Source organism: Dromiciops gliroides, chromosome 2, assembly GCF_019393635.1.
Source record: "Dromiciops gliroides isolate mDroGli1 chromosome 2, mDroGli1.pri, whole genome shotgun sequence".
NCBI lineage: Eukaryota > Metazoa > Chordata > Mammalia > Microbiotheria > Microbiotheriidae > Dromiciops > Dromiciops gliroides.
Window position 1 is genome coordinate 459,798,735 of NC_057862.1, and position 144,179 is coordinate 459,942,913.

The 144,179-nt window shown below is 40.1% G+C and overlaps 1 protein-coding gene across 3 annotated transcripts; it reads left to right on the top strand.

The window, feature by feature from the left end:
- Positions 1-1,153: 1,153 nt before the first annotated feature.
- Positions 1,154-97,829, top strand: B4GALT5 (beta-1,4-galactosyltransferase 5). 3 transcript variants are annotated; one of them, XM_043985537.1, is made up of 9 exons: positions 1,154-1,425; positions 76,123-76,257; positions 85,232-85,345; positions 87,621-87,745; positions 89,106-89,222; positions 90,671-90,858; positions 91,819-91,941; positions 93,819-93,920; positions 94,649-97,829. In XM_043985537.1, the coding sequence occupies exons 1-9, from the start codon at positions 1,314-1,316 to the stop codon at positions 94,794-94,796; spliced, it is 1,164 nt and encodes a 387-aa protein (XP_043841472.1). In that variant the 5' UTR covers positions 1,154-1,313; the 3' UTR covers positions 94,797-97,829. The 3 variants fall into 3 exon arrangements, with proteins under 3 accessions (XP_043841472.1, XP_043841474.1, XP_043841473.1); XM_043985539.1 differs by lacking the exon at positions 1,154-1,425 and adding an exon at positions 63,089-63,138; XM_043985538.1 differs by lacking the exon at positions 1,154-1,425 and adding an exon at positions 73,915-73,981.
- Positions 97,830-144,179: the final 46,350 nt, after the last annotated feature.

A 144,179-nucleotide genomic window follows, 5' to 3' on the forward strand; every position in this document is an offset into this window, starting at 1 on the left:
CTTGATAGATGAGATTGTCTTTTACACAAAAGACAGGTGTCTTTTATACCCGGCACAGAGTAGGTGCTTAATAAATAATGATTAACCTTTGAATGTCTATTTATAATCTGGTTTTTAATGTGGGGTCATCAACCTATTTATGTAATGCACAAATGTGTTTGAAAAAAATCTAGGGCATGGTTATCAGCACATTTTAAACGACATATTGATTGCAAAAGTTAAAATTTAACACCGTGCTTATCATGAAACTTTGCTACTCATTGTAGTTAAAAGAAATTGGCTAGTAGTCCTCAATAAATACTTTTTCGTTGGTAGCCATTACTGGTCTCTCCCTTTCTGATAGCTCACTGCACTGTTTAATCCGGCTCTACAACTGAATCTATCTATCGCTTCTACTTAACGTGACCTTAGGTTCTATACGGTCAAACTTTGGGAGGGAGTTATTGTCATCCCAGATCAATTGTAAACTCGGTGAGGGCTTAGTGCGAGTTAGTCGGAGCACACACTAGGCGGGCAGAGTAGGGTCGTTAGGGTCTGGTAATTTGGTGACGTTCCCTGACTGCCCCTCTCAGACAGCGTGAAGGGAAGGGGGTAGTGGGAAAGACTTGGGAACGATTCACAGTACGCTTACGGCTTTTCTGCCACTTTCTGGTTAGAAGATCCCACCATCCCCCACTTCCACACCCCCCCCCCCCCCCCCCCCCCGGGCCCAGAGAATGGAAGCTGAATGAATCTCCGTGGGTTGGGCTGGAAGGATTAACTCTCCCCCAGCCTCGAGTGCCGCAGTGGACGAGGAGCAGGAATGAACTTTACAGACGGCCCCTTGGATGCGGGGTGGGGTGGGGGGCGCCCAAGCTCGGGAAGAGCATTTGATCGACACTCCCTGGATCCCGGCGGTGGGGTGAAGGGGGTTAGGAGGAAAGGAGGGAGGAGGAGGGAGTCGAGGGCCGGAAGGGAGGGTGAGTAATCGCCCGGGGACGGCCCCTGCGGCACGCAGTCGGGGGCTTGAGCTGGAGAAAAGAAGGGGAATTTGGTGACAGTGCCTCCAGGGACCTGCCCCCGGCCCGCCCCGGCCCCGCCCTCGCCGCTGCGCTCGCTCCGGGGCGGCTCGGGCCCCCGCCCCGTTCATGTGGCCCGGCCCGCGGCGGCCGGCGGCGGGGGCACGGAGCGGCCAGGAGGCGGCGGCGGCTGAGGCTGAGGCTGAGGCGGAGGGAGAAGAGGCGGCCCCGATGTGAGGAGCGGCGCGGTCCGTCCGCCCACACCCGCCGTCCGGCTCGGCCCCGGCCCCTGCCCCCCCTCAGGCCGGCTGCACCATGCGGAGCCGGCGGGGGCTGCGGCTCCCGCGCCGCTCTCTGCTCGCCGCGCTCTTCTTCTTCTCGCTGTCCTCAACCTTCCTCTACTTCGTGTATGTGGCGCCCGGCATAGGTGAGGCCCAGAGACGGCTCTGCGCGTCTCCTTGGCAACAGCCCCCTTCCCCCGGCCCCTGCGCGTCCCCCTCCCGCCGGCCGGTCCTCCCGGGGGAGGCGCGCCAACGGGCTCCCTCCGCGGACTCCGCTCTCGAACCCCGCACTCCGCGTGGGTCCCGACTCCATCCTCCTCCTGCCGGCCTCGCTCGGCCCCCCAGATCCAACCTTCTTTCGAACCCCCTAGTCCTTCCTCACTCGACTCCTTCTAAACCCCTCTCCTGTGACCCTTCATCTCTTCTCTTTCCTTACCCCTCATCTCTTTCCTCTCCTTTTCTCACGCCCCTTCCCTCTTGTGACCCCCCTCTCCTTTTCTGAGCCCTTCGATCTCTTTTCTCTCCTGCCCCCCATCCTTTTCCTCCTTTCCTGACCCCTTTCCTTTTCTAGACCCCCCCCCATTTCTTCCCTCTCCTGACCTCCCATCCCTTCCCTCTCTTCTTCTGAACCCCCATCTCTTTCCTTTTTCCCCTGACCCCTTCATCTTTCCCGAACCTCCATTATCTCTCTTTTCCCGAATCCCCTTCCCTTTCCTCTTCTCTCATACTCGTCTTCCCTGATTCTCCCTTATTCTCCGAGTCCCCCTGCTACTTCATTCTCCCCCAACCCTTTTCTCCTTACGCTCCAATCTTCCTGAGCTCCCATTTTCTCCAATCCCTCCTTTCCATTTTCCTCACCTCCCAACTCTCCTATCCTTTCTCACTCCTCTCTCCTTTTGTTTTTGACTCTTCCTATTTTCCCCCATGTCAGTCCTCATTTCCTTTTCCCTATTCCCTTTTCTCACCTCCATCCCCTTTTCTCTTTTCTCCAACCCTTATCTTGCCTAAGGCTGGCTCTTTTCCTGAACCCTTATCATTTCCCTCTCCTACCAACCTCCTCTATTTTCCTAACCTCATTTTCCTACCTCTGTTTTCTTACTTCTTCTTTTCCTATCTATCCTAAACCTCCTTTCATTTCTTTTCCTCTCGTGGCTTCCTTCTTATTCTTTTCTTCTTCCAGACCTCTTCTTTCTACCACACTATCACCTAGCTCCCCCCTGGTCTTACTTAGTCCACTCTCCTTCCCACATTTCCCTATCCATGCGCATTTGACCATCCTGCGTGCACATAGACCGATGCCTTGGTCTTGGCCAGACTCCAAAATCATTTCTTCCACTTTTGGAATACCCCAGGCACCTTGCCTTCGATTTCCCTCTTGTCTTTTCGATTCCATCCTATATCTACTGCCCTATATTTCTTGGTGCTCTCTGTTCTCCTGCTCTTTCACAAGGGCACACATCTTTTCCCCACCCTTGCTTCCCCTTCCTGTCCAGAGAGGCCTTGGTTTGTCCAGTTTCCTCTGGGGAGTCATACTTCCCACATGGAGAGATGACTGGTTCTGGGCAATAATATCCCCCTATAATCTGTACTTCCCCTACTGCTCACCCTTCAGGCTAAGGTTAGGGGACCTGCATCAGTATCTGCTGGGGTAGTGGAGGTGGGGCCTGGACATGTGAGATGAGTTTGCTCTTGGGCCTGGAGAAAAGCCTAGGGTGAACGAAGGTGAGAAGGGTATTCATTTTGTCCTGTTTCTTTTTGGAAATTCTTCTAGGCAGAAAACTTTGACCGTGGTTAAATAGGGTTAGGTAGATCTGGAGAGACCTCTTTTAAGCACCCCTTAAAGCTAAATGTAAGTTTACTAGAAAAGAATGAAAGCCTTTTGTTGGAAGCATAGCTTGTCCTTAAGAAAAGACTTAGACACCCCCCCCCCCAAACCCCCCAGGGACTTTGTAGTGCAGAGAAGTGGACTTGGAGACAGAGAGATTATTTTGTGAACTGAGAAAAGGTTAGATATGACTTTTTAAACTACTTTTTGAAAGCTACAGTGGAAACTTAAAGATGATTTAGGGTAGGAAGAAAATAGTGTTTGGGGCAAAGGAAGGGGACAAGGAACTGGTGGGGAATTAAAAGGGGAAACCCTTTTGCGACTATGGTATTTGGTGCTTTCCTCTGTTGAATGATCAAACACTGAACTAGCTGAATAGAGAAATTTCCAGCAAAGCAGAAGGTTCTCCTCCACTCACTTTTGAATAAAATAAGCATCTTTCACCTTATGGTTGATATTGGTGTTTCATACCAACTCGGCATCATGTAAGGGTGTGTGTGTGTGTGTGTGTGTGTGTGTGTGTGTGTGTGTGTGTGTGTGTGTGTGTGTGTGTGTGTTTTAGTCCTTGTGCTTTTAAAGAACCCTTTGAAGATGTTCTAGGGAAATAAAGTAGATGACATTAATATGCCTTAGCAGGGTCAAAAGTGTTTTGTTTTTGTTTTTGTTTTTTAATGGAAAAGTACCCAAAGTTGTGTTTTGGAAGAGGGGAAGGGAAAGGAAAAAGTGATAAGAATGTTTGCTGAACAAGAATTGCTGAGTAATTAGTGATACTAGTTCAGAGTAGATATCAGTATCATATTTGATATTATTTGCTCTAATAATCATTTGAAATTTATTATAAAGTGAAGTTTGCAGCACTTTATTCCCTCAACGTTTGTGTACAATGTGACATGTATTTCAGGTTCTGGTATTTGGATCAGCCATTTTTTTTTTAAAGGTTGATGGAATCCCTATTTTGTTTAAAAATGTTGGAAACTATTCTTGGCAGAAATATGATTTTAAATTGACTTAAATTCCTTAACACTAAATTTTGGAGTTAGCAAAATTAGAGTTGTTCTATTTTATAAAGGTATGCATTTTAAAATTGTTCCTGAATTTTGCCATATTACTTTTAACTGAGAAAAGATGCAAGTATTGGATTTCTTAAAAAAAAAAAATCTTGACCTTAAAAGACTAATGAGTTATTCTGTTCATAGTACTGAAAGGTGAAAAAGGGGAGACTAAAAAGGTATGCAAAGGCCTTTTGGTTTAAATCTAGCTAAGTTTAGTTACTACATAGGGATTTCTCATTAGGGACTTAAGGCCTCAAATGTCCATTTTAGCATTATGGAGCTGCTTTCTAGTAAAAAGGTAGACATTAAAAAAAAGATAACCTGGAGAAAGGAATTGAAAGGAGAGAAAAGTAAACATTTTTGAAGTCAGTACCTTAAGTGAACTGCCCTTTAAAATGGATTTATGATGTATTAAATTTACAAGTAATTATAATTGTTTTGTAGTATGAGAGAAAGTGCCAGTCTTACAGGTTTATTTCTTTACTGGATTTTTATTTTGCTGCTTTTTGTTATTTCTTTCGTTGCCATTTTTTGGGTTTTGTAGCCAATTCAAATGTGTTTAAGGGATAAGGACTAGTTATCTCTTCAGATGTATGGTTCATGTGTTCAGAATGAGCAAACAAACTTAAAGAATCATGTCATCGAGTGAATGTGTTTGGGTGATGATAAGCAGCACATTAGAAACGTAGAAGCTCAGAGATCTGATATGTTGGCCAGCACTGTTAATATGTGACACTGGGTCCTACAGTCAACGGAAACTCTCTACAGTGTCATCTGTGAAATGGGAGTAAGGAGATCTGCCCCCCTCCCAAACTTGTTGGCATGCAACATATTAAATATGATCATGGAGTCCAAGAGTATTTTTGGTAATTAAAAAGAATTAATGTATGATGGTTTCAGACTGGTGAGAGTGACTCTGAAGGAAGCTGGTGCTGAGGATGGAGGCTAAGTGGGGAATATACAGTGAGACAAAAGTTCTATAACAATTCAGCACATTATTTCCATATGGGCATTTGACTATTTTAAAAGGTTCAACAATTTTCTGTTTGTAGACAATAAATAAGTGAGGGTTTTTTTTGGGGGGGGGGTTGGTTTTTTTTAACTCCTAGGAGCCAAACACGTTGATATTTAAATAGTGCTTTTTGCCTCACTTAGTATATGTACTGAAATGACTCTTAGGTCCCTCTAAGGCCTAAGGAAGTATTGCATATGTATAGTTAAGATATTTTGTACTCTTAAAATAACACCTACACTTAACATCTATTTTTCTGGGATCAAAATTCCTCACTCCTATTTGGCCGTGCTTTTAAAAGGTTATAATTCTTAGGAAGAAAGCTAAGTGAATCTTTTGTAGCAATATTCGATGTTGAAGCCATCACGATGTGTGGTGGTGTGTGTTGAGGTTACAGCTTTTGAAAACTGCTAAAATCACAGAGAATCACATTTTAGAATCACTTGCAGTGCTGCAATTCAGCAGTTTAGTTCAACAAACATTTGTTAAGTGCTTACTATGTACAAGGCACACAGTATCTGGGATACAGATACTACGATACAAATACAGAATTGAACTCCCTGCCCCCATGACACTTAGAATACAATAGGAGATAAGATGTGTACAAGTAACTCCTATGTAAAGTCTGATAGAGATTTTTAAGAAGACTGTGTGGTAATGAAGGACAAATATAGATGGACCATTCAGTTAACAGGAATTCCACTTATGGTCTGTTGGGAAGCTGAAAATTTCTTGGGTTGAACTTGGCCTGCTGTTTGACCGAAGGGTGAAATCATTGAACTTGGGAGCCATGCTTCTGTAATCCAGTGGATCCGCCTGGTTCTGATTCAAAATATAAATAACGAACCGCATTGGAAAAGGTTAGAGGAAAGCTAGCTGGGGCACAGGTCCTAGGGAATCAGTAATACCATGTAACCCAAAGATCTTAGTAGATTTTAAAGCTATTAAGGGATAGTTCCAAAATGAGACCTTTTTAGCTTCTTTTTTTCTTTCCATATAGTTTACTCTTATGTCATCTGCTTGAAAGAAAGACAAGTTGAATGGTTTTCCTCTAGAGAAAGGTTATCTTTTGGGAATATAGTGGTTGGAAAAAAGGCAGTGTTATTTGGAATCTTGGTTACCCCGGACTTGCTGGGACTGGATGACTTTGGGCAGGTCTTTTGACTTTGTTGTGTCTCCTCATTTGAGGCAAAAAGCCTCTAGAATAGCTGGACTTACACTTTGGGTAAACTTGCCAGTGAAATATAGTCAGTTATGAAATGTATAGCTTATATTTTTAAGTAATTCTAGATAAGATATATGTCCATGAATATATGCCATCTAATTTAATCACATAAATATGATAGAGAGCAAAACTGTAAGACTTCATTAAATCTAAAGGGTGGGAACAAGAAAATATTTTTTGGGGGGAGAGATGAAAAAATATGCCCCCAAAGCTCCAGTGGTTTAGTTTTTAAACTTTCTGGAGAGAGGGGAATGAAATGTTTTTGCATCAAAAATCTTGTCTCTGCCAACTTTGTTTCAGTCATGCCCTAGCAGAATCAATTTAGGTTGTAAAACCAAGTGGATGCTTTTTCTTTTACCAGAAGTTACCTATTTCATGAATAGCTATGTAAAAAATAATGTGCTTTGGGTTCTTATTGGAATTGTGCTAGAGTTGGATGATCTGTGAACATAGGTTTCCAAACAGTATCGGTTTCGGTTCTGGGCCTCACAGATTGGTTAGTATAACATTTACTCTAATTCTCATCTTAAAATTTAGAGATGGGATTAAATATCTTTTCTCTGAGGTTTCTTTTTGCTCTAACTCTATGAATTTAGATTTTTTAAATAGGTATGAGGGTGGTGGGGGAATTAAGAAGAAGGGTTCCTTCCTTTCTAGGCTCTGTGCTAATTTCTAGCAGAGTAGAAGTTCCATAGAGGTCTCAAGGCAAATTGCTAAATTACTGATTACTTGCTTATCAAAAGCTTTAAAAAATTTTTATACTAAGAAAAATGGGTTGGACACACCTTGCCTTAAGGGATAAACACTAACTGGAAATTAGTAAAGGAGGCAAATATATATAAGAGGGTAGGTGAAGGAAGCATTTAAAAGTGGTTAATAATATTGAAGCAAAGTTTAAGGCATGATTGAAGCCAACTGATGAGGTGTTTGCGTTAGGGAAGTTAATGACACTTAGAGTTACCCCATCATGATGTGAATGAGGCATGCTTGCAGATTACCACAAACCCCATGTAGACTATGTGGTTCAATGGGCAGTTATTCTTTACTAACTGACAATGTTTTCATACATCCAGGTGTGTCTTGACTTATGCATTAGAGTCCCTGGAAAGTTGGAGGTAAATCTTTTTTTTTAATGAAAGTAGGTGAGTTTTTTCTGTAAAGGAATTCTAGGGTAGGTCTCTGTTTCTTTCCTTGCTAATTGCTGCCAGGAATATAAGAAGTGCCTTACATTATTAGACCTGAAAGATGTACTAGATTTCTGTTACTTCAGCTTCCTTTCTTAATAAGAAAACTGAAGCCTAAAGAATTTAAGTAATTTAAGCCCAGGATTGAGAAATATAAACATTTGCAATCAATTTGGGAAATAAAATTTACCTCAGGGAAATTAATGATGCATATTTTTTTTTCATAAAAGTATTTTATTATTTTCCAGTTACATGTAGAGATAGTTTTCAACATTTGTTTTTATAAGATTTCTAGTTTCAAATTTTTCTCCCCCCCCAAGACAGCAAGCAATCTGATATAGGTTATATATGTACAATCACATTAAATGTATTTCTGCATTAGTCATGCTGTGAAAGAAGAATCAGCAAACAGATGATACAGGTTTAAGTAAGGAAAAAAAAAAAAGATGACATCTAGAGGAGGCTTCCTAAAGGAGGGTGGGAGCTTGGTCTTGAGGGATACAAAACATGGGTGACTCCTTTTGTAAAGCAATTGTCTCCTATTTATTTTTTTGGTAAGTTTAGATTTTATATACATTAAGTTTGCTTAAATTGGCTGGCATGCCTGTCACACCATCAATCAGCAGCAGTGTATTCAAACTTTGGACATAATCATTTGGACTTCATGGTTAACATCCTTTTTTTGAGATGAATGGAAAAATTACACTTAGGTCTAATTTTTCCTTTTTAAGACCTTTGGGATGAGAAATCAAAGCTGTAAGCGATTTCTGCTCTGAAATGTATCTTTTTGATCATTTGGGCTAGAAGTTGAAAAGAAATCTGTTTTTGGCTACAGCCAAGAAAGAACACCTTAAGTCTTTGGAATGTCCACCCTTTGAGCCCTGGGTAAATGGATCTCATCAGTTTTGCTAAAGCAACTCTTTCACTTTAGTTCTTCCATTTTGCTCAGCCTCAAAGAGATTGTACTTTAGCTCATGGCCTACCCTCCAACTTTCAGGTAAAGCTGGATGTTAAAATCAAATTAATTTTACCTTTTGACCTGAATACTGCCTTGTACAACAGTGCCTTTATTCCAAAAAGCCTGAGGAGCTGGAAAGAACTTGTATTTATATTCTCACCCCAAGCTGATCCTGTGAATTGTTTGCCCAAGCTTGGGAATCACATTGAATAATTGAGAGTGCTGCTTCCTCTCGGATTTCCCTTTCTATTCCTTTATTGTTAGCTTGGGTAAGCAGTTATTAGAGACAGGGTGGTGCTGCCATCTTCTCACCTGGTTACTAACGCTAACAGGTAATTTGTAGAGGCTGAAAGAAAACTACCATCAGACTATTAATGGCCTAATTGTCATCTTCAGCCTTACCTAATAACACACCTTTACACATTTTGCAGAATGTATGAGATACATAACAATGATAATAAATAATAAATTCCCTTTAATTGTTTTCCCTATGTTGATCATTTCTTATTTATCCCATATATAGCTTGTTTGTACATTGTTGTTTATATGATTGGATTTTACCTTTTTTTGTATTTGGCACATAGCACAGTGCCTGGCACATAGTTGCTGTTGTTATTTTCATCCTTTCTTTTTTAAAGAGGACCAATGACATCACTCCTGAGTGAATTGGCAGCCTTAGTCTCTCTTCCAGAGTCATTGAAGTCCAGTGGTAAGACAAAAAGTCGGGACAACTGGTGATGGATGACCATGGCATCTCTGCTGGCTGACCAAGTTCTAAGCACAAGGCCCTATTCGGCGCCTTCATGACTGTTGAAACAAAGCGCTCTCATCCACCCATTCCACTAGGAAAAATCTTCACATGCTTGGGGTAGACATCCCCCTAACTCACTGACAGGTTTGAGGCCTGTTGGTTACTCTCAACCTGGTTTAGCCCGTGTGCCCAAGACACTTTTACTGGGGTGTGGCCGATGTACTTGCTAGAGCTTCTTGGAGCCACAGATGAGAATTGAGTGCTAGATGGACACCAGAGTTGAATGAACTGACCTGGAAAGGGCTTGGCAAGCCCTCCCACAAGAGGTGTGAGTCGTGCCCAAACACCCTGACACATAGTAAGCATGTGATAAATGATCATCGACTGACTAATAATAGCTAGTCAGATTTACATATTGCCCAATATGGTGTATAAAGTGGTTTCCTCACAATAACTCTGATGTAAGTAGGACAAATGTTATCCTCATTTACAGATGAGGAAGTTAAGGTCCCTCCAGATGAAGTGTTACTGAGCTAAACTAATAAGTAGTACCCTTTCAACCTCTCATCCCCTACTTTCACAGCACTTTCCCTTACCCCACTCTGCCTCTAGGCAAGCCAACAAAAATGGTAAAGAACAACTTTCTCATTAATCAGGAAGTAGTAGAGAGAAGGCTTCCTTGAATGTTCAAGTCTTCCTGGGTTTTTTTTCCCCTTTGGCTGTGGTTAAGAAATGGGTTTTCCTGGTCACATTCAAGAATTAAAGACATTTATTTAAAATAGATCAAGAATGACATAAAACTATAAAAATGACATATATTTTGTAGTTTGACCTTTTTGAGTTAGGAGGGCTGCTATGCCTGCCCCCCCATGACTTTTAAAATTACTTTTTTTTTTAAACAAAAGCTAAAACAGAGGTATGATCGTTTTTTAGAATTCTTCATACCATACTTCAGTTAAGTTCATTGAACATTAAACAAAATTTTTTTTATTTATCATTGAACATTTAACAAGCATTATTTAAAAGCTTGTGTGCTCAGTGCTTTTTGTGGTATGAATCAGAGGATCATAAATGTACTGCTGGAAGGGATCTTAGAAGACCTGGAGTCCAAGTTCCCTCCTTTGCCAGAGAAGAAAACCAAAACAGAGGTTAAATGAAAGTACTTGCCCTGGGTCACACAGCTAGGAAGTATAAGTGATGGCTTTTTTTTTTTTTTTAGTGAGGCAATTGGGGGGTTAAGTGACTTTCCCAGGGTCACACAGCTAGTAAGTGTTAAGTGTCTGAGGCCAGATTTGAACCCAGGTACTCCTGACTCCAGGGCCGGTGTTCTATTCACTGCGCCACCTAGCTGCCCCAAGTGATGGCATTTCTGTCTTCATGAGTCCACTGCTCTATGCCAGCAACATAGAAACTGGAAGACAGCATGGAAATGTGAGTTGCTTTTATTCTGTGACTAATGCTTCTTTCAACACAATTTATTATTTTTTAAATTTTTTATTATTTTTTTTTTAGTGAGGCAATTGGGGTTAAGTGACTTTCCCAGGGTCACACAGCTAGTTAAGTATTAAGTGTCTGAGGCCGGATTTGAACTCAGGTACTCCTGACTCCAGGGCCGGTGCTCTATCCACTGCACCACCTAGCTGCCCCTCAGCACAATTTATAAAAAAAGTGTTAGACAAGGTTGCTACAACAGGAACATCTTCTCACCGGTAGTGGAAAGAGTTCCAATCATAAGTTTATATAGGCAGGAGTCATAGGCAGAGGTTCACATTTTAGCTTTGGGGCCTATTTCACAATAAGTACCTCACTTTCCTTATCTGTAAAATGGAGACCATAATAATTGGGCTACCCATCTCTCTTTCTTTTGGGGGGGGGGCTACCCATCTCACAGCTATTGTGAGAATAATACTGTGTAAACCTTAAGTATTTATATAAATGTCAGTTGTTATGTCCTAGAGCAGGGTTTCTTTTTTTTTTTTTTTGCGGGGCAATTGGGGTTAAGTGACTTGTCCAGAGTCACACAGCTAGTAAGTGTCAAGTGTCTGAGGTCGGATTTGAACTCAGGTCCTCCTGAATCCAGGGCCGGTGCTTTATCCACTTAGAGCAGGGATTCTTAACCTAAGGTCCATGGCCTCCTAAGGAGTCCATGAATTTGGGTGGGGGAAAATATTACATCTTTATTTTCACCAACCTCTAACTGAAATTTAGCATTTCATTTCATTATGAATGTAAGCAACAAAAATGATTCTAAGTAGTCCATAGCCTCAGCAGATTCCCAAAGGTCCATGGTAAAAAAAAAGAATCCCCTGTTTTACAGTACTCTATAATATTTAAAACCATTTTAATTCCAGGTTCCTCATAATGACTCCAAGTGCTCATAATAATAATAAAATGTCACTTAAATTTTAAAAATATAATTGGTTTTAAAAATTAAAAAATATAATTGATATCTTTTGTTTTTACATTGTAGCCGTTCTTGGAAATTCCCCTTCCCTCAAAACCCTAGTGGGCAAATGGAACATTCCCTTATAATAAAGATAGTTAAGAGAAAAACACTTGACCGTCTAGATGGCATTCTGCCTTAGTAGTCCCTGGCTTCTCTTCTTAGAGGAGAGAGCTGGGTTGCTTTATCCAATTCTTGGAGTTAGTGGTTTTTCAGTTGCCCAGAGTTCCTTTTCAGTTGCTTCCTGTTAGTGATCTTTTCATTGTTGTGTTCTTTCAGTGCATTCTTCTGATTCAGGTTATTTTCCCTTCAAATCAGTTCATACAGATCTTCCCATGTTTCTCTGAATTCCTACTATTTGTTATTTCTTACTACTCAACAATTTCTACTACATTTGTATACCACAGTTTTTTCATCCATTCTTGAGTTAATAGTCACCTTTTTTTTGTGGGGCATTGAGGGTTAAGTGACTTGCCCAAGGTCACACAACTAGTAAGTCTCGTGTGTTGAGGTCACATTTGAACTCAGGTCCTCCTGAATCCAGGGCTGGTGCTTTATCCATTGTGCCACCTAGCTGCCTCCACTCATTTTGTTTTCAGGGTTTTTTTGCTACCACAAAAAAAGTGCTGCTGTTATTTTGGTATGTATTTGACCTTTACTTTCTGTCTTCAGCTGCTGTGGTGTGTATTCCCATGATGGGATTGTTGGGTCAAAGGGTGACAATTTAGTCACTTTTCTTTCCTTCATAATGCATCTCCTGAACTACTTCACAGCCCACTCCCTGTGTATAGTGCCCCTCTCTCCCCATACATAATCCCCTCCAACATGGACAGTTCTCAGTTTTTGTCATCTTTACTAATTTGTAACTATTAATGATTTGGAACATATTTGCTCATTTCTAGTTTGTGGTTATTTTGAAGTCCATATTTTTTCCATATCCTTTGACCTCATCTATTGGGGAAAGGCTTTTGGTTGTATTTGTTTTTATACCTCTATATATCGATCAATAAACATGCATTTGTTAAGCTCTTACTATGTTCTATGTACTGAGCTTTGTGCTGGGAATACAAAGAGAAAAATGGGACAGTCTCTTCTACAAACTTTACCTTCTATCAAGGGAAGCACCATGCACATAAATGAGTATATGCCTAGAAGCTCAGTGATCAGGGGCCTTTTAGGCTGAGCTTTGATGGAAGCTGAGGATTCTCAGAGGCAGGAGGGAATTTAGTCTATTCTAAGTGTGTCCTGAGCTTGGGGAGCAGACAGTGCAAAGGCATGGAAGCCCTGTGGGGGAGATAAGTAGGCCAGCTTGGTTAGACCATATGAGAGGGAGTGGATGTGTAAGTCAGCCAAGAAAGGTAATCTGGAGCTACCTTGTTTTAGATTTCTCTTGCATATCAGTCTTTTATTAGGGATTTCTGTTAAAATCTGATTCAGTTCTCTGAAGTCTTAGTTACAAACTCTTGGTTTGACATCCTATTGCCCCACCAAGGTCTTTCTAAACATGTATCTGTATATAGAGGTTAGTTAATACCACCTTTTAAAAAAATACAATTTGTTCTGATCTCCACATAAATTATTGATGATCTCATTTTGAGGCAATGTGCCCTAGTTAGAGCAAGAGATTACTTTTAGGTTTTTGTTGCTTTTCTTCTGACATGCTTAAAGAAGTTTAATTGCTGATTTATACTTCTATCTTTTAAGTGGTAACTATATTTGCTCTTTGAAAATATCTTCCTTATAGACCCAATGAATATGATGATTGCTTTAAAGAAATGGTTCCAATCTCCTCAGTTGAAAGGTGTTCTTGAAACCCATGGCTTTCCTATACATTGGTTGAGGATGTTCATTTTGTTCAGTATGACTGATAGAATAGGAACCAAAGTTTTAATGTTTTCTCCTTAAGAACAAGCATCTTTGTGCTTTGGCCTCTGCATGAAAGCCGGGGAGAAAGTGTTGGAAAATCAGATTGCTTTGGTGGATGAAAATGCTTCCTAATTGATTATAATATACAAGAATAATTTGGGAAAGGTTATTTTAGCGGAGTTGGAGACTGTCTGACAGTGGATTTGGAGTTAGGACCTGGGTTTGAGCTACTTCTACCTTCTTGGGAGCTTTGTGACAATAATAGGCAAGACACCTACCCTCATGGAGCCTCTTTTGTCTTCTGTCAAACAAGGATAATCTTGCACTACTTTTTTTTTTTTTTTTGTGGGGGGGGTAGGGGCAGGTGGCCTCGGAGTGCAGAGCCAAGGGGCAGGACCAGAGAGAAAGAGAGCAGTCTTGCACTACTTTTAAAAATTGTTGTGAGAGGGGCGGCTAGGTGGCGCAGTGGATAAAGCACCGGCCTTGGATTCAGGAGTACCCGAGTTCAAATCCGGCCTCAGACACTTAACTTACTAGCTGTGTGACCTTGGGCAAGTCACTTAACCCCCATTGCCCAGCCAAAAAAAAAATTGTTGTGAGGATCATATATAATGCTAAATAAAAAATTTAAGTTTCTGTTATTACTAACAGTAGACAGTACCTTCCTTTGGGGGTATGCAGGTGACCCTGGCTTTTCAAATGCTATGTAACAGTGGATGGGTGAAAGCTCTGTCTTGTCTTGATAGGTTGGAAAGGTTTTTGCTTATAACCAGAAGGTTTGACACCAGATGGTAACTTTTTGGAGGTGTAGCAGCTTAGGAAGGCTCTGTGTAAAGGGGTGGAGGAAGTTTTGATTTTCATGGGTAAAGGTCAACATTCATGAAACCAGGATCTTTTGAAATGTTGAAAAACTTCCTTTATGAAAGGAAGGGAGGCCTGATGAGACTGGAATGTGGGGAAGAATAAAGTTTTAACTTGAGATCTGTCAACCAGAAAGCTTTAACAACTAGCGCAGCTGAAGTTTTATCATACCCTGAATGATGATATGAAGCATGACTCTGAATTTTAGTATTAAATGTATTCGATTCTTGTTACTTGAAAAGGTGGTAATCTATCTAGGATATGGTAATTCTCTGTTAACTAAGAATATTTAACAAAACTCTCCCTTCCCTTTCCACAGTTCCCCTGTGACTAAGAAAGACTCTTTTTTCAGATGATAAGATGATAAGTAAAGGCTGGCTGTGGGCACAGCTTTGGGAGACCTGGAAGAGCAAGGAAGGTGCTGGTTTTTTATTGTGAGAAAATTTTGTTTAGTTGATAATGTGTTCAGGAAATTAAAAGAGCTAAAGAATGAGGAAATAGAAATGATAGAGCATGTAAAACCTGTTAAGCTTTTACTCAGACAGGGTGAATTATAGCCTTTTGCCTCTTTTTTGGGAGGGGAAGACTGTACTGTTTTGACTGCAGATGCACTTAATCTGATTTATCTCTGTGTGTGTAGATGATATTGAATTTTATTTATTTTTTTACTGTATAGTCATCTTTGGCTTGGGTTTTATATTATAGAATCTGTTGTAAAGAAAAGAGAAACCTCTTGTTTACCTGATTTTTACTTTTCTTTTGGGGGGGGGGGCGGGTAGTGAAGGTTAAGTGACTTGCCCAGGGTCACACAGCTGGTAAGTGTCAAGTGTCTGAGGTCAGATTTTAACTCAGGTCCTCCTGAATCCAGGGCCAGTGTTTTATCCACTGTGCCACCTAGCTGCCCTTTTACTTTCCTTTGAATGGGAAATAGAAACTTTCTAACTCAACTTACGGAAACCAAAATCATTTTAGAAAACTTTTTGTTATCAACTAGGGAAACTTGGAATCTTGGATACCTTCATTGGAATTGTCTCTAATTCCAACGGAAGGTAATGGTTGTGGTTTAGTTATATAAATGTGAAGCTAAAGAAAATTAAAAAAAAAAGTAAACACCTACTGTGTGCAGTCACTTTGTAACCTAGAGCTTATTCTTAGATAAGACTCAATCTCTCTCTGCCCTCCTCTTTTGCAACTAAGGCTCTAATTAGGAAGGTAAGTTACAAACAAGCTGTAATATAAGGTTGCATGAGAGAGGTGTGGAACAGAGAGCTGTGAGGTCTGAGGTGGGGGGAGTCATTCATTACCAAAAGGGAAATCAGGCACTTCCTTCATGTCAAATTGGTGTTGGCATTTGTTAGGCTTTAAAGGATGGACTTGAGCAGATGAAGAGATGTAATAAGGAGAGGGAAGAGTGTGAGTAAATCATAAAGTTGGGAAAACTCCAGGCTTGTTTGGAGAACAGAGAGAAGTTTGGCTGGAGGGTAGAGTATGAAGAGAACAATAATAAAAAAAGAAGGGAAATTAGAGATTCTCCTTGAATTCTCTCTGAAGAGGAGAATCTTGCCTCTTACTACTTGTATGACCCTGAGCAAATTACTTGTCCTCTCCTGGCTTTAGTTTCTTCTTATGTAAAATGAAGGGATTGGACTAGATCATTTTTCCAGTCTGTTCCAGGTCTAAAGCTGTACCCAGCTCAAATGTCATTTCTTCCTCTTAAGTATTTCTCTAACCCATTACTAATTCAGACATTCCTTTCTCCAGCCTCACATAGATTTATTTTTTTAAGTGTTCTCATTCTGTTCTGTGTCTGTTGTATAGCACTTCATGTTTGTCATATCCTGTCTTCCTTTGTTAGATTGTAGTAAGATCCATGAGATATCTTTCCGGAACATCTCCTGGTACATTGAATGTCTTGCACACAGTAGACACTTGTTAAATGAATGCATGAGAAGCTTGAGATCTAAGAAATGTGAGGGCCAAAATTGGATATAGGGAGCATTAATCTCCCCTTTAAACTTTCCCTTTTATATATACCTCCCAGGCCAATAAGAAAAGGAGCCTCTGAGCTTTAGTTCATAAAGGATCAGGTTTTATTGCTTGGGAATTAATTAGACCACAAAGGTGAAACCAATTAGGGAAATAAGGAAGTAGAAATACAGATGAATAGTTTTAGCTCTAAGCTTAGTCTATGCGATCCCAGAGATTAAGCTAGTTCAAAGGAATTTAGGATTTTCCTCTATAAAACTCACCAATCCTGAACTGCCTGCCAGGCCGAGAACTAGCATGCCCAAGACCACTAGCTCGCCCAAGACCAAGCACGAAACACGTGCTTCTGAACTGCCACCACAAGCGGAGCGCCACCAGAGTGTGCTCTCTAGGCCGAAAGAGCATGACCTTTTGAATGCCCCACCCACAGGAAGTTGCCTCCCTTCCGGTGGAGTTTTTCTCCCACAAAAGGGGAGGTCTGGCCTTTTTCCTCCCCAAAAGGGGAGGTCCTTCAAAAGCTGCTTAGTGGCATGCACAGTGTAAGGGTGGGCCAGGTGTGGCCCCTCCCAAATGATTCAGCTAAACTTTTTGATATTAATCTTTACCAAAAATAATTTTTACCACAGAAAGAAAGGTGGGATGGGGCTGGGAGTGGGGAGACTGACTTTTGTCTGTTTGTGCCTTTCCAGGCTAGCTTGTATAGGGTAGAAGATGCCTTTACACTGCACGTCTTGTGGTCTTTTAGCTGTGGTGAACACTGTCATCAATATTCTGATATAAGGAGGAAGGGGGGGTAAAGATACCCTCAGTTATCTACTGGCCATATAAGGTGAGGTTTATAGATTTTAAGGCTATCTCTCTTCTCCCTTTATACCTTGCAGTTAAGGAAGGGCTTGCAGTTGAAAACCTGTCCTTCAGCATTTCATTTCAATTCAGCAAATGGGTACTAAACTTAGGCACTAGAAATACAAAGATGAAAAATGACAGATTTCTTTCAAGTTGCTTATGATCTACTGGGGATGATGAGACATTGTCTATCACTAAGTATGATACAAGGTAGACTATGGTAATACATACAAAGATAAATGTGGTAAGTGCTGTGCTATATATGCTGTTACAGATCGTTTTGAGCTGGGTGGGGGGGAGGGGTTCAGGACAGTTTTTATGGGGGAAGTGCTACCGCACCTGAGCTTTGAAGGTGGAGAAAGATCTTAAGTGTTTCTGGTGGAAGACTCCTGCTGGGACAAAGAAATAGGGGAGAGGTCAGCACCAGGATCAGAGGACAACTAACAAGTAGTGGAAGGAGCTGTGGTCCTGAAATGTGACAGCCAATTCCCAGCTTATTTGCATGTTTTAAAGTTCCACCATGCAAATCTTTATGGATCCAAAGGATTAGTACTTGCAAGAAGGATATGAAGCTATTCCTGAACAGCTATGTGTGTATACAAATGTTAGTTAAGACTGAAGGATGGGGCAGCTAGGTGGCACAGTGGATAAAGCACTGGCCCTAGATTCAGGAGGACCTGAGTTCAAATCCAGCCTCAGACACTTGACACTTACTAGCTGTGTGACCCTGACTTAAGGATGACTTCCAATACAGGCAGGTTACTGATACTCAGTGCAGTTATATGAATGATTCCTATGACACTGGACTAAGGAGTAGATACTGTTTAGAGGGTTGGTGAAAACGTGGGTGAATGAAGTGTAAGTTTGTAGCATGTTTGTCTGGGTGAAAACTGATAGATTTTTTTCTCCCGTCTATCTCATGGTCACAAATAAAATGTTTAGTACCAAATGCAAGTTCTTTGGGGTGAAAAACGTACACAATTGAGAATATTCTCCTTTCTGAGGGAAAATGGGAGGTATGATTTTTTTTCATATTTTAGGAAACTTTGTTTCAGACTTTTCATTAAAGAAGTCTCCAGGTTAGTAGAATGGCCTCTGGCATTATCATATGGAATTGTGAGCCTTTTGATTCTTAGTATGTCTGGTGACTTCTTATCTGGACCATTAAAAAGGAAGTTTTTCTTGGCATTTGATATCTGCCAAATATAGAGATGAGGAAAGGGAGCTTCTTGAACCTGGAAATCCACCTGGGTAATATGGGAAATACATAACCTACCTTGTTTGGAGGGGAGTTTTGTTTTTTTTTGTTTTTTGTTTTTGTTTTTTGTTTTTTTTTTTTTTGTTTTGTTTTTTTTAGGCAATGGGGGTTAAGTGACTTGCCCAGAGTCACACAGCTAATAAGTGTCAAGTGTCTGAGGCCGGATTTGAACTCAGGTACTCCTGAATCCAGGGCCGGTGCTTTAACCACTGCGCCATCTAGCTGCCCCACCTACCTTGTTAATAAAGAGCTCGATGTCTTGTTTTAGACCTTAGTAGAACGATGAGGCAGCTTTAAAAATGCTTAATTGTTTTAATTAGTTTTCTCTTCCCACCAAAGATTAGCTTTGCTGTAAATCAGAAAGAGAGGCATCCTGGCTGCTGCTGTGGCAGTATCCCTTCAGTTTCATGTCCTGGGAGGGGCTGACAGGAGTTTCCTTCATTGTGCAGATTTTTGCATGTAGGAGTGGGAGGAAGTGGTATGGTTTTGGTATGGGTTTGCCTTCTTTCATTGTTTGGTGACTGGCTTGAAATTCCTGGGTTTTTAGTCTTGGTAGTATTACATTATTCAGAGGTTCGGTGATTTGGGTGTGTATACTTAAATTGGGTCTATCATCTCATACAAAGATGAGAGAGGAAAGATGTTTTGACCTCCAGAATCAAAGATTTCATGTTCATTGTTTCTTTTTTTTAGTGAGGCAATTGGGGTTAAGTGACTTGCCCAGGGTCACACAGCTAGTAAGTGTTAAATGTCTGAGGCTGGATTTGAACTCAGGTACTCCTGACTCCAGGGCTGGTGCTCTATCCACTTCGCCACCTAGCTGCCCCGACATCATCTTTAATACATCCCTCCATACATACTTACAATTTGACCACTGACTTTGGGGATAGTAGAGATAATTGGATATTTCCCCCTCTTGCATTGCATTTGGATTTGGTATCAACAAGAAGCCTCATTTATCAGATATTTATTAAGCACTTACCATGGGGATTGAGGAATGGCATCTTTTAAAAAAAATTTATTTTATCATAAAAGTATTTTATTATTTTCCAGCTTCATGTAAAGATAGTTTTCAACATTTGTTTTCATAGGATTTTTAGTTCCAAATGTTTCTCCTACCCTCCCTTCCCTCCCCCCTCCCTAAGACAGAAAGCAATCTGATATAGGTTATATTTGTACAATCACATTAAATATATTTCTGTAGGGGTGGCTAGGTGGCGCAGTGGATAAAGCACCAGCCCTGGATTCAGGAGAACCTGAGTTCAAATTTGGCCTCAGACACTTGACACTTACTAGCTGTGTGACCCTGGGCAAGTCACTTAACCCCCATTGCCTCCCCCCAATATATATATATATATATTTTTTTTTTTTCTGTATTAGTCATATTGTGAAAGAAGAATCTCAGAACACAAGGGGAAAACCTCAAAAAAAAAAAAGAAAGAAAGAAAAAAAAAACAGCCCAAAAGTAGAAACAGTATGGTTCAATCTGCACTCAGAATCCACAGGTTTTTCTTAATGTGGAGAACATTTTCTATCATGAGTTCTTTGAAATTGTTTTGAATCATTGCACTGCTTAGAAGAGCCAAGTCTCACAGTTTAACAACACTTGGTAACTGCATATGGAGGGGTAAGTGAGAATGAAGGATTGAGGGAAGATTCCTAGTTTTGGAACCTCGGTGACTGGAAGAATAGTAACATCTTTGATAAAAATGGCAAATTAGGAGGAGGGGATTGACTTGAGAGTCAAATGTAGTGAGTTAGTTCTGTTTGGGACCAATTGAGTTTGAGACGTCTTTGGGATATCCAGGTGGAAATGTCCAGTAGGCAGTTGGAAGTGTGGGACTGCAGTTCAGGAAAGAGCAATAGGCTTGATATGTCAGTTTGGGAGTCATCTGCTTAGAGATGATATTTGAACCCATGGAAACACACACACACACACACACACACACACACACACACACAGAGGGAGGGGGAGAGAATGTAAACACCTTTCTATTCTCAGCTCCTTCTATCAAGCTTGGTCTACTGTAGGTGTTTTAATGAATGCTTGATTGATAGAGCAGAGGAGAGCCCAGAACAACAAATAGGAGGTGGAACATAGTTATAATGGGGTTCGGGGGAATGAGCTCTGGATAATAGATTGCCACTTTTTAGGTTGGCTTCATGTTCAGTAGTTCTGTTATAATGGATTTCTCAACTAGTACAAGTACGGTGCTAGCCATTCATTGTTAGCCATCAAGGAGGAAGCCTAGCTGTAGCCTTTGGCTAACTTGAAAATTATATGACCAGTTCTTGGGTAATTAAGGGCTAGCTGTAGATTAGTTTATATCTATGCAAGTTTCCTGCTGATCTCATGGATAATTTTCTTACTCAGGGAAATCTCTTACCAGAGAATAAGCAGGAGAAAGGACAGGTAGAAATATTTTATTAACGATTTTTATGAAAAGCTAGAGTGGGAGAGGAAATTGAAATAAAAGAAAAACATGGTTTTTTTAAAGCACATTTTTAAAAAACAGAATTTCTAAAGAATTCTAGTTATCCTGGTCACCTCTACTCTTTTTTTGGGGGGGGGTAGGGCAAAGAAGGTTAAGTGACTTACCCAGGGTCACACAGCTAGTAAGTGTCAAGTGTCTGAGGCTGGATTTGAATTCAGGTCCTCCTGAATCCAGGGCTGGTGCTTTAACCATTGTGTCACCTAGCTGCCCCCCATCTCTACTCTTAATTGGAAACTTGAACTTTTAGGCCTGGAAGACTGGATAAGAATGGGAGTAGGGGATTCCTCTGGGGACTTCTGCTCTGGACTTTGGTGTTTTCTAGCAGCAACGCCAGCATTTCTGAATCAGAGGCACACAGGTGCTTATGGCTTGGGTATGCTCAAATCTCTAGACACCCAAAGAGTGGGCTGTTGTAGTCAGAGCACAGCTCACCTTGCTTGCCTTTGTCCCTGAGCTTTTTATCAGAGCCTGGTGCTTAGTTTTGTAGTTGTTTTTGTTAGCTAAAGCTGAGATAGCTCCAAACCCAGATGCCACCTTTGAAAACCTGTGTCAGCCCCTGGTCATGTGGTTTGTTTATAACAGTATTTCTCAATAATAAATAACAAACCTCTAAACAGAGACATACAGCTAATCTAATCTGAGATACTGCTTATACTTTTTTTCTAAAACAGTTTGCTTGTGAATATATATATATATTTTACATTGTTGTATGAAGTTAGAACAATCCTTATTAGTACAATATGTATGCAGGCTTTGTAGTAGAAAGCATTTCAGAATTAATCATGTTCAACAAGGACAGAAAAAATGTTACTTATCTAACTCTGGACACTTCTGCTTCCAAACCATATGGAATGAGGGAAGTGGCTTACTTGATATGGGAACAGTTTGATAAATGGTTTGTGCATATACTAGAATAATCTGGTGATCAATATGCTGTAAAAATCTTTTCATAGTGAGTTCTTTCCCCATTGTCAGTAAATACAGTGGTTTATTATAGGGAATATTCCTGGCAATGTTTCCCTTTTCCGTGGAATACGGAATGAGACATACAAACATGGCAAATTTTACAAATGTGTAGACAACTCAGGTGAGACCTGCTAGAATGTTGTCTATTTACTCATGCCTGAAAATTATTAATTAAAATCAAGTATCTGAAGTTTCCATTAAATAACACTGTGTAACAGTTGTCTTAATTTGGATATGAACTTCTTCCCTGTCATTGGAAAAACCTTCATTTCTGTCTTTATATCATCCAAAGGCTTGCTGGGCATTTGCAATTAAGCCATCTGTTATACTATGGGAAAAAAACTGACTTTGGAATTAGAGGACTTGAGTTCAAATCCTGTCTCTGACACTACCTGTATGTGATCTTATTCAGACCTTGGCATACTACCCCTTGTTGGCCTCTTCCTTGGTATATTCCCAACCCTGGAACCCTAGGTATTGTTTGGGGAGCTTTTGCTTTATCTTATCCCATCCTGAGTTCTACCATGTCACTTCAGGCTATGTTGCCTCTCCCTCTCTTCACTGCCATCTCTTGCTCCCCTATTTGTGCTTTCCCAGTAGAATCTAGTGTAACGATTGGAATGACGCCACCTGCTGGAGACTTACTGTAGAAGAGTTCTGCCCATGAAGTGAAGGTCTTTGAGGGCAAGACCAGGAGTCTTTTCTTTGGTGTCAGGAAGTGACGCGGGCTAGTGGGAGGAGGAAGGAAAAGACTGGCGCGGTCTCACTCTCTTTCCTGAGGACTCTGGTGGAGAGCAGGGCTAGAAATGTGCTCTCCCTTTAATAGATAGGAATCTAGGCCTTTCTCTCTCTTTACCAAATTCTTATTCTCCTTAATAAATGCTTAAAAGTCTAACTCTTGCTAAAGCTTATAATTTATTGGCGACCACTCGTTAGATATTTTAGACAGTTTAGCTAGAATTTTAGCTCTTAACACTAGGCTCCTATAGGGCCCGAGATTATTTTTCTTGCTTGTATTTCTGTCCCCAGGACTTAGCACAGTGTTTGGCATGTGGTAAATGCCTAATTAGTGCTTTTCCTTATTCATTTATTAATTCAGGTCCCCTAACCTACCTGGTCCTCAGCTTCCCCATCAGTAACATGAGGAGGTTGGATGAAATAGCTTGGGCAGTCTTTTCCTACCTCTAACTTTATGATCCTATGTTGGAGAAGTATATAGGTCATACTTCATTTTTATAAAAATCTTATTTGGGCAAAGGGCACAGACTATGTTCAGACTAATATGTTTTCCTTCCGGGGCTGTGTTCCTTTACTTTATGTCCAAAATATGGATGACTGAGGAAGGTTACTTTTAGAGATTATTAATAAAAGATGTAAGGGAAGATAGAACAATATAACAGGGATCAGTGGATTTGGAGTCAAGGGGCCATACGATGTCAAGAGTTGAAAGGGACATCTGAGAGAGTATCTAGTCCATTCCATTCTCAGTCAAGGATTCCATCAACTGCATCTCCAGCAAGTAGAAATTTAGCCATTGTTTGAAGACTTTAAGAGATGGAGAGTTCACTATCTCCCAAGATACCTTAATTTACTTTTGTACAATTCTTCTTATTAAAAAGTTTTGCCAAAGTCTTCCAGCTGTTGGTCTTCTGCCTTTCAGGACCAAGCAGAACAAAGCTATTTCCTCTTCTATGTGCTAAACCTTAAAAGCTTGCAAATGATGATGGTATCTCCTGCAAGGTCTCTTCTGCAGGCTAAACATCTTCAGTTCCTTCAGTGTATCTTCCTTTGGCATAACATTTTTAAATTGGGGGGGGGGTGGCAATGAGGGTTGTGACTGGCCCAGGGTCACACAGCTAGTAAGTGTTAAGTGTCTGAGGCTGGATTTGAACTCAGGTACTCCTGACTCCAGGGCTGGTGCTCTATCCACTGCGCCACCTAGCTGCCCTCCAGCATAACTTTTTAAAAATTAATTTTACTTTTTTCAATGAACAAAAATCTACCTTTCTCTTATTATGGGCAAGTGGGGAAGAAAAAAATAAAACCCTTGTAATAGATGCATGGTCAGGCAAAAACAAATTCCTGGATTAGTCATACTACTTTGACCTTCCATCTATATATTTGTACATATGGGTCATTTCACATGACTTTGAGTGGCCTCTTCATTCTGGATTTCAGGCCCTAGATCTGTTGTTTACTTAGCTACATTGTGGGATTATTCAGAGGTTGTGCAGATTTCCTACTCTGCATATCTCCCAGAATTGCTATAAGAATCAAATGAGACTATTTTGTATGTGAAAACTTTGTAAAAGAGAACAAAGAAAACAAAACAATTTTAAGCTGTTATAAAAAATGGAGGGTGGATTGGGTTGGTCTGGCTACATCATTGTCATGTCAGCTTTGTTTTTTTAAACATGGAAATAAGACACACCTTGCCTCACTCTTTATACATTTAGATTAAAAAAAAAGAAAAAAGCAGCACTTCCCAGCTTGTCCTAGTATTCTACCAGGAACCAGTAGGGAGACCTCAGCATGTCTCCTTGCTTCTAACTTAATAGACAATCTTGGAGTCAGAAAAACAGGATTCAAGTTTCAAATCTGACCCTCACTAGTTGTATGACTGTAGCAAGTTGTTTCCAGTCTCTGGACCTCTTCTCCCCGCCCCCCTCACCCCCCACAAATAATCTGATGTCACTCTACCTCCTTATAAAATGAAAGGTTGTACTAGATGGTTGGTTTCTTTGATTCTGAAATACAATTTGGATTAGGAAAGTTAGTTGTGGCCTTTTTCATCCCATTTTTGTTTTGAAAAATCCATGAGAAAAAAACTTATTTCATTGAAGACTATTATTTTCTGTGTTTCTGTCTCATATACAGGCTCTTTCTTGATCTTTTCCTGTTTTCTGAGCAGTTAGTTCCCCAGTGACCTTACCCCACAAAAAAACAATTAAAAACTTGGCCCCAGGATGTGTTTGAAGAACTGGGACTAAGGAAAGGAACTCCCAGGTTTTGATCATGGCTTTGATAACTTAAAAAGTTTTCCCAGTCTTAAGGGGAATACATTCCAATAACCTTACTTATCAGAGCTTTTGGTTAAACTCTTTGAGATTTGTATGGACAATTGACATAATGTTTATCCTTACCTATTTTTTGAACCCCTTTCATTTTATTTTTCATGATGCTGCCAGATCACTCTCCCCCGGGCATAGATCTGGTAATATCACTTTGCCATTCAAAGCCCATTTAATAGTTCTCTCTTATATGTAAAGTGGAAACTTTTACTTTATGATTCAAGGCCTTCTATAATCTGATGCCACTCTACCTTTCCACTTCATTATCATAATGCTTCTCACCCCACATTTTCTGCTTTTCTTCTCTCCCCCCCTCCCTTCCATCCCCAGTCCAAATGTCCTAGCTCAAGTTATACCTCAGCCCTGGAGTATACCCTTTGATTCCCATTTAATTCCAGCTCTTTTGTCAGTCACCTCCTTCAGAATCCTTCCTTGATTTCCTCCTTTCCCCATGTAGCACCTTGTTTACACTTCTCATATAGTTAACATATGTTATTTTGCATTATAATAATGTTTGTGTTTACCTAAGTTCCCCCTACTTGATTGTTTGCTTGAAGGAGGCAGGGACAATGTTTAATCTAATTATTGTATCTCCCTGAGAGACTAGTATAATCCAAGTGTTTTGTAGATGTTGGTTGACTCTCCTTTGTGACAAATCATCTCATCCCACTTGACTAAGCTCACTTGGACCAGATATCCTCTAAGGTACCTTTCCAGCTCAAAATCTTAATGAGCCTTTATGAACTGTTAGTCTCCTTGGTTTGATTGCAAGTTTCTTATGGATAGTGGCTGTTGTCTTCAATAATATTTTGATTTTCCATAGTTCTAGGTACAATGGTACTTAAGAATTTAAGTACTTGATTTGTGTCATACACTATTGTTCCTAGAATACTTTAGACTTGCTATGTTTTCAGTGATGGATTATGAACTTCTAAAATAGTTTTGAGAGTGGTAATTGGGAAAAAGAAGTAAAATGTCATTTCCCATTAGAGAGGTCCCCAGAGACACTGCCACATGTATTATTATATTACTGGAACTATACCTGAAGCAATACTACTCACCTGGGTAACACAGAAAGTATCTGGGATTGGGGAGCAATTATCATTTTTTATATAGCAATATGGGACTTCACATGAAGAACTACTGTCTGCTTTCTGAAAATTTGCATTGAAAACTTTTTTAGATAAGTGTGAAATCCAAAAGGATTTCATTTATAATATTTTGGTTCTGAATGAGTCTTAGATTTAGAGACAATATATTCTAACCCTTTGATTTGACATATAAAATGGTTTAGACCCTGAGCAGGTGACTTGCCATCCAGGTAGTAGTCATAGAAAGGTTTTTGAACTCAGGTGTTCTGACTACTAGTCTACCTACTCAGTCAGTGCTCACTACACCACAGCTGCCTTTCTTCCAATGTGCCCAAGGTCCTTACTTATTACAAAACTTCTAGTGATGTTTTGCTTCCTAAGGAAGAGAGTAGCTTTATGCTGAGAGAGATTTATGCTGATTAATGCTCAGTAGAATGGAGGATTTTGGATTGATGAGAGCTTTTGTGAAAAGGGCCCATTTTACCCCAAACTCTATAGCTTTGGGTTATTTGGGGAGTGAAGGGAGTTCCTAATGTTTGAATCTTGAGGAGCATTTTGGATGAACTATTCTCTTTTTTTTTTTTTTAAGTGAGGCAATTGGGGTTAAGTGACTTTCCCAGGGTCACACAGCTATTAAGTGTTAAGTGTCTGAGGGCGGATTTGAACTCAGGTACTCCTGACTCCAGGGCTGGTGCTCTATCCACGGTGCCACCTAGCTGCCCCAATTATCTTATTTTTAATAATATGGCTAATGGATCAAGCCATCAAATTCCAATTAATATGGCTACAGAATACTTTTGAGCATGAAATGCATAGTTAGAACCTATATATTGGTTTTGGCTCAGTGGTATGCAATACCCTCTCACCTAAAAGGAGGGATTTATGACATTTTGGAGCAGAATAAGCCTTTTATCATTTTGGAAAATTATTACCCATAAGTAGTTTTCATAACCCTAAGTGATGGTCTGGGTGAGGGCATTTTTTTCCCTATCAAAATAGAGGAAGAAGCATATTTTAATATTCATTGTGTTATAATAGTCATCACAAGTATTTTGGATACATACATAATTTCGAAGTTTAGAGGTAAAATCTTACTAGCATATGAATGCTCTTACAATTATGAATTCTGTAGAAAATAGTTTAGGAAACCTTCTGGTCAGACTAACAAACAATGTAGGCCTTACATGAGGCCTTTCTGATCTCTCCAGTTTTTAGCACTCTTTCCCTCTTGAAATACTTTGTATATACTTTATGTATATGTATCCTTCCAGGAGAATGTGAAATCATTGTAGGCAGAGACTTTCATTTTTATTTTTGTATCTTCAGCATCTAGCACAGTGCCTTTCATTTAGTGGGTGTTTAATAAATGACTTTATTACATTGATTTTTGAGCAGTGTTAGAGGCTTCCATAGCTGAAACAAATCAACTAATGATGCTAAAAGCAATAAGCTTTATTTGGTATTCTAACTCACATAAGGGAAGATTTGTGTCTTAACCTGAGAAATTTAAAGGCATGAGGTAAAAAAAAAAGGTAAGGATGCATCCCTATCTTAATTATCAGAGAGTGATACAACCATGTATCAGCAGTGGCAAGACAGCAAGAGCATCAGGATAGGAGCAGGAAAGATCAATAATTCTTTGAGAAGTGATTGATCCACATGGTATTTTAGTGCCCAGGTTAATGCCAGATCCTCCTTATAAGTCCCAATTCAATGCAGGCACACCTAGGCAGTCTCACAGAATTGGGGTGCTCAGAAATGTGGAGGGAATGTTTTATATGATTGGCTATCAGAGGTGGATAGGTGCCAATTATCAATTTGGAAGTTTTTATCATGAAAATATCCTTATAATGAGGATCCCAGAAAAATGATGTGTCTAGAACAGCCTGCCCTATATTAGTTTAGTTTCAGAAAAACCATAGGTTTTGTGGATTACCACACACTCCCTAAGGTCAGTGTTCCTGCCAGGGGAAAAAAAAACAACCCGCCAACAAACCATTCTGCAAAGCTTCTGGTCCATACTGGAGTCAAATCTACACTTTCACCCTTTCACCTTAGTAGAATTTAGTTGAACAAGCCTTTCTTGTCCAGACAGAGAGAGAGAGACACTGATCGACCATCTGCGGGTGCACAAGTAGCTGAGCCTTTATAAAAGAAAACTGGCTTGAAGAGTAAGGGTGGATCTCTTGATAGATGAATGGAGTGAGAAAAAGGGAAGGGAAGGGAAGGGAAGGGAAGGGAAGGGAAGGGAAGGGAAGGGAAGGGAAGGGAAGGGAAGGGAAGGGAAGGGACCAAGCATTCATTAAATGCTTACTATGTGCCAGACACTGTGCTAAGACTGAAGTATGGTCAGTGATTTGCCCAAGATCACCAAGGTTGTAAGGAAACAGAGTCAGGACTTGAATCCAAGTTCTTCAACTCTCAATTTGTCATTTTTTCCAGTATGTCATACTACTTCCCTGTATAGTGCCACAAGAGTTACAAAAAATTGAGGTCAGCACTAAGTAGTATTGACTACTAATTACAAATGATATTGTGTTAGGTGCTATGAAGTAAAAAGAGGATAGCTGGCATTTATATAGTGTTTTATGTATACATTGTTTCCTTTGAGTCTTAAAATGATATCAAATGATCCTATAAGATAGACAGTGTCTTATCTCCATTTTCCAGATTGGGGAAACTAAGCCTCAGAATGGAGAAGTGACTTAGCTAGGGTAACATAGCTGGTATAATCATCATCAGGTATGTGATGAGGATTCTTATTTAAGAATAGGTTGGACTTGGGGGCAGCTAGGTTGGCACAGTGGATAAAGCACCCACCCTGGATTCAGGAGTTCAAATTCGGCCTCAGACACTTGACATTTACTAGCTGTGTGACCCTGGGCAAGTCACTTTAACCCCCATTGCCCAGCAAAAAAAGAAAAAAAGAATAGGTTGGACTTGATGGCCTCTGAGGACCCTTCTAAATTTAGGTTCTGTGACTGGGAATTGACTCTGGCTTATCTCCTATTGTGCTCTTTCCATCATACCACAGTTTGTTTTTTTGTTTTTTTTAGCAGAAAGGCTTAGTCTTTTCAGCTAGCAGTATTTTACAGATTTATCAGTCTCCTTTGAGTTCACGGGTAGCATAATAATAGAGTCAAATATGATCTTATGGTCCCTCCCTAACTTAACCAGGTAGCTATATGTTGAACTAGTATGCAAAAAGCTCTTGATCAGGTAACAAGGCTATTGCTTTTGCATTCTAGGATACTTTTCACTAAAATTTTAGTTGGAGGTGGTTTGGGCAATCCTGAGAAGATCTGTCTTGTCATTGTATTAAAATTGTCCATGATATTTACTTATGTGGTTTATTGAGGCCTCATTCTTTACCTCTCTACAGCATAGTAGAGAAAAATAGGAAGTAAATCCACTTTTACTAAACAGATTGATTTTAATGCAAGTAGTATAAGCCATTTGGATTTAACTTGTAGAGCCCACATTGTGTGATAAATAATTAAAAGCATTTAGTAAGCACTTAATTTCACATGGCAAGACAAAACACTAGTATTTACAAAGAGACCAATATTTGATAGTTGTGTAATAGAATATTATTGCCCTGAAAGAAATGCGGAACCAGGAAAAAATATATACAATGGGAAAAATAATAACAAAACAATTTAATGGAACTCTGTGCAATTATAGGATTAAGGCTTGGCCCTGCAGAGGAGATATGAAAGTGCAGCTCTCCTTTTTTCAGAGATGGAGTACCATAGGTGTAGAACACTGTATATTATAAGGGTTGGCTTTTTTGTGAGGAAGCCATGTTGGAAACTGTAGGCAATCCAAAACAAAAGCTAACAATACAAAATTTAAAAACAGTTGACCTTTATATAGTACTTAAGATAAGTCTAATTAAAAAATAACACCAATCTTGTAAGGTAGATACTACAAATATTCTTAGCATTTTACATATGAGGAAACAAAAACTCAGAGGTTAAGTGATTCCATCAAGGTCATATAGTTAGTATGACTTATTATTATTATGTGATACTTGGGAAAATTTCAGTTCCATGGAAAGTGATTTTGGTTAGACAGGCTTTGCTTTGATGCACTAGTTACATTTCAGGAAAGTTGGTTACAAAATGAATCTCAGTCACCTAAATCCTAATTTCCCACCATCTTCCATTATGAAATTGGATATTTTTTCTTTTTTTTTTAATTCTTTTTTAAAAATTCAGTTTTGTTATATTTTCAATGACAAATTTTCTCTTCATCTTTTCTTTTTTTTACATTTTAAAAATATTTGTTCACTTAACAGTATTTTATTTTTTCCCAATTACATGTAAAGACATTTTTCAACATTCTTTTTGTTTTTTGTTTTTTGGGGGGGTTTTTGTGGGGCAGTGAGGGTTAAGTGACTTGCCCAGGGTCACACAGCTAGTAAGTGTCAAGTGAATTCAGGTCCTCCTGAATCCAGGGCCAGTGCTTTATCCACCTACCTACCCCATAACATTCATTTTTGTAAGATTTTGAGTTCCAAATTTTTCTTTCTCCTCCCTCCTTCCCCAAAGATAGTAAGTAATTTGATATAGGTTATACAGTACAATAATGTTAAACATTTCCACGTTAGTCATGTGACTTTTTTTAAAAAAAAAGCTAGGATGTGGCCTTGGAAGTATTAAGGTAATACTTATGGCAACAAAACAAAACTTTGAGAAATTACATTAAAAAAATAAAACTAATAGTGTGAATAAGACAAAACCCTGAAATTTTATAATATGTTGTACTGCCATAAATACTTATAGTGAAAATACCATAAACGTTTATGAAGTATCTCATCTGAGTAAGTTATCTATGTAACAGTCCTTTGTTTCAAGGGGTTTAGAATCCAGTAAGGAAGATTTGTACTCAGGTGCCATGATACAAAATAGGAGGTTCACAGGGCAAGAAAGCAGTTTGGAGGAGGATATGGCTTCTGGTGAGGAAAAATTCTAAAGAAGAGGCATTGAAACAGGAATTTTAAAGAATGGATAAGATTGCACTCACTGTGATTTGTTTAACTCATGTTGAATTGCAATGGTTCAGTATGTTAGAGCCAGAAGACAGGTGGGGGAAGGATCTTAGAGATCACCTATTTCAGTGAATGAATTTTATAGATAAGGAAACCCTTTCAGACTTTTGAAATGACTTGCCAAAGGTCACTTAGTGAGTTACTGGTAGAACCGGGTTTCCTGGTACCTGTACTGCATTCTTTCTCTGATAGCTTTGTTTTTTGACTATTTGAATAACAATCCCCCAAATCTCACAAAACACTTCAGTGTTTCTAATAATGTAATAATAATAATGGCTGGCTTTTATATAGATCTTTGGGGTGTGCAAATCATTTTTCAATATCTCATTTTATCCCGGGGAAGATAAATATTAGTATTCTCCTTTTACAGGTGACGAAATTGAAGGAGACTGAGATTAAGTGATTGCCTCCGTTCATACAGCTGAGATCAAATTTGAACTCAGATCTTTCCCGCTCTAGGCTCAGCACTTTGCACTTTATCTACTGTGCCATCTAGCTTCCTCCTTCCCTTCTCCCTTCCTTTCTTTCCCCTCCCTTCCTCCCCTCCTTCCTCTCCCCTCCCTTTCTCCCCTCCTTCCTCTTTTATGTAAAGCTATCTTTATATCCAAGGTAATTAAGTCTTTTCAGGCTTTTATTCCCCCCCCAAATCCCAGTTCAAAATCCTTTTTCCATCACTTGAAATGTAACAAGAATAAACCCATTGCAAGCTCAAGAAACATAATTTTGATATTTCGATATTAGCCCTTTACCTGATGAAGATTGCTGCTAGCTAAATAAACTGTTAAATTAGGAATAGAACACAGTAACAACTCACTTGTTCCCTGACAAACCTTTGAAGTCATCTGATAATGCTACAGATAATGGTAAGCCAGTTGTTAGCCAAATTTGGAAGTTTCAGTAGAGTCACACAATGCCAAATATTGTCTTTCTTTTCTTTTCTTTTCTTTTCTTTTCTTTTCTTTTCTTTTCTTTTCTTTTCTTTTCTTTTCTTTTCTTTTCTTTTTTCTTTTCTTTCTTTCTCGGGGCAGTGAGGGTTAAGTGACTTGCCCAGAGTCACACAGCTAGTAAGTGTTAAGTGTCTGAGGCTGGATTTGAACTCAGGTCCTCCTGAATCCAGGGCCATTGCCGAATATTCTTACAAGTGACAGTAACAGTAGTGACAGGATGACTACATAAGGTCCTCTTTTCTATAACCATAAGGATGTTCTTCTATAGAATGAATTAGTGATTTTATAAATTCCTTAAGTTTTATGAAACAAATTTGTCGAATTCATGAATTATGAAGCCTTTCTAATTGTAATTATTGAAATTTCCAGTGTTACAAAATTTGTTTTTGTGAGAATCAGAGTGCCACCACCCTGCTGAGAAAGATATTGTGAGAACCACGGCAGCTCCGCCCTGAGGAGAAAGCATGAGGTGACCTTTCTGGGGTTTTGAAGGTCAGATTGGCATCCAGAAGTTATGTCTACCGCCTGTGGGTCTTGTCTATCAATGCTATCAGCCAATTAGCTTGGAGGTCTGTGTGAGGATGGCCCTGCTTCTTGTTTCACAGGGGGCTTTTGGGAGAAGCCGCTGGAGATCTTCCTTTTGGTTCGAGAACCAGCTGTTGGTGGCAGGTGATTCTCTTGGGTAGCTAGGTGAAGGCAGCTTTTCCTTGCTCTGTGTGCTAACCCCTGATATACTTTAATAAATGCTTAATGCCCAAAGACTGGTGCTAAAGCTTCTAATATAAGGCGACCACACATTAGATTTTTAAACATCACAGAATTTTTTCTTTTCTTTTCTTTCTTTTTTTTTTTTAGTGAGGCAATTGGGGTTAAGTGACTTGCCCAGGGTCACACAGCTAGTAAGTGTTAAGTGTCTGAGGCTGGATTTGAACTCAGGCACTCCTGACTCCAGGGCCGTTGCTCTATCCACTGCACCACCTAGTTGCCCCATCACAGTTAGAATTTTAAGCTTCACTGTTTCTTTGGGGGAAATGGCATATGTTGCTATCAGACAGTAATAGTTTTCAATCATTTCAAGACATGATCATTTTTGTGTCTGCAACTTTTTCCTTAAAAAAAAAAATCCTGTTTGATTTGACAATTTCAGGTGTGTACTTTGAAGATTGTGGAACAAAATGATTCTCAATACCAGTCTTCAAAGGTTAATTTTCTTTACCAAAGTCCCTGTGAGTGCTGAAAATATTGGTTCTTCAAATTGTGGGTTAGATGAGATATTTCCTGTTGGACAAAAAATGTCTCAAAGGAGATATTTCAAGGCCCCAAATTTTATGATGTAAAGATGGAGCCACATACAACTTTGCTCATTGTTAATTTTTGTTTTGAAATCAGCTCTGTGTGTGTGTGTGTGTGTGTGTGTGTGTGTGACATTGAGTGTTATTTCTTAAAATGTCTTTCTGTGAACCTGAAGATAAAATAAACCCAATTTTGTAATGATCAAATAACCTGTCTTTGTATGAGGCTTGTAAGGAGCAGCACTTTTCTTTCTATAACAGTAAGGTTTTTTTGTTTTTGCCAGAATATGGCCTTGGCTTATCATGTGATAGGAATATCGTACATGCAACTTCTTGTGTTTCAGCAAGAAGTAAATTTGAAAACCAAATATGTTTTTAAAAGTGAACTGGGTAATAGAAACTTTTACACTTTTGTTTTTCTTGAGGATTTCCATATGTATGTGTGTAGATGTGTGCATATTAATATCCCAGATATGCAGAGATTTTCAAAGATGTTGTCCAAGTCACTGCAATAATTTTCAGAATCTACTTTATAACTAGAATGTGGAGTTGAATTCTGAGATTTCAGCTCATCCATCATTTGGACCACATTCATGCTTTATCTTTGCCTAATGACCCTCAGTCTTGGGGGCAGCCAGAGCCTTTCCAACACTGTCATTTTACAGATGGAAAAGTGGAGGCCCAGACAGGGGAACATGACTTCCCAACTAGACTAAAATTCAGGTCTCATAAGTGCAGAGTTGGAAGGGACTCCAGAATCCATTCTTTCCATAAATAAGAATTCTCTCTCATATTCAACACATGGTCCTTGAGACCTGATTGAAGACCTCTAATCCAGGGGCATCCCTTTAGGCAATTGATTCCAGCTTCTATTGCTATAACCTGAGGAAAGTTAAGCCTAAATACTCTATGCAGTTTACACCCATTGCTCTTACTTCTGCCCTCCAGGGCCATGCAGAACAAGGCTAATACCTCTTTAAAGGAGGATTGCCTTTGACCTACTTGAAGAAGTTACCTTCTCAGTGTTGCAATCCCCCTCTCCTCCCTATCTTTCTTCTGGCTAAACAAACTTTCCTAGATGAAGATCTGTTGATCGTGTAGCATGATGCAGTTTAGACCCCTCATTTTCTAGGTTGCTGTCCTCAGACTCCAGATTATTACTGTTCTTCCTATAATATGGTATCCAGAACCGAAATCTTTGTTCCAGTATGCCATGCTTAATGCTAGGTGTGAGGATTAAAAAATTGTTTTAGAGTAAACTGAAATTTTCACCATTTTCCTTGCTTCTAGAGAGACAACAAAGTATAATGGATGGGGAGCTGGCCAGGCTCTGTCAGGAAGACCTGCTTTCAAGTGCTGCCATTAAAACATCCTGGCTATGTTACCTATGGCAAGTCATTTAATATCTTGGTGGTCTAGGTCCCTCTCCAAGACTGCAAGTTACAAAGAAAGTACCCAGTTGCCTTAGACAAGAAAATTTCCTCACCTAGGAGTTCCCTATACTAAGGTCCAGTCCCTGTAGGTAAGCTAGTCAGAGATCATTCTAACAAAAAGCAAGTGTAAAGCAAGTAGGAAAGAGGCCCTGGAGTCAGGAGGACCTGAGTTCAAATCCGGCCTCAGACACTTGACACTTACTAGCTGTGTGACCTTGGGTAAGTCACTTAACCCCAATTGCCTCCCCCTCCCTCCCCCCCCTCCCCCTAAAAAGAAAGAAAAATTATTGAAAAAGATAGACTGGATTAAAGACGCAAAAGGGAAGTGGAAGAAAAATTGTTTTGGAGAAGAGTTTCAGGACTGTGTAATAATACTACAACAAATGATTTAAGCTGCTACTCTTTTGCTCTGCAGACTTTTTTTTTTTTACTGTTTTCCAACTCATGCTACTTCAATGCCAGAGTTCTTATTAATAATGCACAACTTTTTTTATGATACTTCCTTCCCATCATTCCTCTTAGATGCTGAGTCAGAGCTGGTTGTTATAGCTGCAGCCTCTGAGGCAGCAAAGTGGAGAAATCCCTCTGCAGTGCTCAAGTGCTGGCATTCATCATACACATGTACCCTGCAGCAAGCCCCTCCCCTGAAATACTTGGGCAGAAGCTGTGAATTCAAAGGATATGCTTGCTTTGCCCTTAACCTTATTCTTTAAGGGATCTTTGATTAATTGGGAAAGTCCTTTTAAAAATTAGGGTTTGGTTGTTGGCATCAAATGTTAATGGATCTTGGATTTGTCTCAGGAAATTTGTGGGGAGTGCTACTGCTTTTGGAATGGCAGCTATCAGTTATCCCAGGGCACAAGCCTAAGGCCCTCATACTCCTGTATAGGCATTACAAACGTTGGTGGCATTGAATTGAATCTTTTTACCTTTTCTGCCAGTTGCTGGGCATAACTCTCAATTCTGATGTTGATCTTTTGCTCTCCTACAGGCAGTTGGAAGGGAAATCGATCTGGAATTTGCTCATTGAACACTAGAATTCTAGCCCTATCCCCATGATGTCTTATTTTACCATTTCTTTCCCTAGTCCGCATGATATAAATGCACAGCATTGACATTGGAATGAAGAGTCATACTCTTAGATCTTAAACTAAGCCCATGTATAGTAACATTTCATGGGCTCACAGGATTTATAGCTAGAAGAGAGCTGGGATATTCTGAGACTTAGCCCTCTAATTTTATACTTCATTTCATAACCATTTCAACCATTTATTAAGTGCTGTGCTTCAGGTACTGGGGCAGTGGGGGGAGATAAGAGAATCCCTCTGAACTTACTGTCTTGGAAGCAGATGTGACATACATACATTATCAATGTAAGGGGGCAGCTAGGTGGCACAGTGGCTAAAGCACTGGCCTTGGATTCAGGAGGACCTGAGTTCAAATCCAGCCTCAGACACGTGGCACTTAACTAGCTGTGTGATTCTGGGCAAGTCACTTGACCCTCATTGCCCTGCAAAAAAAAAAAAGAAAGAAAAAAAGAACTCATTGTAAAATGAGGGAGTAAGACTCAGCTAAAATCCCACCTTCTTCAAAAAGCTTTTCTTCCTGATCCCTCCTCCCCCAACTTCCTACTCTCTGAGATCCCCAGAGCTTAGCACAGTGTATGGCAGTTAGTACTGTGACAGGTAAAACTAAATGTGTATGGTTACACTATCTGTCCCCTTTTGGGGAAAGCTAACTAGGACAACAGTTTAACAGTTTAGGTATTAAATATTTATTAAAATATATTAGAGGTTAACAAAGAGAACAAGAATAGGAAAACCCTAACTACCTCAACCACTCCTGGTTCCGCTGCCAACCCCATGAGGCTCCAACTACCAACTTCCAAAACCAATTGCTTTACACACTGCTTCAAGCTGATTGGTTGAGGGTGGCCACATGCTCACACAGCAGGGGCCTATTCTCACACACTGTTGAATGCTCACATAGCAGGGGGCCCCTGTAATATGAATATTTTCACACTCCCCCCTGTGCATCATTAAGAAACAGAGTTTCCTTAAATGAAGCAATAACATTACATATACTTATAACTAACAATGTAAAGGGAATAAAAAAAGGAGAAAAGAAATTGAGCAATGCATTGACAAAAACTAAAGAGGGCACTTCCCTTTAGTAGGTGGACATCACAAATAGTAAATACAGGGGCAGCTAGGTGGCGCAGTGGATAGAGCACCAGCCCTGGAGTCAGGAGTACCTGAGTTCAAATCCGGCCTCAGACACTTAACACTTACTAGCTGTGTGACCCCAGGCAAGTCACTTAACCCCAATTGCCTCACTAAAAAAATAAATAAATAAATAAAACCCCAAATAGTATATACAATGGGAAAGGGAAAACAGGAAAATGTCCATTCAAGTCTTTAGAAATATTTTCTCAAATGATTCTTGGGATGTCTTCTGGGTATAGCTTTGGATTCTGGCTCTGGATCCTGGGCATGGTTTCAGGTGTGGTTGTTAAAAAAAAAAAAGTCTCTCACGTGTTTCAGATACTGATGATCAGCTAGAAAGTCTCAGCTGGAGAGTTTCCTACAAAATTGATCTTAACACAACTTTAAATAACTTTGACAGTAACCAAATCAAACAATGAGTTCTCAAAAACATGTCTAAGGAAATTCAGAATCTTTTAGAGATATAATAAAAACAAATTGAATTTTTAAAAAATATTACTATAAACCCTCCTGTGTGAAATAAATTAAGACAATTGTGATATTAATAAAGAAAAGAATTTTTTATCTTTGTTTCATCACTTTTTGTATCATCTGCCTAATTATTCTCATGCCATTATGAGAAATTAAAGAATCTAATATAACTGGTAACAGATGTCAAGGCCAAACTTCGTATGTTATGGGGAAACTGAGTCAGGTTTAATCAGATTCATAGGATTGAGATGTTCATGACATCAGGCATATGGGAGGGGGAACTGAAGTCAGGTGTAGAATGAGATAGCATAGCCCAGCCGTCTGGTGCTATGTGGGGGAAAATTAAACCAAGAGAATCCAACTTCAACTCTTGCCAATAGGCATTCTCTCGGCCTTTCCCAAGGCAGTATAGTACCTAGACTTCATGAGTCTCTCCCCTTCTGTGATAGTTCAGTGCCTGTGACAATTCAGTTCCTCTCATGGATGGCTGGCATCTTGGCTACTATGATCTGATAACTCAGAGTAAAGGCAATTAATGTCTCAAATGGCAAGTTCCCATAATCCGAGTCTTATATGGATTTAATAACTGAGAATAATGATGACAACAAAATATGAATTTGCTTTGACTCATAATATAATATATAATATGCAATAATTCCAAATAATAACTTTTTAAAAGCTTAACAAACATAATACTTCTAGAATTAATTTATACTTGCTATGGCAACCAATTTACCAAGGAAATACTTTATAGAATTTGATCAAATAATCGGTTGGAAGAAAAAACAATTGAGAATATGGAAGAACAGTACTCCCAGAATTAATATTGTATTATGAAATCAAACCCATCTTGCATTGGTTCAAAAATAGAGATGAATAGAACAAAATACACATGGAAGAATAAGAAACAATGAAATTCAATAGTCTACATGTGCTGGTACCGGTTTTATGTGGGAGCAATGGATCCAAAATCTCTGATTTTAATGGCTGTCAGAGTTGTTAGCAATACCTAGAAAGGACCTTCCCAAGCTTGTTGAGTTCCAGTAGTCTGCTGAAAAATTTTAATATATACATTGTCTCCTGGTCTCAAATCATGTAAGGAGAAGTCCAAGGGGGCAGCCTGTACTGTTGCTTCTGCCTCGTGGAGTTCACATAGCCTGGCTTGTGTGATTCTCAACTGCCTGACCTTGCTGCCTCGTGCTTTCCTGTACTGGAGCTCTTCCCTCTCATTTTCTTCATTTCCTTGCTGTTTCTTTAATTCTGTCAGTACTCAGGGCATTCTAACCTAGGCACTGCCTTTTAAAATATTTCCACATTTCTGGCAAGGATTGATGCACAAAATGATTAGAGATAAAGTGGGCATCTCTGGAATCTAATGGGTCCAATCTAGTATATTGTTTGGCACTCTTACACAATCTATCATAGAATCTATTAGGTCTTTCATTAGGTTCCTGAACTGTATCTATAAATTTTTGCCAGTTATCAGTCTTGCTAGCACAGGGTTCCATTGCCTTTAACAAATGCCTTTAAGCAAGTTTCCCTTACTTCCTGCAACATCAAAATGCTCAGGGATATTGGGGTCCCAGTTAGGGTTCTTCTAAAGGCCATCAAATAGTAACTTTTCCTGATGTTTCTGAGGATTTCGCTGCAGCTAATATATCAGCTCTTTCCCCTAGGGATAATATCATTTCCATGAGATCATTAACATCATTAACATCATTAACATTAGGCTGATATCCTCTGAAAATTGCTCTACACTGGCTGATAACTATTGTGGGATCCTCATCAAATATAGGAATAGTGTTTCCATGAACTCAGATCCTTGGGGCCAAAAGGTGTGTATTGTCTGAACTTTACTAGAGTACCCTTTCAGTCATGGGTGAAGATCTCTTGAAGGGAAAGAATTTGGGGTTTTTCTGTCTCCTCTAAAGGTGACTTTTCTGTAGAGGAAATAGAAGTTGGGCTATTTGTCATTCTAGCCTGAGAAACAGACTCAGTTTCAAACTTGAGCATGGATCCCCCTTCTCTTATATCCCCCTGTATCAGTTTTCTGCTTGCTTTACTCCAGATTTTCCAATAAAGTAAATGTTTAGGTGACCGGTGGCATAGGAGTTCTTGTAAATGCCTCAATCTTTGGGGATTAAATGACTCATGTTTAGGCCATTCTTCCTCTAATAAGCTATGCCATATAAAACACAGTCTGATAAGATTTCCATTGGTCATGTTTGATTTCACTGTAAGTTTTCCCTTATCCCTATCCATGAGTAGCTTTCCTAATGGGGAGTCCTGGGGTATGCTATTTCTAATCCTCTCCTTGATATTCAAAACTTTCCTTACCACAAAACAAAAAAAAGGTAAAAATAAACATAGGAATAGAATATTCAAATTCAAACCTACCAAGTTTAAACATGATCTTAACCTCAGCTTGTCTGATTAACCAGACTAAAGTACTTAGGAAATTGACGAGATCCCTTTGAAAACTTAAAGGGACAGGCACATGGAAATAGGAGAAAATTTCTTACCCAACATGAAGATCAGAAGATTGCAGGTTCAGCTCCTAGCTGGCTCAACAAAACTGTGACAGGTAAAATTAAATGTGTATGGTTACCCTAATTCTCCCCTAGTGGGGAAAGCTAACTAGGACACACAATTTAGGTATTAAATATTTATTAAAATATATTAGAGGTTAACAGAGAGAGAACAAGAATAGGAAAACCCTAACTACCTCAACCACTCCTGGTTCTGCTGCCAACCCCACTAGGTTCTAACCACCATCTCCCAAAATCAACTGACAAAACCAACTGCCTTACACACTGCTTCAAGCTGATTGGTTGAGAGTGGTCACATGCTCACACAGCAGGAGGCCTATTCTCACACATGGTGTCATGCTCACACAGCAGGGGGCCCCTGTAATATTAATAATATTCTCACAGTACTCTATAAATGCTTCCAGCCCCCCTCCCCCACTTAATAATATTTTATTTTTTCCAATTACATGCAAAGATAGTTTTCAACATTCATTTTTGTGAGATTTTGAGTTCCAAATTTTTCTCTCTCCCTCCCTTTCCTTCCCCCTCCCCAAGAGAGCAAGCAATCTGATATAGGTTATATATGTACAATCCACATTAGTCATGTTGTGAAAGAAAAATCAGAACAAAAGGGAAAAACTACAAGAAAGAAAAAAGGGGAAATAGTATGTTTCGATCTGCATTCAGACTCCACAGTTCTTTTTCTGAAAGTGGAGAGCATTGTCCATCATGAGTCTTTTGGAATTGTCTTAGATCATTATATTGGTGAGAAGAAATGTTGCTTTTACTGTGTATGATATGTTTCTGGTTCTGCTCACTCCACTCAGCCTCAGTTCCTGTAAGTCTTTCCAGGTTTTTCTGAAACCAGCCTGCTCATGATTTCTTATAGCATAGTAGTATAGTATTCCATCACATTCATATACCACAACTTGTTCAGTCATTCCCTCAATTTCCAATTCTTTGCCACTACAAAAAGAGCTGCTATTAATATTTTTGTATTTTTGTGTCCTTTTCCCTTTTTTATGATCTCTTTGGGACACAGACCTAGTAGTGATGTTGGTTGGTCAAAGTGTATGCATAGGTTTTAATAGCCCTTTGGGCTATTTATAGCCTTTTGGGCATGGCTCCAAATTGCTTTCCAGAATGCTTGGATCAGTTCACAACTCCACCAGCAATGCATTAGTGTTCCAATGTTCCCACATCTTCTCCAACATTTATCATAATTTTCCTTTTCTGTCATATTAGCCAACCTGATAAGTGTGAACCTCAGAGGGTTTTTGTGTGTGTGTGTGTGTGTGTGTGTGTGGGGTGAGGCAGTTGGGGTTAAGTGACTTGCCCAGGGTCACACAGCTAGTAAGTGTCAAGGGTCTGAGTCCCGATTTGAGCTCAGGTCCTCCTGAATCCGGGGTTGGTGCTCTCTATCCACTGCGTCACCTAGCTCCCCCACCTCAGAGTTTTAAAATGTAATTTAATAGTGATTTAGAACATTTTTTCATGTGACTATAGATAGCTTTAATTTCTTCATCTAAAAACTGCCTATTCATATCCTTTGATCATTTCTCAATTGGGGAATGACATGTAGTATTATAAATTTGATTCTGTTTTCTACATATTTGAGAAATGAGGCTTTTATCTGAAACAGCTGTCTGTAAAAATTGTTTCTGCTTTCCTTATAATCTTGGTTGCATTGGTTTTGTTTGTGCAAAAACTTAAATTTAATGTAAACAAATTGATCCATTTTGCATTTCATAATGTTCTCTATCTCTTGTTTGGTCATAAATCCTTCCCCTCTCCATAGATCTGACAGGTAAACTATTCCTTCCTCTCCTAATTTGCCTATGGTATCACAATTATGTCTAAATCATGTTTTATGTACCCACTTTGACCTTATTTTGGTATATGGTATGAGATGTTGGTCTATGCCTATTCTTTGCTATACTGTTTTCCAGTTTCCCCAGAAGTCTATAAATGCTTTTTAACTGATTGTTGATATTATGATACAGTAAAAAGAACTCTGGAGTCAGAGGACCTGGGTTCAAATCTTACCTTTGATGCTTCCTGTTTCTGTGATCTTCATAAGTCACAATCTCCCTGGGCTTCAATTTTTTTTATATTACAGAATTGGTAGTTGGGGTGGGGAAGTTGCATTAGATGTCATTTAAGGTCCCTTGCAGCTCTAAATGTGTGATCTGATGCTGCTTCTTCAGAGAATATAGATGCTCCAAGATGACTTTGCCATTACCAAAAATATTCATCAAGTGGTGGCCAACCTTCCAGTGATGAGCCTCTCCTTATTTAGCTCAGTTAAAAGATATACAATTCATCTTTGGAAATATGATCAAAAGTCTTAACAGCTGGGGAAGAGGGGAAAGGAATGGCATAGACTACAGGAATTTAGGGTCACTTTCATACAATGATGAGGTCATACATAGGTCATAGATTTAGAGTCAAAAGGGACCCTTAGTGGTGATCTAGGCTAACCCTCTCATTTTACAAACTGACTCCCAGAAAGGTTGAATATGGTAGTACGGCCTTAGTGGAGAATCCAGAACATAGACTTGTGGAAAACTCTATAAATGATTAAAGTACAATTCATGAATGATGGAAAAAATGCATATATATACGTCTTTCTGCACAATGAGTTAAGCAAAATTTATTTCTTTTAAGTCTTTTTATTTTTTTTTATTTTCCAAAGAAAATGATTTTTTAAAATTGTTGTTTTGTTTTTACTGTTCAATACTCCACAGTTGGCTTTATTTCACTTATAGATTGCTGCTTAACAACAACATTACATTTGTCCAAATGCAATGCATATATCCAAATGCAAATTGCCTATGACCTTATTTCATCAGTTTTGTAAGAACTCAGCATACCGTTTAGCCTTTCAGATTTATTTGATCTTCTCTGTTGGGTCAAGAATCTTATTATTTTTCTGCACCCATGGCTTTTTTCAATTGACACAAAAACATAATGTTTGGTATTTTTTCTAAGAAACTCCATTGTTTGGGTGGAAGGTTTAGGAGATTAGTGTAGGGACCTCCTCTGGTGTGATAAAGCTGGGCAACTGTAGCTTATAGTCTTGCCTGAGCAATTAAATGACTTGCTGTGGTCCCATAGTATGTGCTAGAGGCAGGCTTGAATCTGGGTATTGTTGATTTTAGCACTAGGCCTTTATCCACTAACCCATGATGCCTCTCTCCATTGTTCCATATGATGACAATATCTCACGTGGATATAGTGTTTCAGTTTACATTTTATCTTTATTGGAACAGGGATGTTCTGTTGCCAGCTTACACCTCACCTTAGTTCAGCACCCCAAAATAAGAGATACTCCCAAATATTTCTGTATTTGTCTAGAAGTCAAGAGATTTGTGTACTAAGTACTTTTTCCTTCATTAGCTGTGTGATCTTGGGCGTATCACTTAACTTTTGAATCTCATTTTCGTCGTCTGTAAAATGAATGATTTCCAATGACCATTCTACCCCATATCTTCTAGGTTTCAAGGTCACATTCCTTCCAGCTCTAATGCTTTGTGTTGTATTATATAGAATCTGCTTTTTGATTAAGAACTTTTGAGATTCCTGGTTTTTAAGCTCAGAATTTGCTTCTCTGTACCTGGATGGTAGGCTCCTTGAGAGCAACGTTTATGTCCTTCTTGTCTTTGTTTTTCCAGTGCCTAACCACAAAATAGGTGTTAAATAAATATTTGTTGAATTGAATATGGGGCTTTTAGATTTTTCAAATCACAATAGATAGCATGGTATCAAAATGATATGAGGAAAAAAGGAATTAATCCTTCCTCAGACCCTTACTAGCTGTGGGACTCTGGTAAAATCACTTAACTTTTTTCAACCTCAGCTTCCTTATCTATAAAATGGGGATAATAATGGTACCTACCTTACAGGGTAGTTGTAAGGCTCAAATTTATTTGTCTATAGATAAAGATGTGTATATATCCTTTTGCAGACTTGAAAATGCTACATAAGATTTAGTTATTAGTACTATTGTAGTAAATGTCTCATTTTTAAAAGCTCCCTTGTAAAGTAGGCATATGATAATGAAAGGACTTTGTTCCTCCTTTTTAAAAAAAGAATTTGAAGAGTAGTTGTAAATTGTTTGTGGTCACTACTTTATAAAGGGGAACTATTATTTCTCCAATTTGGTATCTGTATAGCCTTTTCTGGGAAACTGATTAAGAGAATATGATCTAAGTTGAGGAAATGGGAATCCAAAATGTCTTTAAATATGGTCATACCTCCCTTTCATCCTTTAACAATTTTTTCAGCTTTCATTAGTAACAATTTTATACTTTTGAGGGGTCAAGTTTTAATTTGTAAAAATTCTTCTTTGGTTCAAAAAAACCTGTTCTTTGTGTGGATTTATTTTTAAATAAGATGATTCTTTGATGGCTTGATAGAATGAAGAAAACATTAGGCTAGGATTCAGGAGCACTTTGTTCAAGTCCTAGCTTTCCTCCCTATTCACTATATGACCTTAGAAAAGTTGTTTCATCTTCCTGAACCTCAGTTTCTTCATCTGTCAGGTGGGAATAATACTTGCATTACCTACTTCAGAGGATTGTTGGGAAGAAAGCAATTTGTTAAACCACAAAGCACTCTATAAGTATGATCCTTTATCTTACCCAAGATCTCATTTCTCTCTTTTACAAATAGTCATGACCCTAACTGGTTTTCCATATGGTTCATAGAATTTACAGCTGTTAGGGACCATCATGTTCATTTAGTCTAGCACTTTTAGCTTATAGAGGAAGAAACTGAAGCCCATAGAGATTGTCTTGTCTGTAGTCATACAAATAGTAAAGTTATCTCTTCTTTTGCCTTTTTACCCTGTTTGACAACTTTATTTCTGTTTTGCTAATGAAAGAAAGAACCATCCACAATAAATAGTTAAATGATTTGCTTTCCAGCTAACAAGATTTTGGTGGATTATATGATGCTAAAGGATGTCTTTAATCAAGGGATAAGCTTATTGCCTAATTTAAAATGGAGAGATAGGAATGCTAAGCTAGCTGTCTAATCAGAATAGAGCCTTCCAGAAAAGAGTTAGAGTGCTGTATATAGGGAGATGCCTTTTAGTAAGGATTTTTACAGCCTGCATACTTAACAAGTATCTTTTCATGTTATAATGTCTACTGATCACTTCTAGGCCAGTGTGGTAGATATTTGGGGTTTTTTTTATAAGCTAAGTGGTGCAGTGGATAGAGTGCTGACTTCTGAGTCAAGAAGACCAGAGTTCAAATCTTCCATCATAAGAGGGGGGCAGCTAGGTGGAATAGTGGATAAAGCACTGGCCCTGGATTCAGGAGGATCTGAGTTCAAATCCGGCCTCAGACACTTGACACTTACTAGCTGTGTGACTCTGGGCAAGTCATTTAACCCTCATTGCCCTGCCCCCCCCCCCCCCATATCTTCCCTCATATACTTAATAGCTGTGGGACCCTGGGCAAGTCACTTAACTTAGCTTCAGTTTCCTCATTTGTAAAATGAGAATAATAATAGAACCTACTTTACAGAGTTTTCAGTAAGGAAAATAGCGCATGTAAAGAATTTTAAAACCTTAAAGGAATATTTGGATGTTGTTTATTATTATTAATAAATGCTATCTTCAGTTATTCCTATAGGCAGTGTCAGGAGTTAGAGCAATATAATGTGCTTTGGGTGAGGTTATCTCCTATAAGTTTCAGGTCAAAAAGGTTTAGGACTTAAATCCAATTGAGTAAAGGTGAAAGTGAAGTCTCAGATGAAGGACAAACTATCTACTAGACACAAGTTAATGCCTTTGGCTGTAGAGGTGACAGCTTCCAAGCTTAGTGATGATTTTTCTCTCAGGAAGGATTGATATAACTGAAGAAGGGGAAAATGAAAATAAGATAGCTTTTGGAGAAGTCAGCTAGTTGCAAAAAAAAAAAGATTTTGGGGTGAAAACATTGAGGTGATCAGGTTATCTATTATCAAAATTGAGTCCCTATATTTAAATAGAATAACCACTATAGCCTTTATTCATTGTACATGGAGTGGTGCTGAATATAACCCCTGTGGAATAAAACTATTCGCTCCATTTTAATACATGTTGAAAAAGGAAGACTAGAGATGATATACTGTTCCTGTCATATCACAGGCTACTGACAATAGGAACCCCAGAAATATAGAACAGTAAGGAGAAAGAATAGGAAAGAGCAGAGCAAAGAATGACTGTTTTTTAAGTGTGGGTTTCCAAAAGGAAGCATATTTTAGCAGTAAAAATATGATGGAATGGCAAAAGATTTTCTCTTTTCCAGTGGTAGTTTGTGAACTGGTTATTGGGAAACAGTGAGGCACACATCTGCTCTAAAGAGTAAGCAGTAAATGAAGATTGCACTATGTGAAATGGCTGAAAAAGACGATTTAAATCAGGTGTCAGTATTCTACATTGTTCTTTGCACATAGAAGATATTTCAGCCTTGTATACATGAATGGAACTCATCTGTACAAGATGTCCCAAAAGCTGTTGTATAGTTTTAAGCTATTAGAACTCCATGAAGATAAGAAACATATGCATTTTCCTTTGTTAGAGTTTTTGAAGCTCAGGAGCTGGAAATATATCAGATTGAAGCAAATTCTTCATTTTTCCACTTGTTACTAATGACTTTGGAATATACCTTTAATCTCCATCAACATTTGAGTAACTGCTATCTGTCACGTGATTGGGAATGCAAAAGGGTGAACTTAAAATGGAGATAGAACCTATGTAAAAAGAGAAGTAACAATGCCAGTACTACAAGAAATAAATGCTGAGTAGTCCTTAAAATGTTTATTTGGTTTTTTCCCCCAACTCTGAGGTGGAAAGAAGAGAAAAAAAGAAAGAGTGTTGATTATAGGTGGGAGAAGGTGGTTAAGGATTTTTGACTAATCACTCTGTAAGAGAATGATCTCCCATGGTCATAGTGTGAAACTCATCTTGTTATAAGAAGTGCTGTAGTTGTTCATTTCAACAAACTTTTAAACATCACTCCTTTGTTAGGGGTACAAAGATGCTAGGATTCCAGAGAGAGAGAGATGTGACAGCCCCTTTCCTTCAAGTACTTATCCACTGTGGGGAGAGGTAATAATAACCTCAATACTTCAGTGAATCCATGATCTCACTGGAGTGGGCACTCCTTCTGTCAATATAGATTGGAATGTTTTCATGCTATGTAGATATCCATGTTCTTCCATAAGTTCTCCATATTGAATATCTCCAATGTAGTAAAAACCCTCCTGTTGCATATTTAATATTTCATGGCTATCAGTGTGACTCTTGGGCTGTCCATCTGTTATCCTGTGCTTTTACTACATAACCTGCCACTCAACTTTCCTGGTCATGTGTGTCCTTTTATGCCACTTCTCTTGTGCAAACTTAACTTGTCTTTGAAAGATATCTCATTACATAAATAACTGGTTTAAGGGAGACTGTGAGCAAGGTAGAGAAGCGGATGTTTAGGTTAGATCAGTGCTGTGATATATTTGGGGAGGGATGCTTTTGTTATTGGAGATCTCATTCTCTTTTGGCAAAGTCTGAGTTGCCCTACAGTGTTAACCTAAGTAAAGCACAGAACCTGCCACATAGTGGGCATTTGTTCCTTTCTTGTTTGTTTCCTACCTTCCAACCTACCCTGGAAAGCTCTTCTTCTTATTGCTACATTGACAGGAAAATGACCCATTTCAATGAAATGGGGAGGCTAGCACATTATTAAAAGTAGAAGAGCATTGGAACCAGTAAAATTAGCAGTACCTCATTGAGAGTTATTTTCATTCTTCCAGACCCACCATCTTTATTAACTCAGATAGGTTCACTGAATGTCAGGACTAGGAGGAATCTGAGAAAAATAAAGCCCTTTCATTTTACAGATCAGAGAATTAGGCCCCAGAGAAAAGGGGAGTCACAGCAACAAGCATTTATTACACTGTGTCAGGCAAAAAGAAAAAAAAACAACAGCCCCTGCCCTCAAAGAACTTACATTCTAATGGAGAAAGACAACATATAAAAGGGATCTTAAAAGGTAGAAGAGGAGATACTCACAAAAGAGCATAGTGTTGAAATCCAGAGAATGAAGGATTATTGACCTGGGCCTTTCCTCATTAAGAGGTTCAGGGAAGAACCCATCAATAGGAGAAGGAGGCTGCAGGGATGCAGGAAGAAGGTAGCTGGGTTATGGTTAATGTCCCATGGATAAAGATCAGAGAATGAAAGATAGTTGTCCCGGGCCTTTCTTAAAATAGAGGTTCTAGGCATGATGGTAAAGACGGGAAGGGACTTGCCCACAGCTACAAAGTGAATTTGTGCCAGAATTGGGACCTGAACTCACACCTTCTGATTCCTATGTCAGCCCTTTATTGTTCTAAGAGAATAGGACTTCTTCAAAGCCCTTCTGAGGCCTGGGCCCTTGTGGCAGCTTGGTGAAGCCTTATGGACAACTTAACGATTGGAATGACGCCACCTGCTGGAGACTTACTGTAGAAGCGTTCCGCCCATGAAGCGGAGGTCTTTGAGGGCAAGACCAGGAGTCTTTTCTTTGGTGGCAGGAAGTGACGTCTGCTTGTGGGAGGAAGAAGGAAGAGATGGGGGCTCTGTCTTGGTCTTTTTTCCTTTGGAATCTGGTGGAGAGCGGAGCTAGAAATGTGCTCTTCCTTTAATAGATAGGTGAATGTAGGCCTTTCTCTTTACCAAATTCTTATTCTCCTTAATAAATGCTTAAAAGTCTAACTCTTGCTAAAGCTTATAATTTATTGGCGACCACTCATTAGATATTTTAGACAGTTTAGCTAGAATTTTAGCCCTTAACACATCCTTCTCAGAAGAATGGGTTTAAATGCATAAAATCAGATGTTTAGGATTCCAAAGGAAACCAATTATCTGGAAATACAGTTGTCAGAAAAAGTTTTTAAGTTCACAGACCCCATATTAAGAATCCCTGCTCTATATCCTGCTATGACCAATTAAAAAATATTTAAAAAAAAAGAGGAATTGTGAAAATAGCTCTTAGTTTATAACTTTTTTTTCTTCCTTTTAAAGTTGGTTTCAGGAAAAGAGTAGGAAATTGAACATATGCTGCCTTCTATCCTGGTTGTAACTTGTCTTGTAATTAAGTATTTATTGAGCATCTCCTTTGTTCCTGGCACTCTTTTGAGCATGGCAGATATAAAAGTTCAAGACACCACATGATGTACTAGAAAGACTGTGGATGTGACGTCAACTAACCTAGGTTCAAATCTGGGCTTTACTTTTTACTTCTTAGTGACTTTGGACAAGTCATAGAACCTTCCAGTTGAGGTTAAGTGACTTTCCCAGGGTCACACAGCTAGTAAGTGTTAAGTGTCTGAGGTCGGATTTGAACTCAGGTCCTCCTGAATCCAGGGCTGGTGCTTTATCCGCTGTGCCACCTAGCTGCTCCCTGAACTGTTTTAAATATTTATTGTAAGGGAAGGCCCACTGGGTAGACATCAGTAAAACAAAAATATTTTTTAAATTGATAAAATGAAGTTAGAAGAGATTTTTTGTTTTGTTTTTAAAACATGTGTTGATAAATTTTGTTTTGAAACATTTTATAACTCTTGAATCTCCTACAATGCACAAATCAATGAGATCACAAAGTGGGAGAGTCTAAATTGGAAGGGGGGGGAAGGAAGACCACCCCAGGACCGAGACTTGGGGGATGTCCACAGTTCCTGGGTGTAATGGTTGAAGTAAGGAGTAGCCAAGGAGCAGTTAGTTAGGAGATCTGAGAGAGCAGTGTCAAGAAAACCCCCAGAAGAGAGTAGCCAGGAGGAGAAGGTGTCCACTGCTGCTGCGAGATCCAGGAAGATCAGGATTGAGAAAACGCTGTTAGATTTAATACTTCATCTTTCAGTTTGTTTCAACCATTTACCCATTCATTGGGCACACAGTCTATTCCCTGGGTTTTTACTATTATGAATAATGCTGCCATGAATATATTTTGTACATCTTGTTCATGTCACCTTTTTAGGGTACAGCCTAGTAATTGTATTTCTGGGTCAGAGGGCATGAATGTTTTTTGGTACCTTTTTTTAGAGGGAGGGGGCATAACTTCACATTTTTCCCCCAGAATAGTTGGATCACAGAACCATTCATTATTTTTCCCAGTCCCATCAACTTTGAATTTTTCCACCTTTTTATTTTCTTTGACAGTAGAATAATGCATATACACTTGGACTCAGGCAGAAGGCCCAAGTTCACATATGTCCTGGGTTGATCACATATTAACTATGTGACCTTTAGGCAAATCACCTTTTCTGAGCTCCAGGATCATCATCCAGGGCTAATAATAGTTGATGTTGCTGTAAGGAAAAGCATTATATGTGTGAACTGATTATCATTCCAGTAAGCATTTAGGTAGAGACTTTTGTTGGTAAATCTTCAGAGTCACATGGCAACAGAGCTTGGGAGTAGGAGACTTCAGGGCACAGCAGTAGGTGGTTAATTGGACTCCAGGCGGACTAGAAGGTACAGCTAGGATTTGTATCCCTTGATAAACTTAACTCCCTCTGGCAAATTTATTAATCATTTAAAATAAAATGTAAAATCTATTAGTATACTGTAATTAAATTCTTGTTACATATCTTTTCATGTGACTTGCCAGTTCTAAATCAGAAGCATAATATTTTGGGCTTCATATTTTAGTTCTTAGCCCCACAGGCTCAGGCTATATTGTAACCAGGGGAATTGAGTGTTTCCTGGAGTGGCACTTAGCCTAGAAGATTATAACTTTTCTCTGTTGGTGAGTGATTTAGAGATGTTATTGATAGGTGTCATAACTCAAATAAACCAACTCTAGGGATACTAGATGACTAGGTGGAAAAGGATTGGGATTAGAACTGGACCTGTGATTTCACTGGTATAGGGAACTCCCTGATAAGGAAACTCCCCCTTGCAGGTAGGTGCACCTTCTCTGCAGTTTAGAGTCTCAGAGAATAAATAGCCTAGAGCTTTGAGAGGAGGCTCAGTGATTTACCAGGAGTCACACAAGCCAGTTCAGTGTAAGAGGTAACACTCAAACCTAAGTTTGCCTGCCTTGAATTTTTAAAAACTGTATTAGTGTTGCTATTTTACCGAAGCCCCTCTAAAAATTGTCATTTTCCTTTTTTGTCATCTTTGCCAATGGGAAAGGTGTGGCGAAACCTCAGGGATATTACAATTTGCATTTATCTAATCATTAGTGATATGGAGATTTTTTTTTCTTCTTAAAGTTCCTAGTAGCTTAGATTTTTTTAGGACAGTTCAAGCTGGAAGGCAGAGTATTTTTATGTACTATAGAAGATTTGAAAACCAGCTTCTTCCTAAACTTAAAATTGCACCCTCTTTTGTCCACTGCTGTCTCTGAGACATGACTAAGTGCTTACCTGTTGATTTATCACAAAATATATAGGCTCTATAGAGTGGGATCTTAAGGCATTTAAGATGATGTGCTTTTTTTTTTTTGCTGGGCAATGAGGGTTAAGTGACTTGCCCAGATTTGAACTCAGTTCCTCCTGAATCCAGGGCCGCCACCTAGCTGCCCGATGATGTGCTTTTAATAAAATATAATGCACGTTAGAAATGTCACTTGTGTCCCCCCTCAGTTGTGTTTCAACTAACCAGTAGCAATAAGATCTAAGTGCTGTACTATAAATAAATATGCTGTATTTTTCCCTAGGTTGCTTACCTGTAGTCCTAGAAGGGACCATCTCTGAAATCTAGTCCAACCCCCTCATTTTATAGATTAGGGGAAGTGACGAATACTTCTGTTACTCTGATTTCTGCTAGGTCCACAATGTATTTGTCCACAAGGGGATTTGGGCTTTTAGAGACTTTAATTCCTACAAACTAGATAAATTAATCTGTTAAAATCTTCTAGACTAAGAACTGATCATGTGTAATCTGCTCAGGACATAGAGAATAATAATCTTTTCCATTGGGTATTAGCAAGTAGACTGAAGTAAGTGCTGAAGTGCCTAGGGTATTTTATTGGGATTTCAGGCTGGGTAGGAGACTTAGAATGTTAGTCCTCAAAGAAACAATGAAGATTACAATGTCTTCTAGCCTTTGGGTATTCTCATAAAATTGACCAAGTGCCAGATTTTGGGGAGTAAATTCCTTGACACTTTGGTTGGGGGGCAGGGGGAGGGGTGATGGGAGTAACTGCCAGGAAGAATGTGGTTGAAAATGTGGAGAGGATAGGGAAAAAGGGAGGGGATACATTTGGATTTTGATTCCTTTACATTTTAGAGAGATAAACCTAGCATTTCTTGAAATCTTGCATATATATAAGAAGGAGGGCAAAAAAAAAAATTCCCATGTGGCTGGGTGACAATTCAGAGTTGAACCTTTCCATTGAAAAATTGCATGTGCTTACATCCTTAAGCAAAATGTAAAAACAACAGATCAGAAATAAAGCATATTAATACCACTTGAGAGAAAAGAAAGAGGCAAAACTTGGTAGACATTCTCTGATTTGACTATATATATAAAACAAGGAGAGGGAGATATGTATATATGCTTATCTAATTCAAACATACATACACCAAAAAGTCCCACAGGGACTTCTCTCTCTTGTTTTGAACAAGAAAGCTACTGTGTGTGCTTGCAGTTCCAGGTGGTAGAGTTCCTCAGAGACAGGATGAGAGCACCAAGTAGGAATACTTGAATTTGAAGTCTGAGCAGGCCAGTTTCTTCTAAACTAAAAGTGAAAAAGGAGAATGTTGGAACTGGAAAAGGACTTAGAGTTCATCTAGTCCAAGAGAGAATTGACAGTTGATATATGAAATTATGAAATGGGGCAGACAAACATGGTTCTTTGAGTACTGGCTGGTAAAAGATCTTGATGGCAACGGGAAGTGAGGTGGTGGTCATACTTAAAGCACAGAGAGTACAGGGAAAAACTGCACAGACAATAGAGACAAGCCGTGAAAAGGGATACAGAGGCAGATGGCCTGGGGCCAGGGGATGGGGTGGTGAAGGAAGGTTGGCAGTGGTGGAAGGGAAGAGACACAGAGTATTATTTATGTAACTATGGATTAGAATTGAGAGCACTCAGTCTTATAGACCCAATGTTATTGTTACTTTTTATTGGCTACTTATAAATTTACTATACTGATTAAGGGGAGGTGGAGTGGGGTGGGAGAGAGGGGGAATGATCAGGGAGAACAGAACAAGCTACAATTTTAACACAAGGGGTTCTTAATCTGAAGTCCTATCTGTGATTTCAGGGGATCCATGGATTTGTCTGACAGAAGAATGACATCTTGGTTTTCACAAATATTTGGTTTCCTTATAATTCTATTTTGTTCATTTAAAAATGTTATCCAATTGCTACAGGGATCCATGACACACAAAAAAGTTAAGAATGCCTAGTCCTTTATATTGCAAAAGAGGAAGCTCAGGTCCAGAAAGGGAAAGTAACTAGACTGGTTCAGTATCAGATTTAAAACCAGAATTCAACTCATCTTAGTCTAATACAGTTTTTTAATAGAGAAATTTCCTACACAGATTCATAAGATCATAGAAGTTAGAGGTCAGAACTGGAAGGGACCATCTAGTCTCATCCCCATTTTACAAAGGAAGATACTGAAAATTAGAAAAGTGACTTGATAAGGGTCATACAGAAGGTTAAGGGAGAAAGGACTTGGATTGGAATCCAGGTCTCTTGAGATATTTCATTCCACCAAACGTTTCCTTAACTAGTACTATCTCTTTGCCAATAAATACATTAATGATTGATTTTTTTTTTCCTGGGAGGGCTTCTGATTTCCAGGCCTTAAGAACCTTTGCCATGGATATCAAAGGCGCAGGGGATTTGAAGAGATCTCATCCAGCAGCAGTAACTCTTTGAGACAGTGTGTTGATATCAGCTGACAAGCATTACTTATGTGCTTACTATTTGCCAGGCATTGGAGACATAAAGACAAAAGTTAAACAGCCCATGTCCTTTCAAGGACTTTTTATAGTATAGGCGAACTAGATATGGCAGCCATTATACTTAGTCTCTTTCCTCCCCTTAAACCAGGAAAGCAAAAGGACTTGGAAGAGACATTTGGGAACTTTTTCTTGACAGATGGTTGACAGGCAAAATCTTTGTCTCATGAGTTAACAGAAATATCCAGCATATCTCTCAAATGAGTGAGAAAACACTGCACAGGTGAATTATAAAGGGGCAGCACAGTTGAATTGGATGAAAAGTTCAGTGGATAAAAAGAACTATAGACTAGAAATCAGGAGCCCTGAGTTCTAGTCCCAGGCACTGTCTTTTTTTTTTTTTTAATGTTTCATTGCTTCATTCACTTTAAAAAACATTGCTCTCATTTTCCAATGATCCCTTCCTCCCTCATGTCTTGCCTACACTGCTTATATTTTATGCTGAACCTGTAATCTGATCAGAGGAAGAAGGTATGTTTTACCATTAGCCAGAAGTTAAGACTGGTTGCTGTATTAATCAAAGTTCTGATGTTTTTAAATGCTTTTTTTCTTTACATTTTTATAATCATTTAAATTTTCTTGGATCTTTTTACTTCACTCTGTTTTAGTTTACATATGTCTCAGTTCTTTATTTTCATAGTTTTTATGGGTACAATAATATCGTATTTTATTCAACCACTCCCCAATTGAAGGGCATTTTGTTTTCAGTTTTTTGCTACCACTACGTATAGTGGTATAATTTTGTATCCATGGGACCTTTCCCTTTGTCCTTGACTTTCTCTGGGTTATATTCCTGGTTGTGATATCATTGGGTCAAAAGGCTTGAACAGTTAATAACTTTTACAACATTTCCAGATTATTTCCAGAAAAGTAGGACTAATTCATAGTTGCACAATAGTACATCAATGGGCCATTGACTATCTACATGAATTAGGAAAAGGCACTTTTCCACTCTTCATTTTTTCAACTGCAAAATAGGAGAAATGGAGGTGGGATTAGAGACCCCTCTGAACTCTATGATGCAGCTTCCTAGAGGGACAAGCAGGTGCTTGTGTTTTTGACACAGTACTTGGGGCAATTGAGTCTATGAAAACATACAACAATATCAGGAAAGTAGCTTATGATTTTTGGTAGCTGATTAGGCTTATGATGTAGTTGCCTAGTGTGATAAAATATGTGAATCAGCATTTGTTGCACAACAGGGCCTATTACCATAGGAACCAACAATATTAGTAGTAAATGTTGCTCCTACCACACTAGTCAAGAGTTTACAATTCAATATTTATCTGTTTTTTTCCCCTGTGGGAACCTGTCTTCAGGTATGTAATTGCATTTGCTTTATAGCCATCTTTACTGGAACAAATCTCTTCAGTAAAGTGTCTAATCCTAGTATGCATATATGCTTCCTGGGTAGAATTCCTATGTCATAGTTTAGTTATTTTTCAGGGCTCAGGCTGTTCCTGAAAATACTTGTCTACACAAAGAGCAAAGACTTTATACATTTTATGACATAGTAAAATTCTTACCTTGGGCAGACTAGGGGCCTGAAAGTAGTGTACATTTTTAGATAAGGTCGCTACTTTGCTTTTGCTTTCGGTTTTGGTTTTTCCTTAATAGTTTTGTTTTGTTTCAAGGGAAGATAGGAATAAGAAGAGATATTAAAAAATGATTGATGTGCAACCAAAAAGCATCATTAGATGATGTTGATGGATTTAGAACAAAGATTTGTTGTGATGTGACTAAATATCAGGAATATGAACTCTTAACAAAAGGTCTGTCTCACCAATTTTACTGTGTTAATAATTATATACTTTTCCTCTAGCACTTTCCAGATGTGTTTTGTTTTGTTTTTGTTTTTGTTTTTTGCAGGGCAATGAGGGTTAAGTGACTTGCCCAGGGTCACACAGCTAGTAAATGTCAAGTGTCTGAGGTGGGATTTGAACTCAGGTCTTCCTGAATCCAGGGCTGGTGCTTTATCCACTCTTCAGGATGTTTTAAAGTAAATTTTAGTCTCTTAATTTAACCAATCTTATCATCTACAGGGACTTGGGAGACTGAATCAGGTGAATTGCTGTCTTGTTCACCAAGTATGGATAGAAAGATAATGTAGGAAAAAAATTTATCTTTAGTCTTGAAGCATCAAACTCACTTTTCATTTCATTTCATCCCCAGAGCTTTATAATTAATTGTCAGAGGGAATAGAGATATGGGGGGTTGGCCCAGTTATGAAGTAGTAGGTTGGGTACTTACTGGATCCATCTTGCTAAACCTCCCCTTGTGCTAGGATGTCAGTGGTGTCCAGGATCTTGGAAGGTGGAGTGATCAAGATTTGTAAATTGTGAACCTGTGACCTTAAGCATTTTCTAAAGGGATAATATACCAAAGAATGTGATCATTATGACCAGTAAATGAAAAATTAGATGTGTTGGATGCAGTTTTAAGATTTTAGAATTTAGAACTTCAAGGGACCTTAGAACTCATCTGATACCCAGCTTCTTAAACTGGGGCGGGGGGGGGGGTCACAAAAATTTGGCACCAGTAATAGGTTATGTATATCTATTTTATATACCCTGGGTTGGGTAAAAATTTCTCCAGGGAAAGGGTTGGTTGCCAGTGGGAAAAGTTTAAGACCTGATCTAATCCAACCCACTCATTTCACAGAGGAGGAAAAAAAAGAAAAAAAGAAAGCCTAGAAGAGGGTAAGGGACTTGGCCAATGACACATGTAGTAAGAAGCAAAGCTGGGATTTGAACCTAGGTTCTTTCTCACAAATTAGGTGTTTTTTCTACTTTACTGTATGGTCTGCACCTTCTCTCAGATCAGCATTGATTTGGAAACTTAGTATTCTGTGTGATGTAAATAAGGGTGTATGAGACAATTCTGAACCAGCATTATTTTTCTTTAAGAATGATTAATATGGAGCAGCTGGGTGGCACAGTGAATAAAGCACCAGCCCTGGATTCAGGAGGACCTGAGTTCAAATCCGCCCTCAGACACTTGACTGTGTGACCCCGGGCAAGTCACAACCCTCATTGCCCTGCAAACAAACAAACAAAAAATTATAAGAATGATAAATATGCCCCATTCAATTATGGATGGCAATTTTGGGGGTATTAAAAATAGACTTAGTTTCTTGTCAGACTTTGTACAGGGTCACTGTAGAATCTAATATAAAAGTAGTGATCACAAATGCAGTGCATTTTAGGTGGTATATGGTTTCCTCTGTTAGTAAAATTATGTTGAACAGAAGGTTCTTCCAGTTTTTTGGATTCTGCAAAACAATTTTTCTGCTTTTCTGTGATACTGGTATTACCATTAAGACTTATTATATTTTTTTTGCCAACTAAAACTTAAAAGTTAGCTCCTTATGCTAAGCGGGTGCTTACTACTGAGACACCTTAAATAAAGTAGGCACTATTTTGAGTTGATTCTTCAAGAGTGAGGATGGATTTTAATGGAAAGAGCTCAATATTTAGAAATGGATTTGAGTCCTGGCTCTAACATTTCCTAGCTGTGTGGCCATAAACAATACATTTAACCTCCCTGTGAGGCTGTTTCTTCAACTGTAAAATAGGAACAGTCATACTCTTAATGTGTCCTTCACAAGATCATATGGAGAAAAGCATTGTGTGTAAACTAGGACAAGCATTAATACAAATGGTGGTCTGGTGGATAGTGTGCTGGGCCTGGAATCAGGAAAGCCTAAGTTAAAATCTGGCCTCAGACATTTAGTAGCTCTGTTACCCTGAACAAATTACTTAACCTCTTCCTGCCTCAGTTTTGTAAACTATAGGGATTATCATAGCACCTATCTCCCAGGTTTGTTGTAAGGATATAGTGAGATAATTGTAAAAGTGCTTTGCAAACTTTAAAGTACTATATAAATGCTAGTTATTGTTGTCATCATCATTATTTACCATGGCCACACTGATTTAGACCTGGAATTATTTAATCATATTGTTGAGAATATAGATCACCCCCCAAAAATGAGTTGTACCCTTAAAATGTCTTTGAAAGGAAAAAAGTACATGTGGATGTATCCTAGAAAGTAACATTAATTATATAGGCCCCTCTCAAGTTGCACACAAACTAGTTTGGGAAAATGGTTTAAATACATGCTGTTTATCATAGGCAAAGTTCAGTCTGTTTCATGAATATTTCCTCTGTCACTTTCTCAAATCTCAATAATCAATAAAATAAGACCTTGTTTGTAGATTTCCTGATTTCTTAGGCACAAATGCTCACACTGAAAATTTAACAGTTGGCTCTCCGGCACACCCCTGGCTAGAGTGAGTAGAGAACTGAAATGGCTTCATGGACATTAGCTTGAATCTTCTCTCAGAACTATATGTGTTGTCTCATGAACAGTTTTATGGAGAGAGAGAGGACTTACTGAATCAGTGCAAAGGAGTTACAAAGCTTTTTTTTTTTTTTAAAGAAATATGTTAGCACTGTTGGATGGCTGGTTAGATTATGATTGTGGGATCACCCCTATTGTGTTGGAGATCAATACAATATTCCCATCTCTTTCAATTAAAAAGACTATATAATCTTCAGCGAGTTGTCTGCTCTCTGAACCTCAGTTTCTCCATCTGTAAAATTAGGTTGAACTAGATGTCCTTTTGGTCTTAAAATTCTATGATCCTCTGAAACTAATTCTGCGTTAATAAATGAAGTGCCTACTTTTTAACGTTTCTTGGGGCCTCATAATTGAGCTCGAAGGAAACTAGTGTGTTTTTATCTTTGACCCTAGCAGGGTCTTAGCATATCCTACTTCCTATTTATCAATAATCCATGACTGCTTTCCAAATAGTTTATAAATATAACTGTTAATGATATGCATTTTCAGAGAGTATTTTATAAAAATTATGTAAAACTATCTTTTCTACTTTTTTCTTTGTTTTCAATTTAAAGGTCATTTTCCTCCTTATACCAAACACCAGATTTTATCATCTATGTTTAGACTTCCGAAGAATTCTTATGAGTCATAAGCATTTATTGATGTATTGTAGTGAAGGTCATATCACCTGATCATGCAGAGACACAGAGACTATTCTAATGGAAAAGGGAGTGTGTGCTTCCGGATAGATAGAAGCCCTATCCCGTACCAGGGGGAATGTTGTTTCGTGTTGCCAGGGAGTGCCTGAAGGGATTGACTCTAGGCTCGGTGCCCTGCCCCAGGAAGCATTCCAGGCTTGGACACATTCCCTAAGGCCACCCACTTTGGCAGCAGGATGGAACTTTTTTTCTTTTTGTCAAAGTGTGAACCTGTGTCTGTCTTGTTCCCATTTGAATGATAGTTGTAAATGAAAACCTTCAAATTAGACACTGGATTTGTGAAAAATACATGTTTCACAGGAAACTTTTAAGTCCAAGTGTGTTATAAAATGGCTAACATGCTTTGATTTTTATGTCACTGAATGAACCTCACAAGTGTGGATCATTCAGGAGTTCTTTTTAATACCTTAATTGTCTTTCCAGACAATTTCTGCCATTTTCTTTAAAGTGTGTGTTTTTTTAATGCCCAGTTTCAGATTACTATTTCTGACTCACCCAAAACCTTTTTACATCTTTAATCCTTAAAAGAATCATAGAGTGGCAGAAGCAGAAGAGTCCTTAATGACAAATCCATTTTGCTGAGAGTGAAACTGAGTCCTCCTTAGTGAGGGAAACAAAACTTACAGAATAAAACAATGGTAAATCATTTAAGATACTATTAACTATCTGTATAGGACTTGGATCCAAATCCTACATCAGATACTTGTCTTTGGGATATTTCCAACTGAATATCCCAGAGACATAGAATCCATCATGTCCAAACAGACATTTCTCTCCTAAACCCACTTCTCTATTTCTGTACCGTATGTTTGTAACCTCAACACTCTTTCTCAACTCCTCACTCTCCCTCACCCCTATCCAATCAGTTGCCAAATCTTTCCATTAATGTCACAAGCATCTGTTGAGTCAGACCAGCTACTGCTTTGGTTCAGGTCCTTACTACCTCTCACCTAGATTATTGTAAGGGCCACCTTCTATTTGTCCTCCCTGCCTTGGGTTTCTCTCCCCAATCCAGTTTATCCTGTCAGCTGCCAAAGTGATTTTTCTTAAGTTTAGCACTGACTGTGTGGCATTCCAGTGGCTTCTATTGTCACTAAAACATTTAACTACTCTGTTTAGCTTTTTAAGCCCTTCAAGCCTTGCCTCAAACTATACTTTATATCCTCATTGAAAATTATTCCCCTTCTTACACTCTGTGATCCAGTAAACTGACCTTCTCTTTGCTCCTTATACAAGACCCTAGACAACCTTCCTTTCCTGTTACTTTGCACTGAATGCCTAGAACACACATTCCTTCCTCACCTCTGCCTCACTGAATTCCTCTCTTCCTTCAAGATGCAACTCAAACATCACCTTCTACATGAAGACTTTCCGCCTCCCTTTTTCCCTCAGCTAATGCCTCCCCTCCCAAACTACCTTGTATTTAATAACTATTTTATATTTTTGTTATATTTTGTTATATTATTTTGTATATGTACTTGTCCCCCTTATTAGAATGTAAACTCCATGAGTAGGGACTGTTTCATTCTTTGTCTTTATATCATTTACATGCCAAATGATTTTGTTGATTGATTTGACATTTGCTAATTATCTGACCCATGGTAAGTCATATAACTTCCCTGAGCCTCCATTTCTTCATCTATAAAACAAGGAAATTATATTTGATGACCTCTGAGGTCCCTTTTAATTCTTTCTGACTCTGTTATCTTCTCTGAAGTTGTCTGATCACTACATTGATCAAGGTTCTGGTGTCCTTTATTGTTATTTTCCTTTATATTATTGTAGTTATTGTGTAAATTTTCTTAGTCCTACTTCTTTTTCTTTTTTTTTTTTGAAGGGCAGTGAGGGTTAAGTGACTTGTCCAGGGTTACACAGCTAGTAAGTGTCAAGTGTCTGAGGTTGGATTTGAACTCAAGTCCTCCTGAATCCAGGGCCGGTGCTTTATCCACTGTGCCACCTAGCTGCCCCCTGGTCCTACTTATTTTTCATCAATTCATATTAATCTTCCCACATTCTCTGAAATCTTCATATTCACAGTTCCTTATGGCACAATAATATTCTCTTTCATCCATATACTATGGCTGCCTGGTACCTACTCACTTTGCTTCCAGCTCTTTCCTACCACAGAAAGTGCTGCTATAACTGCTGGTTATTGTATCATGAGGATCAAAAGATATGTATAGTTTAATATTGTTGTTTTGTTTTCAAAGAATAGTTCCCATATTGCTATATTTGGACCAATTTACAGCTCTACCAATAGCACATTAATGTGCTTGTCTTCCTTCTCATTGTCTCTCCAACATTAACCATTTTTGTCTTTGATCATCTTTGCCAATCTGATATAAGAAGCTTGAAATTTGCTTTAATTTGCATTAAGTAAATAATATTAATCTTAACATTCTCCTTATATAAAACCAGAAGGAAAAGGAAGCTGAATGTAAATAAATGTGAAGAATGGCACACAAGTTTTTCAAGGAGAAACAAATGAAGGAGTTAGCAAAGTTGTTGCTTTTATTATGTATCTAAAGGCAATAACATAATTTCATGGGATCATTGATAATCTTGTATTGTAATGATTATGATTATGTGCAACAAGCCCACTAGTCAGATTAATGTCTGTGCCAAATTAATATTGCAGAATATGAGGGAATAGACAAATTCAATTAATAATTCCTAAGACCCTCCAAAATAAAGCATTATGTACACAATTTAATACTTTGTGACATTAGTGCAAAGGTGGGTGACATTTTGGGGGACTAAGAAATGACACAGTCTAGTATAAAGATAGGGTGTGGTCTTGGTAGTCTGTTAGAGATGAATTTAAATTCTTTCTCTGACTCTTACTAGCTTTATGACCACTGGCAAGACATTTAACCTCTGAATCTTAGGCACCTCTCTCTAGACTTGTAAGTTTATAGATAAGTTGTGATTTATATGGAGGAAGGGAGTTCCTCACTAGCAAAATAAAGACTTGTAGAATATGCAGAAGCCTCATAACTATTTGTCTTGAATACTTGTCAAGAAGAGAGTTGGGAGGGACTGGGTATGAACTGGTAAACATTGAATAGCATCACACACAAAATGAAGACATTACTTGTATTTCTGTGGGAATTATTTACAAATCAGCTGCCCATGTAAGTCAGACCACAAACTTGTTAGAGCAAGGATCAAAATCAGTATTGTATTAGAAAAAAGGATAAAAATGAGAAACTCTACCGCACATTTGAAACAGTTTGAGCCAGAATTCTTTAAACAAGCTAATGACTCCCAAAATGGGAAATGAATTTGAATACAACTATGGATCATCATCTCACCATTTTCCGGAGATCACTACAGTGAGACCAAAATATCCCCCAAACCACCTAAACCCAGCAAATATTTGATTTTCTTGAGAGAGAGAAAGAGAGAGAGAGAGAGAGAGAGAGAGAGAGAGAGAGATGACAACAAAGGGCAATATTTAGACCTTAGTTCAAACCTCAGACACTAGTTGTGTGACCCTGGACAAGTCACTTAACTGCTTTTTACCTCAGTTTCCTCATCTGTAAAATGGGATAATAAATAGCACCTATCTTGAAGGGTTGTTGTGAAGTTCAAATAAAATAATTTTAAAGGTGTAAAGAATTAATTGTGATTTCATGTTTTTATGACCCCATCTTTTGGCTAGAATTTTAAAAACCCCAGTGCGCACTGTCACTGGCTCAGGCTCCCTGCCTCCGCAACAGAGTAGTGCTCCATCCACTGGCTATAGCCAGTTGCCATGGCACTGGCAGCTCAAATCACCACTCATTAAAGCCTACATGGTCCTGGCAAAATTATAATGACTGGAAGCCCAGTGAGGGCAGTCATGTGACTGTCAGTCAGGGGTGCCAGCCAATTAGCTTGGGACTGTGTGTGGACAGCCTGAGGTCTGCTGGGAAGGAGAAGGGAGGAGATTTGACATTCTGGTGTTGGAGTTGGAAAGAGATGGGATGCAGCTGTGTGTTCTACTGTTGCCCTGGCAGTGGTGTGATTCAGGTCATATTATTTTCCTTCCCCCATTCTTTTTTTTTCCTTTCCCTTAATTCTACTAATCTTAATTGTACTTTTAAATTCGCTCTTGTTAATAAACCCTGTTCTGTTTTTGAAAGAGGCTGTTAATCTCCTTCCTTGCCCCAATATTGCAGAAAGCCACTTAACTAACACTCCCCAATTAAAATTTGGCCCCCACCAAGGGTTTAGCACAGTGCCTGGCACATTATTAAATGCTATGCAAATGTTATTATTGTTATTATTACTATAAAATTGCCTATAAAGCCTTTTGGCAGAGGATGACAGATGACTTATGCCCTTTATGAGAGGCAGTATTGTATAGTGACCCCAAAGTCAGGAACCTTTGACATATAGTGGCACTGTGACCCTGGGGAGGTTATTTTAACTTCACATTGCTCTAGGTCCTAGCTTCTTAAACTGTGGGTTGTGACTCCATTTGGGGTCACATAACTGAATGTGGGGGTCACAAAAAATTTATCAACAGTAAAAGGTTATGTATACCTATTTTATTTATATACCTATATAATCCAAGGTGAGTAAAAATTTCTCCTTCGAAAAGGGGCTGCGAGTGGAAAAAGCTTGAGAAATCCTGCTCTAGGCAACTCTCCCTGTCTTTATCTGGTTACTGTAATCTAAACTTTGGCATGTGGTTGTGTGCATGTAATAATTACGTTCAACTTCTTGGAACCTCTATGTGCCAGGCATTGTGCAATCGGAACAAACTATTACCAACTAGGGTACTTATAACATAGGCAGAAATAGGGAAAAAACCCAATCATTGTTGCTATTCCTCTTGCTTAAAGAAGTATTTTCTTCATTTCCTTGTAAGTTCCTTCAGGACAGGTCATCCTTCCTTTCTGGCACTGCCACTATATTAGCTGTAAGACCATATGACAAGTCAGTTACTGTTCTTTCCACCTCAGTTTCTTTGTCTATAAAAATGAGGAAGTTGGACTAGTGGATTTTTATGGTTCCTTCTAACTGGCATTTCTTTGAGTCTTTGAATGCTCTTTGCATCTAAAAGATCCCTTTCTTTTCAATTCAACAAACACTTAATAAGCTTCTTCTATGGGCAAGGCAAGTCAGTGGCGATTTGAAAACAGATATGAAACAGCAGTTAGATGTGGTCAATGTGGATTTGTTTGCTTGACTGTTCATATTTGATGCATGGTTTTGTTGTTGTTTGTTTTCATTTTTGTTTGTTTGTTTGTTTGTTTTTGGGGCAGTGAAGGTTAAGTGACTTGCCTTGGGTCACACAGCTAGTGAGTGTCAAGTATCTGAGGTTGGATTTGAACTTGTGTCCTCCTGAATCCAGGACTAGTGCTTTATCCACTGCGCCACCTAGCTGCCTCTGATGCATAGTTTTAAAAAATATATTGGGGGTGGGGACTAAGAAGGGAGAGGGGAATTAGCAATAATAATATTATAAAAAGGAAGAAAAGGGTTGTTGGAATTCTTTATAATTATACTTCATTTTTCTCAATCAGGCCATATCTAATTAGGCTCCCTTTGTGACCCCTGATGTTATGGTTCAGAGGGGAATAAACTGTAGTTTATACTGATTTAGTCTTTTATCATTGTCATTCATTTTTAGCTTTTTATTTTTTCTCTTCACTTCTGTGTTTGAAAATAAAGGAGGTTTCTGCACAGCTCTGGACTTTTCATCAGTAATATATGGAAGTCTTGTGTTTCACTAAAGGTCCATTTTTCCCCCCACTTGTAGCATTATACTAGATTTTACTGAGTGTTATTTTTTGTTGTAAGCCTATATTCTTTGCTTTCTGGAATATTGTATTCCAAGATCTCTGCTCTTTTACAGTGTAGGTTGCTAAATTATCTGTGATTATGACCATGGCTCGAGATTTAGGCAGTTTTCTTTTATGATTTATTGAACTATGATGCCTACATAATTCAGATAGTCTAGGGATTCAAGTTTTTTCTTCCTGTTTTTTCCAGATCAGATGTTTTTGCTATGAGATAACTTACATTTTCTTCTCTTTTTTTAGTCCTTTGACTTTGTTTTGGTATTTCTTGTTGTTGCATGGAGTCGTTGGTTTCTGTTTGTTCTATTCTAATTTAGAGGGAGCATGGACAAAGTTTTGCACCACTCGTGCCAAGTTGTTAATTCTCTTTCCAGTTCTTCTAGAGATCTCATTTCTTTTCTAATTTTTTCCTCAAACGTTCTCATTCTGTTTCTAAAAAACACTTTTAACTTTTTATTTTTAAACTCTTGCTTCAGGAATGCTATTTGAGTTTATACCCAGGCTCTGAGGCTTTACTTATTGTTGATGTTATGGAGTCATTCTCTTTTTGTGAGTTTATGTCTTGAATGTCCCTGTCACCCTAAGAAGTTTTTATTATGTTTTTTGTTTTTGTTTTCTTATTCTGCCAGCCTACCTTTTTTACTTCAGACTTGATATCTAGGGCTGAACTCTGTAATGTTTCTGGAGGGAAGGTCTGAGTTGTTCCTGTTGCTGCTTTCTTGGAATATTGTGTTGTGTTATTCCAGGATCTTTGAGGACAGGCTGAAGACCCGAAAAGTTAAGTGCTCCCAAGGTGGTTACATCCAGGGCAAAGTCTAATTGTTGGCCCCCTGCTCTGAGATCTGAAAGTTCTGCCTTTGTTTTCTGTCTGAATGGCAATAGACTGCTGCTGTACCTAGCTCCTATTAGTAAGTTGGAAAGCTCTGTCACTGGTTCGGTAACAGAATTGTAGACTTACCTTTGGTCAGGAATTATCTTGCCCTGATTATTCCTCCTTAGGCTGGGCTAGCTGCTAGAACTGATCCTTCTCTCCTCCTGAGGACTGAGCCACATTGCTTTGCTTGTTTCTGAACTTCTTCCTTTTTTTTGTACACCATTCCCAGCCTCTCAAACCTGCCCTACCCCCTTGTCTCCTTCTCAGTCTACTCTGGATCTATGACCTGGAACTGAGTAGTGGACAACAAAGCTGCCAGTTGACACCTATCCTCATTTTGGTGTCCCAGTATTTGTCTGGGGGAGGGGCGGATGTTCTGCTGGGTCTGAGACCTCTTGCCCCAGAGGACAGTCTCTCTCTGGTCAATGGAGTGCTCCAATGGTGTGGTGCTCCTGGCCTGAACTGTCCCCAATTTCCATAGACCTCTGTCTCCCTATGATGAGGGACAGTCCCTAGACTGGACAAATGACTCACTGTGATTTTTTATTCTGAATCCCTTCAGCAGGATTTGGTACAGTGCATTTTCTAGATTTGTTTGGAGGAGTTTTGTGGAGTGAGGAGCTCGGTTGTACCACTTCTCACCATTCCTACCATCTTTGCTCTGCCCTGTTGAAGCATTTTTTCCCCTGATAAAAGTATTTTATTATTTTCCAGTTACATGCAGAGATAGTCTTCAACATTTGTTTATATAAGATTTCAAATTTCAAATTTTTCTCCCTCCCTGATGATACTGTGTATAATGTTCTTCTGGTTCTGCTCATCTCACTCATCATCAGCTCATGAAGCATTTTTTAAAATGCACAGAAGCAAACAAAATTTCAAAAGAGAAGATGAACATAATAGAGGGTCACCATATCAAGCACAATCTGTGCTATCTGTTCTACTTTGTATGTGGATATGTTTGTTTTAAGTTGAATACATTTTTTTTTTTCAGTTATTGAGGGGGAAATACATTGACTTCTGTTTTGGACATGTTGACTTCTAATGCCTAGGGGACATTTGAAGTGGGGGTGTTCAGCAGGCAGTTGGTAATATAGGACCAGGATTTAGGAGAGAGGTCGTCTTTATTATATGTGTATGATAATTAAACCCATGGGAGTTCACGAGATCCCCACAGAGCACAGACAGTGTAAAGAGAAGAGTGCTCAAGGGAAATCCTTGGAGATATGTTCATAGTAGTTGTAATAGGCAAGAGAAGGATGATAGTTCAATAAAGGAGGTTGAAAAGGTTATATAGGGAGAAGGAAAAACAAGTATTCAAAATTGTGATTGATTAAAAAGCCTAAAAATCTAAAAAGTCATCAGTAATTAAATTAGTTCAGACCAAGAAAAAAAGTTTGAAATAGTAATATATGGAATGTGGTACTTCAGAACATTGTATGTAATCCTTTAGTTGACCAAGATTTAGGAAAATAGGAAATTTGTATGAGGTAGGAGGGAAGTTGAGCATTACTAAAGGACTGTAATTCTTTAACTCAGACAACAAATATTAAACATAGCACTCTATCTAGACTAGAGAAGGGGGCTGGAGCAGGGTGATGAATACAAAGACAAAAATGAACCCATCATTCCCTTTTGGGAAAGACAATATGAACATATACATATGTGTGTACACTCAGTAGAAATACAAATAGTATCTATACATGGGAAGTAATTTTGGGAAGGTGGGGACTAACAGCTGGGGGCTGGGAATAGAGACACTTCAGGTTTAAGGTAGTTTCTGGCATGGAGGACAGTCTGCATAGATACTAGATATTAAAGATGGAATATTCTTTGCAAAAAATAGTAAGAAGACCAGTTTGGCTGGACCATAGAAGGCAAGAAGGGGAAATTACACTTGCACTTACACACACACACACAGTAGACTTAATATATGAGATTGTGAAGTGCTCTAAATGTCAGCAAACTGTTTCTCCTATGTGTAAGGCTCTATTCAAGTTCAGTCAAGCCAAAAAACATTCATTTTTTAAAAAATAATTTTATTTGTTTATTTGTTTGTTTGTTTTAGTTTTCAACATTTGTTTAGATAAGATTTCCCATTTCAAATTTTTCTTCCTCCCCAACCCCCTCCTAGACAGCAGGTAATCTGATATAGGTTATATGTATGTATATGTATATATATGTGTATGTATATATGTGTGTGTGTGTGTGTGTGTATATATATATATATAAAATAACATTAAACATATTTCTGCATTAGTCATTTTATAGGAGAAGAATCAGAGCAAAAAGGAAAAACCTCAAAAAAGAAAAACAGCACCAAAAACAAAAGAAATAGTATGGTCCAATCAGTGTCCATATTCCACAGTTCCTTTTTTTTTTCCCCTGGATTTGGAGAGCCTTTTCCATCATGAGTCCTTTGGAACTTTTTTTGACTGTTGTATTGGTGAGAAGAATCTAGTCTATCACAGTTGATCAACACATAATGTTGATGATACTATGTACAATGTTCTCCTGGTTCTGCTCATCTCACTCATCATCAGTTCACACAAGTCCTTCCAGGTTTCTCTGAACTCCTGCTAATTGTTTCTTACAGCACAATAGTATTCTATTACATTCATATGCCACAACTTGTTCAGCCATTCCCCAATTGATGGGCATCCCCTCAATTTCCAATTCCTTGCCACCACAAAAAGAGCAGCTATAAATATTTTTGTACATGTGGGTCCTTTTCCCTTTTCCATGATCTCTTTGGGAAAAAGACCCAAAAGTGGTATTGCTGGGTCAAAGGGTTTGCACAGCTTTATAGCCCTTTGGGCATAATTCCAAATTGCTCTCCAGAATGGTTGGATCAGTTCACAGCTCCACCAACAATGCATTAGTGTTCCAATTTTTCCACAGCTTCTCCAACATTTATTATTTTCCTTTCCAAATAACATTTATTAAGCATCTACTTACTCTGAGCTAAGCACTGGGAATACAAAGAAAGGCCAAAGTCAGTTCCTGCTCTCCCGGAGCTCACAGTCTAATGGGGAAGTTAACATACAAACAACAGTTTACAAACAAGATACAGATAGGATGAATTGGAGATAAACCTCCCAGAGAAGACATTAAGATTGTGAAGGGCTGGGAAAGGGCTTTTGCAAATGTTTGACTTTAGCTGAGACCTGAAGAAATCCAAGGAAGCCAGGAGGTGTTGATAGGAGGACAGAGAGAGAATTCCAGACTGGGAAACAACCAGGAAGTCTGGAGAACCAAGGAAAGAGTCAAGTTTAAAAAAAAAAAAAAAAAGGCATTTATTAAGCGCCTACTATGTCCAAAGCACTGTGCTAAGCCCTGGGAATGCAAAGATTAAAAACCGTCCCCTGCTTTTAAGGAATTTATAGCCTAATATGGGAGACAACACGTATGCAACTATGTATAAACAAAATGTATATAGGATAAATTATACATAATAAACAGAGAGAAAACATGAAGGTTAAGGAGGACTAGACAAAGGCTCCTTGCAGAAGATGACACTTAGGGGAGCCAGGTCAAGAGGGAGTGAGTTCTAGACATTGGGAACAGCCAGTTAAAATGCCCAATCACAAGATAATGTCATGTATGAAGAACAGCAAGGAAACCAGTATAGAATGTGAGAAAATTAGAAAGGTAATAAAGGGCCAGATTATGAAGCATTTTAAAAAGCTGAATAGAGGATTTTCTGTTTGATCCAGAAAGTAATAGGAAGCCACTGCAGTTTAATGAATGGGAGGGTGGGAGGAATGGTGATATGGTCAGCCAATCTGTGGTTTGGGACATCAGTTTAACATTTGAGTGGAGGATCGACTGGAATAGAGACAGACTTGAGGCAGGGAGACCAACCAGCAAGCTATTGCAATGTATACTTGCTGAATGAGAAAACTGCAGTGTTATCAGTAGTAGACTACCCCTGGAACATAGGTTGCTTGGCTAATCGGAGTTATCCCTAAAAGGGTGGGGATGGTAAAAGCTGTATTCATGAAAATTAGACCTACTATAGACTGCATTTGAGTTTTATATGTCAGAAAGGGATGGGAGTATGGGGGAGGATTGAGAGGAATGTGTCTGATATTTGGACCAGTATGGTTAACATAAACATTTGGCCCTCTCCCAGTCCCTGTAATACAATCAGCAGGCTGATAATCTTGAAAAGCAAAACCTTGAACTAGTCTTCAAATCTCCTTCCTCTGTGAAACTTCCCTGTCGCTTTGTTTTCTCAACACTGCCGCTCCCACTAATCATTTTCAAGGTTAATGGACTTAAAAATCTGTGCTATTAGCAATGGGACATTCTGGACTTATGTGCAGATTCTAGATTTATTATGAAAGTCAGAAACATCAGTTTAAGGAATCAAGCACAGTCACTTCCGAAAAGCTGTGCCTGAGAATCCTTTCATGTTGAAAGCAATCTTCCACCAAAAAAACCCTATCCAAACCATAATACAAGCTAGGATTAATCTATAAATGCTGAAAACCTACAACTAAATATGGCGATTTTACTGTTATTTAGCCCTGGAGGGGTGAAGAGGATAGAAGAAAAGAATAAGTCTCAAAGACCTGTATTCCTCATATCAACTACTTCCCTAATGTCTACAAACAAGCCCACGTCTCCCTCTTTCTCAAAGAACTCTCACTGGATCTATTCATTCATTTTTGTTTGTTCGTCTTTGTTGTTGTTGTTTTTTGTTTGGTTTTTTTTGCGGGGCAAGGAGGGTTAAGTGACTTGCCCAGGGTCACACAGCTAGTAAGTGTCAAGTGTCTGAGCCTGGATTTGAACTCAGGTCCTCCTGACTCCAGGGTTGGTGCTCTATCCACTGCGCCACCTAGCTGCCCCAATCCATTCATTCTTGCTAGATACCATACTATAGTTAGTTTTCTTCCCTTTCCTAACTAAAGTCTTTGCGTAGGCCTCTATAATTGGTGCTTTTACTTTGTAGAAATATTTTTGAATTGACTAGCCTAATTTGGGGGCTGAAGCTGACTGGAGGACTCAACTGGGGACTTCTTACTATTTTGCTATCTGACTTCGTTAATTTAATGTTGGGCCGTTTGTAAAGTTCCACCACACTGCTCCCAAACTGATAGACTAAAGATTAAGAAGCCTCTTAACCAAATAATCAAAGCAGAGTTTATTTATGAGATACTATTTAAAATTAGGAATACAGGGAAATAAAGTGTACAACCTCACTGCTTTCCTGTGGTCTCTTTCCACTGCGTCTCTTTCATCTCTCTTTCGCACCTGCTGAGCTTTGAACTTCTTGAATACAATAAGGGCCTTAGCCGCCTCCTGCCTCAGGGCACATTACACTTTCCCTGGTTTGTATTAAGGCCTGTAACCTTGTCAGACCCAGCTCTCCTTTTCTGAACCGAACTCTCCTCCGTCCTTGTCCGGGATCCCCTCTAGTCAGCTTCTCTCCTAGTCTGTCCTTCTCTAGTCCTTCTCCTTCCAGTCTCCTTCCTACCCTAGTCAGCCGTTCTCTCCTTAATCTTGTCTCTCTATCTAGTCTCTTCTCGCTCCTTCTTTTTCTAGTCCATCTCCCTCTCGTCTCCTTCCTCCTCTAGTCAGCCGAACTCCCCTTAGTCCATCTCCCAGGTTTATATACCTTTTCTTCTCTCCACTCAAATCTCGGGGCTTCCTTCGCCCCCACAGACCAAGCTAATCCACCAGCCAGAGCTGCAGCTGGTGGGGGGGGTGCTCTCGAGCCTTATGCCTCAGCACAGGCCATCCGGGATCCTTCAGCTAGCTCCGCTCAGGTCGGAGGGAGCTGGGGGCTTTTTTTTCCCCCAGCTGTCTGACCTGGGGTCTTGTATAGCCCACGGGACTTTTTCGCTCAGCTGAAGCTGAGGAGGAGGGGGAGAGACACTGAGGGCCTAAGGCTTTCTAATCTCAGCCTAAAGGTAGGGTCCCCAAATCAAAATAAATTTCCACAACTTCCTTTCCTCTCATTCTCTATTGAATTCTGCAGTCTGGCTTCCTACCTCCTCATTCAACTGAAATTGTTATCTCCAAAGCTACCTAGGATCTCTTAATTGTCAAATCCAAAGAGTGGTTTTTTAAAATTCTTTTTCACCTCTCTACAGCCTTTGACACTGTTAATTATCCTCTTTAGATCACCTTATAACTCCAAACACTGTTCTTCATCATCACATCAACCTCTAATCTTTCTACCCCTCAGTTCTTTTCTAGGCCATCATCCCTACATTGGCTAAATTTCCTTCTCTGTCTTGATGGTTGGTCAGTCAGTTCAACTCTAACACCTTCCTCTTCCAATGAGATCTTTGCCCCTTTATTTGATCAAAAATTTGCCCTGTCAAATGGCGGTTTCGGATTACTCCCACCATTCTCTGCCACTCACATGCTGCTGGAAAAAGCTGGAGAAAATCCCAAGCAGTGTTGACTGTGTCCACTACAAATTTATATTACATAATTCCAACCGCTTCCTCAGTGTGGCAAGGAAATCCTTTTATATTTCCCATATCAATTCACTGTCCCATCCCAGTATAATTGATCAGTACATCAAAAAAAGTCTATTTTATGTAATATGCAACACTTGTATCCCTTCTGAATCTGAATCTGAATCTGAAAAGGAGTGGGGCAGGAGTGATTTCGCCTGTCTCTTTTATGACATGCTTATTATTCTTTACAGTTTTGCAACTTTGACTTTTATAGTTGTCCTTTCCATTCACATTGTTGTAATCATTTTACATGCATAAATATGTAGATATAGTTTTCTTGGTTGTGCTTTCTTTCTACATCAGTTCATGTGCTGGGATTTGGGAATACAAAGACAAAAATGAAATAGCTCCTGCCCTCAAGAGTCTACATTCTTTTGGGAGAGAGAACTTAAATTCCTGCAAGTATATACAAAAGAGACACAAACTAAAGTACGAGGTAATTTGTGTGCAGAGTTGGGGTAGATGCTAGAAGCAGGAAGGGTTATGGAAAACATAAGGTGGCTATTGAGCTGAGCTTTGAAGGAAACTGAGGATTCTTTTTTTTTTTTAATTTTTTTTTTCCAGTTACATGTAAAGGTAGTTTTCAACATTCATTTTTATAAGATTTAGAGTTCCAAATTTTTTCCACTCTCTCCCTTTCCGCCCCCCTCCACAAAACAGCAGCCAATCTGATATAGGTTATATATGTACAATTCACAAGTACTCTTTTATTTAGTCTGTGTTCAGTCGATATCAGTTCTTTCTCTGGAGGCAGATAGTATGCTTCATCATTAGCCCTTTGGGATTGTCTTGGATCATTGTATTGCTGAGATTAGTTAAGTCATTCACAATTGCTCATAGAACAATGCTGCTGTTACTGTACACAATGTGAAACTGAGGATTCTAAGAGGCAATGGTGAAGAAGTACATTCCAGGAATGGGGAATAGAATGTACATAGGCATGTAGACTGAAAATGGACTGTCGTGTGTGAGGAACAGCAAGAGTTCAAAGTCAACAAGTATTTATTATGTACTTTCTGCCTGACATTGTGCTAAGAACAGCTAGTAGCCTATTTAGTGGCTGAAGGGGAATAAGTTATACTAAGTCTGTAAAGGTAGATTGGAGCTGGATTGCGTTTATATTTTATCCTAGAAAAATAATAAGAAGCCTTTGTAGTTTAAAGCTTAAGTGGGAGCTGAGCTTTAACAATATCACTTTGTCAGTTTCATAGAGAATGCAATAGATTTTTGAGATAGTAGAGAAAGGAAGACAATTAGGCTATTCTAATGGTAGAAAGAGGTAATGAGGTCCTGAAAGAGGATGGCAGCTCTGTGAGTAGACCTACAGGGAGAGATTGGAGAGATCTTGGATAGAACTGACAAGACTTAGCAATTGATTGAATATCAGGGGTGAAGGAAATTGAGGGATTGAGTATGAAAAGAAGTTGTGAACCTGCATCTCTCTGAAGTATGGTAGCTCTCAACAGAAAAGGGAAAGTTCAGAAGAAGTATGGGTTTGGAGATGGGGGTGGAAATAATGAATTTGGTTTTGTATTTATTGAGTTGGAAACATACAGTCCAAGAATCAGTGATGTGGGACTGGAGCTCAGGAGAGAGACCAAGGCTGACTCTATGAATCTGGGAGTCATTTTCATGGTGATAATACTTCAAGCCTTGGGAACTGATGAGTTCATTGAGAAGAGAAAGTAGAGAAGAGAGATCAGGACCAAAACCATGTGAGTATATTCACAGCTAAGGGGTGTATTTTGATGATGATCCAGTAGTAGATGTGGGAGCAGGCCAGGTAGGACGGACATCAAGAGAAAGCAGGTTCATGAAAACCCAAAAAGGAGAGCATCTAGGAGTAGAGGTTGGTCAGTTGTGTCAAATGCTGCAGAGAGGTAACAAAGGATTGAGAAAAGGCCATCAGACTTGGTAATTAAGACTTCATTAATAATTTTGGAGGGATTAGTTTCAGTTGAGTGAGGTCAGAAGCATGATTTCAAAGAACTGAGAAGAGAATGAGACAAGAGAAAGTAGAGACCAAGTAGTTAGGGTTTTTGCAGGCAATTTGCAGATTTCAACACTTCCCTTTTTTGAAAATAGGAATTTTTGTTTTCTGATCCTGTGGCACCTCTCTCATTATCCACAGTTCTTGTAGAGCTCACTGACAGTGACTCTAGCAGTCATATCTACCCATTCTTTCAGAACCTGAGGATAACAGTTCTTCCCTGCCTGTTAACTTCCTTATTTACCTTGTGTACTCCCCATTAGCCATTTTCTCCCTACTCTTTCCAAGACAATAAAAGCAAAATGAAAGTTGAGAAGATCTTTGCATCTTTAGGTATCATCATCCTGCCTAGCACCTGTGACTTTCTTTTTTTTTTTTTTTGTCAGTAAGTCCATTTCTTTCCCCTGTAAATCCCTTGTTTGCCTTACCTTCCATTCAGTTCAACGTTAAATATCTGCTATGTTCAAAGCATAATGCTAAGTTCTGGGTATACAAGGGCAAAACCAAAGTGCTCTCCACCCTTAAATAACTTATATTTTGCTAGGGAGGAATGAGGATGGAGATTCAACATGAACATAGACATGTATTACAAATCAACTCCAGGAAGGACTGAATGCTAGTGATTGTGGGGGACATCAGAAAAATCTATAAATAGCTCTGGGACACCAGAGCTGAGTCTTGAATGAAACTAGGAATAGAAATAGAGGTAGAAGTGAGGAAGGAGTGTATTCCTGGCATGGAGGACAGCTTGCACAAATTCAGAGACAGGAGGTGGAATGCTGAGTTCAGGGAACAGCTAGTTGGCCAATTTGGTTAGAATATAGAGTGTGTGAAGGGGAGTAATCTGAAAAAGTAGGTGGAAGTCACATTGGATTTAACGTCAGGTTAAGGTTTGATTTTATTTTGGGTTTTGGGTTTTGGTTTTGGGGTGGTGGTTCATGTTTCTTTGAGGGCAATAAGGAGCAAGGAACTTTTGGAGCAAAGGAGTGATGTGGTTAGATGCCAAACACCTTTTACTTAGTGTTAGATCTACTCTGTATATATCTTCTATCTTAGAAGGCAAGAGATGTGAAGAGCTTCAACTAGATTATTAGTAATTACATGAGTATAAAGAAGGGGCCAGTTGTGAGATGTGTGGAGGTTGAATTGCTGAAACTTTAAACTTGGATATGGGGCATTAGAGAGAGGAAAAAGTCAAAAACTTGTTTGCAGACCTGGGTTACTGGAAGGATGGTGGTATGGTGCCCTCAGTAGAGAAGAGATCCAGTTTGGAGGTTGCTATGGCCAAAATAATGAAAAATCCCATAGTATGGTCAACCTGATTAGGAGCTTCCCCCAGCAGCCTCAGCTCATTTTAAGCTTTAGGTGTCATTGCTTACTTACTTTTATATTTGCCCTCAAATCATCAATGTTACAATCAGAGATAGTGGATATAGTTAATATTTGGGGGGGGGTGAGGCAATTGGGGTTAAGTGACTTGCCCAGGATCACACAACTAGTAAGTGTCAAGTATCTGAGGCCACATCTGAACTCAGGTCCTCCTGAATCCAGGGCTGGTGCTCTATCTACTGTACCACCTAGCTGTCCCCAGACATAGTTATTTTAAAGGCAGAATGCAACATGTGTTTCAGAAGTCTATGGTTTACAGATATTTTTCATAACTTCTTCAGAACCCAGACAGCAGCCCAACAATGGCTGATATCCTAGAAACATTGGCCCCAACACATAGAGTTTGAATTTGAGAGAGTTGGAAAAGGACCTTCCTGATTATTGAAAGGAAACTAAAAGTGAAGATTTAATGTCTGCCCTTGAACTAACTTTTTTTTCCTTTTTTGTTTTTTCTTTCTTTTTCTCTGTTTTCTGCAGTGAACACCTACCTCTTCATGATGCAAGCCCAAGGCATCCTCATCCGAGACAACATGAGAACAATAGGTGCTCAGGTGTATGAGCAGGTGGTTCGGAGTGCTTATGCCAGGAGGAATAGCAGTGTAAATGACTCAGGTACATTTTCAGTAAGAAGCTCCTGGGATTAGAAGTGTTCTTCCTAGTAAAGATAAATTTGTTATTATACATATATAACCTATATCAGATTACCTGCTGTCTTGAGGAGTGGGGGAGGGGGGAGAGGGAGGGAGAAATATTTGAAATTAGAAATCTTATAAAAACAAATGTTGAAAACTGTCTCTCCATGTAACTGGAAAATGACAAAATACTTTTATAATTAAATATATATATATAAATTTGGTTTAAGTAATTAACTTTGAAGGAAAAAGCTATAGGCTGAAGAGGAGGATTTGGAAGAACTTGACAATATTGTTGCTCTTGAAGGGAACCTTTTTCCTATAATCCTGCCATTGTGCTATATGGCCCCATAGATATCCTTGCCCTTTCCAGGTACATAAGGGGCATCTTTTAAGATCATTCTAAGAGAGGCTTCCTAAAGCATTGAAGGGCTTGTGGTGCCTACGGGTGACTAATTGAAAGTGTTTCCTGAAACATTCTCCCTTCTCTCTCCTGTGCCTTTTGAAGTCTCTAGCTCCATTTTAGAACTTAACTATGACCTCCAAAACAACGCCTGTCCTGATATCCCCAGTTTGGGGGCTTCTCCTCCCCTCACCCCCAATTACTTGGTTTTTACTTTTAGATCTCTTTTGTATTACTCATCTATATACATGTTATCCTTTTCTCCAATCGAATATAAGTTCCCTGAAAGCAGAAACTGGTTGTTGTCTTTGTATTTCCACCAACTAGCTCAGTACCTAGCATAGATAGTTAGCTAGATAAGATAAGATATCTAGATATAAAATATATATTTAATAAAAGCTTGGGGTAGCTAAGTGCACAGTGGATAGAGTGCTGGGCCTGGAGTCAAGGGAGACTCATCTTTTTGAGTTCATATCTGGTCTCAGACACATACTAACTGTGTGACCCTGGACAAGCCATTTAACCCTGTTTGCCCCAGTTTCCTTATCTATAAAAAATGAGATAGAGAAGGAAATGGCAAACCACTCCAGTATTTCTGCCAAGAAAACCCCAGATAGGGTCATGAAGAGTCAGACACGCCCGAAAAACAACTGAACGAACAACAAATAAATGCTTGTTGAACTGAATGTTCACTCTAGAAAGTCTGTTTACCCTTGTGCCCATGAAGGTTGCAACTGAGCTTCTTACTGGTTTCTAGCTAATGATAGCCTTATAATCTTGGGACAGTATCCTAAATTGTGGAAATAAAAAAAAAAAAAAAGAATACTTCCCTGGGGAAAACCTTAATGATTATATCCCAAGTCCACGTTCCCCCCATGCATTTGGGATTTCCCTCTATGATGCGATTTCAGTAATCAAACAATCATTTCCTAATATTTTACTGACTTTTGTAGTTGCAATTACCTTCTTGAAAAGCCTTTTCCAACTTTGCAACCAAACACTTGTGTCCAACATTTCTCTCATTCCTTAAAACCTTTATTTGTGGTGTTCATTCTTTTAGAAGCACGTCAAAAACTAATGCAAAGAGACATGAAATGACATGTGAGGCAGTAATGAAACCTGGGGTGCTTGTCTTCCAGGCTTCTTCTATTGTAAATATAATGAAAGGGGCTCTTTTCCCAGGGCATATTGTGAGCTGGAGTATGTGGCTATGAGGACCAGTGCACATGGTACAACAGTGTACCATGATTATCTTGCTGATTTGCAGGACAGACACATTATTTCCAAATTGCCTTGTCACCACCAAATGGAGGAAACTAGGGGCAAAGAGGCCAGCAGTGAACCTAGGGTTACCAGGAACTGAAATATTTATCACTTAACATTTATTGAAATGGTCTGAAGTTCTAGGAACAACGAAAAGCAAAAACAAAATCCAAGTTAGAAATAGGGATCATTGAACATGAAAATTCCATTCAGGCCAGATACATGGTAAGGCACATTGTTTACTCGGTCTCTGAGGTATTTCTTCTCTGGCCTTTGGTAGTGGGCAAAATGTGGAGCAAGAGAATGCTTCTCTTGTGAGCTGTCCCCATTGTCATTCCTATTCTTTCTCTCTCTAATCTTTAATCTTTGCCTATCTACTGGCTTCCTTCTCTGCTACCTATAAATATATCCATGTATTCTCCCATCCTCAAAAATCTCACTTGATATTTCCTTGCTAGCTCTTATACCATATCTCTCCTTTTCTCTGCTATGCCAACCTCCTTGAAAAAAGCCATTTATACTCAGTGTCCTCCACTTTGTTTTTCCTTTCTCTTTTCTGAAACCCCCTCATTCTAGTTTCCAGTCTCATCATTTAACTGAAATTGCTTTCTCCAGAGTTGTTGATATCTTTGTTGTTGTTTGGAGGTAACTGGGGTTAAGTGACTTGCCCAGAGTCACATACAGCTATTAAGTGTAAGAGGTCATATTTGAACTCAGGTCCTCCTGAATCCAGGGCTGGTGCTTTATCCACTGCACCACCTAGCTGCCCCCCTAATGATATCTTCATTGTTAATCTAATGGCCTTTTCCCATTCTTCATTCCCTTTCCCCATAGCATTTGACACCTTTCTCCTTTTAGATACTCTCTCTTCCAACTTGTTTGACTTTTTTTTCTCATTCATCTTCATCCCTGTCACTCCCCTAACTGAGTATCCCCCAAAGCTCTGTGATGGTCCTTCAGTGATCTCATGGGTTCAGTTAACATCTCTATTCCAATGATTCTCAGATCTATATTGCCGGTCCTCCTTTCCCTTCTGAGCATATCCAGTTGCTTATCTTGCCTCTCTTTTGAACTTCTGTCACTGTCGAAGGCACCACCATCCCCCTGATCTCCCAGGTTTGCAGCCTGTGTCCTCTGTGACACTTCACTTTCACTTGCCTTCAGTTGCAAAATCTTGTCATTTATGCCTTCCTGACATCTCCTACTGTAAATACATCTTTTCTCTATTCGGATCGTCACTACCTCCTGCCTCCGACAGCATTCATCACTTTCTGCCTGGACTATTTTACAGTCACCTTATAAGTGGGTCTCCCTGCTTCATTTTCACTCCAATCTGTCCCTCACACATAGGTCTAGCCATTTCACCCCCTTGCTCTATAAACTTTAGTGGCTCCCTAATATTTATAGAATCAAATATCAAGCTACTGCTGTGAGGCTTTTCACATCTGGGCCCTTCCTAACTTTCCAGTCTTCTAGTACTTTATTGTCCTTCACTTCTATAGTCTGGCAATCCTGTATCACTTTCTCTATTGACATTCCATCTCTGGTCTCCATGCCTTTGTATTGGCTGTAGCCCATGCCCCAAGTGTTTTCCTGTCTTATCTCTGCCTCTTGAGACTCCTGGGTTCTTTCCAGTTTCAGTTCAGTGGTACCTATTGGAGGTTCCTCATGCCACTTGAACCTTCCCCTCTAAGGTCACCTTTCTTCTGTTCTGTATGTATTTATTTACATGTCTCTCCCTGTTAGTATGAAAACTTTTTGAGATAAAGGACTGTTTTTGTGCTCTATACTTTTTTTTTTTGGTATCCTCAACGCTTGGCACAGTACCTGGCAGCCATCAGAGCTTGAATAAATCCTTGTCTATTAATTGATTAATTCATGTCCTGGCTCTCCCCTTAGTAGCTGTGTAACTTTTGTAAAATCACTTCATCGAAATGGGCCACAATTTCCATCTCCTAGCTCTAAATTTTATCATCCTTTGTTTGGATTCCAATAATTTTTGTTAAGTTTATCACTTTTGCTTTAAGTTGGTTTTTTAAACATAGGTGGTTCTACAAGTGATTGAATGGAACATTTCCCTTTTTGTTTTTTTGGGTTTGTTTTTTTTTTTTTTTTTTTTTTTTTGCAGGGCAATGGGGGTTAAGTGACTTGCCCAGGGTCACACAGCTAGTAAGTGTTATGTGTCTGAGGCCGCATTTGAACTCAGGTACTCCTGACTCCAGAGCTGGTGCTCTATCCGCTGCGCCACCTAGCTGCCCACATTTCCCTTTTAAAGTTTAATTTTTTTTAATAGGCTATCTACTCCATCCTCACCCCTGCCCTCCAAAAAAGATGCTCAAATGGTATCTGGCATTGTTCATTTTGGGGGCATAATCACTTAGGAATAATGGGCCAAAAGGAAATACTTATCATAGGAACATATCCCTTTCTTAAATAGTTCTGAACCTGGGAGTCAGGAAGACCTAAGTGCTACTCTGAGCTCTGTCCCTTGCTAGCTGGATAGCTCTCTTATCCTTAATGGCCTCCTCTGTAAAATGGGGGTGATAACCCTAATTCCTGCCTCGCCTCCCTCACAGAATGTCAAGGTTCAGAAATGGCCGCCTTAAGTACTTGGGGCAATCATAGAGTGCCACAGAGTATGAGATCAGTCGGAATAGGAAACAACAGTCAGAGAAATAGCAATAAAGCAAACATTCAACTGTTTCATGTTCATGATAGTCTCAAGTGAAGGGATCACTTATTGATGTGACCTAAGTGGAAGCACATATAGTTTGCAAAAACCAGATGTTACCCAACTACAAGTTGCATCTCGTGTTTTTCATAAGCATCAAGAAATGTGGTTTCAAAAGTGTATCCATTTGCTAAACACTCTTATCCGGTCTCAGACACTTGACACCTGCTAGCTCTGTGACCCTGGGCAAGTCACTTAACCCCCAGTCCAGGCTAACACACAAAATAAAAATAAGGAGGCAACCGAAGATACTTAACCTGACTACTTAAAGATTCAGAGATCCTTATATGAAGGGTACCTTTCATCCCAAATTGTTGAATACCAAAGTTAGGGGTCTCTGACTCCTTTGTTTAGAAAACTTATGGTCCGTTCTGTGCATACATAATAAGCTACATTAAGTAGAGCTTTTAAAAAATTTCCTTGCTGGGTGTTTCTCAGAAATTAATAGTCTTCTCTGTTAATAGACCCAGAATAGGAAGCCAAGGAATATAACCTTTTAGAACTCTGATTGCTGGTATCCCTTCTCAGTACCTACTGTCCCTTTCCCTTGTGCCAGAACCACTCTCTTAATGCTTGGTGCCATTTAGATATACAGTGAACCCTGGGCATAGGAATAGCCTTGGAAAGCAGTGAGGAGGAGTGAAGTTACAGTCAGCAGATGGCTTTGAGTTTCTCAGTAAAGTAGGAGGAGATAAGTCAGCTCAGGGCTAGGGTTAGGGGCTTGAGTCAGAATAGAAGAGGTTTGAAATGGTTGCTGTGGGGCCTGCGAGGAGCTGCCCAGCAGTGAAGGAGCCAGTTGAGGGGAGATACTCGATATTACGTTTGTAAAGGAACAATCACCGTGGTTTTGCTCATGGGAATAAGTTTTCTTTTGCTGGCCTTAAGAAAATGCCTTGTCTTTGTAGTAGAGACAAGTGCTTGGTACTTCCTAAAATATAAGGAAATAATTCTTCTTTCCCCAGAATGGTTTCGAATTCCAAGCATATTCTTCTTCTTGTCTTTACTTACCTACTGGTTTTATTGTTCCCAGTAACTTTTTATTGTCTTCCATTAACCTGTTTTTAGATTATGAGGCAGACTTTTAAAAGGTCATTAGGGCAGTTAAATGTCTGCTAATGGGAACAGCAATCAATTAAGGATTAGGAGCCCAGAGTTCTAGGTTCAGCTCTGGGGGCACTAATAGACTGCGGAACCGTGGCCAACTCACCTTCCCCACTTTCTAAAGCTAATTTTCATCATCTTTTAAAATAAAGGATTTGAGTTAGATGCTCTCTAGTTCCAGCTCTGACATTTTATGATTTTTAATCTTTTGGCATCTTATTCTGAAATGAAATTGTTTGCTTTTGGATAAAGAAGTTCTTTGAGTGAATGAGTATATTAATTGAGTAATTTATTAAGACTTTACAAGTGTGAAGTACTGTGCTAAGTACTGAGGATAAAAAAGGGAAAGTAAGACCCTCTCAAGGAGTGCCCATTCTAATGGCTTGCCAGACCTGTGAAGGACCGTTGCTTAGAACAGCTGGCTTCTTCATGGAAGTTGCTTTTCCGATGATGGCTGTGAGAGCAGGTCTGGAAGCAGGACCAGTGGTCTGGGCGGGAAGGGGTGCTGTCATATCTAGGGCTCTTGTGCCTATCCGTTTGTTGAGGGCATTTGGTCAGCAGTTGGCAGTGGTGGTGTTAATAAGAAAGGTAGATCCCTTCTCCACAATGATTTCTTTCCTTGGCGATGGCTTCAGAGGCTAGGCTGGAAGTGCATCTGATAGTTTGGGGGACACTTGCTATTCCCAAGGCTCTTGGGTTTAGCACCCTGGACTGTCTCCATTGAGGTCTGAGGAAAGGTTGTGGTCTTTGAAATATCATTTACCATAACCCATTGACCACTGTTTCTTGTTTTAAGTAAGATACTAGCAGGAATAGTTTTCAAAGCAGATTGATTTCATGGTATCCTGGGAGGAAGTAATCTTGACATATGGTGGGGTTGAATGAGGAGCAGCAGTGTGTGTAAGGATATTAGCAGTAGCCACACGGTGTTAATATCTGTGTGGTTCTTTGGGTGAGGATGCCTCTTCTCGGAAACAACTACCTTTTGCCTTTCTCGGGGAAGAGCATGTCTTATTTCAAAAGGAATTAGATTTGGTGGAAAAAGAAAAACCCTGGCCTTGAAGTTCAGAAATCTTGTCCTTTTTCAGAAGGTTGCCCATGCAGTAAATGCAAGGTGCTGCCAAAGAGAAGTAGGGAGCTAGTTTTAAAAATTCAACAGCAAATAATTTATTAAGGTCCTACCATGTTCAAGGTAACATGCTGGGCCTGGGGATACAAAGATACGTGCTAATTTAAGGATGTGCAACTGAACTCTCATTTTTAATTCCCTGACACTTTTTTGCTGCTGGAGTGGGAGGTGTGTAGGCCTACCACCAATTAACCATGTACAAAGGAGCCACTTTACAGTGCAATCAATGAACACTCAATTCTTCCTCCCCCTCAGTCCTTTAGAAGAGTTGGCTAGTGTGTGGGAAGGATTCATATGGAAGGTTTAGATAAGAGTGAAATTAGCCTTGTTCTTCCTTGTCCTCGTGGGATGAGCCTAGGACCAGTAAGGCAGATAACACCTCAACATAAAGACCTTTTGAGCCTCTCACCAAGTTGATCACCACTCTGGGAGAGTCTGCAACAAATGGGCTTGAAGCAGAACATGGACAACTGTCCAAGGATGCAGCCACACAGTAGAAGGGATTCATGGGCTAGATGTCCTTGAAGTAGACTTTCAATATAGGGATTTTGATCTCAAACTCAGCCCCAAAGCTGTTGGTGCATTAACTGCCCCTAAGTTCTCAGGGGAAAATGATGGCAGGTTTTCTACTTCCTGTAGGTTATAGCTGTGGATGCCTAGAGCCCACGGTCTTCTGTTGATTAGTTTGTTTCTGAGGAATGTTGACTACTTTAGTTTTAGTGTTAGATATTTTGTATGTCTGATGTAATTATAGTAATTTTATTTCCTTCTCAAGAAAATTGCCCCCACTGTCTTTCTTAAATCCATAAAGACTTCTCTGTTCACTCCCCTGGAAGGGATCTCTCTCTCACATGCTTTCTTGGTACTTTGGACTCTACCCACTCACCATCTTTTATTTCTAATCTCTTTACCTTTTTCTCGTTTCCCCTAATTTTATTTTGTCCAGGCAGTCAGTAAACACTAGGGTCCCAGTGTGTGCCAGGTGCTGTGCTAAGTGCTGGGAACACAAAGAAGGAAAACCCGTCCCTGCCCTCAGGGAGTTCACTGCCTATCTGGGAGTATGTGGAGAAGGGGTCCAGGAACCCTCTTGGAGTGGAAGCCTTGGCAGGCTTCTCTGCTCTGCCCTCCAGCCTTCTAATCTCAGGGGCAGAGAGTACTGATGAGATGGGAGTACCCAGGCTGATGCAGTCCCATAGGATGAGGCCCAGACCTGTGGTTTCTCTTGTTGTAGACAACTCCCCAGAGAGGAAATTTGCCCTATTGAAGCATATCAGGACATGTTCTGCAATTTATAGTTTGGGGGCACTGAGAGGTTCTGGCTTGCGTGGAGCTAAATAGTCAATGTGTATAGGACTTGGGGCTTGAACTCAGGTTGCCCTGATTCCTGAGGCAGACTCTCTTACTCTCTTTCTCCCCTGTCTTGCTCCCTACTCGACTGGGAGGCAGTGTTGGGGTATGATGAAGCCAGACCTGGGCTAGGATCCCAACTGTGTGGCCCTAGGCAAGTCACTGAACCTTTCACTGTGTCTGTTTCTGCTCTATAAAATAGGAATGATAATAATAACGTAAACCGTTAACATATATCTATACTGTAAAATAAAAAATAAGAATTTACTATAGAAACCAAAAAATGTCGTGCAAAGCCTGAAGGAAAAAAAGCTCATTGAGGAGTTTCAGGCTAGGTAGACTTTTACAAAGAAGGTAGCCTTTGGACTAGTGAGTGAGTAAAGGAATTGAAATTTACTACAGGCTTACTACATGTGAAGTACTTAGCTAAATACTGGGGATGCAAATAGGAAAAACACCTGATGGTGCCTCTTCTCAAGAAGCTCACATTCTGATTGGGTGATGCAGCACATGTACAGGAGGGCTCAGCTGCAGGTCAGATTTCATGGTGAAGCTTTCCTGATTGTACTTCTCATCACATCCATTTGTAAGTATGGTACTGGAATTCTAGGGCTAGAAGGAAAGGCAGGCAACCATTTATTTTCTATGTAATGATAAGGTTCAGAATTCAGAAGAAATTAAGCTGAATCTTTAAAAAACAAAAGAGTCTGTGGGCAAGAGACACTTTAAGTAATAAATGGAAAGTAGTATCTGGCAGGCTTGGAGTTACCCTGTGCTAGGTGACTGACATTCATTGCTGTACAAGTGGTAAGTATGTTTAAAAGGCTATATTATCAGCTAACTAGTTAACTTTGTTTATTTTTTGTTTATTTGCTATTCTTGCTTCTGCCTGGAATCCTGTGTAAAGAAAACAAGGCACAAGATAACTAAAATTTCTCATCTGAATTTGCTTTTTTTTCTCCCCACTCCCTCCCCACCAGATTATCCTCTTGACTTGAATCACAGTGAAACCTTCCTGCAAACCACAACTTTTCTTCCTGAAGACTTTACGTACTTTGCAAACCATACCTGCCCTGAAAGACTCCCTTCTATGAGTGAGTAATGCCCTATCTTGTTCTCCCATGCTTCTGCCAGTTATAATCTTCCCTGCATTTGTTTTCTTTAAACAAACTTCTTTTTTTTTAGTGAGGCAATTGGGGTTAAGTGACTTGCCCAGGGTCACACAGCTAGTAAGTGTTAAGCGTCTGAGGCTGGATTTGAACTCAGGTACTCCTGACTCCAGGGCCGGTGCTCTATCCACTGCGCCACCTAGCTGCCCCTTAAACAAACTTTTTTAAGAAAAAATCGCATCCATTCCTTCTGTTTTTTACATCACAGCTAATTCCCAATAACCACTTGTGTCCATTGAACCCTCTGTTGTAACAAAGAAAAGCAGTTGAGCAAAGCCAATTGATTGAGTGACTGACAGACTTTATAACATTCCACACTTGTCCCATGTCTTTCTGATAAAATGGAGGTACATTTCATAATGAATCCTAGAACCAAGATTGGTCATGATATTTAAGCTATATTCAGCTGCCTGTTAGTGTTGTTTTCATTTACATGTTTCAGTTTTTGTGTATATCATTCCCACCCCACCCCCAAAGCTTCTCTTAAAAATTCTTAATTTAAAGTCCTTATGGCATGAATGGTATCCCTGGGTTATTAAAGGTTATTCGTGCAGAGCACAGTCTGTGGCAGGTCCTACCAAAGTAGAAGGACAGAAAAAGACATGATCAATCCTTAAAGTATACACAGGGTTGGCCCCTAGGCAAAGAATTTTTTTGGCCATGGGAGCTTATGAAACAGTCATGAAAGCATGAAAGGGGTTGTGAGCTGAATTAGTGGATTTCACAGATAAAATCTGTGCTTGATCCTCAGAGTAGTAAAGTATGCACATATACACGTGCCACACACACACACCCTCAGTGCTCCAAAAGGTATGTGAGCACGCCTTTTACCAACACAGGGCTCAGTTCTTTTTTTAATTCTTTGCCTTAGTGGATGGTTTGCATGAGTTACTGGGGCTAGAAAAAAAATCATGTGACTGAATTATGATGAGCCTTTTCCTAGGCTTACTCCAAGCCTTTTTACCTTGGTTGAAACTGCCAGAGCCCACACTGTGCCTCTGAGAAATCAGGATTTACCCCTATGCCATTATATAGCATTGTGCTTTAGGGGAAGATCTATATGGGTGGTTAAGCAAAGTGTGGCTGTTTATGATCATGCCATTATTGGGGAGAGACACTTAAGTAAAGCATTACTTCAGTGCACATTTTTAGCATTTCAGCATGAGTGCACATGAGTTTTCTCTATATCCCCTTTTGGTTGTGGAGATTTTGTCCCTTTTGCGGCTTATCCAGGTACCTAAAACGGAGAGGTTAGTCAGTTTTGTCTAAAACAACTGCTACCAGAATTTCTTTGCCATCTTTGTTATTTTCAGCAAGTCGCACACAGTGTCATTCACTAGGCTCCATTCCTGTGTCATCCAGTAGGGTATTCCTTTCCCCTCAGTAGGCTTTCAGGTTGGCTTGGGTTTTTTGTTTGTTGGTTGGTTGGTTTTGTTTTTGCGAGGGTGGGCTGTTTCTTGATTTAATAGACAGCTTAAATGGTAAAATTTAATCCTGTATTATTTATAGTCAATTCTTTTTTCACTTTGCCAAACAACCTTACTTTTTCACACAAAAAATTAATGTAGGGGCAGCTAGCTGGTGCAGTGGATAGAGCACTGGCCCTGAAGTCAGGAGGACCTGAGTTCAAATCCAGCCTCAGACACTTAATACTTACTAGCTGTGTGACCCTAGGCAAGTCACTTAACCCCAATTGCCTCACCAAAAAAAAATTAATGTAGTCAGCCCAGGTGTGATTCTTGGTGCCTTGAGCTCAGGGCTCACTGGAGTAACACCAGAAATTCTGCACCTATACTTTCTTTGGGAGTGTAACTTTGTCCTTTATTAAAAGGGCAAGACTTTTGCTTTGAGACTGCTAGATTATTGTTTATTTCTCACTACCTTTTCATCAGGTAGTCTTAATTGGATGATTCTGTGTAGGGTTCCTAGCAACTCTCCAAGAATGAGAAGATTTGGTTTGCCTGGTTGTGGGAAAAAGAGAATTGAGCAATCATTTTCAGCTGCTGTATTAGTTTTTCCCAGTCATGACCCTGTGGGAGATGTAGCCAGAGGTTAAGCTGACATGTGGTGAGCTGGAAATGAGAGGATGGGATTTCCAGCATTTTTTAAGCTCTTGGAAAACTTTTTGGACATTTGCAGTACTCTGTATACAAGCATGTGTATTTTCTGAGTTCTTAATCCTTTCTTTTTCTACACTCAGAGGGCCCAATAGATATAAACATGAGTGAAATCAGAATGGATGACATCCACGAATTCTTCTCTAGAGACCCTGCCATCAAACTTGGAGGTCATTGGAAGCCCAGTGATTGCATGCCTCGTTGGAAGGTAAACTAGAGTCCAGTTTACCAGAAGGTAAACCAGTCCAGGGGACCCACTTATATTATAGGTACACTTCTGTTAGTAGTAATACATTTCTCATTTCTTGATGCTTTAAAGTTATATTTTCCTTGCAACAGCCATTTGAAGTAGGTACGGAGTATTACCCCATTTTTTAGGTAAAGAAACTTGTGACTCAGAGATGTTTACGTAGCTGATGCATGTCACAGATGGAATTTGAACTCAGGTCTCCCAAGTCTAGTACTTCCTGCCACACCAAACCAAACTATGTCTGTTAATTCACTTAACTGCAGAAGATCCAAGAACAAAATTGTAATGGTTTTGATAGGGTAGTTCCAGGGCAAGGAATTTTTGACTGGTGATCCTTTTGTGCAAAGAAATTTGATTTGCTTAGGATTTAGCCCCACTTATAAGGCACAGGAGCCTTTTGGCTTCTTCCCAGTGATTCAGGGATTGTTATGATGCTCACCTCCTGGGAGTAGGACACTGGTGATGGGAAAGCTGTGTGTAGCCTGAAGGACAGTAAGCAGATCTGTCTTATTGACAAACAGAAAACTGTTTGGTGGCTTCACATTAAAGTTTTGGGATTTCTACCCCACACCCACCTTGCCATTTTCAAAAAGGGTAATTGTCAGTTTGATAGTGGGATCCTGTGTTCCAGTCATAGATTCCAGGAAAGGTGCCAGAGAAAAACCAATATATTTTGTTGACCTAGACATAAAGGTGACTGGTGGAGAGTACCAGAAACTGAGAGGACTAAATAGGTCACATCTAGAGTGAAATCAGTTTAGGTTCTAGAGCTGATTTGCCAGTATTAAAATTCACATAAAGTCCAGAAAGGCTTCAAGTCCTTTCTCAAGGATCACTTCTTCTTAGAAGCCTTTCCCAGCTTTCCCCTGCTTTTCACCTTTCTCTTCTGCCATCAGTTTTATAAAACACATTGGATCCTTCCCTTATATTTAGGCCAATTTCCCCTTGCCCTTCACCAGATAAAAATGAGCCTTTCCTTCTGCTTTAAATTGTATAAAACACCTTGGATTGTTGTTTATTCTTCACCATGCCCTTTGTATTCTACTTATTTGTGTACCTTTAACTCCACTCTCTCCCCCCCCCAATGCTTTTTTCATTTTTGTTTTCTTTTCTAAAGCTTATCTCTATAAAGTCAGGAATTGTCTTAATTCCATTTTCTTATCTCTAGTACTAACTGTGGAAATAGACCCTTCATAAGTATTTGAATTTAGTAGAGCCATACGACGGGCAGATCATTGATTCCCACCTCATTTCCAAGCAGAACTGGCAAGTGGGCTGTAGATTAACTGTGTGGACTCCTATCTCTGTCTCTTTACAGGTGGCAATCCTTATTCCATTCCGAAACCGTTATGAGCATCTCCCTGTTCTTTTCCGGCACCTAATTCCTATGCTACAACGCCAGCGTCTGCAGTTTGCATTCTATGTTATTGAACAAGTAAGTGGATTCTGCTTTTGTCTGTAGACTGTGCCACTTGCGATCCCCAGGTGAAGAGCCAGGAGAACCTAAGCATTAAACAATCCCAGGAGTACCAGGGAAGCAAAAAGTTTTTGCAAAGCTCTAACTGGTTTCTTTTGCTTATTGATGGTAAATTTCTGAGGAGGAGACAGGTGCTTTGTTTGCTTAGCATCCTGTAACAAACATGTAACCCGTGTAACATCATGTAACCCAGGAACAAAGGCCTCTTGTATGAGGTTGGTGCTAAGGAACTGTGCTTTGTTGCTTTGGGTGGTGTCTCTACATACTTATTTTCTGGAAGCTGCTTTAAGATGTTGGGAGTTCTTGAGGTGTAGAGAGAGAAGTATGCTCAGAGCCAGATGACCTGAATCTAGATGTAATCTGGGGACTTTAAACAAGTCTCCTCTCTCATTTGTTTCACCTGTAAAATGAAGGCCATAGAATAGATCTCTAAGGTAATTGAGTGTTCTGGAATCTGTAAGTGGAATGAATGAATTTTGTGGCCCTCAGGAGATGTTCATGGTCTATGTAATAAACCACTGGGTACCTGGGGGTTCAAAACAATTATTTGACTAAGCAGAGGTACAAATGAGCACAGCTTCCCTCTCTCCTGTAAAACATACTCAGTGACCCCCCCACCCCCACCCCCCCAAACTTGGTCTCAAACGGAGTTTCCATGGGACTTGGAAACCACCTACTTTCTTACACATATTTTCCTTGTTCAGACAGCCGTCAGCTGAGTTTCAGGTCAATCTATGTAAGGGCAAAGTTAACTCAACCTGCCCTGGATCTGGTCCTAGCTTCCTGACTCATAATAGGTGATGCTACCACAATGGAGACATCTTGAAAGAAGTAATTAGAAGAAAATCCATACCTTCACTATTAGCCATTTATTAAGCAAAACTATGTTTCCCTTTTCTATTAAGAGCTCTGTCTCTGCTGTTGAGGCATACAATTGGTCATTTTTATTGATGACTTTCACAGGTTTTTCATAGGTTCGTCTTTGCAGGGCTCTGCCTTCCTATAGCTGTCCTCTCCCATTACACTTATCCTGAAGAGAATGAATGCCAAGTGCCAGGTGATAATTAGGGATTGAAGTGGAAGCATAACCATGTGGAGCATAAATAACATTTATAATTTACATTTGTATAGTATTCCATACTTTTCAAGCTGTTTGCCGATAATATCATTTGCTTTTTGCAATAGCCTTGTGAGGTGGATAGAACAGGTACTATTATACTTAATTTGCAACTCAGAAAATTGAGGAACAGAAGTCAAGTGACTTGTCCTGACTCAACCAGTAAATAAATCAGGGCCAACAAGACCAAAGCCAGAGCTTATGCTGTGAGTGCTTTCCCTTGTACAAAACTGAGATAGGTGTGTGTGTTTTCTGAAAGTCTACTGAAAAATGAAACTTGGCTTCACAGGCTGGTACCCAACCCTTCAATCGTGCCATGCTTTTTAACGTTGGCTTTCGGGAAGCAATGAGAGACTTGAATTGGGATTGTTTGATTTTTCACGATGTGGATCATATACCAGAAAATGATCGTAATTATTATGGATGCGGGCAAATGCCAAGGCACTTTGCAACGAAGCTGGATAAGTATATGTATCTGTGAGTATCCATTTACATACACTTATTGTGCTTAGTGGGGAGGGGAGGATTCCACAAATGATCAGGAAGATCTGATTCCTACCCTGTTGGAAGGCACAGTTAGGCACCAATACATTGATGTGACTATAATAGACAACAGTACATAAAGAATGCATTAGAGAGACCATGTTCTTTGTTGGGTCTTAGGTTAAAGGTTGTTATCAGTGGAGGATGAGGAAAGGCTTCACAAAGGAGTTGGCATTTGAGTCAGTATTTAAAGGATAGAATTGAAGGTATATGGGGAGGACATTCTAGACATGGCAACAGTATGAGCAGAGAGTGGAGGGTATATTCAGAGGAAAAGGGAGTAGTCTGATTCTGCTGGCATGTAAGCATGCTTTTACAGTAGGTATATGAAAATAAGACTAGTACTGGATTACAGAAGCCTTTGAATGACAGGAAAGGCCATTTTATTTTACTCCAGAGACGTTAGGCTTTTGAGCAGTGGTGAAGGATGTTGGCAGCAGTGTGAAGGATGGTTTGGAAGTAGGATGACCCATTCAGAGGCTATCGCAGTAATCTAGCCAGGTGGTAATGAGACCTTAGGTTAGGGGGGTAGTGGTATTGAGAATGGAGAGAAGAGAGAATAGATGTGACCAATATTGTAGAGATGGGATCACTAGGAACTTGGTGACTGGCTGTGGGGCAGGATGGGGGGAGAAGCCAAGAGTCATTGATAACCATATGGTATTAAACTGACTTTTAGTTTAATATGAAGAGTGCAGGGGAGGAAAGCAGGTAACAGGTGGCCTAAGATGAAAAATTGATGTGGCCACTCATAGTGTGGCTCAAGCAAGCAGCCCAAGAAACATTGTTGTAGTTGGAACCAGATGGATGCCTGAAAACATTCCTGCTCTGAAAGAAAGTAACTGATTCAGTAAATAAAAGTACATATGATTAATGGTATACTTTCTCTCCTAGGCTTCCTTATAATGAGTTTTTTGGTGGAGTGAGCGGCTTAACAGTAGAGCAGTTTCAGAAAATTAATGGCTTTCCTAATGCATTCTGGGGTTGGGGTGGAGAAGACGATGACCTCTGGAACAGGTATTGTTTCTTTGGGTGGCTATCAAACCTAGCTTTCTGTCTCTGGCTAAGTGATGTGTGTGGACACATGCATTTGGAAGTGTTTTATTTTTACCAAAAAGTGGCGCGCATATAATTGTGTGTGTGTGTGTGTGTGTGTGTGTGTGTGTGTGTGTATTATATATATATATATATATATATATATAATATATATGGTGACTGCTTTTGTTTCTCTTGTACTTAGCACTTGGAGAAGTATAAAGTGTAAATCATATGCTTGCCCTCATGGAGCTCACAGTATAGATCTAAACACAGGTATCTGTAATGTAGAATGACATGTGGGAAATGCATGAGAGATGGAAAATGGAAAAAATTCATTGATTTCACAAGATGAACTAAGGCACTCACAAAATATTCATAGACAGCAAGCTTTTGTAGCAACCTAGGACTTTATATAAACTAACTCAGATGACTGAAGCACAAAAGGTTAAATGTTTACCTTAAGCATCCCTTACATTATACCTAATAGCCCAGATGAAACAATGTATAAAGAGAAGGCTGGACATCAAGAGACCTGGGTTCAAATCCTGGCCTCAATTTTTTTTTTTCATTCCTTTCTTTGTTCAACCCTGGGCAAGTCATTTAATTTCTCATAAATTCAGTTTCCTTATCTGTATACAAATAAATATAATATTATTTAATTAGCTATGGCAACTCCCTAAAGTGAAAATGCAAAGAATAACCTTGAAGATCTTTGGGAGAGTACTTGAGGTACATTAGAGGCTGACTTGCTCAGGGTCATACAACTAGTAAGAAAGGAAGGATTTTTCAGCCTCAGACACTTGACACTAGCTGTGTCAAGTCACCTAACCCTCATTGCCCTGCAAAAAAAAAAAAGAAAGAAAGAAAGGGAGGATTTGAACCCAGGTCTTCCTGTCTCCAACTCAGAACTATATCCACTATGTCACACCACATCTTCCTTATTTTTAAAATGAGGAATAACTCATTTTAAATGTATTAATAAACTGATTAATTAGCTCATAGGACTCTTAGGAATTCACTTTGTAAATTGTAAGAACCCATATAAACATAAGCTGCTAATATTATCTGCTGGATCAGTTTCTCCTATGAGCTTGTGAATGGTTATTTATGTTTGATTCCGTAACTTGTGGCTCAGGTAAGGGAAATTTGATATCTAGGATAGAGAAGTCCCTTCCAACTCTAAATGCCGTAAAGATCGATTCTTCCAGCAAAAGAGCAATAGTCTTCACTTTTCCAAGATCCTTAGAAATAGACACCGAAATGCAAAATCACTGAATTACTTTTTTTGGTCGGGGGGTGGGGTGGGGTGGTGAGGCAGTTGGGGTTAAGTGACTTGTCCAGGGTCACACAGCTAGTAAGTGTCAAGTATCTAAGGGAAGATTTGAATTCAGGTCCTTCTGAATTCAGGACTGGTGCTCTATCCACTGTGCCACCTAGCTGCCCCTTGATGAATTATTCTTTAGGGAGTTTTAGAGGCATGGCTTTCTAGCTGGGAGCCTGGATACCATAAAAAATCATTGGAAGATCTTTGTGTTAGTCTAATCAATATATTCATCAGGGATAAGATATGCTATGTTACTCACTGTAGATACCCATTATTGTCCATTCATGCTGAGTGATCATTAACTCAATTAAAGTTTAGTGCCAGGGATTTTGAGTTACCAGAATCTAGAACCTTGAATTGCTCCAAGTTGCTATAGGCAGTGTGACTTTTTTAGCCACTTAGCTATGATAAGCCCTCTTTTCTCTTTCTCTGTGTTTCTTCCTCTTCTTTTTTCTTTTCTCTCCCCTTTTTCCCCCTCATCTCCTCTAAAATCTCTACTGTAATCTAAAATCTAGTCCTCTTTGTCTTTCAGAGTACAGAATGCAGGCTACTCAGTGAGTCGACCAGAAGGAGACACTGGAAAGTATAAATCTATTCCTCACCACCATCGAGGGGAAGTGCAGTTTCTAGGGAGGTGAGTATAATTTTTGTCTGTCACAAAGAGATCTTCAATATCATTTGTCCCTGAAGGCCTCAATTCACATCTGCCTCTAAGATCCATTTAATGGTAGCTGCCCCCCAGTGCCCTAATTCTAAGTAGAAGGCTGGCGTGGATGCCAGACTGTCAATGAAAATTGACAGTGCAGTCTTTCAAAGAAGATAGTAATTCCATTTCTTATGTTTTGCCATCTGTTCCATAATCTTTGGGGAATTTATCAAGGTTCATCCACATGAAGATCTCTCCATACCTCACCCATGCCCTATGACAGGGTGTATATGCATGTATAAGTTCGTGTGTGTGTGTGTGTGTGTGTGTGTGTGTATTATAGTATATGTGTGTTTAAAATCTTACAAGTCTCAAGTCTTATTGATTTTCTAATGACCTTGTTGCTGCTGCTTCCCTCCCTACTGGTAGCCAGCTTTTGCTGGCTCAGAGAGTGAATTTTGTGTTTTTGTTTTCTGGACCAGTGCAGACAGTTGGTTATCATTATGAACACCATTTTACAAATCTCTGCTCAGAATCATTATGGTGTCTTCAAAACGAATGGAAATGGTACCTTGGATTGGATCCCCTTCCTGAGTTTTCTGTTACATGTTCTACTATCTTCTCCATTCCCCTTCCCCAGTGACATACGCATATGTAGAGAGAGGTGTTGGACTTGACTTTAGAGCTAAGCTTGTTGTTGTTTTGTCCTTGAACAGGTATGCATTACTGAGGAAATCAAAGGAAAGACAAGCTCTGGATGGCCTCAATAATTTGAACTACTTTGCAAACATCACATATGACGCCTTGTATAAAAATATAACTGTAAACTTGACACCAGAGCTGGCTCAGGTGAATGAATATTAAGAGGAGAGAAGAAAAGTTTGCTTTACTAAACCATCACCAAGAAAACCTGGTGAGATGTTTTGTGAATCTGCACAGAAAGAGAACAGGAATCCATGGGCTAATGAAGGATCACAGGGTTTGAAGAAGAATATTGCAGAATGCACGCACAAGATGTCTCCGCTCTCCAGGCCCAGTTTGATTGTGTAGCAGGTTTGGGAGCCTCACTCATCAGGACTTGCTTTCTGTTTTTCAATGATGGCGGTCTGTCCTGCTGCTCTTCTCTCCACTGCACCCCACTCCGCTCCACCAAATAATCCCTATGTCCTGTCTAAGCCACAATCTCCAGGACCAGAACTGTGATCAAACATGGCCGTTGTCCTGCCACGGAGCTTGTTCTTCTGAATGACATCTTCATCTTTGCTTTTGGAGGCAAAGAACCAATCCCTCTACTAGGGCAGCTGCCTTTATGGAAGAGCAAATGAACCACTCCTCACCCATCCTGCTACATTTGTGGTGTTTTTGTTTTGTTTTTTAATTACTTTGGGAAGGAGGGAGGGGGGAGGGTATATAGAGATATTATATAACTATCGCTTCTTGAAGAAGCGAAAGTGTAAATAAGCCATGTAAATTGCCTCTTCTTTTTTTAATTTAATTTTACTGTTGACTCGGATTCAAGCAGAGAGTTTACATATTCAACCACTTATTTAGTTGACAGGTGCCGGGCTTAGTTTCAATGTAGTTGCAGTGCGTCTTTTATCACCAAAATTCTGGCTCTTTGGGGAGACATTTCAAAAAGGAACAAAATATCTGAGTTGTCTGTTTCATATCTTTTGTAGCTGATGTCTCCTCCATTTTTCCTTCCTGGCCCTGACTTCTGATGTTGACTCTTATTCTGGCCCCCTTTCTTAATCACTTTCCCCACCCCTGGAGGGTGTGAAACATGACTGTGCCTGCCCAGAGCCAGATCCCTCACAAAAACTTGTGCACGTGCCCCAGACTCTCTTTGACACCATTGCCCACCTTTGCTCTATCAAAGAAGTTTGGGTTCTCCAGAAATCAACTAGCCACCTGAGTTTATTCCTAAATTACCAATGGCTTCAGTGGTTCCTCTTCACTTTGCTCTTTTTTTCTTTTCAAAAGTGTTGTTTTGGTTATTTTATCATTAACAATTTAAAATTCAGCCAGGGAGTAGATGACACGAATATATCAGTGAGCAAAGCACAACTAAAAGGAGAATATCCACCGACAGTCAGAGAAAGCTTTTTGAAGTATGAGAATGAACGTACTCTCTTCATATCTCCTACTTTTTTTGGCCTGATTATAAGTTGCATTTTGATTGGTGCTTCTTAAATTTTCTTTGTGTAAAACTCACCAATTTCTGTAAGACCTGAACAACATCTCCCAAAATGTCTGTTCTGGAAAGCACCAGATTTACTATTATTTTTAAACATAAAGTGTATTTATATATTGTGATTGGGAATCCTTTCTAAAGAGTACTTCATGTTTCCTTTTCTTCATTTGCCTTAGTTTGCCTTCTGCTTCCATAACTTTCATGGTTTACATAAGTGTGTACATATGTGAGAATTCTTTTTTCCATTGTTGCATGTATTTGATTCCATGGACATATATGATCCCCACTCCCATGGGCTGTGGGTGTGATTGGCCAAGTCTGGTTGTTTTTGTTTTTGTCTCTTGGGGACTCAATTGGTATCTAGAAAATGTGGTATTATAGGTTGTCACACTTATCAGCTCATATGAGAGTACAGGAAACTGTTCTTGAGAAAGCTGGTAAGCTGTCATATGTTTTTTAAAAGTATTTTGAACACACGTGCTTTATAACAACTTTATGAGGGAACATTATAACACAGGATTTTTGTTCATAGAGCATATAGCAATAAAGATTTGATTTTGTTCCCTTCCCTTCCACCCTTCCCCCTCAAGAAATGCAAAGATCCTTTTGAAATTGACCATACACTCTCCTTTTATAAGTATTGGAAGTGTAAGTACTGTATCTAATGTGATGGTCAAGGATATTTGGATTGATTTGCTCTTCAGCTGTTTAATTTTAATATCCTCTGTGTGATGGGTGATGAATGTGTATATGCCAAGATTTTAAACTGATTTTTATTAGTAACAAAGCTCTGTTTTGAGAATATTTACCATCTGGGACAATGCTGGCCCAAAAGTTTCACCTAATTGGGGGAGGGGTTGAAGAAGCAGATTGAGACACAACCTGAAAAGGTCTGTTTCGTTGCATAAAATAGAATCACTTCATATTCATTTGCAATCACGGATTTCTTTCTTTTTTTCCTTTTTTTTTTTTTTTGTAAAGGTGGAATCTCTTAATGTTGCACTGTTTAGTTTATTTCATATATCATTTATCTCGTAAGTCAAATGTAGTAAGAATGAATGTGATTCTTAAAAAAACAAACAAACATACAGGCAAGTGCGTGTTTTGTTAATGGTGTAAAAGAAAGGCTTGTTTTAAAAACCTGAAAGCTGCCAGCCCAGCAAATCCAAAACCATACTGTAGAGATTTTGGCAGCTGGAATTCTATACGGCCAACAGTGAGCTTCTCCTTCGAGAGACTAAAGAGGAGGGGACAGATGAAAAATAGAAGTCACTTCCCTGCCCTAACCCTACCTAACCTCTGCCCCGTTACAGATTCATATGGGAATTCCATTGGCTAAAAACTGTTTGATTCTGAGTTGGTTTAGAATCCTGGCCAGAGGTTCTTCCCCTGATTACAGCTGAGCAGGAACTCCAAATATGGATTATCTATAGTCACCATTTCAGATGGCATCAAAATGTAGGTCATTTTTGTCCATCACTAGGTTTTTTGAACTTGCCCTTTATGTTTTTAAGAGGTGCCAGGGGTACATTTTTGCACTGAACTCTAAAGATGTTTTAAAAAAAAAAACCAAACAACAGACCACACACTTTTCACAAAAGTAGTCCTTTGTCATTATCTTATTTACTCATGTGTTTGTACATTTTTGTATGTTAATTTATGAATGATTTTTTCAGTAAAAAAAAATACATATTCAAGAATGAGACTGGTGTCATCACTCTGTTCAAAGCTCTGGCTATTTGTCTAGTATCATTTTCTTTGAAGATTTCCATCTCCCTCTGCTTTTTGGGGATCCCTGACACCAGTTTTGTCTCCTAGTGCAGGCCACACGTCGTTCATCTTCTGTTATTGAAGCTGGGACCCCTGCCTCCAGAACACGTTGAAGATATGAGTAGTATAGGCCCGGGCTTCTTCAACTCTCTTCCTTCTCCCTCCCCCTCCCCCCCCCCCAATCCCTCCATCCCTTTTCACCTGAGAACTTTTTAAAGTTTTTTTTAGTGAGGCAATTGGGGTTAAGTGACTTGCCCAGGGTCACACAGCTAGTAAGTGTTAAGTGTCTGAGGCTGGATTTGAACTCAGGTACTACCGACTCCAAGGCCAGTGCTCTATCCACTGAGCCACCTAGCTGCCCCTTCCTGAGAACTCTTTATGTGACCCCAGGTATATAGGTATTTTAAATAGGTATACATAATCTTTTACTGTTGCCAAATTTTTCACAATCCCCACATTCAGTTCTGTGACCCCATATGAGGTTGCAACCCACAGTTTAAGAAGCTTTGGTATAGTCGACAGACATTTAAATGCTTACTATGAAGCAGGCACTGATCGACATGGAGGCACTCCTAGAGTCAGGCAGCTTCATAGTCAGGAGCCAGAGGGGAGTCCATGAGTGAGGTGAGCTCCATAGAGGCAGCCTGCTGGAGTGGAAAGAAATCCGAGCTGGAAGGCTGAAGACCCCCATTCCAGCCCTAGTGTTGCCACTGAAGATAGGCATGATCCTGAGAAAGTTCCTTTCCCCAAATCTCCATTCTGTTCTCTGAAAAATTAGAGGAAGTGAACAAGATGGTCTCTAAAAGTTCCCTTTAGAGAATTGATGGACTCAAGGGGCAGGTGGAATGAGACATTTTTTTTTTTTTAGTGAGGCAATTGGGGTTAAGTGACTTGCCCTGGGTCACACAGCTAATAGGTGTTAAGTGTCTGAGGCCGGATTTGAACTCAGGTACTCCTGACTCCAGGGCCGGTGCTCTATCCACTGTGCCACCTAGCTGTCCCAGAGACATTTTTTTTTTGTACATGGGGCTGATGTGGGAGTTTGTTTTGCATATTTGTTGCTAGGGTTTGAGGTTCTTATTTCATTTGGGGAGAGGGTGGGAGGGAGAAGGGGATTAGCTGATTAAGGGTTGCTTAGCAAGAAAAATTCTTATATTTGGGGGCTTTATGATAATAAAAACGGAAAAATAGTATTTATGTAATGCTTTATGTATGTTGTTTCACCTGATCCTCACAACAACCCTATTATTTCCATTTTACAAAGGGGGAAATTGAGGTTGAGAGAGGTTAAGGGAATTTGCTCAGGGCTGCACACAGCTAAGTGTCTGAGGCAGGATTTGAACTCAGATCTTCCCAATTCCAAGTTCTGCACTCTTTCTATTTTAATTTTTGAGGCAATTGGGGGTAAGTGACTTGTCCAGGGTCACACAGCTAATGTGTCAAGTGTCTAAGGCCAAATTTGAACTCAGGTCCTCCTGCCTCCAGGGTCGATCGATGAAACTCTATCCACTGGGCCATCTAGCTACCCCACTCTTTCTACCTAGGTATCTTTGACTTTGTTAGAGAGATAAGCCACCTTAGGTTGGGTTATTTATTTACTTTTTCTTTCCTGGGTTAATCAGGAGATTTTAATCAGCTCTAGGAAGCTTCCTCCCGTCTAAGTAACTGAACCCCACCAATCCAAATATGAACAGGGCTTGTTTTCAGAGCTGAAGGGGTGGTATATTATTGTCTTACTTGGGGAGAAAGATAATTCAGAGAAGGAACTGGGAATCCCAGCTTCCCTGCATTGGGAATCTGAAGACTTGGATACTAGTCTGGGCTCTCATCAATTTACTGCATGACCTTGGGCCTGTTATTCCCTTCTCTTTCCCCCAGTTTCCTTCTCTACAAAATAAGGAGAAAGGACTAAGGTTTCATCCAGCCCTATTGTTGTGTGATTCATTTAATAGTTTTTGGCCAGTTAGCTAAGTTTAGGAATTAGATTCTGTTCTGTAATTCCCCACACATAGTGAAAAATAATTTGCACAAATATTAACTTGGTATTTAGGGCCTTAGAATGATTTTTGCTTTCCAATTGGCCGTGATTTCTGTCAGTATCCTCTATTTGCAGACTCAGAAACTGAGTAAACTGAGGCTGGTGGGGAAGGGAGGGAATAGCTTGTCCCAAGTCACATTTGCAGCAATGGCAGACCAGCTGGCTCTGGAACTTGGGGCTTATTCCCGTAAAGTACTGTCTCTGCCTGACTGTAAAATCTGTGCTTCTGGGAAAATTGCGCCCTTCCCCCTTTCTTCTCCTTTGGACACCTGGTAATTCTGCTGCTGCCTTGTTTCTTTTGTTGTTGTATTTTTGTGTGTGTGAAGCCACCTACACTCTTCCTTTGGCAGAAGCCCAAACTCTACTGTAGGAATGGGGAGGCGGAAAGAGGAAAGACCTTTTTGCCTTAGGGCTACGGGAAATAAATTTGAGGGTGTGATTCAAGGAGGCATTAAAGAAGGCTAGAGAAAGCAGTCTGCCTGCAGCTGCTCCCAGGGATTGCACAAATGGTGTAACCTTTCCTGTATCGTTTGCCCTTGCTTCTGGCACTCCCTGTGAAGATAAATAGGAATCAAACATGAATCATAAAATGTGTTCTGGCTTATGAAGGGAACTTAACCACCTGCCCCTCCTCCATAGGAAGGAGAAAGAAACACTAATACAGGAGATCTGCCCAACTGCTCAATCTGTAATTTTGGGCAAGTGGAACATTCTGTTGTGTGACCTTGGACAGGTCACTTCACCTCATTCCTCAGTTTCCTTATCTGTATTTCCTTATCCCATACTGAAAATCTGGTCCATGGAGGAGATGTGACATTCACATGAGGTCATGATAGGGCTAAAGGAATGTCCAGGATTACTCTTTAAATTTTTTTAAATTTTTCCAGATCTAACCCTTTAAAATATACAGGCTTGGACAAAATACCAAAATCTTTGGCTTCCTTGTACAGTTCTTTTTATTTTTTGTGTCTTTTTAAATTCTAAACTTAAACACCAAAATCAGATTGTTTCTATAGTACAAAGCAGAACAACAAAAAAAGCTTATACATTTTAAAGTATATCACATATTGTTTGCTTCTCCTTCTAAGTACAAAATAAATTGAACATGTTATTTTCTTAATTTCTTTCTTTTTTGTTTTGTTTTTTGAGAGAATGAGGATTAAGTGACTTGCCCGGGCTCACACAGCTAGTGAGTGTTAAGTGTCTGAGATCGGATTTGAACTCAGGTCCTCCTGGATCCAGGGCCAGTGCTTTATCCACTGTGCCACCTAGCTGCCCCCTCAACATCTTATTTTCAAAGTTGTCCTTGGCTCTGATTCCTTACTGCCCTTCACTTTTTGCCTTTATTTTATTGAATTTTTTTTTTTTTTGCAGGGCAATGGGGGTTAAGTGACTTGCCCAGGGTCACACAGCTAGTAAGTGTCAAGTGTCTGAGGCCGGATTTGAATGCCTTTATTTTAAATGTTTTGATAGCCTTTTTTCTTTAACCTCTTGCAAACATATGTATAGTTAAGCAAAACAAATTCCTACCATAAATAATCACATCCAAAACCAAAATGTCTCCATTGGCACTCTGGATCTATCATGTCTCTCTCTCTCTCTCTCTCTGCAGGGGGGCATGTTTCATCATGAATACTCCTCCAGAATTGTAGTTGGTCATTGTGCTGACCAGCTCCTAAGTCTTTCAAAATTGCGTTTACAGTATTGTTGTTACTGTATAAATTGTTCTACTCATTTCACTTTGCATCACTTCATACAAGTCTTCCCTGAAATCAATCCCTTCATTTCTTAAAGTACAATAGTATACCATCATATTCATATACCACAGCTTTTCAGCCATTCCCAATTTATGACCATCCCCTTAGTTTCCAATCTTTTTGTCACTGCAAAAAGGGCTGAATTCCTCTTTTCTTACTAGTTTTTTTTCCATTTTATAAATCTTTTTAGACCCTCTCTGTCCACCACAATTGAAAAAAGAAAAAACCTATGTTAAATATGCCTAGTCAAGCAAAACATCTTTTTTTTTTAAAAAGTATTTTATTATTTTCCAGTTACACACAAGGATAGTTTTCAACATTTGTTTTCACAGGATTTTTAGTTCCAAAAATGTTTTCTCCCCCCCCCCTTCCCTCCCTCCTCCCCAAGACAGAAAGCAGTCTGATATAGATTGTATATGTACATTCACATTAAGCATATTTCTACATTAGTCATCTTGTGAAAGAATCAGAGCACAAGGGAAGAATCTCAAAAAAGAAGGAAAAAAAACCAGTCCAAAAGTAGAAACAGTCTGGTTCAATCTGCATTCATAATTCACAGTTCTTTTTTTCTGGATGTTGAGAACATGTTCTATCATGAGTTCTTTGAAACTGTTTTGGTTTGTTGCACTGCTGAGAAGAACCAAGTCTATCCCCATTGTTCATCACACAATGTTGCTGTTACTGTGTACAATGTTCTCCTGGTTCTGCTCCTCTCAGTCAGCATCAGTTCATGTAAATCCTTCCAGGTTTCTCTGAATGAACTCCTGCTCATTGTTTCTTACAGCAGAATAGTATTCCATTATATTCATATACCACAACTTTTCAGCCATTCCCCTATTGATGGGCAATCCCTTGATTTCCAGTTTTTTGCCACCACAAAGAGAGCTGCTCTAAATATTTTTGTACATGTGGGTCCTTTTCCCTTTTCCATGGTCTCTTTCGGATACAGACCTAGCAGCGGTACCACTGGGTCAAAGGGTATAAACAGTCCCATAGCCCTCAGGGCCAAATCAAGCAAAACATCCTTAATTGGTCAAGTCCAAAATGATACATATCTCATTCTGCACCTTGAGTTTATTACCTCATTGTCAGGAAATGGTTAGCGGGCTTCTTTCTTGGTACTCTGGAAGTTATGCTTGGTCAAATCATAGGTTACGGTTTTTAAGTATTTCTTGGTTGTTTTTCTTTACAATGTTATTATTGTGTAGTCTTCTATGTTCTGTGGTTCTGCTCACTTTACCACACCTCCGTTCATATAAGTCTTCCCAGGTTTGTCTGAAACAATCCCTCATCCTTTCTTAGGGTTCAGTATCAATTCATACATCATAATTTAGACATTTCTCTATGGAGGAGCACAACCTCTTCATTTCCAGTTACTTGTCACTACAAAAAGAGCTATGAATATTTTTTTTGTACATATGGACTCATCCTTTTTACTTTTATCTCTTTGGTGAATAAGCCTAATAGTGGTCATAGGTTCCTTACAGTTTAGTGATATTTCGGGTTATAGTTCTAAATTACTTTCCAGAATAGCTGGACCAGTTTACAGCACCACCAACATCCTTGTACAATTCTTTTTTTTTTTTTTTAAGTGAGGCAATTGGGGTTAAGTGACTTGCCCAGGGTCACACAGCTAGTAAGTGTTAAGTGTCTGAGGCCGGATTTGAACTCAGGTACTCCTGACTCCAGGGCCGGTGCTCTATCCACTGCGCCACCTAGCTGCCCCATTGTACAATTCTTAAACTTCCATCACTTAGGTTGTAGAAATGATTTATACATGAATTAAATGACAAATTGGATTTCTTTTCCCCTGGATGATGTGGGGTTAGTTTGGTCAGACTTGGGACCTTCTTGCCTAAGGTGGCTTTTTGTTGTTGTTCTGAGATGATCTGAAAAAGACTAACATTATTTGTAATGGAGTTGTCCAAATGAATTTCCTTCCAAAGGCTCTTTGCAGATTGTTTATTTCTCTTTAGGTACAATGTAAGCTATTAGCACTTTGAGGGCCATAAGAGCTTTGGGAAGATGCCAGATCTTAGAACTTCTTTATTCACAAATAACTTAGATATACAGGGTATCCCAAAAGTCTTGATTTAGGTTTAAGGTTTAATGCCTTAATATAAGGTGTCTCAAAAGTCCTAGTGCAGGTTAAAGTTATTAGAGCACTTACTTAAATAAAGCATCTCTATGAAGCACTTTGAGTTTTTGTTATATTATCTTTAAGGTTTTCAAAATGTCTTTTCTCACAATTCTGGGAAGTAGTACAAGTATTATTATTCTCATTTTGCATATCAAGAAACTGGGGGGTGGCTAGGTGGCGCAGTGGATTAAGCACCTGCCCTGGATTCAGGAGTACCTGAGTTCAAATCCGGCCTCAGACACTTGACACTTACTAGCTGTGTGACCCTGGGCAAGTCACTTAACCCCCATTGCCCCGCAAAAAAAAAAAAAAAAGAAAAAGAAAGAAACTGAGGCTCAGGTAGGTTTAATGATTGGCCCATTGTCAGTATGAGTCAGGATATAAATGCAGGTTTCCTGATTCCCACTTCATCATTATTCCTCCTATTCCAAATAAGAATAGAGACAACTTTGGTAAAGTGGCTTTTACTCCTGGCTCTACTGTTGGCCGACTCTGATCTTGGTTGTCATCTCTCATGTCTGGACCTCAGTTTCCTCAACATCAAAATGAGGATTTGGGGCTAGATGATCTCAAAAGTGAGTTAGTATGAAGTAGAAATGCACTTCTCCCCACTTCACAGATGAGGGAACTAAGACTGAGAGGTGAGGTGATCCAAGTCGGAGTTGTTTGCTATTCTTCCTCTCCTCTCAGTTGGCATAGGCTCTGCAGAGGAATCTTTGTGCTAATAGGGCCTTCCAGGCCTCATTCTATCAAATAGGAGTTGGTTTGTACCATCTTGGAGGATCAGCCACCTACTATAGTGGTAATCCATCAATCGACAAGCGTTTGTTAAGCACTTGCTGTGTTGGGTACTGGAGATACAAAAATAAAAATAAAGCAATCCTTGTTTTCAAGGCACTTGCATTCTGTAGTGGGCTGAGGTTGAGAGTTGGGAGAACTGAATTTTGGTCCCATCTGTACCACTTGCTGGCTCTGTCACTTGGGGGAAGGGCCTTTAGTCTCTTCCTTTTTCCTTTTTTGGGAGAGGTGGGAATAACAAAAGCTTTGGGGGGGGGTTGGGGGGGTAGGTGGTAGTGGGTAAAGCACCGGCCCTGGATTCAGGAGGTCTTGGGTTCAAATCTGACCTAAAACACTTGACATTAGCTGTATGACCTTAAACAAGTCATTTAACCCTCATTGTTCCGCCCAAAAAAATTTTTTAAAAAAGCTTTGCCCACTTCATGAAGGTATCAAAAAACAGTGCATGAAGTAATGAATATAAAAATATTTATTAAATATAAGAATGAATTTTTGAAGTGCTATCCAAATGTAAGTGAATAATAATAGCTTTTATAGCATTTGCTTAGTACCTGCTATGTGCCAGGTACTGTGCTAAGTGCTGTACAAATATCATCTCATTTGATCTTCACATCAACCCTGTGAGGTAGGTGCTATTATTATCCCCAGGTGAGGAAACAGAAGGTAAGTGACTTGCCCAGGGTCACACAGGTAGTAGGTACCTGAGGCCAAATTTGAACACAGGTCTTCTTGACTCCAGATCTAGTGCTCTATCAATCCACTTTGCTGCCTCACTGTGTATGTATTCTATGGTTTGCTATTATTCACACCCTGCCCAAGGATAAGTCCAGCCTCAGTTTCTGGCACTTGTAAAAATATCAGTATTGATATAATCACAAATATCTAGTAATATATCCTGCTGCCTGGATTAATTCATCTTGGGTCTTTCTCTCTTGCCTCAACCAGCCATGTCCTTCCTTCCCATTCAGCTATCCTCTTCCCATTTTTCTGATGCCCCCCCCAACCTTTTCCCAAGCTACATTTGGAATAACTTACCCCAACAGTATGAACACTACATCTTCTTTCCCATTTTCATAATCTTTGAGGCATCCTAGCTCCTCCATCCACTACCAGCAGTCCCTACCTGGCCTCTAAATTCAAGCTTTTTTCAGGTAATTACCAGCTAACCATCCCTTGGTCATTAATTCAATCATTTATTAGTCTTCTACTGTGTGCAGAGCTCTTAAAGCGCTCTCTCAATGCAGTGTTTGACTAAAAAAGACCTAGAGGAGATTGATATCCTTGGTATTTTTTTTTTATTTCTTTTTAAATTTTTTTTATTTTTTAGCAAGGCAATTGGGGTTAAGTGACTTGCCCAGGGTCACACAGCTAGTAAGTGTTAAGTGTCTGAGGCCGGATTTGGATTCAGGTACTCCTGACTGCAGGGCCAGTGCTCTATCCACTGCGCCACCTAGCTGCCCCTATCCTTGGTATTTTATGAAACACAGTAAGTAGATGCCTGGGCATGGAGTCAGGAAGACCTGAGTTCAAATCCAGCCTCAGACACTTGTACTATATTATACAGCAGCTTATGGTCAAGCAAGCAAGCACCTATTATGCCAAACACTATGAGAGGGATTCAAAGACAAAAAACCCAAACCTCTCTGCCCTCTAGGAGCTTACTGTAATGATTGGAATGGCACCACCTGCTGGAGACTTACTGTAGAAGAGTTCCTCCCATGAAGTGAAGGTCTTTGAGGGCAAGACTAGGAGTCTTTTCTTTGGCATCAGGAAGTGACGCGGGCTAGTGGGAGGAGGAAGGAAGAGACTGGTGCTCTGTCTCACTCTCTTTCCTGGGGATGCTGGTGGAGAAGGCAGCTAGAAATGTGCTCTCCCTTTAATAGATAGAGGAATCTAGGCCTTTCTTCTCTCTTTATCAAATTCTTATTCTCCTTAATAAATGCTTAAAAGTCTAACTTTTGCTAAAGCTTATAATTTATTGGCGACCACTCATTAGATATTTTAGACAGTTTAGCTAGAATTTTAGCCCTTAACATTACATTCTATCTAACCAGGGCTGAGTCAAGGAGAATGAATAAAAATAATGGTGACTCATAAATGCATAGCACCACAATGTTTACAAAATGATCCCTCAGGTATGGTGGCTTGCTGTCATGGAGTTCAAGACGGGTAAAGTGCTATGTGAAGTCTGAAGAGGAAAAGGAGTATGGAAATCAGAGAAGCCTTCTGGGAAGAAGATGGGACTCTGAAGGATGTATAGACATTCAGACAGAAAGGGTTGGGAAGGACATGGTAGGTAGAGGGAATGGCTAATGCTTGGATAGCCCAGTTAGGTGGGTAGTTTGTGTCAGTTTCCTCATCTCTAAAATGAGCTGGAGAAGGAAATGGCAAACCACTCCAGTATCTCTGCCAAGAAAACCCTACATGGGGTCACAGAGAGTCAGACAGGACTGAAACTATGAGGACAATAAAGTGGATACTAAGATCTACCCAAAGCTATTGTATAGCGGCTGCCATGTTGCCTTCTCTCTTTCATTTATAGCTAGCTATGCCTTTCATGGGGCAGTCTGCTGGATTAGAGAGAGAAGTGAATTGGAGGGCCTGTTTTGAATCCCATCTTGCTGACTATTGAACTTGGACCAGCCCCCTTGATCCCTTCTGGAGGACTACAAAATGAGAAGGAAAGCTAGACTGAAGGATCTCTCACATCTCTTCCTGTGATTCTTTTGAGGACTATTAGCAAGAGAGGGAGTTCAGAGCCATGGAAAGTGCTAGGTTTGGAGTCAAAGACCTGGGGTCAAATTCCAGCTCTGTCACTGACTTAACCAGTGAGACCTCAGCCTCTCTGGGTTTCCAGTTCTTCATCTGTAAAATAAGGAGGTTTGGGCTGGGTTAAAGTCCCTTCTAGCTCTAAATTCCCATGGAATTTGCTCAGCATCCTGTTTACTTGCTGAAGCAATGTGATATGTGGTGGGGGAGGAGGGCAGAGGCAGATAGAACTTAGGGCTTAGAATCAGAGAGCTTGAATTTGAGTTCCATCCGTGGTAATTATTAGCTATGCAACTGAGTGAGTTATTGTCTAAGCCTCAGTGCTTAGACAATAACTCCTATTTGCAAAGTTCTGAAGAAAAGCTCTTTGTAAATTATCAAGTGCTGTAGAAAGGTGAGCTGCTCCTCATTTATTATGGGGTGTTGTAGCAGTTTTTGCCAGCCCCCCATCTGATGGAAAGCTCCATGATGGAAGGTCCACATCGTGATTTTCTAGGTGGCCCTTTAGGGATTTACAATACTTTCTCTGTTGTTGTTTTTTCTGGGCAGTGAGAGTTAAGTGACTTGCCCAGGGTCACACAGCTAGTAAGTGTCAAGTGTCTTCGGCCAGATTTGAACTCAGGTCCTCCTGAATCCAGGGCTGGTGCTTTATCTACTGTGCCACCTAGCTGCCCCCTACAATATTTTCATATTAGCAAAGTCTAAAAGCCCATGGTGACAATGGCCTCTGGGTCTCCTCCTAGGCAGTATTAACCAGGGTTCAATGCTTTGGGTGTTCTACATGGTTACCATTCAGTTTCTGGAATGGAGAATTAACAGAAGCAGGGTGGGGCCTGATGGGTTGACCCAAGCCACAGAAGTATTAAGTCTAATGCCTGGTGACTGACATCTAGATGATGGAAGCTGGATCTCATTTGGTAGGTAGGAATGTGTCTTGGGGCCCAGCCCCAAAATTTTCTCTTCAGGTCAATTAGGATTTGCTGAGAACTGGCTAGAGGCTCAGTTCCCAGGTACAGTGGGGGAATACAACTACATAGGTAAGGTCTTGCCTAAAGCATCACAGATAAGGTAGCTACGACCCAGTCCAAACAGTGTCAGAGTGAATACAACTTGGATTCCTTAAGGAATCAGTTTAGAAGGACATTTGCAAAACATTCATTAAGTACCTACTGTATGCCAAGCACAGTGAGAGGAATTCAAAGACAGAAATAAAGTCTCTACCCTCTGGAGCTTACTTTCTATCCAATCAAAGTTGAGTCAAGAAGAATGAATAAAAATAATGGTGACTCATAAATCCATAGCACCATGATGTTTACAAAGCAATCCCTCAGGTATGGTGGCTTGCTGTTATGGAGTTTAAGAGAATTGCAAAGTGTTATGTGAAGTCTGTATGGAAATCAGAGAAGGCTTCTGGGAAGAAGATTGGACCTTAAAGGATGCATAGGCATTCCAACAGAAAGGGTTGGGGAAGACATGGTAGATAGAATAGCTGATGCTTGGATAGCCCAGTAAGGGAAATAGTGTAAGCATGATCATTCTTATTTTTCAGATGATTAAACGGGCTCAGAAAGGTAGAACTGACTTGCCTAAAGTCACACAATTAATATTAGATAAAGATCTTGATGCTGAGCCTAACACTCTGCTTTCTCTATTCTGTTGCCTCTCCCAGTCTTGCCCAAGAAGATATAGGATTCCTCTTAGTTAAGGATTAAGAAGCCACTGAATCTAGACACCCCCAATTTTACCCCTTATTTTTCCTGCCTTCTGAGAGTTTGTACTTTAGTAAGCAGATTAAATAGTCATTTTGTGTCAGCTTTTGGTAACAAAGTGTTATGTCTATATCTATATCTGTATATATATTAGCACCCTTTTTTTTCTTACAATAGTCCTAAGATATAAGTGGAGCAAATATAATTATACCCATTGTATAGATGATAACACTGAAGTTTGAAGAGATTATGATTTACCTGAGTTTACACAGCTAGTTAGGGTGAGAGCTAGACCTTAAATTCAAACCATTTGACTCCAATGTAGAAATGACAGCACAGTTAATAAGAATTTGGATTTGGTAGAGAGAGGATGGAGTTGGGGAGTGTGGATCCTGTGGTCACTGGGTGGGGACTTATGAGAATTTCCTGGTCAAAATGCTGTTTATTGAAGGTTGGTGTCCCCACCCTGGATTCCATGCCATCCCTCTGTTAGTGACCCAGAAAACCAGTCTTTTTGAGGTTTCCACACCCAGAAACAAATAAGCTAGGTGTGCCTGTATACACAGGGGCCTGGGGCTTGTATTCAAACCCACAGTTTTGGCCCAGGGCCAAAGGTGGTTTCATCTTTCCTTCAGAGCCCTGGTGCCAGGTCTCATTGCTTCCCAGTTAACCTCACCTAGTTCTGACTACTTCTTTATTTTCATTTCCTGCATTTGAAACTGTTATCACTGAACTCACTGGAAAAAAATCCTTTTTGCTGCACTCACTTCCTTTGTCCCTGTCCAGCCTCTTCCCTCCACCTGCTTGTTCCTTTTTTTTTTTTTGACAAGGAAACAGTGCAACAGCCCCAATGATAGCTGTCTAATCTAAGCCCTAGGTGCTGTTGATAAGCAATAATTTTAAAAAGGATTGCATAGCAGAAACCCAATGAACCAGGTAATAGCAACTTGAGAGGGGCTGGAGGAACATGGCTAGGAGGGACTTTGAGCTCTACAAGGGCAGGGGACCGTGTCCTATCAAACTTTATTATCTTTCCAAATAGATCTAATGCAGTACCCTGCACACTGTAAGTGCCTGATGATGCATGAACTTCCAAGTGCTAAATTGATTTCAATATGGGTGAATCTCCTGTCGTCATGCTAGAATGTTCCCTCCCCCCCCCCCTTGGAATCCCTTCCAGACTCAACTCAAATGCCCCCATTCTGCAGGGTTTTCTTGATCTTTCAGAAACATGTCTTCCCATCCAAGATTGTTTGTATCTTTTATATACTTTTCTATGTACATGTGGTCACCTCCAATAGAATGTAAGCAATGACCATTTTTGTCTTTGACTCTCCATCCCACAATGCAATGCTGGGTACACAGCAGATACTATTGTGTGATTCATTCTGTTAGCTATTATTCTTCCCCCTACTTTTCTCTGCTTCAGGAGATTTCCCATTGTTCTTAAGCATCCAACATCCTTTGTAAGTTTTTACAAGTGAGTGGAGTTTCTATTCTAAACGAGTGTTGACTTCATCTCTTGCCATTTGGCAAGCTAGTTGTATTTGTTGACTAAGGCGTTTTTTTGGTCTCCTTGTGATGTCAATTAATTTACATCAGTTCAACTTTTGTATGAAATTACTATAATTGGTGTTGATGACAGTTCTGCAGTCTCTTCATTATCCATTTAAAAATTATCAATAATTTGCTTAATTAGTTCAGAAGTGGTTGTTTCAATATTTTTTCCAAATTGCCATTATCTTTTCTCATTGTTCTTACTTCTGAGTTTTTACTATTTCTGTTCTTTGCTCCAGTAAGTTGGTAGTCTGTATACACTGAGAGCAAGTCCAAATATGATTCCCACATCAAAAACAAGTCATTTCCTGTCTCTTTAAGTAGAAGCAATTTCATTTTCTGTATTGTTATTTGCTGCTCATCATGTCCTTAGCATACCAATTCTTTTCTTTTTTAATATATAATATTATACTTCCCCCCAATTATATGTTAAAACAAATTTTCAACATTTGTATGGTTTTTTTTTTTTAAGTTTTGAGTTGCAGATTTTATCCATCTCTCTCCTTCCCCCTGCCTGAGATGGTAAGCAATCAGATATGGATCATATATGTGCAATCATGTAAAACATTTCCATATTAGTAATTGTGTACAGGAAGGCTTGAGTAAAAGAAAAAGAATGAAAGAAAGTGGAAAATAGCATGCTGAAGCATCTTTTTTTAAAAAAGCATCTTTTCTTAAAGAAAGTATTCCTGACACTTCTACAGAGTCCTCCTCATATGCCTCATCATGGCTTGAAGGTGATCCTGAATTCATGGACACACCAATAGCAGAACATGGGCTCTGCCAAATGCTGCCATAGGGGAAAAGGCTTTGAGTGTGCTCCCAGCCAGAGTCAGTCTGCTCTCTGAGGACCATCAGAGCTAAGCAGGGAGAGACTCATCACCAGTACTAGACTAGCCATTTGGGAATGAATTCTTTGACCACTGGAGCCCATGAAACATAGCAAACTATAAAATGGCTCTCAGTCCTATGCAGCCCCCTTCCATTTCTGTAGTGATGGTTGCAAACTGGTGGGAAAGAAGGTACAGGATGCTTAGAATCAAACCATATTTGGACTATCTAGAAACCTTTATTTTGACAAATTGTATTGAATATCTTTTCTTTTCTTTTTCTTTTTTTTTTTTTTTGGCGGGGCAATGAAGGTTAAGCGACTTGCCCAAGGTCACACAGCTAGTAAGTGTCAAGTGTCTAAGGCCGGATTTGAACTCAGGTCCTCCTGAATCCAGGGGCTGGTGCTGAGTACTGAACTCCATTGGTGGGGGGGCGGGGCGCCTTGGCCATCTTCTCCCAGCTGCCGATGTCTATTCCCAGATCCCTCAAGTCTTACTTGCATACTTCTCTGTAGCGAAGCTGGGGGCATCCAGCAGGTCTTTGGCCTGAGGCTAACTCGCCATAGAGTAGGTCTTTAGGAATGCGCCCGTCTTGCAAGCAGTGCACGTGACTGAGCCAGCGCAGCCATCTTTGTTTCAGTAGCAGGTAGATGCTTGGAAGTTGTGCATGTTGGAGCACTTCTGTGCTGGTGATCCTATCTGACCAAGATATGCCAAGGATGAGCATGTTAAGAAGCTGTTAAGCTTCTTCTCTTGTTTAGTGTATGTAGTCCATGTTTTGCTGCCATACAGTAAGGTACTCAGGACGCATGCTCTATAGACAGCAAATTTGGTTTGTCTTGTCAGTTTACTGTTTGCTCAGACATGCTTAGGGTTTGTTATATGCCTAAAGGCAACAAAAAACACTATTTCATAGGACATTTGGTCATTACATATCACAGTGCTTGTGACAAGTATTGCAAAAAGACTACCATGAAAAAAAATTGCAGCTCCAACCCACATTGGTTGAAGAGGGTAAAGAGGTAGAGAAGTTCCACAAGGAACTCAATAAGACCCTCAAATTAAATCCAGTAACATTTTGACAATTAGTGGGTTCAAAACAAAGGCCTCACAATGAAATTCACAAGAGGGTTTAAATCTTTTGATTCAATGACATTATTAGCCTTTTACCTAAGGAGATTTTTGATAGGAAGAAAAGATCTACTTATACAAAACTATTAATAGAAGCACTATTTTAGAGTTTTTCTTAATTTTTTTTTTTAAAGCAAAAGCTAAAGCTTTTCAGACAGCAAATGATAGGGACCACCAGCCAATGCCCTGATGAATCATTTGAAGGCAGCACCTGTTTGTTTTCTATCATAAAAGTATTTTATTATTTTCCAGTTACATGTAAAGATAGTTTTCAACATTTGTTTTCATAAGATTTTTAGTTCCAATTTTTTCTCTCCACTCCTTACTCAAGACAAAAAGCAATATAATATAGGCTATATATGTACAATCACATTAAACATATTTCTCCGTTAGTCATGTTGTGAAAGAAGAATCAGAACACAAGAGAAAAACCTAAAAAAAAAAAAAAAACAGCCCCCAAGTAGAAACACTATGGTTCAATCTGCATTCAGAATCCACAGTTCTTTTGTTTCTGGGTGTGGAGAACATTTTCTATCATGAGTTCTTTGGAATTGTCTTGAATCATTACACTACTGAGAAGAGCCAAGTCTATCACAGTTGATCATCACACAATGTTGCTGTTGCTGTTGCTGTGTACAATATTCTCCTGGTGCTGCTCACTTCACTAAGCATCAGATCACTTAAGTCTTTCCAGGTTTTTCTGAAATCTGCCTGCTCATTTTTTCTTTCCGCACAATAGTATTCCATTACATAGAAGCACTATTTTAAAACAACACAATAGTAGTAGTAATAATAATAATAACAAAAATAATCTTTTATGTAGCATTTCAAAATTTGAAAGGTGCCTTATATTTGCTGTTCCAGAAAGTAGGGGGTGGAGGATGGGTGGTATGAGAATTGGAATGACACCCCCTGCTGGTAGGGACATTGTGAACTCTGGCCTGAAAAGAAACCATGTGACTTTAGCATCCAGAAGTGACATCTGCTGCCTGTAGGTCCTGTCAAGCAGAGCTACCAACCAATTAGCTTGGAGCTGTGTGTGTGTGGACGGCCCTGTTTCCTGTTTCACAGGAGGCTTCTGGGAGGAGCAAGCTTTTTTGTTGCCAGATAGGGGCTTGGCAGCAGAGACAGGCAGGATAGGGAGAGTAGGCAAATCTCATACTTTATCCACCTGTTTCTCTTTACTAACCCCTAATATACTTTAATAAATACTTAATGCCCAAAGATTGGTGCTATATGTTTTCTTTCTTTCTTTTTCTTTTTCTTTTTTTGGTGAGGCAATTGGAGTTAAGTGACTTGCCCAGGGTCACACAGCTAGTAAGTGTTAAGTGTATGAGGCTGGATTTGAACTCAGGTCCTCCTGAATCCAGGGCCAGTGCTCTATCCACTGTGCCACCTAGCTGCCCCCATACATTTTCTAATTTAAGGTGACCACTTATTAGATTTTAGACATCATAGCTAGAATTTTAAGCCCTTACTACTCAGCCCATTACAATCCCTTGGAGGGCTAGGATTGTTTTATTTTTGTCTGTGTATCCCCAGTGATTAATCAATCACCCCAAAGAAGGTGATTGATTAACATATGTTAAACTGAATTGAGCTGATTCTGGAATGACAGGACAAGTTGTACACTTTGAATATAATGGAATATTATTATACCATATGAAACAATCAAAAATCAGCTAGGTGGCACAGTGGATAAAGTACTGGCCCTGGATTCAGGAGTAACTGAGTTCAAATCCAGCCTCAGATACTTGACCCTGTTGTTGTTAAGTCGATTTTTAGACATGCCTGACTTTCCATGACCCCAGTGGGGATTTTCTTGGCAGAGATACTGAAGTAGTTTGCCATTTCCTTCTGTGTGACCCTGGGCAAGTCACTTAACCCTCATTACCCTGGAAAAAAAAACCATAAAAAACTAATGCAAATAGCCCTCCTCTGCCCAGTCAAATCCAGAGTCACCCTTTTATGTTGTTTTGTTGGACTATTAGGGGGATTTTATTTGACTTTTGTCTTGCCACTGTACTTGAATGAATGGAGGAGTGAGGCTGATGACTTTTCACAGTTCTGCCCTGCTTCTATCCAATTCACTGGCAAGTCAAGACATCACCCTCAGGATGTCATTGGTCCTCTTTGAGAAAGAAGGAAGAAAACCAGCAAAATTTATCAATAAAGAAGAAATAATTGCTTCAACTATGAAAAGGAATACTATTTTTTATGAAAAAAATGGAAGTATCAGAGACAATATTATTGAATTTGATTATCTAAAGACAAAATGAATTTGTGCAGCACAAAGGAATACCTCTAAAAGGAAAAGAAACAGATTGGGAAAATATATTAGTAAATCTATTAGATAAAATATCTAATATTCAGAGAAGGGAGTGTAGAATAGTGGGGTGGAGTGCTAGACTTGAAGTAAGGAAAACTTGGGTCCAAATCCTGTCTCAGACACTAGCTATGGAACCCTTAGCAAGTATCTTGGTCTCTCTGTGCCTCAGGTTCCTCATCTGTAAGACAAGGGGGTTGGTCTTGATGGCTTCTAAGGTCTTTTCCAGCTCTAACGCTATGAACCTATGCTCCTGTAAACTTAGATACTTTTTTTTTTTTGTGAGGCAATTGGGGTTAAGTAACTTGCCCAGGGTCACACAGCTAATAAGTGTCAAGTGTCTGAGGCCGGATTTGAACTCAGGTCCTCCTGAATCCAAGGCTGGTGCTGTATCCACTGCACCACCTACCTGCCCCTAAATTTATATACTTTTTTTTTTTTGTGGGGTAATGAGGGTTAAGTGACTTGCCCAGGGTCACACAGCTAGTAAGCTTATATACTTCTATGAAAGTAATACACAGTACCTAATGGAGCAAAGTTTCTAGAACATGAACAAACAATTTTTGAAGGAGAAAATACAAAAATTTAGCAACCACATAAAAGTGCTCAGGTTCTCTAAAAATTAGAGAACTGTAAGCTAAAGTAATTTTAAGATACTACCTTATTTTCATCAGAATGGTAATAATAGCAAAGAAAAAAAAGATAAAATTCAACATTGGCAGTCTTGTGGAGAAAAAGACATTGTTGGGTTCAAGGAGACAATGACTGCAGCCTGGTAGTGCAGTTAGTATAGAGAGCAATATGACAATATGAGTCACAAAACTGATTATACCATTTGACCTAGGATTACTTTGCAACTTCATCCTAAAAACATCTTTAAAAGGAAAAAAAGGATTTATCTTTTAAAAATATATAAATAGGGGGCAGGTAGTTGGCACAGTGAATAAAGCACCAGCCCTGGATTCAGGAGGACCTGAGTTCAAATCCTGCCTCAGACACTTGACATTTACTAGCTGTGTGACCCAGGGAAAGTCATTAACCCTTATTGCCCCGCAAAATAAAAACAAACAAATAAAAATATATAAATAGCTGCTTTATTTATAATAGTTAACTGCTAGAAATTCTAGAAACAATCTAGATGTCTACATGGTTGAAGAATGACTGGATGTTGTTGTTAAGTTGTTTTTTAGACATGCCTGACTTTCCATGACCCCAGTGGGGATTTTCTTGGCAGAGATACTGAAGTAGTTTGCCATTTCCTTCTCCCGCTCATTTTTACAGGTGAAGAATTGAGGCAAACAGGGTTAAGTGACTTGCCCAGGGTAAGACAGCTAGTAAGTGTCTGAAACTAGATTTGAACTCATGACGTTGTCATTCTGGTTCCAAGCACAGTGCTCTATCCACTGTGACACCTAGCTGTCCTAAACAACTACATAAATTATGAATAATAATTATATTGATAATATGGTAACATATTGTATTTTGGTACTATGAAAACAATAAATATCAAGATTACAAGCAAATATGGAAAGATCAGTTTAACAACAAAATTGACCCCAAAATCCTATTCAATAGAGGGACTCTGAAGCTGAGTGGCCCCCAGGGAGTTCTGAGCTCTACATGATTCTCTGAGGAGCTAAGTGGAGCAGTGAATAAAGTATAGGGTCTGGAATCAGAAAGACTCACCTCCCTGAGTTAAAATCTGACCTCAGACACTTACCAGCTGTGTGACCTTGGGCAAGTCACTTAACCCTGTTTGCCTCCATTTCCTCCTCTGTAAAATGAATTAGAGAAGGAAATGGCAAATTACTCCAGCATTTCTGCCAATAAAATCCTAAATGATGCCAAGAAAAGTCAGAGTTGATGTGACCCAAAACTACTGAACAACAACAAATGATTCTCAGAGTCAAAGAATTTCTATCCTCCACATCGTTCAGGCAGTACTAATGCACTATTTGGGGAGTTAACAAATCAGAACCTAATTTTTGCACTCCTACCTCTGGTCAGCCCCACCTCTTCCCTGAACTTGGCTTTGTTCTCTGATCTCTAATCATAAGACCTTGGCATAATGGCATCAACTGCCCACTGGAACAGATAAAGCATGCTTAATTGCATATGGCATTTTACTTTTGTTATTGAATCACTAAAAGTAAACAAAAACAACATAGTAATACATAATTTTTAAAAAATCAACTGTGGGGCTATGCCCCTAGAATCTAGAACCCAGCGGATTGCTCCTAGTGATCAAAAATTCTAGAAAATGACCAGGTCAGGACTGGAGGCATGCCTCCAGAAATCGGACAAGTGTCTGAGAAGACAGCCCAATTCAGTCTGAAAATGAGATTTGACTCACATCCAGCAGGCTGGGGACCTCTGACTGGCTGGGGCCTCAGCCAGCTCCTTGGGGAACATAGAAAATGAGTCTAATGCCAAATTCCTACTAAGGAAGCCTGCTGCAGTCATAACACCCGAGTGTCTCTTTGACCTTTGAACCTTAACTTCCCAGCCCTTCTCTCCTGCACCTGTTCCGTTTGCCTTACTGTGACAAACATCACCTCTCCTTTCTCCCTCTGGGTCTCACCTGCACAGCAATGAGATGAACAGCACAAGAGGGTTAATAAGCCTCTATTTCTGTGCAGGCTGATCTCCCTCCCCCCAATCCTGTCCCCTGACTCTCTGGACTTTTTCCACAATGCCCCACCCCCACCTTCTTCCCTTCACCAGCCCTTTTTCAGCTTCCTTTTAGATGTAGTCTTCCCCCTTTAGATGTAAGCTCCATGAAGCAGGCATCGCCTTTCTGCTTTTACTTGTATTTCCAGACTTTAGCACACTATCTGGTATATAGTAAGTGCTCAATGAATTCTTGTGGAAGGCTTGATACACCTATATGAAATGATGCAAAGTGGGGTTAGCAAAACTAGAGCTATAGATATGCAAGAATTACAGCCATATTAAAAAAAAAAAAGAAACCCCAAATGAACTTGGAAGGAGACATGATAATAGCTAGCATTTATATAGTACTCTAAGGTTTACAAAGCACTTTATATGTTATTGATCACAATAACCCTGTTAAATAGATACTGTCAACCTAACTAAAGGAAAGACAACCAATATAGAAAAAAATTAAGATTTTTAATTGGTACAAGTGAGTTGCAGCTCATGGTGCCATGCAGCAAGTGCTGGGGTGCCCAGAAGGAAGTTGAGAATAGGGTGATTATAGGGAGGTAGGGGTTCAGGGGCACAATTCTCAGAAAGGCCTGGCTGCAGGTGTCCATGTGTGTGTGTGTGTGTGTGTGTGTGTGTGTGTGTACATCCCATGATTTCACAACTTCACAATGTGAATTGTTCTATACAACAACCGAAAATTCATTGAGAAATCTAGAGTATCCTCAGAGGGGAGAATTTGAGGACATTTACAAAATAATCAATGACTGGGAATGATGAAGTCTGGCCAACTTCAGACCATTCATAGGTCTGGGAATGGAGACAAGGTCAGCTTCAGTCAATAGTTCATCAGTACTCTTATTATCCCCATTTTAGAGATGTGGAAACTTATTAAATGATTTGCCCAGGGTCACACAACTAGCATTTATCTGAGTTAGGATTTGTTTTTGTTTTTGTTTTTTCGAGGAAATGAGGCTTAAGTGACTTGCCCAGGGTCACACAGCTAGTAAGTGTCAAGTGTCTGAAGTCAGATTTGAACTCAGGTCTCCCTGAATCTAGGGCCAGTGCTTTATCCACTGAGCTTGAATTAGGATTTGAACTCAGACATTTCTGACTCAAAGGCAACACTCAATCCCCTGTCCCTCCTAGCTGTCTCAGAGAGCCAAGGCAGAGAGTGTAGAGAGAAAAAAGAAAAAGGGCTTTAAACAGAGCCTTGGAAGAACAACAACTCACCCAGGGGCTGGAGGTGGACAGTATAACAGTGGAGATTGAGGAGGTGCTGTGTTAAAAAGAAAATCCTGGTTCCAGTCTTGCCCAATCAAATAAAAGGCAAACTTGAAATAAGATAAAAGGAATTTATTTGCACTCTAAGAAATAAAGCAGTTGGAGAGGAGCCAACCACCAAATCCCAGCAGCAGCCTGCTTTTACAGGCAGTAGTAGAATAATTTGCATGTAAGGGTGAGACAATCCTGATTGGTAGACATTTTAATAAGAAGGTGGGACGTGTCATTTCAGCTCCTCCCTGTTACTGCATCATTGGGAGATAAGATTAATTCTCAGGAGATGAGATTGCTCCTCTGGTATGGGATTAATCTGTGGGTGATGGGAGTCGTCCTTGGGTAATGGGATTAGTCTATAGGCCAGGGGATTAGCTAAAGTGAATTTTGCCCTCTCCTGCAATCTGGCTGAGTGGAGTACCCAAAGGTTGAGCAGTAAAAATATGGGGGTCACTCAGACTCTCTCTATATATTTTTTTGGGTAAGGCAATTGGGGTTAAGTGACTTGCCCAGGGTCACACAGCTAGTCAGTGTCTGAGGCGGGATTTGAACTCAGGTCCTCCTGAATCCAGGGCCAGTGCTCTATCCACTGCACCACCTAGCTGTCCCACTCAGGCTATATTTTGACCAGTGACTTGGCTTTGCACACTGTCACTCACATAGGTAGGACAATCAAAAGAATGTCTTTTTGGAAGCCAAGGGAGCAGAGATTATGGAGGAGGAGGAAGAGGAGAAGGAAAAGGAAGAGAAAGAAGAGGTAGAGAGAGGAGGGGAAAGAGAGGAGGAGAGAAAGAGAAAGAGGAGGGAGTGATTATTACGGTCAACATTTGGAGAGAGGTCAGAGAGGATAAATGTCAAGTAAAAGCAGATTCAGTTAAGATTTAGCAGTTAAGGGGTGGCCAGGTGGCACAGTGGATAGAGCACCGGCCCTGGATTCAGGAGTACCTGAGTTCAAATCCGGCCTCAGACACTTAACACTTACTAGCTATGTGACCCTGAGCAAGTCACTTAACCCCAATTGCCTCACTAAAAAAAAAAAAAAAGATTTAGCATTTAAAGGGTCATTAGTATCAGAGAGAATAGTTTCACTAAAGTGGTCGAAGCAGTTCAGAAGTTAGTGGGTGAGGGGCAGCTAGGTGGTGCAGTAGATAGAACACTGGGCCTGGAGTCAGGAGGACCTGAGTTCAAATCTATCTCAGACACTTAACACTTATTAGCTGTGTGACCCTGGGCAAGTCACTTAACCCTCATTGCCCCACAAAAAAAAACAAAACCCAAAAAAAGAAGTGAGTGGGTGGTAAGGAAATGGGGGCTGGGAGTATAGACAACTCTCCTGAAGAGGTGAAAGGGAAAAAGTGTAGGACGATTGCTCTGGGGGATGCCAGGATGAAGTGAATTGTTTCTAAAGGAGAGTGTAGACTTCATTATTTTTGTAGAGAGTAGGAAGGAGCTGGTAGATAATGAGATACCAGTGAAAGGAGAGAACACTTGGCCTAGTAGTGAATCTTCTTTCTGTGGTGTTTGTTCAGCTGCTTGGAATAGAAGGGGAGAAAGCAAATGACTTGGGGTCAAAGGCTAGTGGCTGTATGTATGTTTGTGTGTGTGTATGTGTACATATTTGTACATGTGTATGTATATGTGTGTAGGTATTTGTGTACATGCTTGTGCATGTGTATATGTATGTATGTATGTGTATATGTATATGTGTGTATGTTTTGTTTGTCCTTTGTTCTCAAAGAGGACCATGACATTGGGAGGTGATGTCCTGATTTGTACTGAATTGGATTTAAGGGAGGGAGGGCTGTGCAAGGTCACCAGCGTCACTCTCTCCTCCAGAGCCATCAGGGTCCAGTGGCAAGATATACATCAGGATGACTGGAGATGGCCCACAATATAGTGGGAGACCTTGGCCTTTTTTTCTCCCTGTATGTATGTGTATATGTATGTGTGTGTATGTGTATGTGTATGTGTGTGTATGTGTATATGCACATATATACATCTTGTGTGTATGTATGTGGCACAGGTCCTGGACTACTAACCCAAACCCTAATTTACACTGGCAAATCAGGTGTACAATGTGGCTAGCTACTTATCTCCTCACAGTTCCAGGGCATTCTTGGGGGGTTGGGAGGTGGTTTTCCAATACTCACAAACCCTATACCCCATGATTACCAGTTGATATCAAGGAGCCAGCCAGACTTTATTAACTTTGTGGCATTTAAAATTATATGGGGGTTCTTATCTCTGTACTAAGTTTTAGGGATCTTAGCTGGGGTTTCTAATATATTGCTACTTATAAATTAGAGGCTATAGCACCAGTTTGGGGCATTAAGCATTTATATATTTATATTTCTTTTCTTTTCTTTCTTTTTTCGGTGAGGCAATTGGGGTTAAGTGCCTTGCCTAGGATCACACAGTAAGTGTCAAGTGTCTGAGGCCAAATTTGAACTCAGGTCTTCCTGACTCCAGGGCCGGTGCTCTATCCACTGTGCCACCTAGCTGCCCCTGCATTAAGCATTTATTAAATATTAAATATTAGTAAAGAGAGAACATGTGGCTCTGAAAGTTCAGAGGCTCGAGCGCATCAGAGCGTGTCTCAGTGAAAGCTTCCTGCAGGTCTGGAGGAGAGGTGGCCCTTCCACACTGCTCAAAGCTAATTGGCTAGCATCATTCAAGTCTTTTGGTTTACTGGACTTGAGAGTGGTCCATGAGCAGTATGTGTTGATGTCAGAGTACAGAGCCCTCAGAGGGGAGAAAGCCTTCAGGTAGGTGTGGTTTTTAGTGAGATAACTTCTATCAGTATTCACAGTCCAAAGTCCAACTACATTTACTTTGAAATTCTCCTGATTCTGGGCTGGCCTTAAGAAAGGTCTGGCCAGGCTCTCTGGATCTCATAGAACCCCATTATTTTCTCACAAGTTTTTGGGAATGAGTATTCACTAAGGTACAGAATATTTTCTCCCAACCGAAGGCCTGTGACACAATCTCCCGAAAATGCATATAGGATCCTGGGAAAGTGGCCTCAGGCTTAGAGAACTCCTGTGGCAAAGGGCTAACTCCTGATTATTGGATTATTAGAGATCCTTTTCTCCCTTCTTGGAATTCTCCCCAAATTCCCCTTAGGTATAGTACAGCTTTCTGCCTCAGGGCTCCTTGTAGCATACCAAAGCTGCTTTTTCTCAGTTGTCCTCAGCTCCTGATGAAGGACTCTGGGATAGGACACCAATGAGAAGTTCAAATCTTCAACCCTCAGAGGTTCACAGGTCATCCTCTGAATGAGAAATCTAAGAGCTCTGAGGTGAGACAGAGACTCCTCCTCCACCCCCAGAAAATGTTCTTCCTTGGCTGGAACCGGTCTCTCTTCTAATGGGCTGCCAGACATTCAAGTCTGGGCTTCTGAACTAGCTCACTATTTTATAGGTCTACAGGGTGTGACAGGAAGAACATTACTTTAATGTCTTTTATCGATTGATTCAGTAGAAATGTTCTCACCTGATAAAGAAAATAAGGGCTTGAATATTTTCTTAGTTACTTTAAATGGTGTGGGGTGATTTATTCTCCTGGCAAGGAGAAGGGCAATCTCTTCTTCGAAGACTAGAACAAAAGAAGAGGGATGTAGGTGTTTATATGGCGGGGTGAGGATGTGAGGGGTTTTCAGGTGTTGTGTAGGGGACATAGGGAGCTCAGGGTTGTCCTGGTTTTCCTCATGAAATAAGAAGGGAGGTCATCTGCTGGGAGAGGGATTAGATTAAATAATATAAATCTGGAGGAATTCTACGTGGCCAGTACTGTGACTTCTTCTAATATTGTTCACTTGCTTAGAGATAGGAGGGGATGAGGCAGGCAGTGTGGCTGACCTGAAGATTGGAAGTGAATGAATGATGGAGGGATAAGGGGGCAAGGGAATAAAGGGCAAAGATCAGAATCTAGTAACTAAACCAGACAGCCTTGCCTACCATCATGACACCCAGGAGAAATTTCTTCCCTGGATGCCGGTCGTTTTGATAAGTGACTGACTCTCCAGGACTACCATGCTTCAATTTGCCATTCATGCCATGTTCTTGGGCTGTCTCCTCCAAAGCCTCATCAGCCACTTTGTCCCTGGTCTCCCTACATTCCGCCCCTCTTCATTTCTCCCAGTCATGAATACTGATCATATCAACTGTCATTTGTTTCTGGATGGAAAATGTCAATCTATACCCCCCCCATAAGCCCCCTCACCCATTCCTTATGGCTCACTTCATCCCAGTAATGTTTTAGAACAAAGTACCTTCCCTAGCCACTATTTCCCTTTGTGGGTCCGCCCCACCCCATTTGAATATATGTTCCTTGAGATCAAAGATTGTTTTGGCTTCTGTATTTGTATCTCCAGCCTGGTGCTTAGTAAGCTAAATGTTTTTTCATTCATTCATTCATTCATTCATTCATTCATTCATTCATTCATTCATTCATTCATTCAAGCAACCAAGAAACTCACCCACCCTAGGGACCAGACTGTGAAGAAAGGAAATTGAGGCCAGAGCAAGAGTGAATGAAAGAGGGGCTGCTAGGTGGCGCAGGAGGACCTGAGTTCAAATATGGCCTCAGACACTTGACACTTACTAGCTGTGTGACCCTGGGCAAGTCACTTAACCCTCATTGCCTCACACACACAAAAAAAGCAAATGAAAGGACTGAGAAGGATGGATACAGGGACTGGAGTCCTACTTTGTTGGATGTTAAGGGCTTATGGAAGGATTTATATTTGATTTTATTTGACCATGGATGATTATTCATAGGAATTTATAACTTTCAGTTCTTGTGACCTTCTTACCCTGGAACATTACTCTGTCCCTGCATCCCCCTTCTCCTAAGGGCAAGTTCCTCCCAGAACCTCTATTTTGAGGAAGGTAAGGGCCCAGACAAACCGTTCTTCTCCTACCTTGACTTCTCTGGACTCCTCCACCATCTCTGGTGCCACAGATTTTCAGCTTCTCTTTTTACATATGATCTTCCTCCATCAGAACATAAACTCCCTGAGGGCAGGGAACATCTTTCTTTCTTATTGTATTCTTACCCCCAGCTCTTATTACCAGTGCCTGGCACATAGTAAGCCCCTAATAAATGATTGTTAAAGGTCCAGAATACAGAGAATAGTATGATCAGCACAAAGGCTGGAAAGGGCATTGAATGCCAGAACAAGGGATTTGCCTGATGCTGGAGGCGGTGGGAAGGATAGTGCAGTTTTACCATGTGGTCTCAGACTGTATTGAGGGACATCATGTGTTTGGGAAAATTTGATCTATTGTCCAGATTAGAGGAACCCAGAGTCAGGGAGAGAGAAGCAGCTTGCTTTTTCAGAGGAAATTATTTTTTCCAGCCAAGTCCTCTAATCTTATTCTCACTACAGCCCACCCCCAATTTTTCAGTGCCTAGCCTAGCACATGACTCATTTCTGTCCTGAGGGCCCCGTCCTGATCAGAGGGCTGAGGTGGGCTGTCGTCTCTTCTGGCCCCTTTCGGTAAAGCTTCCTTCCTTCCTTGCCTGCGTGTTCCTCTTTCTACTCCCCCTCCCCGATTCCACATCTATCAATGGGGCTTTGTGTGGTCAGAGTCCCTACCTAATACACTGAAGATGTGTGACTCTCTACCATATTACTTCAAAGGGGACAATGACCTAGTGGAAACAGCATTGACGTCAGGCTCCCAGCCTGATATCTGTCAGGAACAGTTGGCCCCTAAAGCCAAGAGAACAGAGCAGAAATGAACAGGGCTTACTTGAAGGATGCCTTCCTCTGTGCTAATCAGATGCCTCCCCATCTCCCCCTCCAAGAATTGCTGCTTCTCCCCAGCCTTCAATCAGACGCCTATTTCTAGAGGCAGGGTGTGGGAGCTAAGTAGAAGGGGCCAGCCCTTTAAGAGACTTTAAGATCCCTTATAAAAGACCAGCGGTGTCAAATTTAAATAGAAATAGGGGCAACTAATCCATCCATAAGGATCCCCATTGACTGCAATCTTGACTAAGTTTTCAAGTGTAATATGATCTCTGCTTTATTGTATTTTTATTTATTTTGTTAAGTTAATTACATTTTAGTCTGGTTTAGGCCTTACTTGGGGAGCATTGGGGGCCATATCCAGCCGCCCACAGTGAGTTTGATATCTCTGATCTGACCAATGCTTTCATTTTGCGGATAAGGTAAGTAAATAAAAGTATGTCTTGCCCAAAATGCTTTTAAAAGGTTTGTAGAGAAAGAAGGCAGCTTAACCCAAAAGATGCCTTGTTAGTGATAGAATTTCAGAAACTGGGTGGGTAGGTCGTTAGGGGTTGAGGTCCTTCTCCCCTCTCTCATAGGTTACCACTTAACCTTCCGTTGGGAACAGGAAACTATGTATCTTGTGGTAGCTTTAGTCATTAAGGAAATGAAAATAGTAGATATGCTAAATTTCCCCGTCATTTCCTGGTTTGTGGAATCTCAAGGTCTTTTCAAGCTGGGGCAGAGAGTGTAGCTGATTGTGAACTATGAGGCAGGATAACCTCACCACATCCATGCAGCTCACTGGCAATCCAGGTCTTAATCTCCCTGGGTTGAGGAAAGGAAATGAAATCTTGTGACTTTGAATTCTGGTAAAATTCTAGGACGTATTTATTTTCAAGGATAGTCAGTGAACAGTTAGAAAAGGAAGTAATAGGGAACAACATGGCTTTATCAAAACCAGGTCATTTCAAACTAACCTTATTGGTAGCTCAGAAGGATGCTGAAGGGTTCTTTCCCACCTAGAATATAACAAAGAATTAAGCAGTGTCTCACCATATTCTTTTAAATTAGTTGGAGACATGTTGTCTAGACTATAGCTTTTTAAACTGTGAGTTACAATCCCATAGGAGGTTGCATAACTGAATATTGGGGTTGTGAAAAATTTGGCAACAGTAAAAGGTTATGTATACATATTTTATTTACCTATATAGTCAGGGTCAAGTAGAAGAAAAAGGGTCATGAGTGGAAAAAGTTTAGGAAGCCCTAGACAATAGGCCATTCAGAGACTTTGGAAATGGATGAATGACCAGACTCAAAGAGTAGGCAGTCATTAGTCATTCCTGGAATGGAAAGAGGTAGAAGGATATATGCTTATGTTATGGGGAAAATGGGGTGGGGGTTTGGGGTAGGTGTTGGGGTCCTTAGGAATTCCTCTTTAAAGAATTACGCCCTCTTGCACACAAATCCAATAGAATAAGATAATAATTTATTTAGGGGTTAGGGAAGGGAAACCAAGAAAGAAATCCTTGGACTTCTTCTCATGAGGAGAAGGCATAGCACAGAGGTATGGCTCTGAAATACCAATCTCCTCCAGCAGGAGACAGGCAGATACTTTTATAGAGGACTGATGGGGGTGATCATCTGACTGTGGAAAGTTTTCTTATTGGGGGAGGACCATCCCCCACTGGTGGTGGCTGGGGGAGTTGGGTGAGGGATGGCTGCAGATCTCTCAAGCCATCTCTCTCTTCCTCCTGCCACAAAGGCAGCAGTCACATCTAATCTTATCTCCCCAGGGGTGGGGGAGACTGGAATGAAGGGTGGTGGTCCTGGTGCTAGCTCAGTCCCAGTCCTGTGCTGCTTATCTCTTTAAGTGTGTGTGTCCTTTGGTTTAGTTTCTCAAGGAGAAGGTTCTTTGATATACCCCAGAAAACTTCTGGGGTGCTAGGTCCATAACATTTGTAATTCTTAGCTATCTAAATAACATCTTAGTCAATGTGAATAAAGCCATAGGTGGCAAGCTTCTTAAAATAATTGATGACACAAAACTTGGAATGATAGCTCACATTTTGGATAGCAGATGTAGGATCTTAAAAATGGTCTCAGTGGAATAGAATATTGGATCAAATCTAGTGAGGTGAAGTTTAATCAAGATAAATGTAAACTCTCACAAAGCTGTTTAGAAAAATCAATGTCATAGGTGCAAGATGGGAAGACATGGCTAGACAGTATTTTATTTTTGGAAAAAGATCTGGAGGTCTTGGTAGATTGCAAACTAATAGGCATCAACGTATGATATGGCAGTCAGAAAAAATACAATCTTAGATTACATTAAGAGACACATTATTATCTAGGACTAGGGAAGTGAGGATCCTGATGTCCTCTGCACTGGTCAGAACCCATCTGGAGTATCTTGTTCTTTTCTGGATTACTAAGATGGTGAAGAGGTTTGAGTTCATGACATATTGGCATTGTTTGAAGGACCAGGGGAGGTTCAGTCTAGAGAAGAGAAGCTTGTGGCGTCGATTGAGATGTGACAACAATATACAATTATTTGAAAGGCTGTTAAATGGAAAAGGGATGGATTTTTTTTTCCTGCTTGGCTCCAGCTGGGTGAAACTAGAAACAATGGATGGAAGCTTAAAATATGCCCATTTGGAGAAAGCTTCCTAACTATTAGATATACCCCAAAGTGAGATGTGCTGCCTCTGGAAGCAAATGCTGGTGGGCAACCTGTCAAGTATGAGATAGAGGAGATTGTTGTACCGATTATGCCAGATGGCCTCAGAGATTCCTTCCGGTACTGACATTTTTGACTCCAGGACTTTTCTGGGCCCCAATTTGCTCTCCTGGTGTGAGTAGTGGTTAACTATCAGGTGTACTTAACCTGGAGTTTGTGAACTTGGTTTTAAAATTTTTTAATGTAATCCTTTTCCCAAAGCCCATTAGTATGGGACTCCTTATGGTGGAGGTGAAAGACACCTTGTTGTTGTCTATGAGTTGTTGAGAGTTTGAGCCTTCTCCAGTGCTCTTTGGAATTCTTCAGATTTCAAGTCTCCTTCAAGTGTTGAGTTGCTTCTGGCTTCCAGCTTTGAGAGAGAAGATAGAAGAGGCCTATCCCACTTCAAGCTGGTGAAGGAAAAGATTCTTGGAAGACACGAGAGGATCCAGTAGTCTCCATCATGGCCATATTCCCACTAGAGACTTTGGGGAAGTTTCCCCTTGAATGAGACTCTCTCTTGGTTTAGCTGAATTACCTAATGGGAGAGCTCATTCCTTCTGAATTGTCTGATATATGTTCTCCTATTTACCTTCCCTTATTTCTATTTTGCTACAATTTGGATAAATGGGTTTTCTTTGTTATTCATTATGTGTGTTCATGGTCAAACTGGTATTTGGTGGGAAAGGGGGCAAGCCTTAGATATATAGCTTAGGATCCTCCTTCTTCCCCTTGATAATGACAAAGTGATCGGAAATTAGATTGGATCCGATCATATCCTCTAGACTAATAATATTTAAGGGAGTAAATAGATATAATTCTAGCCTGGTCTTCACTCTCTCTGAGGAGAGCAGAGTGGTGGCCTCTGGCCCCAACTTCCTGCTTCCCCTCTTGGCAGTGTGATGTTTAAAATCTAAATTGTGGTCACCTTAAAACAGAAGCTTCAGCTCCAGTCTAGTCTAGAGTTCCAGCCTGGTTGGGTTCTTCCTGAAGTCCTCCTCCATGAGCCTGCTTTAATCAGGAACACCTAGCAAGCTGTTTGTGGAAGCTTTTTTATAGATCTGGAACAGAGGCAGTCCTTACACACTGCTTCAAGGTGATTGGTTGGTGTCATCCAAATCCATTGTCTTTGAAGGTGTTCTCAAGTTGAGTTCCCAGTCTAGTTTCTGAGAACAATACCTTCTTAAGGGATAGCCAGGTGTGATTACAATCCAATTAACTTGAAGTAGGCTTAATCAGCAGTCAATCACTCTCACTTGATTCAATCAGTATAGATTAATCTCCAGGTGGGTCTTTGAGTTTCTGGTAAATCCCATTATTTCATCACAGCAGGAATGAAAGTCTCCCTTAGAGAAGGGTTGGGGTGAGGGTGAGGGTCAGTGAAGAGGCTCAAGATATTTATTCTACCTCCCTTTGAGCCACACAAAGACAGCTCTTACCATAGGTGGCCTCTCTCTCTACAATTGGGGCCTCCCTACATCAACAAACGGTATTTAAATAGATATGATTTGCTTTGTAATCCTATGTAGTATATTTTGTGCATTTAAAAACATTCTTGTGAGAAGGGGTCTTAAGCTTCACCAGACTGCCACTGCATGGGTCTATAACCCTACAAACTACATTAAGAACCCTTGGATTTGGGGCAGCTAGTTGGCACAGTGTATAAAGCACTGGCCTTGGATTCAGGAGGACCTGAGTTCAAATCTGGCCTCAGACACTTAACACTAGCTGTGTGACCCTGGGCAAGTCACTTAACCCCCATTGCCCTGCAAAAAAAAAAAAAAAGAACCCTTGGATTTGATGATCTCAAAAGTTTTTTTCTGTAGTCCTTTCAGAGCCAAAAAAAGAAACCTAGCTAGGTTTCCTGGTTCCCAGGCATGGTACTACCACCCTGTTCATCACATACCCCTGGGCTCCAGCTCCCATAAATAATCAGGATGATCTGATAATGATCTTTACAAGTTAAATTTATATGCGGTTGAAGATTTACAAAAGTTAACAATGCCTGCCTCTGGTGGAAGCTTCTTTAGGATGGAGGCTCTAGGGTAGTGACCTGTCACTAATAAGCTCCACTCAGGCCCAGAGCATGTCATTAGGAAATCCTCTGGTAGTCTCCAAGACCTGTTCTTCCTCCCTTAGGCCAGCAAGCTAAGGCAATTCCAGAAGGGGTTACCCAGTGCTTATTGTGGAGGACACACAAAGAAATCTAAGTCCCTTATCTGGGGAGATAGAGGTCTAGTTCAGTCAGACAACATTATATTAAGCACTTACTGTATACCAGGCACTAGGCTGGTATGGGGATACAAAGAAAGGCAAAAACATGGTCTCTACCCTCAAGGAGCTCACATTCTAATGAGACAACACACAAAAAAGGTATACACAAAAGATATATCTTTATATCTTTATCTATTTACCTACCTACCTGGCTATGGTATATGGGGTGTTCAGAGAGGACTAGCATATGGGTCAGCACTTCCTTTTGTGATGTTTAAAATCTAAATTGTGGTCACCTTAAATCAGAAGCTTCAGCTCCAGTCTAGCCTAGAGTTCCAGCCTGGTTGGGTTCTTCCTGAAGTCCTCCTCCACGAGCCTGCTTTAATCAGGAACACCCTCTCACAAGCTCTTTGTGGAAGCTTTTTTATACATCTGGAATAGAGGTGGTCCTTACACCCTGCTTCAAGGTGATTGGTTGCTGTCCTCCAAATCCATTGTCTTTGAAGGTGTTCTCAAGTTGAGTTCACAGTCTAGTTTCTGAGAACAATACCTTCTTAAGGGATAGCCAGGTGTGATTACAATCCAATTAACTTGATACAATCCAATTAACTTGAAGTAGGCTTAATCAGCAGTCAATCACTCTCACTTGATTCAATCAGTATAGATTAATCTACAGGTGGGTCTTTGAGTATCTGCTAAAATCCCATTATTTCATCACACTTTACATTGTCTAGTCTTGGAGCATTGGCTAGGGCACTGAGATAGGGCACCTCTGGTGTAAGGGCTGATGAGCCCTTTTCAGGGCCACTCATCCACCTTTGGTGTCAACCTTCACCCATCTCTCATCTGTGGTTCCAAGAAACTGTAGCATGTGGAGCCACCACACCCAGGTAAACCATCTCAGCTGACGGGTTAAACCAGGTTGAGGGTAACTAACAGGTCAGTTAGGGGGTTGTCTACCCCAAGCATGTGAAGACTTCCCCCTGGTGGAATGAGTAGATGAGAACAAGACATTCCAATGACCATGAAGGAGGCTAAAGCAGGTGCTGTGGAACACTTACAGCTTGGTGAGACATTAAAGATGCCAAGGTCACCTACTGCATTCCAGGTAATTGGCAACTTTGACTTTTGTCGAGGACTATAGGAGAGAGATTGAGGTTGATGACTTTGTGCAACTCTGCCTCACTGAAATCCAATTCATGCACACGTCAAGGCATCATGTAGTAATGTCATTGGTCCTTTTCAAAATGAAGAACAAACAATACCTATGTATGTATCCATCTACCCATCTATCTATCTATCATCTATCTATTCATCCATCCATCCATCCACCCATCTGTCTATCCATTATCTATCTATCTATCATCTATCTATTCATCCATCTATCCATCCACCCATCTATCCATCTATCTATCTATTCATCCATCCATCCACACATCTATCTATCTATCTATCTATCTATCTATCTATCTATCTATCTATCTATCTATCTATCTATCTATCTATCTATCTATCTATCTATCTATCTATCTATCCATCCATCTATCTATCCATCCATCCATCCATCCATCCATCCATCCATCCATCCATCCATCCATCCATCCATCCATCCATCCATCTATCCATCCATCCATCCATCTATCTATCTATCTATCTATCTATCTATCTATCTATCTATCTATCTATCTATCTATCTATCTATCTATCTATCTATCTATCTATTATAAATGGGAGGTAATCTCTGAGGGAAGGCATTAGCAGTGGGGAAGACTGAGAAAGACCTATTTACTGAAGGTAGGATTTGAGATGAGTCTAAAAGGAATCCAGGGAATTCAAGAGGTGACAGTGAGAAGGAAAAACATTCTGGGCATGGGAGACCAACAATGAAAATGCAGTTGGGGGTTGGAGTGTCATGTGTAATTATGAGAACACCAAGCTGATCGATGTCACATGGCAGAATGCAAGGTGGAGAGCCAAGTATAAGAAGATGGGCAAGATAGGAAGAGGCCAGTCTCTGAAGGGCTTTGAAAGCCAAACAGGATATTTGATGCACTAGAGTTTATTGACTGGAAGAGAGAGCCTGGGGGTGGGGGAAATGGTGTTGATATGATCGAACCTGTGCTTTAGGAAGATCAGTTTGGTATTTGAATAAAGGATAGACTAGAGTAGGGAGGGACTTGGGACAGGGAGACTAACTGGAAAACTATTGCAATTAGTCCAGGCCTTAGATGATAACGACCTGGGCCAGATTGATGGCAGTGTCAGAGGAGAGAAAGAGGCATATGCATAAATGTTACAATGACAAGACTCAATGACTGATTGTATATGGCTGCCAGAGGAAACCAGGAGTTAAGGATACCTGTTACACCAAGATCATTATGATTGGGTGACTGGGAGCATGATGGTGCCTTCAACAGTAATAGGGAAGTTGGGAAGAGGGGAGAGGTCACTTTGGTAGCTAAGTAAAGAAGTATTGGGAGATTGGGGGGCGGGGAGACTCGAGGTAGTTAAAAGTCTATTGCAAATACAATGATCCAAGATAATTCCAAAGGACTCATGATGGAAAATACTCTTCACATCCAGAAAAAAGAACTGTGGAATCTGGATGCAGATTGAACCAGACTGTTTCTACTTTTTTTGTTGTTACACCCCCCCCCCCTTTTTTTGTGGTTTTTCTCTTTTGTCTTGATTCTTCTTTTGCAATATGACTAATACAGAATTTTTTTTTAAAGGCTATTGCAATAGGTCAGGTGTAAGGTGAAAGGAGCTCACATCAGGGCGGTGACTTTATGGTTGGAGAGAAAGGGACGCATATGAGAGGTGTTGTAAAAGTAGAAATGACAAGCCTTGGGTCAGCCTGGATATGGGAGGGTGTAAGGGGAATTCAGGAGACAAGGATGAGAATTGGTTTGGGTGACTAGGAGCAAAGTAGTTAAGGAGATAAGAATGATGAACAGAAGCTAGAGACCCTATGACACATAGGGACAGGAACTGGACCTGTCATTTTATTGATATAGGGAATTCTCCGTGAGGAAACTCCTTCTATGATCATGGGTCAGCACTTCCTTTGCATTGTCTAGTCTTGGAGCACTGCCTAGGGCACTGAAATTTGAAGTCACTTGTCTAGGGTCCCATGGCTAGCACTTGTCAGAGCAAGATTTGAACCCACGTCATCCAGACTGTGGAGAAATCTCCTTCACTACATTAGGCTGCCTCTTGTGCAACACACAAGATTATCAAATGGCTCAGGCCCAAGCTGTGTATGGCATGGAGATTGAAGTCATGAAGGATGACTTCAGGGGGTGGGGGTGGCTGAGGGTTCCTGGAAGTAGGACGGCTTGGTTCCATGGAGATGAACAGGTGCTATTTCTGTCTCTCTCACCCCCAGTCTCTCTTCTCACAAGACTACCCAGCATGGGGCAGCTAGGTGGCTCAGTGGATAGAGCACCGGCCCTGGAGTCAGGAGTACCTGAGTTCAAATCCGGCCTCAGACATTTAACACTTACTAGCTGTGTGACCCTGGGCAAGTCACTTAACCCCAATTGCCTCACTAAAAAAAAAAAAAATTCTAAAAAAAAAAAGACTACCCAGCAGCAGAACTGGGATTCCAGCCCGAGGTTTTTGACCGACTCCTGGTCATCCCAGGAGCCTCTGGACAAACTGGTTTCTTGGCAGATTCATAATGCATTGAAGAAAAAAGAAAAGAAAGGTCCAGCTCCTGAGATGTAGTGAGGCATCGCCATCTGCTGGCCACCCTTAGCCTTTACACTCCATGGACTAAGGCTTGGTGATCACAGGCTCCATAGGACTGTTATCTAAAGGGGTGCTTTGAGATTTCCTACTCCAACTTCTTCACTTTATATTTGAAATGAAGCCCAGAAAGCTTAAGTGACTTTCCTCAGGTCACAGAGGTAGTAAGTACTTTGGAACTCAGGGTCTCTGACTCCAGCTCTTGGGCTGGGTTTGTTTTATTTTGTTTTCCCCAATTTTTCTTGGAGGTAAGAATATGGTGACTGAGCTCCCAGACCAGGGTGGGCACTGCTTGTGTAGCCTGGAACTTTTAGGCTAGAAGCTAGGCATGTGAGAATCTGGTCCTCCTGCCCTTGGCAGGTGAATGAACCCAGGGGCATGTGGTAGGGCAGGTTAAAGTTGGGCAGGTGAGTTACTAGATGAGAGCCTAATCTTGGTTCTCTATCTCTAACTGAAGGGATCTCAGAGATCATAGTCTAAAAGTCCTATGTAAATATCATTGTTATTACTGGTATTAAGTAACTTTTCCGAGGTTACATGGATAGCAGATAGAAATAGGGGCAAGGGGCCACTAAACTGTTCACAAGTATCTTTTGGGGACACTTAATGATATATATATATATATATATATATATATATATATATATATATATATATATATATATATATATATATATATATTTTTTTTTTTTTTGCAGGGCAATGAGAGTTAAGTGACTTGCCCAGGATCACACAGCTATTAAGTGTCAAGTGTTTGAGGTCGGGTTTGAACTAACCCTAACCCTAACCCTAACCCTAACCCTAACCTAACTCAGGTCCTCCTGAATCCAGGGCCGGTGCTTTATCCACTTCGACACCTAGCTGCCCCCTCCCAGTTACACTGTAATCTGGTTCAGGCCTCTGGAGTGTTGCAGGTAGCTTCCTTCATTGTGAAAACAAAGAAGACACCTGAAGGTGCAGAGAGGAATCTTGACTTGTTTGTGTCAGAGGTTGGGGGGGGGGTGGTCAGAGATGTGGAAGAATGTGACTTGGACTCCTCGTGGAGGGGAGGTGGAAGTAGGGGTGAGGGTAGATAAAGATCACTGAACTCTTGGAGCTAAATAACAGCTAAGGGGCTTTTTCTGAAGAGGAGGGGAAGAAGCAGGTACTGCATCTCCAAGGAACATTGATGTGAATCCAAGGATACCTTCATATGGCCCAGTAAGAGGTCAAAGAATAAGAGATGAATTGTGGTGGTTGGTGAATTCCTGCTAAGGAAAACTAAGTGGCCTATTTGTCAGCTAGATGGTAATAAACCAGGTAGGTGGTACAGTGGATAGAGCACTAGCTCTGAAGTTAGGAGGATCTGAGTTCAAATCTCACCTCAGACACTAACTAGCTGTGGGAAACCTGGGCCCAACCCCCTCAAAGTTAATTGAAACTGGGGCAGCTAGGTGGTACAGTGGATAGAGCACCGGCCCTGGAGTACCTGAGTTCAAATCCAGCCTCAGACACTTAACATTTACTAGCTGTGTGACCCTGGGCAAGTCACTTAACCCCAATTGCCTCACTTAAAAAAAAAGTTAATTGAAACTGTCTGGGGAACTTAAATGTCTGGGAGGTGAATTCAGATCCAGCTGAGAATGGAAGCAGGAGCTTAAAATGCTAATATCCACAAACAGGGGCCAGGCTCCTCCCAGTCTAAGGAAGGGCTACTTCCCCTCCTCCTCCCCCAGCAAACTGAATCACATGATGAGGGAGACCCAAGGCTGGTTACGTGGGGGAGAGGTTTAGAGGGCTGTCTCTGCATCGCCTCCCCCTATTGGCTACGCTGTGTTCTGATTGGCTTGTTTTTGGCTCCAGTGTCTTGGAGCAGCGGAAGAAGGGAGGGGCCAGTCACAGAATAAAAGGGGCTCACGAACCACCATTTTTATTTATTTATTTATTCATTCATTCATTCATTTATTTATTTATTTATTTATAGTGAGGCAATTGGGGTTAAGTGACTTGCCCAGGGTCACACAGCTAGTAAGTGTTAAGTGTCTGAGGCCGGATTGGAACTCAGGTACTCCTGGCTCCAGGGCCGGTACTCAATCCACTGCACCACCTAGCTGCCCCAATGAACCACCATTTTTGCACCATTCCATTAGGGAAGGAGCCCATTCTCTTGAGAATGTAAATAAAGTTGTTTGTTTGTTTTTTTTACCATCCCAGTTCTGGGTCTCAGAAAATCTTTAAACTCTGTTTTTCACACTAGCTAGGTGACCCTGGATAAGTCACTTAACCCAAATTGCCTTAAAAAAAAACCATCCTGGGCCATCTCCAGTCATCCTGATCCAGTCATCTTGCCACTGTACCCAGATGGCTCTGGAGGAGAGAATGAGGTTGGTGACCTTGCACAGCCCTCCATCACTTAAATCCAATTCAGTGCAAGTCATGACATCACCTGATGTCATGGCCCTCTTCAAGAATGAAGGACAAACAACAACAACAGTAATAAAGAAAGAGATCCACTTTCTTTTTGGGAATGGAAGTTCCCTGTCAAAGACCAAGACTTTTTAGAACTCATGCCTACTACTCACTTCTGATAACTCAAGGCACAAATGTCAGAAGAAATTTGGAAAATAATGCTAATGGTTTTGAAGTCTTTTGCAGGATTGATCATCTGAGTAGAGGTGGTATTTTTTTTTAAAATCACTGCTGCTGATTAAAGGTTATATTTTCAGAAAAGAAAAAGATTTGGGAAATAAACAGCTGGTTAAGGAGATGATATCTGTGAAGACAATTTGGATTTCTGGACCATAGCTTAAAATATAAGAATGACACACTCCTGGTAGGGGATGGAATTCTAATCTAACAGGGACCAGGTTAGCTATGATGTAGGAGGCAAAAAAGGGCTAATAGAAAAACCTAAGACCCAAACTTTAATTCAGATATTAGCTCTAAAAGGGATTCAAATCCCAGTTAATGGATAACTTACATGTCAAATTCTAAGTTCTTGTACCCACATAAATCAATACCCATAACAGGAACAGAGGGACCTAGGCCGAGGAAACCTGAAGACTATAACAATAATAAAATGACAGCCAATACAAATTCAGACCAGAAATAAAAGAAAAATGATTATGTTTTGAAACAAGCCATGGGAATCAGAAAGAGACATACTCAGAAAAGGTCAAATTTGTCCCCAGATTCACCTTATGATGTGTAAACCCCCAAAACACACCTCCACTGAAAAAGGTACCCACCTTGGGGGTAGGCTTAGGACCCCAGGAACTCCAAATTAGGATAAGCCCTCCCCTGTACCTCCCCAAGGTGGAGATTATCATAATGAGACTGATAATCAATTTATCCATACTATAAATATAATTGTCTTTCCTTTCACTATTCGAGAGATACCTTTCCACTATTCTGGTTCTCTCCCTGTGGTCACCCACAGTATTGCAATAAAACTTGGGAAACTGAGTCATTGAGTCATAATTCTTTTGGGACGACTCATGATCAGTTTGACCCCTAATTTCAGCCCACATCAGCTAGGTGGCACAATGGATAGACCATTGGACCTTGAATCAATAAGATGAGTTCAAATCCTGCTTCAGATACTCACCAGCTGTGTGACCCTAGGAAGGGCACTCTGTGCCTTCTGCAATCAATAAACATTTATTAAGTGCCTACTTATTATGCCAGGCACTGTGCTAATTGCCAGGGATACAAAAAGAGGCAAAAGCCAGTTGTTGCCCTCAGGGAGCTTAAAAATCTAGTGGGGAAGAAAACATACAAATAAATATATACAAAGCAAGCTATATACAGTATACATAGGAAATAATTAATAGAGGAAGGCACTGGAAATAAGTTCTGGAGAAGGTGGAATTTTAGTAGGTTGTTAAAGGAGATCATTAGTTGGAATGAAGAAGGGAGAACATTTCAGGCATTGGGGACAGCTAGAGAAAATGCCTGGAGCAGAGAGATGTAGGGTCTCCTTCATGGAATAGTCAAAGAGGCCAGTGTCAGTGGACTGAAGAATATACATTGGGGAATAAGATAATTATAATTATTATTATTACTGGCAAGAATGTATTTTCTTAGAGTCTTGAAAATCTAATCAAACATGCTTTAAAGCTGAAAAGAAAGTTGTTTATATGCATGTGTTTATATAAGAAATGCTTATGGGGCCGCTAGATGGTGCAGTGAATAGAGCACCGGCCCTGGAGTCAGGAGTACCTGAGTTCAAATCTGGCCTCAGACACTTAACACTTACTAGCTGTGTGACCCTGGGCAAGTCACTTAACCCCAATTGCCTCACTAAAAACAACAACAACAACACCAAAACCAACCAACCAAAACCAAAACAAAACAAAACAAAACAAAAAAAGAAATGCTTATCTATATTCACCAAGATAGATACCATAAAGAATAGTTGTACTTTCAGAAATTTCCACTTGAGCTATCCAGAAATACATAGGAGACATTAAAAAAAAAAGGTACAGTGCTAATCATTCAATAAAGCTCGTAACTCAGATGTCTATATACAAATATATAAAGTATGATTAACAGGCTCAAGTCGATATCTTAATTCAGGGAGGCAAATTTGACCTTGTAAGTTATCTCTGGGATTTGGTAGGATAGGACTGGAATTCGTTCAATCATCTATTTGTGCGCCAAGTGTTTATTAAATGTCTACTATGTGCCAAGTGCTGTGTTAGGTACAGGAGTTACAAAAACCAAAACAAAACAGCCTGGTTCTCTAAGGAGCTTATGACTGGGGAGAAACAAATGACTGTGAACTGGGTTGTGTAAATACAAAGTCCATCCATACTAAATACTAATTTCTTGGGTGGGGAGGGCAATTTGCAACTCAAGTCAAAACAAAAGATACCAGTGGCAATTGAATTGCCACTTCAAGGGAGGTAGGCAGAGATTAAGAGGGGAATAGGACAGTCGGTGCAAAGGCCGGAAGATGGACGGTGGAAGGAATGTCACGAATAAGCAACAGCAAACAGGGAAATTGGGTTGGAATGTAGAGTCCATGAAGGAGCGTCATAGGCAATTTATAAGCTTGGAGAAATAGGCTGGAGCCAGATTTAGCCAAAGAAATTCGCATATTATTTTAAAGGCAACCTTACTAAATGTTTATTCAAGAGGAATTGTATAAAGAAAAGGTGGGGTGGGTGGGGTAACTTTGCCCTTAAGAAGATGATATACTTGGTGCATATAAAGAGATGATTGAATAAGGAAATTCAAGGATGAGGAAACTAAGGAGGAAATCCAGGACCCAGAAGGGAAAAGGGTAATGAACAGAATTTGGATGAAGATAAATGGAGACTGAAATGAAAGTGATCCTGTCATTAGAATATATTGCAGGCAACCTGGACAGAGAGAGGGTGGCAAGAGGATTATGGGACATCACTGATCTGGATAGCTGCTACATTGACTTGCCAAAAGCAGAGCAGTTCATATTTTCTTGACTGGTCTGAAAGATAATCTTTTCCTTCAGAGAGTGAGGGAGCCAACAAGGGGGATTTTTATTCTGGGATGGATTCACACCAATATGGAGGAACTGGCTGTTGGGGTGAATCTTATAAGGGAGTGACCATTCCATCTAGAATTTGTAATGAAGAGAAGAAAGCTAAACATACAGGCCACGCACTCCAGATTTTGAGAGAAGAGATTTCAAAGGTTTCAGAGAAGAGATAGGTAGGATTCCATGACCTAAAATTCTGCAGAAAAAAGTCAGTCCAAGAAGGATGGGAAAGTCTCAAGAGTGAAATCTGAGGACACAAAGATAAATGATTCTGATATGAAGGATAAGGGGGAACTGTCTAAAGAAACTGATGTAGAGTTATGGGGTATTTATCAACTGACTTTTTTTTTTTTTGCAGGGCAATGGGGGTTAAGTGATTTGCCCAGGGTCACACAGCTAGTAAGTGTCAAGTGTCTGAGGCCGGATTTGAACTCAGGTACTACTGAATCCAGGGCCGGTGCTTTATCCACTGCACCACCTAGCTACCCCTATCAACTGACTTTTAAAAAAAATTAAATAAACGTTTGATGCTCCTTGTTTTTATAGAATAGTTATTTTACAAAATGTTGAGTCCTCCACTGAAAAAAGAAAAATTTGACAAATTCCAACCAATATAGTAAGTGCTTCTGATTATATATAAAACTATTTTGTATATATGATATTTTATAATTTATATATATATATTATACCCAGAATCCCTGCCTCTCTTCCAAGAGAGAAATATGTTGTTATCTATTCTTTGACACTGAGATTGTTCATTATAATTACTTCAAATTCAGTTTCCTTCTAGTATTCTATTCATTACTTGGCATCAATTCATACAAGTTCTCCAATATTTCTCTGAATTCCTCATAATCTTCAGATCTTACTGCTATAACTAGATGGTGGTGCTGTTGGGTAGTATTGGCTATATGAGGTGAAAGACTATGGGGTGGTCACCACCACTGGAATGTGGAGATTTTAAAACTACATTTGTGGTAAAATATGAAAGTTTTTAACAGTCGGCTAGGATAACTGAAAGATGCCAGTTTTTCAAGGACCACCCTTTTGGGGAGGAGATGAACAGTCCGCCTGCTGCGCATGTCAGACTGCCTGCCGGGTACAGTCCGCCTGCTGCGCATGTCAGACTGCCTGCCGGGTACAGTCCGCCTGCTGCGCATGTCAGACTGCCTGCCGGGTTTTTTGACTTCCGGGGTGGAGAGAAGGGGAGTAGCCTTTTTTTTGCCGGCTTGGCGGGACTCCGGGCGGCGCGGCACAGACGGTCTGACTCACTCCAAAGGTGGCCTAAATCGGTTTGGTGAGTTTTTATAAGGAATATAGACTAAGCCTAGATTTAAGACGATTTGTACTGTATTTCTGTTTTCCTATCCTTCTAATCAACAACACCTTATATACAATAAAGGCTCTATCTAGAAAACCAGAAGCTTCTTCCATTTACTAGTCTGGGAGATGAATTAAGGGAAGGGTTAAGTAGGGGAGATTTATGATCTAATATCCAATTTTAAATCTCACAGTTTGGCGACCCCGAAGGGACCTTAAGGACCCTCCCACCCTCCCTAGTTTGGCCATAAGCCGGCTAATTCGGTGGATTTTCCAAATACCCCCCCCCCCCCCCCCCCCCCCCCCCCCCCGCGGACTTTCCCTTTGTCTAATCTCCCTTAAAGACTTTAAGCCTCTAAAAGTCTTGCTTTAAACAGAAAAGCCAGCCCAGTTTAAAGGGCAAGATGCTCGAATATTCTACCATCCCTTTGATTTTTCTCATCGGAATGTATTGGGACAGCATAACATCCCGACTTAGAGGAATAGTTTACTCAATGGTCCTTCATAACATTATTGGTTTTTTCCTCATTCAGGCAGCAAAAAGTTTTTTGTATAATAGTATACGTGAGAATCTTTGGGAAAATACGTTTAATATAAGTAGAAATTTTATGCCTGCAATTGAAATACCTTTTAATACCACATCCATAGTTCATACGACTAAGGATTTTATTTTTTTTTGTTGTTTTTTTTTTGTTTTTGTTATTATCATTGTTTTTGTTATTATCATTGTTATGATGTGGGGGAAACTCTCACATATGGAGAGAGACCTCAAAATGGCTGTTTCTACTAGAGATGATCCAAGTTCAGAATCAGATCAGCAGAAACTACTCCCTCTGCAGGAAGCTATAGAACATAGTAAGAAGGGAGTGCCAATTCAAGTCAGAAAATATAGCCCCTTTAGACCAAGTGACTTGAGCGCATGGAAATCAATTATCCCTAGTTTTGAGAAAAATCCAAACACTGTAATTTCACAGTTAAGGACTATATTTAATGCATATCAACCCAGTTGGGCTGATGTTACTTGCCTTTTGGAAACTTTACTGTCCCCAACTGAGATTACAGATATTATCTCAGCAGGAAATGCCCTTGTTGCGAAAGGTAAGGCCGATGTGGAATGGCCTCTAAAGGATCCAGAGTGGAATTATAATGATGATAGGGATTTCCAAAGATTAAAAGATGCTAGAGAAACACTTCTGAAGGGAATGGAATCTTGCTCTAGAAAACCGGAAAACTGGCAGAAATTTTTAAGCCTACCTCAGGAGGCTAATGAAAGACCAAACAGATTTTATGATAGACTTTGTGAGGCCGCTAGACAGTACACCAGATTGGATCCAGTAGATTTAAGAGATTCCTGTATCATTCTCAACACATTTGTTTATAATTCACTGCCAGAAATACGCAGATACTTTCTGAAACAATGTCCAGACTGGAGAAATCTCTCAGTAGATAGAATTAAGGAACTTGCAAATTATGTCTTTGACTCACGTGAGGAAGATCCAGATCACCCTAAACAGAGCATTCTGGCACCAGCGATTCCTAGTCAGCCATGTGGACACCGGAACAAGGACACTAAGGTGTGTTGTTACTGTCGTAAGGAGGGGCATGAATTGAGAGAATGTAGGACTTGGAGAAGAAATTCTAATTCTAATTACAGGCGAAATCAAAATAGAAATAGATCTTTTTGGAGGAATACAGAAAGGCAGTACCAGAATAATGGTAACCAAGACCCCCCTCAGAAGAGGACACAGGAATGATGGTGTCTTGGGGAGGAATGGAACATAGATAATGAAAGCCATATATTCCCAGATCCGGATTTTTTGAATGCACTTGTGCCAGTCCATTCACCTCCCCAGAGTAATGAACCACATGTCACCTTAAAAGTGGGGGAGACTTATTATGATTGTCTGCTAGACACAGGAGCCTCTAAATCAGTATTAGTAAGCAAACCAGATGCTGGGTGTAGACCTGTAGGATTTTTGAATGTAGTGGGAGTCTCAGGAAAGAGCCAGAGAGTGGCAAAATTGAATCCTCGCATGGTATCTATGGGGCCCTTAACAGTGGAACATTCATTTTTACTCATGCCTGATGCCCCTGTAAATTTATTAGGTCGTGATCTCCTTTGCAAGCTTAGAGCAACCATATCTTGTGCTCCAGATGGGGCTGTCTCCTTACAATTGCCAGAGGATACTGTTCATTTATTACCAATTTTACTTACAGAAGCTCAAGGAACAGCAGGGGAGGTATCCAAAATCCCCTCTGACATTCCTGAGTCTTTATGGGCCTCATCCCCTAATGAGGTGGGGCTCCTTAAGTCTGCCATGCCTGTTACCTTTAAAGTTAAGGGGGGACCACCCCCCTCCATTCCACAGTATCCATTGTCTAGGGAAGCAATAGAAGGGATCACCCCTATAATTGAGGCTTTGAAAAGCCAGGGTATTATTATTCCATGTCATCACTCTCCATGCAATACTCCCATTTTGCCAGTTAAAAAACCCAAGCCTGGGCCAGATGGTAAACCTGTTTATCGTTTTGTGCAAGATCTTAGAGCGATTAATAATTATGTTATTCCTAGACATTCCATAGTTCCAAACCCGGCTACGATAATTTCATCGATTCCCTATGAATCTACATGTTTCACAGTGGTAGACCTTTGCTCTGCCTTTTTCTCCATACCAGTACATGAGGACTTCCAATATTTATTTGCTTTTACCTGGAAAAATAGACAGTGGACCTGGACTAGACTCCCACAGGGATTTGTAGACAGTCCCACATTATTTTCCCAAATTTTACAGCAGGATCTGGCCTCTATTACCTTTAAGGGCTCCATACTAGTACAATATGTTGATGACTTACTTTTGGCCTCTCCTAATGCTGAAATTTGTCAGGAAGATAGCCGTCACTTACTGCTGGAGCTGCACAAGAGAGGACACAAGGTTTCCAAGACAAAGGTACAATGGTGTTTGCCCCAGGTAGAATATTTAGGATTTATTTTGGCTGCTGGAACTCGCTCTGTCTCTTCTAAGAGAGTCCAGGCCATTCAACAACTCTCTGCCCCCACTACTAAGAGGCAGTTGAGAGCCATTCTGGGAGCAGCTGGGTACTGTAGACAATGGATACCCTCTTTTGGTGAAATTACTAAACCCCTCATAGCTCTTACAAAAAGTTCTGTTCCAGACAGTTTACAGTTGGATCCCCAGCATCTCTCAGCCATAAAAGAATTAAAACGGGCCTTGTTATCAGCACCTGCCCTAGGACTGCCAGATTATAGTAAGCCTTTCACTCTCTTTGTGCATGAACAAAGGGGGGTGGCTTCTGGAGTCCTGACTCAGTCACTGGGGCCTAACCAACGTCCTATAGCCTACTATTCAATTCAGCTGGACCCTGTAGCGGCTGGAGCGCCACCTTGCCTTAGAGCAGTGGCGGCCACAGCGCTTTTGGTAGAAAAAGCCTCTGATTTGGTCCTAGGTAACCCTCTAACTGTGCAATGCCCTCACGAAGTGGAGGCTCTCTTACTACGTCACAGGACACAAGCCTTTTCAGATCAAAGGCTGGCTAAGTATGAAATAACCCTGTTAGGTAATGAGAATATCACTTTAAAACGCTGCACAGTTCTTAACCCAGCAACACTACTCCCTAACTTACCATTCTCGGGGGAACCGTTGCATGACTGTGCTTCTTTAGTTGATATGGCTGAAAAACCCCGTGACAATCTTTTTGATACACCTTTAGAAAATCCTGATCTTGTCCTCTATACAGATGGTTCCTCATTTGTGAGAGAGGGAACCCGTTTTACTGGAGCTGCTGTAGTTTCTGATTATGACACCCTCTGGGCAGCTTCTCTGCCTTCCCATTTTAGTGCACAGGCTGCTGAACTTGTGGCTCTTACACAGGCCTGTAATATAGCTAAAGATAAGAGTGCCACCATTTTTACTGACTCGAAATATGGCTTTGGCATATGCCACTTTATTGGTATGATTTGGCGTCAACGAGGCTTTCTAACATCCTCGGGCAAGGCTATTGCCAATGGGGACCTTATCAAGGACCTCTTAGAT

What these genes read in the sequence shown, in the direction of transcription:
- B4GALT5 (XM_043985537.1), top strand. Translation starts at nt 1,314, where the DNA reads ATGCGGAGCCGGCGGGGGCTGCGGCTCCCGCGCCGCTCTCTGCTCGCC. An exon ending in ATTGCATGCCTCGTTGGAAG is followed by an intron (nt 87,746 to 89,105) that starts GTAAACTAGAGT and finishes GTCTCTTTACAG; the next exon opens with GTGGCAATCCTTATTCCATT. An exon ending in CATTCTATGTTATTGAACAA is followed by an intron (nt 89,223 to 90,670) that starts GTAAGTGGATTC and finishes TTGGCTTCACAG; the next exon opens with GCTGGTACCCAACCCTTCAA.